Below are 134,164 nucleotides of genomic sequence, written 5' to 3'. Positions count from 1 at the left end.
AAGAAAACAAAATGTTTGACTCCACAACAAGTGACTGGCATATGACAAATGAGTTTCTGTATACGGAAAGTTGTAGCCAGTTAAATAATTTCTTCCCATGACGTGGATAAGTGAATAGTCGACGACAAATGAACATTTCCATATATAGAAAGGGGAAGCCAGTTCAATTTGCTTTAATGCGGTGGCCGACGATGGGCCCACTGTACGGATACGTATACTTCTAAGTTTTCCCTTTTTCTCTATATTCTTTATACATTTTCTTTTTGAGGGAGAATATTAAATTTGATGGAGAATATTTATTTTGATGTTAATTGTACATAGTACTTCTATGTAATGCGTAATACTAATACATTAATTTCAGTAAAAAAATCCTACTAGTATATTAGAAATTTTGATAGTATAATGTAATATTATCAAATAGTTTAAATTATATGGATTTGGTAATATTATAATATACAAACTTCTATTACTATATAACAATATAGTGCAAGTTTAAGACTACATAAAGATTCTTTATCGATTAAAAATTCTTAAAATTTTAATTAATATTTTGAGATACAAATACCTAGCTAGGATATATTTATTGTACTGTAGATTCAATGTGTATGTGCCATGTGTGTCACTATATCATCCACCTATTACTTAAAAACTACTCCCTAATGAATTTGTTTCTATTTGAATTCTTCTATCCAATTTCTATGGACTTGAATACATTTATTTTTGTTTCTACACAAAGATATGCGTGTTTGTACTCCCTCCGTTCCACTCAAGATGTCCACCTTTTCTCTTTTAATTTTTCCTACTTAAGATGTCCACTTCCTATATTGGAAATAAATCTCTTTCCCATTTGTGCTCATTAAAATATTCAAGTACATTTTTCTCTTACTTACTCCAGCTACTAACTTCTCCTAAAATCACGTGTCATTCAAGAATGTGGACATCTTGAATGGGACGGAGGAAGTATATGATTCATTTCCAAATACATATATAGTCAAGTTGAAAATCCGAGTTTAGGCCAATTCATGAATGGTAAAATCAAAACCATCAACACTTTCATTGTTCTTTGTTTGATCCAAATCCATCAAAAATATCCAAGTAAAATGAAATATGTGGATGAAAGGGAAAGTGTCTTAGCTGTTTATTCAAAGATCTATGAAGAAAGAGAGAGTAGGCTAGATTTGATGAATAGCATGTAGAGTTAGGTATTGAGAAACACTTCTCATCCACACAAACCAAAAAAGTCTATGGAAGGGGAAGACAGGAATGGACAAAATCAATTGCTATAGATTATGATCTATTGTCTGCACATAAGATATACAAAATTTAATTAATCAAGGGTTTGGAATGATTGATTCCTAACATGCCATGGTCCCTCTTAATAATCGACCCATCCACCATATCTACAAGACAAGTAGCTTTAATTAATAAATTAACTAATTGACGTAGCAATGTATTAATTACGTAGAAATGTGAAACGAAATGTCGTTTGTAACTTTGTAACATATATATGTTGTATTTCTTGTGAATGTGCACCTAGCATAGTATATTTTGGCACAACACATGGTTTCAGTGGCGGAGCTAAGATTTTGACATCAATAGATATATGAGAAGATATAATATATGTCACCGTAATACTGTTAATGGTTATAGGATATTTCTTGGCGTCAAAGAAGAAATAATTGGGGTGTGAGTTAAGGAAATTAGAAATACAAACAATGATTGTCTTTAAAGTAACGCCGACGTCTAATGAATCGACAACAACGGGCAAGCAGTAGTAGCGCCATCGGCAATAAGTTAGTGATGGGAGGGAGCAATGAGAATAAAATGATTAAAAAGTGAAGTAAGTGAGAGACAAATGCAAAAAACGGCGAAAGCTTTAGTCAAAGAGAGAAGTGTGGGATTCGAACCAATTCTAATTAGTAAAAAGAGAAAAAATACGACCAAAGAAGGAAAAATAATTATGGAAATTGTTTTGTTTTATAAATTTATTGAAAAAATAGTAAAATTACCAAAATACTAGTAGTATTTTTTTCCAAAATTATTGTGGGTACATGGGCACACTCCTCTTACTAGAGCTCTGACAATGGTGGCGGCAGTTAGGCCATCCACAACGCTGTTCCTATACCGTTCCTAAACCGCTCCTTAAACTACTATTTGCGGGCCCCACTGTACTTTTTTACTCCATTCCTTAACTAAGGAACGGAACCTGCAACCCTCCGTTCCTTAACCGTTCCTTAAATTACTATTCATTAAATTTCATTTTTTATTTTTATTTCCAACTCAATTCAATTAAAAAAACACACTTTAATAAAAAAACAAACACACTTTATTAAAAAACACACAACATTAAAACAAAGTTACAACTTAAACTTAAAAAAAAATAAAAAACACACAATTAAAATCCTAAAAAAATAAAATTACACAATTTTAATAATTTCATCCGCCAAAGTTTGCCCAAATGTACTCAATTAGATCCTGTTGGAGTTGGGTGTGGGCGCTAGAGTCGCGTGTCCTTGCACGAATAGATAATTGTTCTTGTATAGACGGATGCGCTCCACTTCGAGGCGGACTACTTGCGGTTGAGCTTCCGGGGGATTCGGGGTCGAACCAATTTCCCGCCTCGGGTCCTTCGTATTGGACAATCATGTTGTGCAAGATTATGCACGTATACATGATGTCGACCATGTTCTCCATGAACCACGTATGAGACGGGGCTTTGATGATGTTGAAGCGCGCTTGGAGAACCCCGAACGCCCTCTCCACATCCTTGCGAGCAGCCTCCTGCTTCTGCGCAAAAAGAGTCTGCTTTGGGTTCGCAGACCCACTGCACGTCTTCACGAAGGTAGGCCACTTCGGGTAGATGCCATCGGCGAGATAGTACCCCATTTTATAAAGCCGGTTGTTGGCGACGAAGTTGATGGCCGGCGCTTTACCATCCAAAACTTCGGTCAAGAGGTCGGACTGGTGGAGCACGTTTACGTCGTTGTTCGACCCGGGGACCCCGAAGTACGCGTGCCAGATCCAAAGGCGGTAGTCGGCAATGGCCTCGAGTATAACGGTTGGGTGGGTGCCTTTGTGGCCGCTCGTGTAGGACCCCTTCCACGCCACCGGGCAATTCTTCCATTGCCAGTGCATGCAATCGATGCTGCCGAGCATCCCGGGGAATCCGTGCACTGTTTCGTAAAGGTCGAGCAGGAACTGACAATCGGTCGTGCTTGGCCTCCGGAGATATTCGTCGGTGAAGACTTCCCGGACGCCTTTGCAGAATTTGAGCAAACACATTCGCTCAGTGATGTCTCCGATGTGGAGGTATTCGTCGAACATGTCGACCGTTTGTCCAGTCGCAAGTTGGCGGATTGCTGCAGTACATTTCTGCAGTGTCGTGTGGCTGGGACGGCCGACCGCGTCGAACCCTTCCTGGAAGAAGTCTTCCCGGGCTGCCAAAGTATTCGCGATGTGGAGAAATAACGGTTTCCCCATGCGGAAACTGCGACGGAAGTATCTCCCCAAACCGGGTTATCGCAAAAGTAGTCGCGTACTAACCTTGTGGTGGCTTCCTCCCGGTTACGATGGATGTACGTACGGGAGCGTCGTTGGGGTGGGGCGGCTTCTTCCGCCTCCCGTCGTCGATCTTCTTCAAGTGATTGTTCCAATATTTGACGCATTTGTTCAAAATGATCCATTAATTTGATTAAATTTGGGAGAAGAAAAACAGAGTTGATTTGAGATGAAAATTGAGGTGGAAATAGAGAGGATTTGAGAGGAATAGATGTGTGTTTGTGAGTGAAATGAATATGAAATATGAGTATTTATAGAGTAAATAAATTATAAAAAAATAAAAAAAAAATTACAAAACGGCTAAAAAAAACGGTAACAATACCGTTGCAAATTTATTTATTTTTAATTAAATTCGAATTTTTAAAAAAAATAAATTATTGCGTCACGTGACGAAACCCACTCGCGGAGCAGCGAGTGGGCGTCACGCGTCGAATGGGAGGCCGCCACGTCGCCTCGGCGCGTGGCAGAACGTGTCGTGCCGTGGGCCGCGGCAACGACACCCGGCACGGCATGGGCACGGTTTGGCGACGACACGGCGGCTGCAACGCGTGCCGCCGCGGAACCGTTCCTCCGGAACGGCCTAGGCACCGCAACGACACAGCGTTGCGGGTGCTCTTACATGTATAAATTTCGATTGATTGATTTGTATAACTCGTGAGAGGTGTATTTATGCAGGTTTGCTCGAAATGTTTCATGGAGAGAAAGAATACTATTTTGAGAAAAATGAAAAGTTCTTCGACTTGATTAAGGGTGTTAATCTTGTTAATTACGTACTAAATCTTGTACTTTTGTCCTTGTAAGGCGGCTAATTAATGATCAAAATAAATTAAAAAAGATGATGGGCACTAATTTATGGCAATAACTTTGGGTAAAACGCATCTAGTTGATTATCTCTAATTTAAGCATGTATATGGACTTGTTGTTGGACTCTTGAAATGGGGATGTATTTATTCTATTATTAATTTAATTATTTGTTAGATAAGTAAAATAGATGAATTTGTGACGTAAACCAAAGCATATACTATATGGTAAGTAGAATAGACTGTGCAAGCGCTAGGAGTAGAAGAAATGTCAGACATGACGGAATGATGAGAGCATCTTCAGTAAGACTGGACGTCAAATAGCCCTCACATAGCCTTCACACTGTCACATCATCAGCACTACAATTCTCCTGCCACATCAGCTTGCCACATCAACTGGACATCAAATAGCCCTCACATAGCCTTCACACTATATATCCACATCACTAATAACAATTATATAATTTAATTTACAATCGTATCAACATACGGAATTTAATTTACGAAACAAATACATTTAAATTGAATAATACTATTAAAATTTCAAAAAGTACAATAATTTTAAAAAAATACATTTAAAAAAATTACATAAATTTACATAAAAACTAATGCCTTGCAATCCTCCGCGCCCACAACTCTTCAACTAAATCCTTTTGGAGTCGAATATGAGCCTCCGTCTGACGCATGTCGGCATGTGCTTGGAGGAGGGCTTCTTCATCGTGAGGTACCCCACCTCGTACGTTGGCGGTGGCGACACCGTGGCTTGGACCGGCCTCATTATCGTCGTTGGCCCAAGTGGTGCGAATGAAAATGACGTTCAAAGCGCGTATATATAGTGTTTTCAAAAGCGCGTATATTCCATTTACTCATTTCTTAAATTGATCTTGTACAGAAAGTAAGGTAGAGAGAGTACTCGTTAAAACAAGTGGTGCGAATGAAAATGACGTTCAAAGCGCGTATATATAGTGTTTTCAAAAGAAAAAAAAAATAAAAAATAAAATCTGACGCCGGTTTGACGCAGATCCGGGACCACAATGGCGCCGTGAGGATCGGCGTCGGAACCGGCGTCATCGCGCGAATCGGCATGGCCACGCCGATTTTGACGCCGATTTCGCCGACGCCGGTTCCAATGGTTCGGCGTCAGAACCGGCGTCGGCGAAAAATCGGCGTCGCGATTTTGACGCCGGCATTGGAGATGCTCTGAAACGAACTTACTGATTCGGCGTGCATCCATCCATGAAACACGAACTTACGACCGAACTCTTAAGTATTATTTAAGTAATTTTAGCAATCGAAATGATGTCATTTTGCTATTTCAGTAATGTAAATTTTGATATTTTATTAATTTATTTCATATTTAATTCATAACTTTCGACTTAAAATATCGAAATATAAATAAATATGGAAATTTAAAATAATAAAAAAAATGATAGGATAAAAAAATTATGTTGTGGCAGAAATTTTGTAATCGTACTGCTTTGAGTGGACTTAACAATTTTCATTTTTAATTACGACATAAACGAAAGATAGCACGAACTCCTAATCTCATCAGTTATTTAGATGATAAAATATAAGTTGATTGATAAGACGCTTCTCCTTCTTTCAATAATAAAAAAATCAGATTATTAGTGAGAGTAAAACCATTGTGAAACCTCTTAAAAAAAGTGTCAACCGTTCATTCAAAGTAATAGTGTCGAATTTTTCATTGCCACACAATAAAAATATCCAAATGATAATGAAATAACCTTCTAGATGGAGTCATTAAAATTTCCAAAAAACAATAGCAAAAATTCAAGCCCCAACAATGGTTTTCAAGTCTTCGAAGTGTCATTAACAAGCACCACTTATTAATCTTTACAAGTGATTGCCACATGTAATGTAGCCAAGCAAGACAACAAACTTAATAATCAACTTAATTAATACAACTTTTCCCCATAGCTCATAGCTTTCCCAATAAAGGAAACCACTTCCATGAGTAATCCATTCACAAAATTTCCTAAAATGGATAAAAATTCGAAAAGATTAAATAGGCTTTTAGCTTTTTCAATGAGCTTTGATTTTCGAAAGCGAATGAAAAGATGACCCAATAAGCAAAAGTGTTCTTTTCATCTCTTAATTTAATTTATAACTTCGACCCATTTTTTTGTGGGCAATAGGATTAAGTGGGCCTTGACCATGACAGGCAACAAAAAAACAAGAAAATTAATTAAGGTTTTTGGAAGTTGTTGTTTAATCTTACTTAATTATCACTATTTTAGTAAAGATCTTCACGAGACTTTAGCTTCTAAATAAGTTATTGTTAGTTTATTAATGGGCTTTTGAGTGTGACTGATAACTGTTTTTGTGGGATTAATTTATCTTCTTAACTTTTGTCGAATATGGGTGCTAGATAATTAAAGCTAATACGACAACAATTTCCAGCACAATCCACTATTTTATATGCACTAGAATATCGGAATATATTCCATAGCATCTAACGAGTTGAGAGTATTTATATTTGGTTATAATTCGTAAATTAAATTGATTTATAATTGTGTTGGTGTTTGGATAGTGCTTGGATCCGAATCTTTATATTTGTGACGAATCTTCACCTATCTAACGGTCTGAAATGAGATTCTCACTTTTAGTGTTCTGGTGATGAAGATGTGGTATGCAACTAAGATTTTTTATCATTCTAGATTTTATTTCAAACTTGTGTGTTGTCAATATATGATAAACTCAATAGTTTGATGCATTTTGGGGTTAAAACTTTATGTGTCATGATTAGTTTTCTAGTTATATAAATGTGACATAACTTGATTCTTGTTTAATTAATTGATTATTTGATAGTTTTGTTGAGTTTTGAAGTAAATAAAAGTGTAAAAACAAATTTCAACCACTCTTTCTTTAAGACTATTATTCACTTTATCTTCAAAAGAATTTCGCGTGGATATTCTAATTCAAAATAAAAGTGTAAAACTAATAATGACACATAAAGTTATGACAATTTTATGAAAACTTCTGTAAATGCAGTCGAGACTGGTGCTCGGACCGTGCGTAGGAGCAAGCCAAGCGCACGGACCGTTTGTCAACAAGGGCAGGGCTATTTTGAGCATGAAATCATTAGTGATTTCATACTGACAAATGAAACCAATGTTGTTTGCTCTTATTCAACATTAGTTTGGTAACTTCTTTTCTAATTATACTGACTAATATCTTTCTCAGAATCCAATACCAAAAGACATATTTTTTGGCAAATGACCATCATCAATTGTTTTGCAAACTACATGTCAAAAACTCATATTGTGTAACAATACCAACATAGAATTGATATATCTAACCCAATCAATCCATTTTAAGTACTATATATATGTGATATTGTCCGGATTGGTTGGTCACTCCTCATTAAATCTAGCAACTTGGTCTGATTAACAAGACACAACATTATTAGTAGGTTGATGAATCGCTTGTCGCAAACAAGTAATAGTGGGAGTGGTAGCTGTTTGGATTTCTCCAAAAGCCTCCCAGCAAAAGGGATCATCATTCTTGGCATTGGACGACGGATGAAGGTCTACAGTTGATAAAGTTATCCCTGAGCATGGTGTCGACTCGCTGCATGCAAATCTAATAGGATTAGTAACATAACTTCCTTTTATGGATCGATACGTTACACTAGAAATAGCCACGTTTGAAGTCTTGTTTCCACATTTGTGTCCGTCACAATAGTATTGGTCGATAAGGATTGGATTCTCCACTTCGGACACTTGTATATTCGTAAACATTACTCCTTGCACTGACCCCGATCCACCCTATAAGGTGAACAATGTCATCTCAGTCCATTTACACGAGATCAGTAATGAGAGTGCTTACTTTGTATGATAGACTGATCAGTACATAAAATATGATATGCCTCATATAATGTCTCATTTTGTCATTTCGGTACGTCCGCAATTAAAAGTTTTTTTTTATTAAGTGGACCTCGTACTCTACTAATTAATAGTAGTAATCAAAATCCAATATAAAGCTACTACTGATATAAAATATGGGATCCAAATTTCACTCACTTCTTCAACCACTTTAATTCATATTCTTAAACCACACCGAGTAAAACAGAACATTATATCACGGACGGAGAGAGTACCTGCCAAGTCTTGATTCTGACACCATTCATGGTGTTCTTAATTGTGGAATCGCGAACCGTGATATTCGAAACACAAGCTTTAGTCCCATCTTTCCCTAATCCTCCTATGCTTATGCCGTGACCTGGCCCGCAATTCACATTGTGTACATATACCCCGCTGCATCCTGTTTGTATCGAAATGCAATCATCTCCTGCATAAATATATGCGTCATTAACATTTTATCCTACACCACACAACTGTATTAAGATTGTAAAAGTTATTTTATACGTATATAGTAGGGTTACCACAAGCAAGATTGGTTGTGTGAATAACCACATCTTGTGAGTTTTGGAGATGAATCCCATCAGTATTTGGGCTATTGCCAGGGGACGAAATGCTAATGCCAAAGACTTGAACCCCAATGCAGTTGTCGAATTTCAAATGCGTTTGCGGGCTGTTTTGGATCGTTATGCCTGTAACTGTTACGTCTGTGCTTCCGTAAAATCTAAGCGCCTGGTAAGACAAAAATATGGAGTGCCATTAGTCATTCGTTCTTGCCATTCTCGAGATTTCATTTGGTTTAGCATTTATCTTATAACTACACATGATTATGTGTTCATCATTTAATAATTGATATTTTGTGATTTTTAATATTTTATTTTTGGAAATTTTTGTCCAAACAATTTTGTTCTAGCTTCTGCAATCTATTTTCCTGCTTTTGCTTTTGTATATGATGAATTCAATTTTGAATACTACTAGCACTATATATTTTCCCTCTATGCTATGCACATACTCACCGTTGGTTTGGTGCTAGGCATTCCTCCTTTGTCCTCGCCTTCTAACTGTCAATATAATTGAATATGATCATATATACATTAAATTTATAGAGATGGATTCATGCAAAGCAAAGGGACTATTAGTTACCTGGTCCGAATCATCATCTTGAGCTTGATATACCGTCGTTTTATCGTTCCACCAGATCGATCCTCGACCGTCGATTACACCTTGACCTCTGATCGCTATTCCTTTCAACTTGGAGAAATCCAGCCATTGTAACAACCCCTTCCCCCACGCTCCCGAGTTTGTTGGTGCGATTATTTTTCCATCTAACTGAATTTTACGAAAAAGAGTTTTGTCACGTCAACATCTCAAATATTTGCACCTAGTTGAGCACTTGAGTGCGCTCTGAATTGGTCGATTTCATTATTAACGACACATTTGCATGCAAACTGGGGCAGACGCAAAAAAATATTTATAGGAACTAATGTGTTAAAAATATTCGATAATATATTTTTTTAGGTGATTCAGATCATTGATATGGACTTGTAAGGATTTACCTGGAACACGATGTTAGACTGGCAAGTTGGCCCTGAAAAAGCAACGGGCTTTACGAGAAACACGGATCCTGAAGGAATCAGGACTGTTGATCCTTGTACCTTGCATGCATCGGCCCATGCTTCTTCGAATGCCTGTCGGGGTTCTATACAATGAATATCGCCTTTTCGTAATATGCACATATAGGGAAGGGTTATGCTACAAACTCGTTTTAAAAATGAAACTATAAACGGCAAAACATAGTGAATTTTAAGTAAAATGTTACAAATCAAGATGAAAATTCCGCTCTCATGAAATTTGGATGATATCACCGGTAGATCTTCACAATTTAAGGACGGATAATAATTCCAATTTTTTAAAATGATTTTTTGTTTTATATAATCCCAATTACATACATTACATTAACTTAGGACATTTTGCATGCGATACTTGCATAAAACTTACATTTGTGTCATCGGCAACACCATCACCTTTCGCGCCGTAACTTAGTACACTGAAGGTGCTGGATTTTGTAACGCTAGGAGTGTCGTTACCATCCAACACCTCTTCCTCGCTCCCATTATCCTTGGAGGCGAGCGGGGGCGGGCTGGCTTTGCTACCGCCTTTTCCTTGCTTTCGATGCTTGTGGGTTTTGGCATTAGTGTAGATTAGGTTTTCTGACAAAAGCAAGATGAGAATGAGAAGGGTAAGATACCTCATTCTTAAAATTAATGTTGTGTGCTTTGTCTTTATGTTTGTAAGAGAAAGTGAGATATTGGTTGGTTGTGTTAGGTACTTGAGATCGGTTTTTATAGTTGGTGAAAATTGATATAAAAATAAAATGGAATAACTATGTTGCTCGTGAGCTAAATAGTGCTAATTTGTTGGTTTGTTATTAAAAAATAGACTTATTAATCTAGAATGTATTATTAGGATGGAAAGACTATGAATTAATTACGAGAAGAAGTAGACTTCTTTTTTTAATTTTGCGTGAAAACCGCTGCACCATGTATGAGAAATATGTATACTACTAGTAGAAAATGTTTTAGACAATAAAAATTCACTAAATATATCCTCCTTATGATTGCAAGAAAATGATGAGGATCGATTGATTAATTATTCAACGCCACGATTGTAGTTTGCTTCGAAAGCTGAAATTTATTTATTTATTTGTTATTATTGTTGTTATATTTTTATTTTTACTTCTTTTGCTTGGGAAATGGAGTTTCAAATAAATCACAACGATGAGATGATTGATTAATTAAATCAATCAAAATTTTCCACCAGTATGTCGAGACGTGGTAAACAGGTAAAGATTTGACTCAATTTCCTGATATATTTTTTCTTTATTTATCAATTACTCCATGATATTTAAGATAACATTAACTATATCGACTTATACAGGATTGCAATCACAAAAATAATTTACTTATTGATGGAGTACGTACTAAACAAGCCCAACAGCAGTAAAGCCCATCAGCCTAAAGCCCAAGAAAGAGTATCAGTTCGGCATGACTAAAGAGTATCAGTCCGGCATGACTAAAGAGTTCAGTTCGGCACAACCAAAGAGTTCGGCCCCAGCCTACAGCTCGGTAAAAGCCAACCAATCAAACTCTGCTCTCAGGTCGGCATCAAGCTCTACTCTCAGATCGGCAAAAGCTGCTTGGCAATAATTCAGCAGTTCGGTCTCAGTATTCGACCGAACTAGGAGATAGTGGACTCATGCAGGATTTCCACCTCCACTACACCCACGATCTATTTAGTGGTGTCAAGCAGTCATTAACTCATGCAGGATAGTGGACCCATGCAAGATCGCCACGATCTCCACGACATCCACTGCCTAGTAAATGGTGCTGCATGCCACGATCTTGGTTCAATGTATAAATAGAACTTAGATCAGATAGAAAAGGGTTAAGTTCTGTTAAGCTCTCTAGAGATAAAAGATCAAATAGCAAGTCTGTATTGTAAGCTGTAGAAAACAGATCAAGCAATACAACTCTGCCCTCTTTTCTTCCCGTGGACGTAGATTTACCTCAGTAAATCGAACCACGTAAATTCATTGTGTCGTGATCTGCATTTACCAGCATTCATCACCATCAGAAATTCGCGGATTCATCACTGGCGCCGTCTGTGGGAAACAGAGAACCAAATTTGTGATAAAGCGAATTTTTGACCCTTTTTCCACCCCAAAAAAAAAAATGCATACCAGATCACATACTACCCGTAATACTGTTCGTGATAACCGTGAGGAAGCTAGTCCAGCTCGCAGGTCTGAAAAACGGCCTCGGGAGACATCTACCTCCGGTTCTCACGAAGAAGGAACAAGCCCCTCCAGGAGTCATCGCACCGAGTCTTCCCAGCAGCCCGATTTAAATGAAGCTGTCAAGCTGTTCTTGGCCGAGAAGCAGGAGGAGTTCTTAACCTTCCTGCAGAAGAGCCAACAGCCGGAGAAGACAACGGCGGATTCTCCCTCCTCATCCAGACATGAAAGTCACTACCGCAGTAGTGACGTGTCTTCCAGGAGAAAGAATCCTCAACCCCGACATGTTCCTGTTCCTCCTCGGTACCGGAACCACAGGAGAACTCCATCTCCTCCGTACCGAAGAGATGTCGGGTTCGCCATGTACGGAGCATTAAAGACTCCGTTCTCGGACGATATCACCCGAACTCCTTTGCCGCGGAACTACCGGACACCGTCAATGACTTATGACGGGTTGGTGGATCCTCATGACTTCCTGGGACGCTATCAGTATAACATGGCGAACCAGGGTCTCAATGAGGTCCATATGTGCAAGCTGTTCCCCGAGCTGCTTATCGGGAACGCGAGAAGGTGGTTCGATAGCCTCCCCCAAGGCAGCATTAGATCTTACCGAGATCTAATGGATGCTTTCCACAGGAGGTTCTTTCAGAAAGCGGAAGCCCGGATCACTTCGGCTCAGCTGCTTTCTATACGTCAAGGTCGCGACGAAAGGATCAGCGACTTCATGACGAGATTCCACAAGGAATGCCTACAAGTAGATGATCTCAACGATCTACTTGTCATTTCGGCATTCCAAAATGGAATCCTGCCCGGAGCTCTCTACAGAAAGCTCGTGGAGTGCGGTCCGCAAACAGCTCAAGAAATGTGGGACATTGCGGACCAGTTTTCCCGTGCGGATGAGGCAGACCGTCGAAAACGGTCTTTAGACAGCTCATCCCGAGAAGAGAAAAAGAAGCCCGATCAAAGCGGCCAGAGGCTTCCTCGCCGAACTCCTTTTGAAAGAATTCAAAGGGCACCGGTACAAGGCAGATTGGGACCACGTCTCAATCCTGAGAAGCCGCCCGCTCAGTTCGTACCATTGAACAAGTCAAGAGCGGAAATTTTCGAACTGCATTCCGATATGTTCGAAAAGCCAAGGCGGATGACGAAATCGGCCGCGCGCCGACCTCAGGATCAATATTGCTCCTTCCATCAAGACTACGGTCACGATACCGAGGAGTGCCGACATTTGGCTGCAGGTATTGATGCCCTTGTGAAAGCAGGGACGTTAAAAAAATACCAAAGCAAGCAGCCGAAAAAGAACAAAAAGCAGGGAGGTGCGAACTGCGCCCCTCAGGATCCGAAAAGGCAACAGGATCCCGAAGACGATAACGAGCCGCAATATGATGGAGTAATCCTAACTATTGACGCTCTCCCTGCCGGGAAGACTAAATCGTCTCTGAAGTCATAGAGCAGAAAAAGGCTTTTGACGAGCTCAAAAGTTATTTAGCCGAGCTTCCTATTCTCTCTGCTCCAACAGATGCCGAAGTGATTTTCTTATACTTAGCGGCATCCGATCAAACCATTAGCGCGGTGCTTGTACGAGAAGAAGGCCTAAAGCAGTTTCCCATCTACTTTACAAGCCGAGCATTAAGAGGTCCAGAAACAAGGTATCAACCTCTGGAAAAAATTGCTCTGGCGTTAGTAAATGCGGCAAGGAGACTGCGGCCATACTTCTATGCTCACAAGGTATGCGTCTTAACCGATCTGCCTCTTCGGCAAGTTTTGACCAAGCCAGAAGCATCAGGCAGAATCGCCAAATGGGCCATAGAGCTGGGAGAACACTCAATCGAGTACCTACCTCGGAAAGCCATCAAGGGACAAACCTTGGCAGATTTTCTTGCAGAGGCCAAGTTCGATCAAGCAATCCCTGTCATTGCCGAACAGAAAAATTCTACCAATGCCGAACTAGCACAGCCCTTGGAATCCGAAGAAGAGCCGCCGGACTGCTGGAGCGGATTCGTAGATGGAGCTTCGAATAAAACGGGAAGTGGAGCTGGTATTCTGCTTATCGCTCCCGATGGACACGAGGTAACCTATTCACTTCGGTTCTCATTCCCAACCACTAATAACGAAGCCGAATACGAAGCCCTTCTTGCCGGACTCCAGCTAGCGCAAAGTCTATGTATCAAGTCTCTCAAAATCCATTGTGATTCACAAGTCATAGTGAATCACATGTTGGGTACAAGTGAAGCCCGTGATGAGAGGATGAGGAAATATTTGGACAAAGCGCAAAGCATCAGCCGAAGTTTCTCCTATTTTCGGATAATCCGCATTCCCAGAGCGGAAAATAGCCGAGCAGATACCTTAAGTAAGTTGGCCTCAGATCCGAGCTCAAAGGCGGAAGAATTAATGCATCGAAGCATTGATGAAGCCAAGGTACATTCAGTATCCAGCTCGCCGAACTAGATGACGCCGATCTTGCAGTATCTGGATCAAGGACAATTGCCCGAGGATAAGAGAGAAGCTCGGAAGATCACGTGCCGAGCACTTCGGTACGAACTTCATGAAGGAGTCCTCTTTAGAAAGTCTTACCTCCAGCCGTTATTGCGGTGCGTAGGACCAGAAGAGACGGACTACATCCTCAGAGAAGTTCATGAAGGATCGTGCGGTAGCCACATCGGAGCCAGAGCTTTAGCTAAAAAAGTTCTGAGATGGGGATATTATTGGCCAACCATGGTACAAGAGGCAGTGCAGCTCGTCAAGACATGCCCGAAGTGCCAAATCCATGCAAATATCCCAAGGATGCCGCGGACCGATCTATCCACTATGCAAAGCCCTTGGCCTTTTATGCAATGGGGTATAGACATAGTAGGACCACTACCACAAGCTCCTCGGCAAATAAAATTCCTAATCGTTGCCGTGGACTACTTTACGAAGTGGGTGGAAGCTGAACCATTAGCTACGATAACGAGCTCGAAGGCATTGGATTTCGTCTGGAAGAACATAGTGTGCCGATTTGGCATACCCCACATCCTCATCTCGGATAACGGGACTCAGTTCACCGACAAGACGTTCAAGAATTGGTGCCAAGAGCTGAATATTCAACAGCGGTTCACTTCGGTCTCTCATCCACAAGCAAACGGACAAACGGAGGTAACAAATCGTATCCTGGTGAAAGGGTTAAAAGCTCGGTTAGAACAAGCCAAAGGACAATGGGTAGAAAATCTCCCTCAAGTCCTATGGTCGTACCGAACTACACCCACAACCTCCAACGGTGAAACTCCGTACAGTCTTGTGTACGGCACTGAAGCCGTGATTCCGGTGGAGATCGGCATACCCAGTCCCCGAACTCTAAACTTCTCAGCAGAAATGAATGACGACGGACTGAGAGCCGAGCTAGATCTTGCCGAAGAAAGAAGAGAATTGGCATGCATAAAAGCAGCCAAGTACAAGGAGCAAGTAGCCCGGTATTACAACCAAAGGGTGAAGAAGCTGCAATTTCAAGTGGGAGATCTCGTCTTGAGAAACAACGAAGTAAGCCGAGCAGAAAAGCTGGGCAAGCTCGAACCCACATGGGAAGGTCCGTATCGGGTGTCAGAAGTCCTCGGCAAAGGGTCTTACAAATTGGCTCACATGTCAGGAGAACAGGTACCCCGAACATGGCACATTTCCAACCTCAAGAAGTTCCATTTGTAAGAGACAGTCCGGTCAGTCAGTCTTGAGTCCTGTTCGGTCAATGTGCTTTCTTTGGTTTGCTTGGTCTTTGTGCTTTCTTTGGTTTGCTTGGTCTTTGTTTGTCTCTGTGCGTTTTGTCTGTGTGTTTTGTCTGTCTCTGTGCGTGTCGTCTCTTACAAATGTTACTGAGGTATCTTGTTCTTCGAAGGCTGATCCCCTTCTTAGAACATATACAAGCCAACGATTGTGAGTCAAAGCTTCTAAAGAGGATACAAGACCACAATTCAGCTTAAACAAGCAGTTCGTCTAAAACGAGCTGCAATAAGCCAACGATTGTGAGTCAAAGCTTCTAAAGAGGATACAAGACCACAATTCAGCTTAAACAAGCAGTTCGTCTAAAACGAACTGCAATAAGCCAACGATTGTGAAGTCCAAGCTTCTAAAGAGGATACAAGACCACAATTCGGCTTAAAAATCAAGCACTTCGTCTGAAACGAACTGCAACAAAAGTCCGATTCACGCGATAAAACTTGCCTGAATTAGGACAAGGGAAAGTCCGATCCACGCGATAAAACTCGCCGAATTAGGACAAGGGAAAGTCCGATCCCCAAATTAGGACAACGGAAAGTCCGATCCGAGCGATAAAACTCGCCAAATTAGGACACAAACCAAGTCCGGTCAAAGAAGAGTTCACTTCATCAGACCGAGGACAAACATCAACTTACCCCGTACCTTTATCCAGAATGCCGAAGTGATTCACTTCGCTTTTCGGGGGGGGGGGTAGTGATGGAGTACGTACTAAACAAGCCCAACAGCAGTAAAGCCCATCAGCCTAAAGCCCAAGAAAGAGTATCAGTTCGGCATGACTAAAGAGTATCAGTCCGGCATGACTAAAGAGTTCAGTTCGGCACAACCAAAGAGTTCGGCCCCAGCCTACAGCTCGGTAAAAGCCAACCAATCAAACTCTGCTCTCAGGTCGGCATCAAGCTCTACTCTCAGATCGGCAAAAGCTGCTCGGCAATAATTCAGCAGTTCGGTCTCAGTATTCGACCGAACTAGGAGATAGTGGACTCATGCAGGATTTCCACCTCCACTACACCCACGATCTATTTAGTGGTGTCAAGCAGTCATTAACTCATGCAGGATAGTGGACCCATGCAAGATCGCCACGATCTCCACGACATCCACTGCCTAGTAAATGGTGCTGCATGCCACGATCTTGGTTCAATGTATAAATAGAACTTAGATCAGATAGAAAAGGGTTAAGTTCTGTTAAGCTCTCTAGAGATAAAAGATCAAATAGCAAGTCTGTATTGTAAGCTGTAGAAAACAGATCAAGCAATACAACTCTGCCCTCTTTTCTTCCCGTGGACGTAGATTTACCTCAGTAAATCGAACCACGTAAATTCATTGTGTCGTGATCTGCATTTACCAGCATTCATCACCATCAGAAATTCGCGGATTCATCACTTATATTATGATCAAGTTATAAATTGATTAATAAAACAAAGCGAAGATATCACCAGTCGTGTTTGCTGGAATTTGTTTTTCATGTGTTTGATCAATGGACACATGTATGTACACAGAGAGAATTATAAATTGAGTTTTTTAATTAGCAAGTAGAATTCCAATATCGTGCAAGTATTATTTGTTTTATTTCTGTTGAATACAAATAATTTGATCCGCCAGCAATGCTTGACAATGATCAAAGATTTTCTATGATTGTTGCACATGATGCTGGATTTTCATATTTATATTTTTCCAAACATTTTCCTTTGATAAGGACTTGAGAGGATTTCATGCATGAATGTATATTGTTTAGCATGTTATAATCTATTGTCAGAAAATGATATATATAATCAATTTGACCATTGAAATTATAGTGTTTAAATAATCTACAATTATAGTGTATGAGAATGGAGTTTTAGGTATACTACGATTTTTATTTTTTAGAATGCACCCTCTATAAGAAATGAAACAATGTACAATGTCCCCCAAAATTTCTACATGATAGAAATTTAAATTCTACTCAGTAAATAGTGAACAATTTCCGCCTCTAAAAAAGGGTGAAAGTCAAATAATTATTCCTTCTGACTAATAATTAGCTTTTCGAATTTCTTTCCAATGATCGGAACCAACTCGAGTTTACTTTATGCTAAGTTTAAGCAGTCCGGTTTCTATGTATATTACTCCCAATTTACAAGTTTTAATTTAGATTTTAATATTCATATATATATATATATATATATATATATATATATTTAACATGAATAATTAAAATTAAAACACCATTCCATATCTATTAACATTATTCTTAAATAGACTATCTAAAATTAAGAAATATATTCAACTCACACTACATTATTTATTATTTGAAATTTTCTACTAACATGGAAGGGGAAAAAAGCCAGTAAATACGGCACTTGACATGGTGGTGCTGCTGTTGACTATCGAAGTGTGAAAGAGAGAAACTGATTCAGAAAAAAAATTTGTAAGACAATAGCAATTTCTTATTCTTCATGTGATAATTACAGTTAACAATTGTGTGGCTGTCGTTTTCTTTGATTTCTATGACGACGGACCGTTTTTAGTTATTTCATCGTCCACAAATCATGCAGTGGCTTTTGGGATTACCATTTTTTTATCGAATAATTTAAGGCTATATATTATTAAATAAGATCATCTATAAAGTACTCCCTCCGTCCCGCACTACTCGCACTTATTTCCTTTTTGGGCGTCCCAAGTTACTTGCACTCTTTCCATTTTTAGTAAAAAATTTCACCTACAGCCGTCATTTTTTACTTTCCTATACACTCATTCCTTAATCTCCGAGCCGAAAAGGAAATGAGCGAGTAGCCCGGGACGGAGGGAGTATTATTTATATTTTATTTTATCATTAAGCTATGAATAAATCATTGAATCATCTATCAAATACCGAAATTATCAATGGCCCAAACCACGAAAGGCCCAACATATCAACTCGTTGGGCTTTTTATAGCATTACTTTTAGCCGTATCCCTATATTCTGAAGGACATAATTTTACTCAGTATTTTATTTATAATATTAATAAAAATATTATATTGTCCCTATAGCCATCAAATTAAATTAATTGAAAAACGTAAAATTTAACACTATTCCACAGCCTAAAAAACCCAGTGAGTGGGCTGAAACACCAGAAAATTCTCAACAGTTTTTTCTATCCCAAACATCTTAATGAATTAATTTACAAGAGTGGACTAGCTTTGTTATTTTAATTGGAAGGATAAGTGCTTATTTTTGTTTGTGTATTTATTTTATTAATTAAAATGCTTATAGTGAGTAAAATAGTGGCTATGTATCTGAAAGAGCTTAACAGATTGGGTTAGATCAATGGTATAAGTATTATTGAATGATACTTAGCTTTTTGTTGGCATAATGTTTTTCTAAAAATCCAACCAAAAATTCATGTATACCAACAGGCCGAATTTAATTACCGAATTAGTGATTTGGGCTGATTAGCAATTATGGCCCAAATGTGTAATTTGGGTCAACAATTTTACTTCAATTCTGCGCTCCTGGTAAATAAAAATAATGCCATAAATAATGTATGTGGAACTGAAAAATAAAATTGGGTTCTAAAAAATCGAGAATAAATTAACTCATTCAACATATTATGAATTAAGTGGAATAAAATAATTAATAAGTAACACTAACGTATAAGAGTGATGCTAAATGGCCATAATGTGGCCGGCCATAAAGAGTTAATTTAGTCCATTTACATGTATAAAAAAATTAGAATTACCGATATAAACTTATATGTGTGTGAATGGACTTGTGAGTTGATACTTATCTTTGAATTCCATTACGTAAAACACATTAATATCACGAATTAGTGTATACGTTGAACAACAATCAAGAAATGACAGTAGTAATAAGTTGAGCAAAAACTACGAAAGAGCAACACTAACATGTTGAGCAATATATAATGAAGATGCTATAAAGGTAAAATCAAGTAGTATTAAACCAAAAAATTGAAAAAAAATCAATTTCTTTTATTATTTAATTAATTTATGTCTGACCATAATATGACCGCATAGCATTATTCAACATATAAACAAGAAAGAAGTCATTTACAATCCTTTTGCGGTGCTATGAATTGATTTAGTTAAAAACTTTTATTTTATTACACACACTCGAGAAAAAGAAAAAAACAAGAGAAATAAATAAAGTAAATGATTATTAATTTGAACTATAATTTTGAAAAGTCAGAAATACAAATTAATACGCATACACCGTACCACCTAAACCTTTTATTTCCCATATATAAGTAATCTTTCTCTTCTCTCTCCCCTCCCTTCGCTCGCCTACGCTTCTGGTTTATTTGAAGCGTAGATCTCTCGCTTTCTCTCTCTAACCCACGTTCACCTATTTGTGAACAACTGAGAGAGAAGAGATATATAGAGAGAAAGAGAGGGAGAGAGCAAGGGAGTCTCTGTGTGGTGCAGAAGAGCTGTTCTGTTTCCTTATTCTGAAAAAATTCGCGCGGTAAATTTCTCTATCCTTGACCTAAATTTAGCTGCTTAATATGGATTATTTCAGCTGCGAATTTGCGTTTACTTTATAGATCTAGGTGCGGTGGTTGCGAATTTCGTGTTATTTTGTTGGTATTGTTCTAGTAATTTGATTAGGGTTTCCTATCAGAATTTTGTGGGTGAATTATGCTTTACTAAAATACTTCGTGTATTTAGAAATGGTTTCACCTCTTTGTACGGCCATGTTTTAGTACAAGTTTGAGACATTTGCCCTAGTTTCAGTTTCCAAATCATGTATGGCTTGAAATACTTCTTTCAAGTATTAAGCATAGTATGGACTTTTATTTTGGTAGTCACTTGCAATTCATTTCAACTAACGCAGTTGCAGTTCTGGTTTAATATTGATTACTGACTAAAAACTAACGAGAGTCTGGTGAACTTATTTTCCTTCACATTTCTGATTTCTCTTGCTCCTCTTTGCTATCTTTGTTCCAGATACTCAATAAGGAAGCTTTGATATGGCAGCAGCTGCAGCTGGTATAAGCTATGCACCTGAGGACCCTGCGCTCCCAAAACCATGGAAGGGTTTGGTTGATGATAAGACTGGATATGTTTACTATTGGAATCCAGAGACCAATATAACCCAATACGAGAAACCTGTTGTCCCCGGTCACACAAGCTATACCCCAGCTCATAAATCTTTGAGCTCATCGGTTCAAAAGTCGCCCCAGGGACGATATAATGCAAATGATAATGATGACAGATACCCCAGAGCTAGCAATGGATCAACAAAGGCTTCTGTACCAGTAGCTTACCAGGTGACCCAAGTGGTGCTTTTATAGAGTATATATATTAAGCTTCTTAATTCATATGGATGCATTTACTACAACCTCAAGTGGTCCTTCCTCTGGGTTGATTGGCATCTTAGCCCATGTCCATGATAAGTAAACTAAGTCAATAGATGTACTCACTTGGTTTTTTTCACTACTTTGTACTAGGACGTCACAAACAGATCAGATTATTCACAGATTGATGTAGAGGTAAAAGCCTCTGTTGGATATGGTCCTCTTACTTCCAATGGTGCAGAAGGTATGGTGTCCGCTGAAGCCTACCGCCGTCGTCATGAAATTTCTGTGACTGTAAGTATCTATTTATCTTGTGCAGTCGATTTCTATTCTTTGTCCAAATTCTGTATAAAAATATCATCATAATGTAGTTAACTCCTTGTCTGTCTGCTAAAGTTGAACATACAATTTTTTATAAAACTAAAGTGAATAGAATATGATGAGTCATGGTAAACTTGTTTTAGTGTGCTCAATGTCCATTGTTGTGCTCCATCTTCTTCCAGTCTTCTGTGCTGTTAAAATGAGAATGAGTCATCGAGTTGGGCTCCTTTAGCCTACAAAATTACTCTACTCTAGTCTTTGATATTTTTAAATACTGTTCAAACATTTTTGTCTCTGTTGTGGCATGTTTCGATTACTTGTTTTTTTTACCTATTTGTTTCCCTTTATGTTCTTTTATGTGTGTCTGATCTTTTAGTTTCTGTATTAATCCACTGTAAATTTTAACTGTATTCTTTCTCTAAATTTGGATAGGGTGACAATGTACCTCCACCATTCACCTCATTTGAAGCCACTGGATTTGCTTCAGAGATTCTTAGGGAGGTATGAGATTAAATTAATATGTTGAATCTGACAGTGTTAAAGATATATTCTAGTAAAATTTTGCATGAATTAACCTTCTGCAACATTCAAGTACTACTGGAGGCTCATTTTGGAGATTAAGAACCTTTCCCGGTTGTACTTTTGTCGCAGGTGCGATATTTGCTCCAGGAGGAGCCAAATGTCGTACGCTGTGCCTCCCTGGGCTTGCATGTATTTGGAGCACCCTTATTGATGGACCAATCTATGTGAGGGGCTTTCCGAATCATCCAAGCTTGGCTGGGACTTCTATGGGCAGTAATTCTGTCTGCCCCTTGGTCCGAATAGAAGATGTGTCCTCCTAATTGCTTGCTTCTGCAAGCAGTGCCCGACTCTTGGGAGGATGATGCTTCTTATTTTCTTCACCACTTGCTTAGTACTACAAAAGAAACCCCATCTGAAATTTTGAAGCATCACATAAGCTTATGAGGCTGTGGTTGTTTTCTTTCCATTACAGGTGCAACATGCTGGTTTTTCTTCTCCTACTCCAATTCAGGCACAGTCATGGCCCATTGCTATAAAAGGTCGTGATATAGTAGCGATTGCCAAGACAGGCTCCGGGAAAACCTTGGGCTACCTGATTCCTGGATTTATTCATCTGAAACAAAGGCGTAATAACCCAAGATTAGGTCCAACAGTTTTGGTGTTGTCGCCAACAAGAGAGTTGGCTACTCAGATACAAGATGAAGCTGTCAAGTTTGGAAGGTCATCCAATATATCGTGCACGGTATAGCTTTAGCAATGCCTTTCTTATAGCGGTCTTCATATTCCATATGAAGTTTCTTATCACCTCTTTTCTGGTTAACCTTGAGAAAGATGACTGACCAAATGGTGTTTGTGAATGGCTTTTCCTTCTGAAAGCTAATCTGATTATTCTGTCGATATTTGATGTTGGTTCTAAATGGCTGCCATTCAACAATCGGAGGTTTTGAGTCTTTTGATTTATGTCTCTTTTAGCTTCTTTCTGAATTCAATTTTGATCTGTCTCTTGAAGTGTTTATATGGAGGTGCACCTAAGGGTCCGCAATTGAGAGACATAGACAGAGGTGTTGATGTGGTCGTGGCAACTCCTGGTCGATTGAATGACATTCTGGAGATGAGAAGGATAAGCCTCCAGCAGGTCTCATATTTGGTATTGGATGAAGCAGACAGGATGCTGGACATGGGTTTTGAACCTCAGATAAGAAAGATTGTGGCGGAGGTCCCTGTTCGTAGACAAACTCTGATGTACACGGCAACCTGGCCCAAGGAGGTGCGCAGAATTGCTTCTGATTTGCTAGTTAGTCCTGTACAGGTTAACATTGGAAATGTTGATGAGCTCGTTGCTAACAAAGCAATTACTCAGGTACATAAAAGAATCATCACCTGGTTTTCTTCAATACCATTTCATATGAAGACAGGAAATATATGCCAATACTTGTTTTGACATCTATTAATTAATGTAGAGTTTTGTCCTTTTTAACAGCATGTTGAAGTTCTGTCGCCAATGGACAAACGCAGGCGCCTAGAACAGATATTGAGATCTCAAGAACCTGGGTCAAAGATAATAATTTTCTGCTCTACAAAGAAAATGTGTGATCAGCTAGCAGGTAATCTGACCCGGCAATTCGGAGCAGCTGCTATTCATGGAGATAAATCTCAGGGCGAGAGGGATTATGTGCTGAATCAGTTTCGCACTGGAAGATCCCCAGTGCTTGTGGCCACTGACGTTGCTGCCCGTGGGCTGGACATTAAGGATATAAGGTTGGTATCTGAAATTGACTTTAGATTTTATAAAACAGGCATGATTCTCCTTTGCTTTGGGTTAGCTATACCTTGAGATGCTTACCAAATTCTGTTTTTAGGAGTTTCTTTGTGTGTTCCGGACATTATCCTCTTTTTCTCTCTTATGTTGATCAATTAATCTATGATATGATGACTAGAATATAGCCATGTGATCATTAGTTGCCACAGCTCTGATTTTCTATAACTCCACACTCTCTGTGTTGTATAACCGTTTATGCATCATTGCATTAGGCTATTGCTATATATAACATGGGAACAGTGTAACGATTTCTTTTGCAATAATAAACAATTTAGTTTTACATTATATGTTAGCTATTGTGATTTGTCTTATATGTTTGTGTTGTCTCTCTCAGGGTGGTTTTGAACTATGACTTCCCTACAGGAGTTGAGGACTATGTTCACAGAATCGGAAGAACTGGCCGGGCTGGTGCCACTGGTGTGGCATACACTTTCTTTTGTGAGCAGGATGCAAAACATGCTTCAGAGCTTATCAAACTCCTGGAAGGTGCTAGTCAGCGTGTGCCCAGCGAACTCCGTGACATGGCCTCACGTGGTGGTGGAATGGGGAGAACAAGGCGTCAGTGGGGCTCAGGCCCTGGCGGCCGTGATGGAGGTCGCGGTGGCGGGCGTTTCGGTTCTACTCAAAGTGGACGGGATGGGGGAAGAGGTGGTTGGGGAATGCCATCATCCCAAGATAGGGCTGGTGGCCGTGATAGGTAAATGATCTTTCCTTCCCTATTAGTACTATGGAGTAATGCATGGGTCTTTTTCCCTCTGCCTTTATTTCTGTAGTCTAAGATCGTCCGTTTATACTTGCAGACATGTCAATGGATTCTCTAACGGATACGATACAAATGGCACTGGAAGCTTCCATCAGAGGAGCTTCCATGAGAACACAATCACTGCTCCAAAGAGTAGAGGCAGAAGTCGTAGCAGAAGCCCCAGAAAGATTTCAGGATGGGGGGAAAAGCCTCGAAGCCGTAGTCGTAGCATGGAGAGATTTCCATCCAAGAGCACTCGGCCCTCTTCTTATGGTAACAAGGATTACAAGTAAATTATAAGAAAACCAACAAGGGCACGGTACCTCGAGGCTAGAGGCTCCTTAAAATCTCCGAATTCGAGGATCAGTTTACTATATAGTGTTTGTAGATGGTGTGGCGATGGAGAGTGATTTAATCTGATTTATTAGTAATTAATGCAATACACTTTCTCCCCTTGAAATGTCCAGTAAAGAGAACATTTAGGGTGACCAATTTTGCCACAATTTGTGTTGTACTGATAATATATTTTTAGACTGCAATTCTGTTCCAATATATTCTTATCCGACAGCTCTATCTCTGTATGTTATTGCAAAAGTGACATTTTTCTTACAAGTCGATTGTTATTCTGCATAAAAATTACAGTTATCCAAATGAAAATGGCAGCTCTTATTATTAAAGTATAGTAAAAAAATGGTAATTGTTCTTAATAAATTAGATAGATACTACAAAATTACTAGGAGAAAGGGGTCAAAGAATTAAGTTCAGAGTTTAATTTCAACAATTTTATGTTATACTGTTAATGATGTTATTATAACACACTTCAAACCACCATTGTTTACTAAAAATAGCCAAAAGCAAGAATAATTTCAACAATTTTTCAATTAAAGAAAGATATATAATGTGATTAGATAAATACTAGTACTACAAAATTCCTAAGAGAAACGGGTCTAAGAAGAAAGTTCAGATTTTAATGTGCCCATAGCTCAATTATTGCTATTATTAATACCATAATTTGAAGAGTTAATAGTTAATGCTCATTTGAAAAGTCATAGCTCAATTTAAGTTTTCCAACTTAAATCACGATTAATTATGTTAATTAGACATAAACATAATTTAACCCATCAATTAGAAATTAGAGCTTAAAAAAATCACTCGCACACTAGCACCCTCAAACTACCAATCTAATGGTTTGAAGGGAACAAACAAAATTATAAAAAAAATACTGATATCATATGCAATTAAATTTATATTCTTTAAGTATATTTTAGGAGTGTTCATTGCAAATTGCAATTATTACTGGAGTTTGTACCGTTGTGGAACTTGTAATTATGTTTATTTAAGATACTTTCGATCTATACAAAACACAGTAATTAATTTCATCGTATCATTTGGTAAAATAGTTTATAGCACACACGACATAGGATAGTTAAAACCAAAATAAATGAAATACAATAATTATCCAATATCTATCAGCAGCAATAAAATATAACTCTAAAAATCAGAACACAGCGCCCAAAATTTAACATGAGCATTATTCAGCACTGAGCAGAGAACCTCATCCTGATCAACAACTGCAAAATGTCTACCAAAAGAAGTAGAAAAAGCAAGCAAAGAAGAGTACATAATCTGATAAAAATGATCACAGACAAATCTAAGAGACGACGTGCTCAGCAGATCAAATTTCCTCTTATAAACTTCAATTTGTGCAGCAGATCAAGAACACATAAGGCAGTTATTTCTAATTGTTGTTTTCTTCAGAATTTGGCTTGATCCCGCTGCAACAGAAGAAGTGAGGTAGCTTGACACGGCCGCACACCCTGCCAAGATTTTAACATTCAATCACTACGAAGAAGCAATACAGAGGATAATCAAATCTCCTAACAACGATGGGAAACCCATTGCCACTATTCTTAATTGAGCTTAGCTGAAGTTCAATTCCACAAGAAGAAACTTCTACAAAAGTAGAGACCGCCACAATGATGGAAAGAACCAACTTACTTGCACTTGATTATTACTGGGACAGGTTTCAAAGCCTTTGGTCCATTTCTAATACCTCTCCTGTGTGGAGAAACCTGGAGAAAGAATTTCATGTTCAAGAATCATTGTTGAGGGTTGTAAATGACATAATATGCAATCATGAAGGCCAAAGGGGAAAAAGACAAGAAATTTACAATCTCTTCTAAAACCAGATCAATGAGGCACAAAGGTACCAAAGATGAAGCTGTGGGTTTGCATTCAGCCCGGAGGGCTAGCAAAAGAAAATGAGAGGAAATGGATAAAGAGATAAGTATTTAAATTAAGTACTCAATTCCCCACTACAGGACTAGATCCAGGGCATATGAATGTGAACTGTAAATGGCTGCAACGATAGCCCCAAGACATGACATAAGTTTTTAATGCCACTTCCAATACAAACTACCTATCAATTGCTTAAGAACTCATTCTTCAAAAGTTCCGACAAACTTTTAGTACAATAGAGAGTATTTCAGATTCACATTAGAGACATGTACAGCCAGAAATCAAATTTTTACAAAGATGCTACAGCTGATGCCCCACAATCAGGATAAAAACACAACTCAAAATTGATAATGCACCTAAGAACATTTTGCATTTCGCTGATCCAAATCCGACCATGAACAAGATTGGGAATGAAAACAAATGAAAGCTAGCATAACTTAACACGTTCATAACATTTTTCACCAAACAAGAACTGTTTTCACTCAAGCATATCACGAACTGATAGTAACATTGAATATGCAAATTTCAATAAATTCATTTCTCCGTATGTTCTCTAAAACGCTAAACCTTGAGCCAGCAAAAAAATCTAAAAAGAAAAAAACTAGTACTAAAACTTTGTAGCTTATTTGAAATACAAAGAATTGAGCAATAAATTAGGAATATGAAAGTAAAATCGACCTTCCTCTTGGGGACCGCCATCAGCTCCATAGCTCCGCCGGAAAAGGGCGAATCGGTAAAATGAGATCCACTAATATTTTCGTCATGATTTTCCGGTAAAACAAGCGGCGGCAATGTGACACTGAAATGGTGGTTGATGGCAGTCGCCAACGGCGCAGGTTGAGCCAATGAGTGGGCCAGACGCCGGAAGCCGTATCTTAGCATCGAAATGGACCAACACCCTGAATATCAGCGTCTATAAACTCACCCGAATCATCAGCACCAACGCCAAATGCGCTTCTTTGGATGAAGGAGAAGTAGGTTTCTAGAGTGAAATGGCGTTACTGGTGATTATCAAAAAGGAAAGAATTATGGTCGAATTTTGTTGAAGAAGAGTACAAGTATGGTTTGGGAGGAATCAGAAGCGAATGGAGAGGAATGCGCCGCCTGCTTAACCCTACAATCGCAATATAGTATTGGGCCATATTTAATTGCTATATTGGGTTTATAAATGGGCCCAGCGGTTTTTTTGGGATTTTAAATTTTGTACCAACTGTAATGAAATATAAAAATTACATTACAGTTATCCAAATGAAAATGGTAGCTCTTATTATTAAAGTATAGTAAAAATTGGTAATAGATAGTATTGATGACATTTCATACCTACATTATTTACGGACTATTAATCATCATAATTACTAATTAGAGGTCTTTTCTCATCTTTACCTTCTGGGAGGCCTACACACTGGATTTCTTTTTTATTTAAGAAAATTCATTCATTTTTTATTTAACCTATAACCCTTCTATTTGGACATACAGTTTTTTTTTATTGAATTAACCAAAAATATTAACCTACAAATCTTGAGAAATGTTTTAGTGGTTGGTAGGAGGAAATTTGAAAGATGTGTTGCTCCATACAAAGATCGCTTCATTTGTCAAGTTATCATGAATCAATGTAGCTATTAATATAGTATGACTTAGAAATAGGTAATATGCTAGAGTATTTCATTAGAGATAAGTATAGATATGACCGAATATTGGTAACTATTCGACGAATATTGACTTATTAGATGTTTGAGATATGATCGTAATTATTGCCCGTACAAATGAAAGATAGACAAATTATGACTTTTTTTAATTAAAGAATGATATATAGTGTGATTAAATAGCCAAAAGCAAGAACAATTTCAACAATTTTCCAATTAAAGAATGATATATAGTGTGATTAAATAAATACTACAAAGTTCATGGGAGAAAAGGGTCAAAGAAGAAAGTTCAGAATTTAATTTGTGCCCATAGGTCAACTATTGCTATTATTAATGCCATCATTTGAAGAGTCAATAGCTCAATTTAAGAATTATTACTATTGTTAATGCTCATTTGAAGAGTCATAGCTCAATTTAAGTTTTCCCAACTTAAATGGCGATTAATTATGTTAATTAGACATAAACATAATTAAACAACCCATCAATTAGAAATTAGAGCTAAAAAATCACTCGCGCACTAACAGCCTCAAACTTCCAATCTAATGGTTGGAGGGAAAAGGCAAAATTATAAAGTAAATACTAATAGTATATACTATATAATTCAAGGAAATGTAATGCATTACACTTTGCTTTCTTTTTAAATTTTTTTAGATATCTACGCTTAATATTTACCTATGCATACTGCATTCTGCATTATTGTTTTTTTAATTAAATTTATGAAATAGTCATAAAATAATCATTCCATCCACCACATTAAAAATTTATACTAATCAGTCTCACAATTATCTATCCATCATATAACTTATGAAAGAAAGAAACCTTTAATATCAGTCACACAATTATCTCATTACTATATCTATAGGGACAAAAGATATTATATTTACATTAGTTAAATCATTTTGAAAAAACATGTAATGTATATAGTAAAAAATATCAATATTCATCACATCTCACTATTATACATTATCATATTTAAATTTATATTCCTTTAGTAATAGAATCGTCATTCCATCCACCTTACTTGAACATATGCAAAGAAAAAAAATCTTATAGTTACGGTTTTCACCATTATCTCTACATTACGGGTTAGGATCCTCACAGCAAGGGCTGCTGCTTCTCACAAACCATTAACATAATACTATACTAATTTAATTTATTTGATTATTTTATTTTCTTGTGAGAGGCAGCTGCCCTTGCTTTGCATTTTAGCACAACAGAGGATCCCTATCCCTACATTACTTACTCACTCTGTCTACGAAAAATAGGGCACTTTGTGAATGACATGGGTTTTAATATAAAATTGGTAAAGTAAGAGAGAAGAGAAAAAAATAAGAGAGTGAAATGTGAGGTCCATATTATTAGTAAGAGAGAATGGAAAAAAGTAAGAGGGAAGTTGTTGAAAACTTTCTTTTTTTGAATGTGCCTTATTTTTCATGGACAACCAAAAATAGTAAATTTGCCCTATTTTTCATGGACGGAGGGAGTATAAAATCACATAATATAATATTGACCGGTCACAATCAAATCACTCCGAGCAAAATCCATAAAAAGACATCAAATATTATAGGAGTATTAATTATGCCATCTCCGATCCTCGAAAATATTTACTTTTTCCATCTTTTATTTTTACTTTTTATTTAATCGTTTTAAGACGTATTTTTTTTCACATATTCCATTTTTTCAATTTTTCTCTCTAGTTTAAATTTGTAAATATTTTAAGTTTAATAAAAAGTGTACACATTAAAATAAAGAAAAAATGATCCCATAAATTTAATGGCTTATCTTATAAGTCGCATTTGAAAACAAATCATTCGTATATCAGATTTTTTAGGTGTAGGAATTTTTTAATTAAAATTAAATTATTTATTAACTGTACAAAAATTAAAAAATGGATTTTTTGAGAAAAAATGATTAATTAAAAGTAGTAATAAAAATTAATATTGATAAATTTTTGTTTTGTATAAATCAATACTAATGTATATAGTTACGAGGAATACATATTGAAGGAAATTTTTTTTATTGTGTCCCTACTCCCTAACCATAAAAAATTGCAAGCTGAAAGGGCTATAAAAATAGAACCCTTAACCATAAATATATTCACAATTTTCATCTCTTAGAAATAGAAACTCATAGTTACTCCCAATCTTCCATTTTTCCTCCTTCACCACTGACTCAACTTATTTTAACATAAGAAATTCCCGCAAGTGTACGAGGCTAATGTAGCACAAAGCAAGCAAGAGTATCGTATCCCACAAAGACAAAATGTGTAAACTCAAGTACCACAGACCGATTTCAACTACTATCTAGACAAAACAAAGGTTTGGTTTTGGTAAATAACTAATGAACATAAGCAAAGTAAAATAAGAGACAAAAGATAAAGTTTCAAATAAGAGAACGAGGTAGAGCTTTGGATCCGACTACAATCCCCACAATGTAAACAACTCAACAACTTTGATTACCCGTTGAAGTCTCTAGGATTAGAAGGACAATCGCTATTCTAGGCTAAGCCCCCTCTCGAGTGCACTCTACCCGTTGATTAACTATTAATACTGAAGTCTCCTTCTAATACTTCACAATTAACTCCTATACTCAAAAGATTCAAGTCCTCACCCTAGAATTACTTCTCTCGAATGCAAATTATCTAGGTGTTGTTCATTCTTTTATCAATCCTAAATAGGTATCTCTCGATTACTCCAAACTAGGTTAATATATCCAATTGGTAGCTAGGCAATTGAATTGAAAGGCACAAGAATGAAACAAAATAATCACAAGAGCATAGGTAATCAAAAGCTATTGAATCAATCACAAGTATTCATTGTAGTCTTCACCAAAACTCTACAAAGGATTTAGCTACTCATATCCAACTCAAAAACATAAAAATAATCCATAGTCATTGAATTAAACATGAAAACCAATGAAAATACTCCCAAGAATGGATTGAATGGCAATTCGTCTTCGTCTTCAATCTTGTTGAAGATTGGAACTCCTTGTCTCACAAATCCGCTCTCAAAACCTTCAAGAACTGCAGTTGGGCGTGTATGATGTGTTGAGGTCGAAAACCTAGGTCTCCTTTTATACCCGGGGCGGAAATAATAGCAATTCAATCTCGCAGAACACATCGCCCGGCCGGGCGATTTTAAGTCGCCAAAACGCCCGGTCGGGCGAACTTTCTGGAGTTCACGACCAAAACGCCCGGTCGGGCGTTTTCTCTGGAATCCTCTAAAATCATTGTCTTCGTCTTCCTTCAAGCTCGTTTTCAAGTCATTTTCACATGTTTTAGCTCCAAACACTCGACAAACTCGTCAAAACACTTATGTAGTGGATAATGGATGTAAACTCAAGTAGTATGCTACAAAAACACTGAAATGTTCACGTTAAACATCCAAAATACTTGCTAAACCACGAGTTTATCAACCACCTTTTCCAATTTGGAATATTTACAATTTTCACCATATATAAAACCCCATCGTTAATACCCTAATAAAGCCACATCACACTGCACATTTCACTCCAACCCTACTCTCACCTCTCTCTCTCTCTCTGCATTTCTAATGGATTTCGACACCATTAATCGAGAGAATTTTTCAATGTACTCAAAAACCTTCGAAGCCAATCCCTACATTCCAAAAATGGAAGAGGGTTTCGCCGCCGCTGCTGCTTCCTCCTCTTCGTCCTCGTCTTCCTCGAACAGATTCTTCACTAACAACACTCTCGATTACTTCCCATTCGACAACTCGATTTGTTTCCCGTCTTTTCAAGATCCCTTCGATCCGTTTCAAGCTCATTCCTTCCTCAGACTCAACCAAGAATTCCCCTCTCTTTCTTCTCAAAATTCTTACATGCATAGCTCTCATTCTCTTCGATCTCTCGAGCCTTCCGAATCTATTCAGACAGCAGTAGATCCTCATCATCAGTTTCAGACAAGCCAGCATTTTAATGAATATAATTTGCAGGGAAGCAATTTTGCAGAAGGAGAAGATGATGAAGGAGTTCATCTCAAAGGAGGTGTTAATGATGGAAAAAATCAAAACAAAAGGAAAAGAGTTGTTGATAAAAAATCTGATATCATCAAAGGCCAATGGAATCCTGAAGAAGATGGGTAGATTATTTTTTTTATTTTTTATTTTTTGTTATATTCTTGATTTTTCACTTGTGTGCTTGTTTAATTAAATTATTATTTTTATAATTTTTTCATATTTATATTTTGTAGGCTGCTGGTGGAATTAGTAGAGAAGTTTGGTGAGAGAAAATGGTCTTCAATTGCTCAATTGCTTCCGGGAAGAATTGGGAAGCAATGTAGGGAGAGATGGCTCAACCATTTGAAACCAAATATTAAGGTTTTTTTTTTGCTTTGCTTCTATATTTGCATTATTTTCTTCCTTTTATGCATTTTTATTCCTTTTTATTTAGTATTTTATTTTTATTATTTATTACGTACAAGGATGATTAGGGATGAGGAAGTGATAGAATTGCTTTACAAAATCTGTTCCCTGAGGCGTGCTTTATAAAATATTAAAATCAGAGTTGAAACTGACGTTTAAAGATATTTCAACGATTTCAAAAGCTCATTTTTGCGGCTTACCATTGTACTTTTTATACACACACACATATATATTTAATAACATTTGTTATATATTATTAATAATTTAGTAATAAATTATATTTATAGATTATTATTATTATTATTAATTTAATTAATTTTTATATTTCTAATAATATATTAAAATAAATTTATATTTTGATAGTTTAATATATTATGTATAAGTAAATGTGTGAAATATGCCAAACAAATTAATTAAAATTGGAGTGTTGTGCATACGTAAAGGCAACTATATATATATGCGTATTTTTCATTTTAGATATTTACTAGAAGAGTTATAATTTGTCTATATGATCATTTTTGCATTTCAATTTCAAGATACCTCTTAACGCGTAATAACTATTAGGAAACACATGCATTGCATGTATACCGTGCATAAAATAATCTACCATATATACTTTTATACTTACCAACATTTCATGCTTAAAAATCTCATAATTTATGAATTTTCTTCTTTGGTAACATATAGTATAAAATAGCAATATAGTAACTAAGTCCCTGATTTAATTTTTGCCAACTTTGCATGGATGTCCCGATTCATCTTTTTATTCTAAAACTTTTTCCTACTTCTCCATTTCAATATCATATTTATTTCTCAAGCGCACGATACACGCACATAACATAACACAAAAATGCACAATACCCATGCCATCATCTCATCAATATTTGCACACTCAATTATTCACTATATGCATCTATAATTAAATCATAAACCACAACCTATATCAAATCTTAAAAGCTAATTAAACACACTTACCATCAAATATACTATACGAACACATTAATCACCCTTCTCTCTCTCTCTCTCAAATGTTTGACAAGATACATATATTTTGCAGAAAGACCGGTGGTCGGAGGAAGAAGACCAGATTCTGATCTCTGCCCATCGAAAGCTAGGCAATCGATGGGCAGAGATTGCACGGAGCTTGCCCGGGAGGAGTGAGAATACGATAAAGAATCATTGGAATGCGACGAAGAGGAGGCAACTTTCCTCATCAGCCAATTCCAAGAACGCCTCCACCCCTCTGCAGAACTACATAAGAACCCTCATCGACGAGGCCAAGACACCCTCTCCGGCCCCCACACCCGATGAAGAAACCTTCTCTTTGCACACGCAGTTTGATATCCAGAAGGAGATGGACTTCATGGAGATGCTCTCTTGTGGCTATATTTGAGGCTTTCATTTTCCTTTTCCATTTTCTTTTTGTTTATTTGGTTTCTTCAATGAAGAAGTTGTGACTTTTGGATTGATTGGTTTATAGTTTGTCTATATTTTGCTCGAATGGTATAGTGCGGCTTCATTCATCATTTTACCGTATGATAAATTGTTCGACACTATTTATATTTTATATACATTGTATACACCAATGCTTTTGAGCTCATGGTTTTAACCCATACTATATAATTTGTGTGGGATTGCTTGTGTGCGTATATATGTGTAATAACTAGTAGTAGTACTTATTACGCACGAATGCGCACGCACAAATGTACTATACATTATGTTGATCATGAACGAGAAGAAGAAGAGGAAGAAGAAGTAATAAATAGAAATTGGCTTCGAAAGAAAAATAAATTAGCAGATTGAAGTTTGATTTTTGGGCATAACTAATTAATGTACATGACCTATTGTTTTAAATATATTTGTAAGGGGCACAATTTAAAAGGCGAAACCACTTGAAATAAACATAGCTAATTTTTGTTTTTCATATTGAAAAAAAGTTAACAATGTAAGGAAAAAGTAATTATAGAGGAAATAATTTTTATGTTAATGCCATGTTAATTTAAACTCCTCAATGCCACATTAATTTAAACTTTTATGTTATAGTGATTTTTTAAGAATGTCTCCGACACAGATTTTTTAAAGCAAATCTAGGTCATACACATTCCAAATCAGCCTAGCTTTGGGCTTTCATCTATTATCCATTCTTTTTTGGGCTTTCATTTATTAGCAATGATTTAGGCTTTTTATTATTAGATATGCAAGTGCTTTGTTTTACAAGTTATCAGGCTTTCTTTTATTAGACATTTGAGCCCATAACTATTCATATATATATGTTGGTCCACCGCTACTTTGACTTTTAGCCGCAAAGCTAATTGAGCAATTGAAGGGTATTTTATCATATAAATATGTGCGCATTCTCTATTTGAAAAATAGAAACATTTGAAATTAGACAGATTTTAATACACAATTGGTAAACCAAAAAAGAGAATAGAAAAATGAATAAAGTAGGAGAGAGATTAATTAGATACTGAGCAAAAGATAAGATGAAAATTAATGAAACTCTCACGTTATAAGACACAAACTCCACAAAAATGAAATAAAAATCATCATAACATTAATAATAAGATCAGTAATTTGTTTCAAAACAAGGCTCTTGTTAGGACTACAATAAACATCAACTGATTTTTTCCCATCAGCTCATTAACCTCTACATCAACATCAGATGCTAAAGAAGTCATTTTCTCATTGATTATAAATGGGCAATTAAGACAAGGAGAGACTTTGTTCGTGACATCAGAGGATATAAAATGTTGATAATGTATCAGAAGACCAAAAATATGAATGATCTGATGAAACATGTCGAAAGAAGCCAAATGAATAGTGTATCATAAAAGAAGAGAAAAATGCAAAACCTAAACCATGGAGAACACAAGATAACTCAAGGCCGGACGTCAATAAAATCTTTGTCTAGTAAAGATTTAGGATTAAAGAAGAAAAATGCATCCAAACACAATGGTAACAAAAGCAAAACAAACTTGGAAGGAAGAAAAAGACATACATTTTGCACTAGTTTTACCCTTTGCGAAGACGAAGTTGGGATATAGATCTCCAAGGTGAACCTTCCTTGTTCTCTCCGTATGTTTTTATTATCTCGGTTGAATCATAAATATACAACCATCGCAAAGACGAGGAAGCTTTATGCAGGAGGCGATGTGGCAGTTTCTCCTAACTCTCACACTCAAAGATACTGAACTTTGTGAGATATGGCATCATGGAGATGGCCGCGGATTCTTCTTCTTCCTCCGTTATGTCCTCCCATTTTTGGCAGCCATCAAAAGTCAATTGCTTGAGCTTAGGAAATGCAACAACATTAGAGCATCCGCAGCGGCGGACGTCCCGGATGTCCGCGCGGGACGTCCGTCATTAGGCGTGGGAGGGATGGATGCGGACGTCCGCTGCGGACACCGCAGATCCGTGGCTTGCCGATGACGTCCGTCATTGTGGGTTCCCGACATACGTCTCAATTTTTATTTTTTATTTTTAAAAACTCAATATATACTGCTCGTTGAATTTCATTTCATTCGCATCACTTTTTTTAACAAGTTCCTCTCTCTCTCTACGTTTCTTTTATATGCCCAAAATGGCTAATGGTAGTGGTAGTGGTGCGGGTGGTAGTGGGGGTGCTGATGACGTACGCCGGCGAATTAAAGAATAGTTGATGGCCGTTACGTCCAGGGAGATAAATTGCGCGATACAAGCGGCCTTGCAGCAGCAGTAGCAGCCGGCGGTACCTCGACCCATCCATCGTCGAACTATAGTACCCCGGGACCACATCGCTGCACACCGTCGGTTGTATGAGGACTACTTCTCTCCGAAGCCGCGGTTTGGGGAGAACATGTTCCGGCGACGTTTTAGGATCCATCGTCCGTTATTTTTGCATATCGTGGGCGCTTTAGAGCGTCGATACGAGTATTTCAGGATGAGGGAGGATGCGGTTGGTAAACCCGGCCACACGCCCATACAGAAGTGCACTGCCGCAATCAGGCAGCTGGCATACGGAGGTTCGGCCACATGTTCGATGAGTACCTCCACATTGGAGAGACGATTGCCCGCGAATGTCTGAAGTATTTTTGTGAGGGCGTTAGGGAGATATTCGGGGATAGGTATTTTCGGAAGCCTACCCTCGAAGATTGCCAGGTTCTGATGGATATGCACGGGAGTCAGCACGGGTTTCCGGGAATATTGGGAAGCATAGATTGTATGCATTGGGAGTGGAATAACTGTCCCGTCGCCTGGAAGGGGGTGTTCACTACCGGTTTCAAGGGCAATAATCCCACGATGATCCTTGAAGCGGTAGCTGACTACCGACTGTGAATTTGGCATGCATATTTTGGAGTAGCCGGGTTGAACAACGACATCAACATCCTCCAGTCGTCGCCCCTTTTCAACGATCAGTGCATGGGTGTTGGTCCGACCGTCAGTTTCATCGCCAACGGCAGCCAGCACAATATGGGCTATTATTTGGCGGATCGGATATACCCTATGTGGCCCGTCTTTGTGAAGACGATCAGATGCGCAACAGACGAAAAAAAGATCTATTTTGTGGGTCGTCAGGAGGCAGCACGCAAGGATGTGGAGCGGACATTTGGTGTGCTCCAAACTCGATGGGCGGCAGTGAAGGGTCTATCACGGTTGTGGTATATTGACAGCATCGTTGATATCATGTACGCATGTATTATCATACACAACATGATTGTCGAATTCTCCACAAGATTCTGCACAAAATTCTTACATGCACACTTAATTAGCCTCCGATCTCTGGACGTCGACTCAGCATTCAGAGTACCTACTTGCACCGTTGCACGGCTCGCGGTTCAAAACATACCACAGCCTCTTGAATGAAGAGATTGGTAGCCTAGTTTTGCAGATTTGCTTAAATGAGAATTTTAAAATGTTTTTGAATGATTCTATAACATTTTTTGGTGGGGGAAACAGTTTATGTTTATAGTACTCAACAACTTGATACGGATGTTTGTTGGAGGGGAGGTTTCGCCAGAATAATAGGGAAGTCCCAAGATTATCTCGCCTGATTAGTTAGTTCAATTTCAGAGATTTTATTGTTATTTTGAATTATTGTAGATTTGTTTAGCCGTCTATACATCATCTTTGGAGAGATCACCCATTTGGACGGTTGTAGACCGTGGCCTCCTTGTGAGGATTATTTTCTTGTCTGTTAGGTTATTTCCATCCATTCTTGGTCTGTTCCTATTTAATCAAATTAGCTGAGAGTTTTATTCCAAAATTCTATATTGTTTTCTTGGAGCAATTTTATTAAGACAGATTTGTGTGTAATAAGTGCTGTGCATACACATAGCATGCACAAATGTATTTTTTATAATAAAAGTATAATATAATTGGATCGAATTTGATAATTTATATATGGAAGACGTTTCACCACCGCTGCTTCTCTTCTTCGAGCAGATTTGATGGATCTTTGAACTCGATTTGTTTCCCGTCATTTCAAGCTCATTCCTTCCTCAGATTCAACCAAGAATTCCCCTCCCTTTCTTCTCAAAATTCTTACATGCATAGCTCTCATTCTCTTCGATCTCTCGAGCCTTCCGAATCGATTCAGACAGCAGTAGATCCTCATCATCAGTTTCAGACAAGCCAGCATTTTAATGAATATAATTTGCAGAGAAGGAATTTTGCAGAAGGAGAAGATGATGAAGGAGTTCATCTCAAAGGAGGTGTTAATGGTGGAAAAAATCAAAACAAAAGGAAAAGAGTTGTTGATAAAAAATCTTATATCATCAAAGGCCAATGGAATCCTGAAGAAGATGGGTATATTATCTTTTATGAATTATACTCGAGTTCGTTGGCATCTGATGTTGATGTAGAGATTATGAATATATATAAATATGCAATTATGCACATAACACGAACGATTATATTATTGATAAGACATTAATATGCACAAAACTTGCTCAAAACTTACACACTCAAAACATGCATACTTTTATTACCGTGTTTTTGTCGGATAGGATATCTCATCTCACAAGAGTAATTCATGTCATCGTCTAATAATATTCAACAAACATATATACACATATAAATTTCTAAAAATAATGCATATTGAGTAGTTAAGCACAATAGTTAAATTCATCATTATCAGTATCCACGTGTATTTCAGTCTCATGCATGATTAAATTCTCTCTAAAGAAGAAACTATGTAATATTTGTATAACTTATTTTCTACAGTATATTATTTTATTTCTCTACAACAGATAATATATGGATTAACTGCTAAAGGGGTCCTAGGCCAATAAACTTATTTTTGTATAATTCAACTAATTCAGAATCATATTAAAATTAATTAAGTCATACTAATCTAGCTAGTCCTTGATGTTTCGCGTAACTACACCATTAAAATGAGTACTAAGTATTTTTATGATTAATATAGGGATATTTATGGGTGAATGAGCTTCGAGGAAAATGTCATTGGTCAAAGTCAAAGATATACAAATTCAACTAAATTATTTAAATATTTTTTTCTTTATTTTATTCAATGATGAGTGACGCATGATATATTTGTATCTACGTGTCGATAAACGGAAATTTAAAACATAAAATAATTGCATGCACCAAAATAAAACTTTAATTTTAATAATCATGATTCATGAGTCATATTTTTCTCGTAATATACTATACTAGCATACATAATAATATCATCATTCACACAGCATTTCACGGTAATATTATTATTCACCGGTCTCGTCTCATATTCTTCTAATTCTTTCTCATTTCAAGTACTCCAGTATAATTTACACTTGCATAGATTTGTATTACTACTATATTTCATTTACTCAATTTTATTATAATATAAATTTACGATTCCATTTACTCAATTTTATTATAATATAAATTTACGATTCACATTCAATACTCAATTTTTATTATTAGTACACACTCCTACTAATTTTCATCAGCTTTTATCATACGAGTATTTTTTAAAATTCTCAACCAATAAAAATGATGAAATAACATAAAAAGTTGTAAGTAAATAAATAAATATGTATTCCGATTTCCAAGTAATCTATCCCTGCAAATAAAATTAGAAATACAGGGTCCATTCAATTAAAATCAAGAGGTGTTCCAATACAATTTCCCAATCACCATTTTTTATTACTCAAAAAGGGCTGAACTCAAATGTAACTTCTCTTCCTCCATTCTTATCTATCTCGATTCTACTCAATTCCCATTTTCCATTGCCAAATCCATTTTTTTGTATTCTTTTCATGCCCTATTTGATATAATCCTAATCTAGTTTGTTTTTGTTTCGTGAATCTTTGCTTCAATGCAGTAAGTTGTTCTTGCGCTGCAGCTTAGCTGCTTACTTGATTGTGAAAGTATACGATCCAGTTCAGGCCTACCAGATGCTTGTGAATATGCATCGATTGTTGTTTGAGTTTTTTGTTCTACGTTTTTGATGCATATTGTTGCATGAATGAGTTTGTGTGAGCGCAGATTCTCATTTGTATTCGCATTTTTGCAGTTGATTCGGCACTGACTCTGTGTGTGTGTTCAAATAGAGCTTGCTGATGCTGTGTTTCTTGCTATTTAGCTATTCTGAATACAGTTTTGCAGTTAAAAGTATTAATCACAGATGTTGAAAAGCTGTTGATCAATATGCACTAGAGATGGCAATCAAATTAATTAGGAAGAAAATTGAGAAATTGTTTTATTTCACTCACAATAAATTCGTTGCAATCATTGTTTGGTATCTTACAATTGAATGAATGCTTGAGGGTAATATCATCTGGATGATCATGTGATGTTGTGGTGTGACTCAGGTAGTGGCTTTAAGGATCGCTTATGCTAAGAACAGTTTATGCCTGATTCTTTCAGTTGCACGATAACTGCACACAAGGGCACTGTTATGGTCATTTTAGTATGTGCTCTCTGCCTGTTTTTGTATATGTTTAGGGTGCAATTATAAATTGAGGTGTGTTAACAACCTACTTTGTAAAATAGCTTCTTGATCCTTAAGCTGTTATTTGGAAAGCCTATATTGGTTTTTGTTTTCATGCTAACATATTTAGTGATTTCAACAGGATGAAGCTGCTCGTCAATGATGATCCTACTACCTTGAGTTATTGGTTGAATTGGAGAGTGTTTCTATGTGCAGTATGGGTCTTGGCACCTATGGTTATCGCAGCATTCATTATATGGAAGTATGAACATTCAGGAAATTCTGAATCTGATGCAGGGGAGAACCAGCAAGAGAGCTCGCACATACGCTCTGAAAAATCATGGAAACCTTGTTTAAAAGAAATTCATCCTGTTTTCCTGTTGTGCTTTCGGATAATTGCTTTTGGTCTGCTTTTGACAGCTGTGTCTTTTGATCTTGCTTTACATGGAGCTGAACTTTTTTACTACTATACACAGTGAGTCATTCTACCTTTGGTCTTGTGTTCGTAAGCACTTCACCTCTACCAATTAATACATCAAGAAGCCGAGTCATGTGTAGGGACACCTGAAAATTCATAGGCAACTCGTTTTGTTCATGCATAGATGTGATGTTTGCTAGGGAGTAAATGATCGATAATAGTTCTATTTGAAGATCTATATGGTTGCTTTCTACTGACTCCTTGAAGTGTTTCTGATTGTCTTGACATACTTCTCCTTTCTTACTCCTATGACCTGTTTTTTTTACAGGTGGACTTTTACTTTAGTCACCATTTATTTTGGGGTACGTTTTATGATTTCTCATCTGACATAAAGTGCATATGAAATTAGCCGTAATAATGATACTTCTAAATCCACCTACCTTCTAAATCACTGTTCCTTTGTTAGTCATTGATTGTCTCCTCGTGTCTTATATTGTCTAGATATTTTGCAGCTTGGATCATTGCTTTCTATACGCGGATGTTTTTACAGTCCCAAAATAGATAGCAACAGTAAGTGCTATTTAACTGAGGATACGGAGCAAGCTTTACATGTGCCCTTAGCACATGGAGTGAATGGAAATGGGATGAGGTTGCCGGAGAAGTTGGACAACCATGGAACACTCCATACTCTGATAACTTCTGACGTGTGGGATGATCTGTATCAAGTTTTATTCCAGGTGCATTGTTTTTTCCAATCAAGGAGACAGCTGCTTAATTTTGTTCTTGAGTGAAGTAGTCCAGCAATAAGTGAATTCATTCATTTTGTTTTTTTTTTTTAATTTCAAGAATCTTCTTATTTTTCTGTTTCAGTTTTTTATAAAATGTTTTTACTCATGGTCTTACACGAGCTCGTAATTTAATGTGAAACTGAAATTCCTGATTTGATGTCAAAAGACAATTTATGGAAATGGTTTGCATATAAAAGGTTTTCTTAAACATATATTTCCATCGTTCTGGAAAATAAAATGTACTCACAGTGAGGGCAAGAACTTTACTGCTTCAATCGTTTATGAGACATCACTTTATAATGGTAATCGTGCTTTTGCTTGAGCAGGTGACAGCAGGGGCAGTAACTCTTACCGATATTGTTTACTGGGGTGTGATATTCCCGTTCATGGCGCTGAAAGATTATGAGATGGGTTTTGTAAGTGCAAATTTATGTGTTTGGTATTTCAAAATCTTAATGCTCACTTCATGCATGTCTACTTATTTTTACAGTTTTCAGTATCATATCTTCAATTAAAAATTATATCTGCTTCTTTTGGGTTAGTTAACAGTTGTGACACACTCCCTTAATGCTGTCTTGCTCCTTGGGGATACAGCTATCTGTAGTCTGGTAAGCTGCTAGATATGGATATCCTATATGTTTGTTATGGAATAAATCATGTTTTAGTTTGGTCTGGATTTAGGATAATCTTGAAAGTTTGATCTCAGGAATTCCCATGGTTCCGGATTTCTTACTTCATTTTGTTGACGGGTATTTATGTCATATTCCAGTGGATTGTTCATGCCTGCGTCTCAATTTGGTAATTAGAGTTCCTAGAGTTTTATTTGCACTGAAACAAATCTTACCCACGATGTTGATGGCGATTGTTTTTCTGTGGCAGGTGGCCATATCCTTTTCTTGATCTATCAGCCGACCTCGCCCCAATGTGGTGAGTTCGATGAAATTTGGATTCTAATGGAATTCACATGAATATGAACGAGTGGCACAAACTCAGTCCTAATAACGACAGAAATGATGATAGTTATAGGAGAATAGTGAAGAGAGACGAAAAAATATACTATGAAGTACACGAAGAGAAATGAAAGTTAAACAAATTATCAACACCCCCCCCCCCTAATATTTTGCCTTTATATTCTTGATAATGTGTGTAACTAAGCAACTTCTTCTCCTCGTCTTCTCGTCCAATGTTTATAATATGCAGGTACCTGGTGGTAGCATTGATGCATGTTCCGTGCTATGCCATCTTCCTCGTGTTTGTGAAAGTGAAACATTGGCTACTATCCAGATGGTTCCCACATTCATATCAGTACAGCTCATAAAATTTTTAGTAGATCCAACGTGTCTTCTTGCAATGTGGAAAAAGCAAATCTTACAATTCATCAAAGATTGGCCCTGGATTCATCAAGATTGGGAGAAGATGTTTCCACACACATCATAGGAGGTGTGTGGTTTCGACCAAGTGTGGAGGGTGGTTTAAGGAACTGCTCTCCAATGCTATAAATTTTGTGATTGTTTTACCTCATTCATACAAACAGAGTGAATAAAGGAACAAGTGGTTATTTGAATCGAAAGGGGGTTTGTTGGTTTTTCAATTTCATTTGCACACATGTATGTCCATCGCATTTTAATTTAACGTATAAATGCATTGTTATTGTATCTAGCATCGTTGCGTGAAAAATATTTTCCCTTTGTTCAAAGAAACTGAAATTTTTTTAAGACTTAAGAAAGTTGTGTCTAGTGTTTTTTTTTTTGCCAAAAAAATAAATGACACGTAATTCTAAACAGTCTTAAAAATGAAGTATATTAATTCTCAATTTCTCATCATTGTATACATATATTTCCCACATACAACATCCTCACTTTTTAAGTAATTATAAATATAGTGAATGGTTAACATAAAAAAAACATGGAGTAAACAAAATTTAACTCAGTATTGTTGGGGGCTTCCTGCTAGAGAAAGCACCCTCCAAAAAGAAGCATATGCCGCTTGAATAGCGACGAGCACACGGTATTCTTTAGTAAAAGGCGAAAGAATAGTTCGCTATGTGCTCGACACACGGCTGCGTGAGTTGAACAAACAATTCTCCCCATAATTTATAGCAGCACTTTCTTATTCTTAAGTGTCTCCTTGCCGATGTGGTATATTTAAATCTTCTTGTCCACGCACCACCACACACCAAATCACTACAGATTCAGTATATATACAGACTGATATAACTCTGCTTCTCTTTGCCTCTCGCTTCCCAGTGTTGAAAGACTACTTCACAGTCCAGCCCACATTATCACGCAGCGTTATGGCGCCGTTGCCCGCCCATGGCCTCCTGCAAATCCAAGTACCTCCAGAGCCGAGACCGTGAAATGTCGGAGAATTAGGAATTTTTTCTATGTCGGAGACTGTGAAATGTTTTCTTGGACCTCCAACGTGAAATGTTGCTATGAGTGGCAAATTCAGGCGGACACGCATTGTCTCAATAACAAGTTAACAAAATTTAGATCTCAGTATTGCTGGGGTTTCCTTCTAGAGAAAACACCCTCCAAAAAGAGGCGTATGCCGCTTTAAAAGCGACGAGCACACGGTATTCTTTAGTAAAAGGCGAAAGAATAGTTCGCTATGTGCTCAACACACGGCTGCGTGAGTTGAACAAACAATTCTCCCCATAATTTATAGCAGCACTTGGTTATTCCTTTGTGTGTCTCTAACGATGTGGGATATTTAACCATTTTCCTATACACCAATTCACAATCTTGAAAGACTACTCACAGCCCACATTGTTGAGCCACGCCATGGTGCCGTTGCCTCGCTCGTGGCCCTCCTGCGGTTGTGAGAGGGACTTGTGGTGCCATTTTCCGCCTCAGGTCTCCCAACAATTTTAAAATTTTCTAAGGATAATGTATTAAATTTATGTTAAAATTAGTACTCTATTTTAAAATAAATATTACTATAATTTAATTAGTTAAATTTGAGAACCGAAATTCTTTATTATAAGAAATATTGTAAAATATTTCCTTGGACCCAAAAGTAAAATGTTGGCTCAGGCCCGGTCTGGTTTTTAAAACATTGCTCATAATGTTATCGCATTTTTGGTACTATATTGTATCATTATTTTGTAAAAGCCCGTCAAAATTTAGAACATAACCCCTACCAAAACAAATTTATATGTTCACGAATGAATTGCCAGGAGCTCGTATGGGAATTGGTTTGAGTTTAACTGCTCCAACCATGGCGGAGTATTTTCGAGATGTTATGAACTAGACGTAGTACTTTGTGAGTTATGACAACAGATAGGTCTGGTACCAATTACCAAATTTAGATCTGCTAGAATTTGATTTTGGGACAAAATATAAATACGTTGCCATGAAAAATATAATTATGACCTTTCGCCATAAATTCGTAACAAGCAATGATCATTTAGATGCATATATTCGTTATACTTAATTTATTGAGCAGTCAATAAAGTTGCATTCTATTTATTTTTAATTCATCATGAGAAATAAGAGAGAAAAATAAAAAAATCATACCTATAGAAAAAGTTACAGAACTCAGTAGTCTTTTCCCATTCCTATCTATAGAAAAAGTAATCCAACACAATTTAAGAGTAAACATGGTACATCATCTGTATTGACCTAACTGGCATTTTTACATTCATTGTACATAAATATCGTTACCTAAAGTTTATAGTCCTATAATTAGCCCAACACTCAGCAGCGGTGATTCACCAAACTAATTAATGCAATTGTCACATTGAATTCAGCAGCTACATACTACTATGATATACTATATCACATTTACTAAGCCATACCACTCACTCTCAAAGCAGTAGTAGCAATGGCTGTGTTACCTCAAAATCCATTTTTCTCTTCTCCATTTCATCTCACATCAAAGAGATGTGAAATGCCGAGGCTCGATCACCTCAAACGCCGTGATTTGTCGATGAGATCGTCGTCCACGGTTCAACTTAACCGCCCCCTTATTCGTCTCCCCATTACTTGTCCCACACAGGTTTTTTTTTTCCCTTTTCAACCTTTTCATTTTTGGTTTTGGAATTACATGAATCTGATCTTTGATGTGTTTGTTTGTTTTAAGTTGATGGAGTGTTTGCTGAATAAGGAGGATTTGAGTGAAGAGGAAGCTGAGGCATCACTTCACTTCTTGCTTAACAATGGCAATGATGCTTTGATCAGTGCTTTTCTTGTTCTCCTCAGAGCCAAAGGCGACACCTTTGAAGAGGTCTCTCTCTCTCTCTCTCACACACACACACCATTAGTAATAGCTCAAATCTGCATTTTTAACATTGGTATTAATTTTTCCACGACGAAATTTCCCAATTTCCTATTTGTTGTTGATTTGGCGCACACGTGTTTCAAACTAACGGCGTGGATGAGTTCTTTGCCAAGTGTGTTAAGAAAAATGATAAAATCCATGTCCCTCCTAGAATTTTTTCGGGTGTCACGTGAGGTCCAGTTTCACCCGAATTAGACCCCGTGAGAAAGATGTTTAAATTCATGCTTTCAAGGGCCGGTTTTTAACTGAAATTCATGATTTTTCTGGCAATTTGCCATCTTCAATGTTGGAAAATGAAGGTTGTGGGTATGGCGAGGGGTATGATGAAATGTTGCAAAAAGGTAGAAGGGTTGGGAAATGCAGTGGACATAGTGGGGACTGGTGGTGATGGAGCCAACACTGTTAATATCTCAACTGGTGCTGCAATTCTTGCTGCTGCTTCTGGTGTCAAGGTTGCAAAGGTGACTCACTTCTACTGAAAAAACCACAAATATATCGAACATTCGAAGGTGCTAAGGAGATTGATATGTGTTTGCCCTGTTTCTTTTTCCACAGCAAGGAAATAGGTCGAGCTCTTCGACCTGTGATGTTTTGGAAGCACTTGGAGTTGCCATTGACAACGACCCTAAGGTTAGTCCGTCCTCAAGCCTGTGATGCCAATGCTATGATCGCTCCAGTATTTGTTGTTTGAAAGGTTGCCATAGATTAGGTAGGACAGCGTAGTTATGTTATAGGCTAGTAGTGAGCACAAACTACTAAAGAGAAGCTATGGTTTCTACGAATTAGGGAGTGAAGACATGTGTGGAAGAAGTTGGGATTGGATTCATGATGTCTCCAAACTATCATCCTGCAATGAAGACATTTGCTCCGGTGAGGAGAAAGCTGGGAGTGAAGACTGTTTTTAACACCCTAGGTCCGATGTTAAACCCAGCGTGTGTTCCTTTCTCCGTGGTTGGGGTGTACAGAGCAGACATGGTAAGCTATTACTTTGTGAAAGGAGTGTGATTTTCTGCTACATTTGATGTTACGCCTCGTGTAAACTAACACGGAGGCGAATTGGATAGGTGAGTAAGATGGCTAAAGCACTACAGTTATATGGGATGAAAAGAGCACTGGTTGTTCATTCTGAGTGTTTGGATGAAATGAGTCCACTAGGTATAATTCTCAAACTTCAAAGCATTAGCCTCGTCTTCGTCAAGTCTGCTAGCTTTCTTTTGTTAACGATGTCAGTTCTCGCAGGGCCAGGAGTGGTGTACGATGTTACAGCCGAGAAGATAGAGAAATTTAGTTTTGACCCTTGTAAGAACTTCATCTCTCTACAATTTTTCACTTGATTAGTTGATTGCAACTCACTTGTTTAACCAGTATAGTCTGCGTAACACTGTCAAAAAACTGCTCTTGAACTCACAGTGGACTTTGGCATTCCTCGCTGCACCTTAAGAGATTTGCGAGGCGGAGGCCCAAAATATAATGCCGAGATACTAAGGCGCACGCTGGCTGGTGAGACAGGAGCCATTGCAGATGCAATTGTAAGTTGTTTAAATGCATTCTTCGACATAATCACTCAACTCTCACTCACCTAAATTCCTAGCGGGAATCTTGTGCCAGACCGCGTGGCTACATACTCATGTTTATCAGTAAAACAATGTGCTCTAGAAGATTCTACCTTATTATGTTAACCAGTTGCTAAGAAGAGACTGCTACAGGTCTTAAATGCAGCTGCTGCATTATTGGTCAGTGGGAATGTCCGCGACCTAGGAGATGGGATAGCTCTAGCACGTGAAACACACCGACTGGGAAAAGCTCTGGACACTCTTGACCGCTGGATTAGTGTCTCAAATGTAAGTTAGGCATTACTTAGTTCTGTAATTGTAATTACTTCGTGCGTTCTAGTTTCAAATCTCGGATAGCCATGGCTGTACTGTAAGGTTAGAGTGTCTTACACCAATATAGCATGTGTAACAAAGAATGTGTATGGTGTGACCATAGTTCACTATTTCTACTATAAAAATTGCTTTTATTTCAGCAATGTGAAGCTGTTAATATCATCAAAAATCTTGATTTATTTCATATTTAGGCAAACAGAGTATCACATAATCATAAATATCATACTAATAACATAAAACTGTGAGGTCTGCAGTATCATGACATTTGTAAGTATGTAGCATATCTGAAGTTGATTGGTACTCTAGATAGAAGCTTTAGTACCTCCTGAGGTTTCAGCTTTGGCAACTGCACCAACTTCGGTCAGCAACGGAACGAGCTTCCCGCCTCCATGCAGTGCAATGGTTGCTGCAAAATACACGAATATGGCGTGAAACAGAGTACACCGAGTATGCAAATACACAAACACAGAATGGTAAGGTAAGTGTCAAATACCATCGCATCCACCTATGTGCTTGCCGCCAATGAACACATTTGGCACGGTGCGCTGTCCAGTCCATTGAGCCAGAGCGGATTGCATTTCACTTCCATCATCTTCAGTGAATATACAGGTCTCAGTAATGCAATATTTTCATTGATAATCATGTAAAGTGGAACATAATAGGCCTAACACTAGTAATTTTTCCCATAAGATTTTAATGATCTTGTCAAATTATGCTACCAATATAATCAGAAATTATGCAAAGTAATCAGGCGAGAGAAGAAAGGAGGAACCTTCAACATTCAGTTCAATGACCTTGAAGGAGGCGCCGAGCTCCTTCAGCAATCTCTTCACCGTGGAGCAGTAAGAACAGTATGTTTTGCTGATCAACAGAAAAAGCTCGTTTCCTTTAAAAACAGATTAACATAATTCTACGCATAACATAACACATCATCATGGATAAATACAACGCTCCAAACACTATCCCTTAAATCCTCAATCACAACACTAATAACCTAAATTCGCCATCAATTTCAATTCGGAGATAATCGAATAAAGTAAAACCTCGCTCAATTCATATGCATATCCACGCAGAGTAAGAACGCCACAAATCAACAGAAAAAAAAATCTCGTTCCAATTAAAAAACAGATTCACATAATTCAACGCATAACACAACACATAATCACGGATAGATACACCGCTACAAACACTATCTCTTATCTTCAATCACAACACTAATAACCTAAAAAATCGCCATCAATTTCAATTCGGAGATAATCGAATACACTTACACCTCGCTCAATTCTCATGCATATACACGTGCGTGTGTGTGTGCGTGTTTATAAGTATAAGTATAACAACGACCGTAACAGAGAAAGGACCTGAAGATGACGACGGGGGCTGAATCAGCGATTTCTTTGGCTTTGGGAAGCGCCATTTTTTCTGCGATGAAGCTCGAATTGAAATGGAATTAAGGATATGAGCTGACGCGGTAGAGCTGGACTTTAATATGTAATGGTAAAATTATTTAATGTAATGGCAAATTGCATTAAATTAGTTGGGCCAAAGATTTAAAATCTCTATGTCTCTTATAATTAAACAAAACGCGGTCCACTTTTCTTTGTTGCATGTTCATACACGTTCACAAAATATGGCCATCGTTTACTTTTTTTACCCACTATTGAATAAATAATTGAGTTTTAATAAACTCAATGAATATTCTTGAATTTACATTCGTCTTCGATTTTTTATTTATTTTTTGCACTAACAAAAAAAAATATGAAATTTAACCTCGATAGATAATTCTCCAATGCCTTCATTTCAAGTTGCAATATACTAACATGGTTGCCTTTTTATTGTATAGATATGAGTATGAACGTGTAAATTTAAAAAAATACTAATAATTTAATAAAATATGCCTCTAAAAACTAATCTGGCTTCGAGCATCTCCAATGGCGGCGAGCGGGCCGGCTAGCCGATTTCCGGCGCTCGCTGGTCTGCTCGTCGAACCATTAGAACCGGCGAGCGCCAAATCGGTGAAAAAATCGGCGTGCCTACGCCGATTCTCGGGCGCTGGCCGATGCCCTCACCGATCGGCTGGCCGCCATTGTAGACTCCCGATCGGCGAGCAATCGGCCAGTCAATTTTAAATTTTTTTTATTTAATGTTTTTTTTTTGGGACAAACTCATTCTTGGTTGTTTCTCTTTTATAGAGACATCCTTGAAGGTTTTATGTTCCACTTTCGATGTGAGACAAACTCATTCTTGGTTGTTTCTCTTTTATAGAGACATCCTTGAAGGTTTTAAGTTTCACTTTCGATGTGGGACAAACTCATTATTGGTTGTTTCTCTTTTATAGAGACATCCTTGAAGGTTTTAAGTTCCACTTTCGATGTGGGACAAGCTCATTATTGGTTGTTTCTCTTTTATAGAGACATCCTTGAATGTTTTATGTTCCACTTTCGATGTGGGAAAAACTCATTCTTAGTTGTGTTTTTTTAATTAATGTACTTTTTTAAATTTTAATATTATTATTGAGTTTGCTCGAATCTATGTCGTAAATTTAATTCCGTATTTTGTGTGATTGTCAATTATTATTTATTTTATATAATTAGGAGTGATGTGGCTAGACTATTGCTAGGCTATTGCTGGGCTATTTGCTTGTCCTGATGATGTGGCAGGGGGATTTTTTGTGCTGATGATGTGGCAGGAGGAGTTTGTGGCTAGGCTATGGCTGAGCGAAAGCCATTGTGGATGCCCTTCCAGAATAGGATTGTTGAAGTGAATTATATTTCGCAACGGAATTCGATTTTTGACATCATGCCTACGAATGCACATACACATTCGACCGTAGAATTCATCAACAAAGGTGATCTTTTGTCAAGTTCTGAAACTTTCAACGTTTTGATCCTCGTAAAAACGATAGTATTAGAGCATCCACTATAGGTGGCCTTCCCCAATAGCCCCGCCCCCTTTTTTCGTCCACAGTCTCACTTTTTTGTTCATAGCCCCAATTTTTTCCTCCACTGCCCCACTATAGGCGGACACTTCCAATAGCCCCGAAATTTTAATAACCAATTTTAATTTTAATTTTAATTCAATTATAATAAGTAATTAAATTTATCGGACTATACGTAATTATAAAAAACGGGTATAAGTGAAGAATTAAATTTAAACACTACATTTTCGTTGTATTAAAGTGGGGGTAAAATTATACAACGAAATATTAATCTATTAAACATCATAATAGTGTTCACACTGCACCGGCACCTCCCCTACGTGCCCAAACTTCTTCAACCAAATCGGTCTGGAGTGTGGTATGTGCTGTGCTCCTGCGCATATCACTGAAATGTTGGATCAAATATTCATTGCTCTGTGGTACGCCCATCTGGATCGGCGAGGGGGCGAATCCGTTACTTGTACTTGCGCCCTCTTCTGGTGCCCAACGCTCTGCCCCAAATCCTTCATCTTCTATTATCATATTATGCAATATGATACATGCTAACATAATATTTGCGACACCATATTCGTGCCAAACTCGTGCCGGGCACCGTATAATGGCCCATCGCGCTTGAAGGACACCAAAAGCTCGCTCAACATCCTTCCTAGCACCCTCTTGTTTCCGCGCAAAGTATTGTTTCTTCGGTCCTACCGGTTGACGAATTGTCTTGACGAATACGGGAGGAGTGGTATTTATAGATATAATTTTCGAAAAAATTTAAAATAAAAAATAAAAAACTCAAACGGGGCGACGTCCATAGCCCGTCGCCCCACTATAGATCCCCCCTCGCCCCGGATCGCCCCGCCGCCATCACCATCGCCCCGTCCTCGCCCCGTAGGAGGCGAAGCCTCTACCGCCCCACACTCGCCCCATTTTTCTTGTCCGCCCCGAGGCGGACGTCCGATCCACTATAGACCGCCCCACCCTCGCCCCTGATTTTCGTCCGCCCCCTTTCCTCCTATAGTGGATGCTCTTAGTCATTCCCCAATTGTTGGTGCTGAAATAGAAATCAAATTATTTAGAATATTTAAAAAAATATTATTCACTCTTAAAAGTAAATTTGAAAGACATAAGGCAATGCTGTCCACAATCAGTTTGATTTTTTCTTTTTTAGATTCGAGTTGATCCTAACGAATCCAATTTGTTGAATTATGTTATTCCTTTTTTTTTATATAAAAATGCTAAAAATAGGAATCACATATCTCTAGATAAAAGAGAAATAACTAAATTATGCGTATAAAAGAAAAGAAAAGAAAAGAAAAGAATCTAAATCAATATATAATAAAAGGCCGTGTTTTTCACTGTAAGCTAATTACACTAATTCCATTGATAATTTAGTTTAAACTGAGAGGGTGCATATCACATTCACATAACATGTACAGAAACTACAGCATATGAATTTTCACCTAGAAATCATGAGTTGTGCGGTTGTGCCTTAGCAAAATCTCAAGATTGCTGGATAGTTACCAGGGGACGAAGCTTTGACTCAAGATTTTGTGCAACGGCGTCGATAAATTCTTTGGTGCTCAAGTAAAACTCCCTCGAAACCCTTCATATGAAACACATGATTTAGATGATGCTCGCAAATGGCAATTGCATTCAGAGTAATGAGAATCAATCGAGGAGGAAGACCCTATCGTGTAGTCACAACGAGTAACTAAACTGACGAAGATCAGTCACCAAATCGTCTGATTGGAGAAGCTACAAGAGAGAGGACTGATTGCGAGAACACATCGATTGACGAGTACTGGATTTTGGTGATCTGGTAATCTAGGATCTGATTGAGAGCGAAGACAATGGAGAGCAGCGGCGGCGATGGACAATGGACATGGCGGTCGGCCGGAGCATTTAATTGCCGGAGGTTGGGTTTTATAACTAAAACCCCTTTTGCGTTGTAAAAAATGTATTTTCATCATATTAAAAATTGTACTTTTTCCTATTATTTTTTTTTACCAATTGAATAAGCGCGATTCACCTGAACCTCATTTCTACTCTGAATTAATCATTTCTGGATTCCGCTTAAACCCTAAACCCTCAACTTCTCACTCTAGCTTTCTCTGCAAGTTCACTAATGGCGCCGGTGGCAACCAAAGCAAACCCTCTACTCACAACCATACCATGGCGGCGGATCAAATTCCGCACCATCTGCGGCGGACGCATTTCCCGCGCGCCTCCGTCGTCACCCGCGCAATCGACTACGGCCACAGACGCGTTAGTTGCTGGAAAGAAGGTTCTCGAGACGTTCACTGAAGAATTCGAGATCGGAAAGCGGAAGATCACGATGGAAACTGGCAGAATAGCACGATTCGCGAACGGTTCCGTCGTTTTGTCCATGGAAGAGACGAAAGTGTTGTCTACAGTGGCTTCAGCTAAGAGCGATGGCAGCCGCGATTTTTTACCCCTCACTGTATGCTTTTCTTTTGTTTAGAATTTAGATAGCATTTTCTGTGCTAATTCACATTTTAAAGTAAGGAACTTGTTGAAATTTCTTGTTTGATCAGGTCGATTATCAAGAAAAGCATTTTGCTCAGGGTATGATTCCGAACACTTTCATGAGGAGGGAGGGAGCTCCGAAAGAGCGCGAGCTCTTATGCGGCCGCCTCATTGATCGACCTATAAGGCCTCTTTTTCCTCCTGGATTTTACCATGAGGTTCAGGTAATGTAGCATTGGCAGAGTATATGTTCAGCTTGTATGTTAGACCTGCTCTGCTCCTTTTTTGCAGCTCACATTCTTATTCTGAAGGTTATGGCCACTGTCCTCTCATCCGATGGGAAGCACGATCCGGATGTAATGGCAGCTAATGCAGCATCTGCTGCTCTGATGTTATCAGATGTTCCTTGGGGCGGTCCTATTGGAGTGATTCGCATAGGGAGGATTGGTGGTCAATTGATTGTCAATCCCAGCATGGATGAGGTGTTTGAACTGCCTTCTTGTGTTGACTAATGTTTAATTGTTTAATAGTATATGTCAATTTTAGTATACTATTTCATTGTCAAGTACACATATCTTAGCTAGGTAATGTTTCTTAGGATATTGAGGTGTGCTGTTTTTTCTCCCTTTAGAGCTTATTCAACCTTCTTAATTGAATTACTCCTCCTAAATCTTGTACTAGCAAATTAATGTTATCTAGTTTTAAGCAAGTTATATATATATATATATATATATATATATATATATATATATACATATATATATATATATAATAGTACCTAGGAAGTTGCAAATAGAGTAACTTGTTTTGGCTGTTGATGTGATGACACTCGTATTTCATACACTTGATTGTTGGCTTTTCTGGTTGATTTCAGTCATCTGCATAGGCTAGAAAAGAACTGATTAACTTGTTCACTCTCACAAGGCTGATCTTGTGTTTCTTTCTTTAGTCTCAACCTCATTATGTCCATTTTTCAAATGTTCTTAGGGTAATAGGCTAGTAGCTTGTCTCAAGTCAGTGTATAAAATACAACGTTTGCTTTTAATAACTCTGGCACTATTGATACAATCTAATTTGTATCTTATGGATGTTTTTGCAGCTTTTTCTAAGCGATCTTAACTTGGTTTATGCATGCACAAAAGACAAAACATTAATGATAGATTTCCAGTCACGTGAGATATCTGAAAGAGACTTGGAAGCTGCTTTAAGATTTGCTCATCCTGAGGTGAGTTTTTACTTCTTCTATTGATTGACCTGCTACTTCTTGTCTGATGCATGCTTATGATTGTTCAGGCAGTCAAATATCTCGAGCCTCAACTAAGGTTGGCAGCCAAGGCTGGAAAACAGAAAAGGGATTATAAGTTATACACGGTATCTGAGAATACTTTTGAAAAAATAAGGAGTTTGTCAGAAGGTCCCATTGAAGCTGTGTTCACGGACCCTACATATGGCAAGGTTTATTTCAGATACAGAAAGTACTGATATTTGCATTAAGAATTGTACTATCTCAAATTGCAGTATCTTCCGTTTATGTGATTCTTTATTTATTCATCTGGATGCATTGTGCTTTATGTCTGAACAGTTTGAAAGGGGTGAAGCCTTAGATAATATAGGACGGGACGTGAAAAAAACACTTGAGGCGGAAGGTGATGAAGAAGGTCTTAAAGTTCTATCAAAAACAGTAGATAATGTGCGGAAAAAGGTATGTGCATCAATCTCAATCTTTAGCACAAAATCATGTTTCTATATAAAGACCCTGATATGTTCTCACTACCTTTCTTCTTGGAGGGAAGGGAAGAATCAAGGAATGGGATACTCTTGATCCCTTGATTAAGCATTTATTGGCTTGTTTGGAAAATATTTTGCACTGATAAAAATATTTAAATTGGTTGCTAAGAATGTCAAATGCTTGAAAAGAAGATTTGTTCTGTTAAAGATGGGAACTTGTTCCCTTGGTCAGCACTCCATTGAACGCTTGCTAATCAATATACTATCACTTCATTATGGGTTTGACAGTAATTCTTGCCATGTCAGGTTGTTCGCAGAAGGATAATTGGTGAGGGAATTAGAGTTGATGGAAGACGCCTTGATGAAGTCAGGCCTGTGTATTGTGAAGCTGGTCACTTGCCCGTGCTACATGGTTCGTCTATATTTTCTCGTGGAGATACTCAGGTAAGAAACTGAACTGTCTATGTGCCAGAAGATGTCAATGAAAATAGCAAACTTCATGACATTTGATGTTCTGTATACTTTCTTCTGAAGTACTTAATTCTGTTACCTCATTTATTTCATATGTTGGATATAGGTTCTTTGTACTGTGACCCTTGGTGCACCTGGAGAAGCTCAAGTTTTGGATTCTCTAGTTGGTCCTTCAACGAAGAAATTTATGCTTCACTACAGTTTTCCACCATTTTGTACCAATGAAGTTGGTAAGCGAGTTGGACTGAACAGACGCGAAGTTGGACATGGTGAGCTGCTGGCATTTCCAATTAATCATGATTGCATACTTGTTTTGTTGTAACATTTGTCTCTTCAGTCTTCCTACTTATCATACCTTGATAGCTAATGAGCAATGTCTTTTATTAGTGTCCTTGCCTTGGCACGTGTAGGACTGCTTTTGCGGTTTGGTAATCGTCCAGCAGTGTGTGCAATCCTTTTCTTTTAGCTTATTAATAGTTGGATTAAATTTAGTGCTTACACAATGCACAATGTACATAGTTGAAATTCTATTTTTGTACCATTTTGGTTGTTGCCTCTGTGATTCACATTTATGTTAAATGCTTGATATAATTGTATGATTTTATTAGTATGAAACTTGAAAGTGCACCAAAAGTACACATTTGTTAAAATTGACTGTTATAATTTTCAGTTACTATGCTTGGCAAAAATGTATACATCTCTCGTTAAATTGAATTTGTAGATGCTAAGAGTTTTCTTACCGCTCTCTTCGACTTTGTAAAAATTCCCGCCTTAAATCCATATCACATCAATTCTACTGGCTCACTACTTCCCTCACATTGTATTGTAATTAATCTTGATTTTGCAGGTACCCTTGCTGAGAAAGCACTTCTTGCTGTAATGCCTCCTGAAGACGATTGCCCATATACTGTTCGTATTAATTCAGAAGTCATGGCCTCTGATGGATCAACATCAATGGCATCTGTTTGTGCGGGTTGGCCTTCGAGACTGTATATCTTGTTTGGTATCTATCTATTAAAGTCCCTTGAGAATAGCATCATACATTATTTTTTGCAGGTAGTATGGCCTTAATGGATGCTGGCATTCCATTGAGGGAACATGTAGCAGGTTTGTCAGTGGGACTTATCAGTGAAACTGATCCTGCAACTGGTGAAATCACGGACTACAGAATATTGACTGATATTCTTGTAAGGCTTACCATGTTGAACTATATGGGTGCTTCTTCTTCTGAGGAAAAAGTTTTACTTACGATGTATTCAAATTTGATTCACTGAGCTACACGTTTTAAGGGAATTTATTTAGGCTAGAGTTGAAAGTATTTTGGTCACAGTGTCACACTTTGTATCAATATCTAGATGATCCATGAAACTTGTTTGTTGTTTGCACTTGTGTCGATGCCAGCAGACACGTAAAGGTCATATTACTGGATAAAGTGCTTGGATTTAATATTGATGAAGACAAGTTGTCAAGGAAAATTTTAATGTATAGAGACTGGAACCAAGAAAGGATGAAGAGAGTGATGAAACCTAGTACTATATGTATTGAGAAGGAGCATAACCCTTGGTTAATAGAATCCACATGTACTGCAATGTTACCTTGTAACTTATGTATGTGGAATGTCAGTGGATCTCACAATGAAAATTCAATCTGGTGTGGATTACTTCAAATCCTCAAATATTCGTATTAAAACCAATTGTGCTCCATTATGTTTTTTATTTTCTTTTCGATTTAACCTGTGGTGTTGAATTGCAGTGCTTGCTTGCGTTCCTGAGTGATCTTTTGATTGTAGATGTGATTTTGTTTATTTGCTTCTTTCTATATTATGACTATAGGGTTTGGAGGATCATTTGGGAGATATGGACTTCAAAATTGCTGGAACCCGAAATGGAGTTACAGCTATTCAGTTGGATATAAAACCTGCAGGAATCCCTTTAGATATAATATGTGAGTCTTTAGAGCCTGCTCGTAAAGGCCGCATTCAAATCCTTGACCATATGGAACAAGAGATAAATGTTCCACGTACTCAGGATGGTAGAAACTCTCCACGGATATGTAAGTGTAACTGATGCATCTCTTTTTTTATCAGACGAGTTGCTGTAGATGAGGGTCTTTTCTTTTGCTTCCTTGTCTATCTTTTTTATATATGATGCCAATGATTTGCACTTCTCTCCAATATCAGTGAATTTGAAGTACAGCAATGAAGCAATCCGACGCTTGATTGGTCCTCTCGGTGCATTAAAGAGAAAGATTGAAGAAGAAACAGGTTTGGGTTGCTCTTCTAGTTAACATGCAACGACATCTATAAGAATGTGTGTGTGTTGTTTTTTGCCATCACTACGGCTTATTGCCATGTTTATGGACTTTAGCAGCCTCAAACATTCAAAATTTTGTGATGTTAAAAACGAGCTTGTATAGCATCACATGGCTGGGATCGCAAAGTACTTTTTTATGTTTTTACTTAGTTAAATTCTTCTTAGATTTTGTGTGATTGTTTGTCCATCAATATGCTTTCAACAAACAGTGTGAACTTCATTCTTGTTATCAAAGAAAATAGACACTGGGTAACTTTATTGCATTGGGAAGGTTATCCTGTCGTTGTCTTATAGACGTCCCTATATAATTGATAATTTCCTAACAACAAGGGTTCACCTATTCCTTGGCATTTTGTGGTCTTGAAGCAAATAAATCTTATGGATATCTTCTCTAAGTTTCTGCATTCAACCTGGACTCTGGATAGTATGTCATTGACCATGTTTATGCTGCAGGTGGAAGGATATCTGTGAATGACGGTTCTCTTACCGTTGTGGCTAAAAACCAATCAGTACTCGATAAAGTGATGGAAAAGGTAAATGTTTGCTCTGCTTGCATATAGTTGGTTTGAAGGTACTTTTATTTCTTGCTGGTAACTATATATCATTACGTCTGAAGACAAATTGTTGTTTCATTGTCACCCTAATTCATTAATTCCGTTGTGATTTTAACTTGTGATTTCAGATTGATTTCATAGTGGGTCGTGAGATTGAAAAGGGCGGTGTGTATAAGGGTATTGTAACTTCGATCAAGGAATATGGTGCCTTTGTAGAGTTCAATGGAGGCCAACAGGGTCTCCTTCACATTTCCGAATTAGCACACAATCCGGTTTGTCAATCTTTGTCACCTTTTGTTGTTTTGCGCCTCTCTTATTCTACAGAGGTTTTTTTGTTAATCTTAGGAAATATATTTCTTTCTGTCAGGTGTCCAGAGTGTCTGATGTGGTATCAGTTGGCCAAGTGCTAAATTTGATGTGCATCGGCCTAGACGTGCGTGGTAATATCAATTTATCTCTCAAGGCCACTTTACCTAAAACATCCACTACTCTTGGGCAACAAACACCTAAAGTTTGGAAGCCTTCAAGCAATCCTGAATCGGAGCAAGAAAATAAGGATAATCAGCCTGCGGAAGCTGTGGAAAGCTTAGCATCGATTGTGATTCGAAGTGCTGCTGAGTGTGATGAGGCAGACAAATCTTCTGCCCTAAATCAGCCTTCAAAAGGTAACAATTCTTTCCACTTTGGAAAAAAATTTCCCATGTTGACTCTAGAAACCTTGATTATAACATGATAGGAAATGTTTAATTATTGCTCAAGATGTTGGTGTTCTTCTACAGCTGACGCTCCCCTAGATGCAAAGAAATTGAAAATTGGAACAGAGCTGACTGCCAAGGTTCAGCAAATCCGTGCTCATGGACTAGTCCTTGATTGCGGAAGTGATATCCGTGGGATGTACCGGTTTGAGGTAAACATCAATCTTATCTCCTCTGGTCCTTTAGTTTGGAATTTTAGGCTTCTTCTGTTAAATATATTTCCATTTTCAAGTCCCTTAGTAGTTATAGATTTTACCTTAAAAGTTGAAGTCTAATGTGAGACGCCCCTTACTGATTTTCACTTATCCGAAAGGACCTCCCATGAAGTCGTGTAAGGACTTAACATGCAAGAATTCAAGAATAGATGATCACTGGCTTCTTTACTAGAAATTCTTAAAGACTGAGTAAATACTAGTATGATAAAAGGTCGTTGCTAGTGAATGCCAATGTTAAAAAACGCATACTATTCCTGCAATCGTAGACTTGCCTGTTGCCTGAAAGTTAAAGAAAACAATATAATATCGTGCTGTAATTCAATTCCATCAAACTTGGTCTCTCTATCTTGCAGACTGGTTCCGGAAAAAAGTTTGTGGTCGGAGACAAGCTGCGAGTAAAGTGTACCAGTTTCTCTGGCAAGGGAATCCCAGTGATGTCTCTGGTGCAGGAGTAGGGATCACACAAGTACAAGGTTTGGCAACTGACTTAAGTTTTTTGACATAAATCAATACTTGGAAACGTCATCACAACGTGGACGTTGGTATTTTTATGAACTTGAATGCATGAAACTACCGGGGATTTCTTAGGAGATACAGTTAAATAGGAAAAATTGGCCAGCAATTTGATCGAGACATCAGACGAGTAACAGATAGAGCAACGATTTTGTAGTAGGCAGGTAAGTTGTGTGTGTAAATTTCAGTTTTCTCTGTCGTAGCATTAAGCTGTTATTGACATGTTTCTAGATCATGTACATTTAGTAGCTCATTTTTTTTTATTACTACATAATAAGGAAAACTGGAATTTAAATTGTTAGAGATGTAGAGGAGAAAGTAGAAGTTTTCTCCTATCTCTTATAAAACTTTATACAAAAGAAATACACCGAGCCAAAATTGACGAGTAGCAGAGTAGCAGTATGGAGCAGTTCTTAGTAGATTTTTGAAGTCTTTGGATCTCATGAACATGAAATCTATAGATAAATAGTTGGTTTTCAAGAGTTATGGCTGTTATAATAAGAAAAAAATAACATTGATCCTCTATGATAGAAATAAGTATGCTAAATACTCACATATCTTCCTAGAAAAAATGTTCCCCAAAACATAATATATAAAGAAATAATAAAAAAAGATAAAACAAATCAGCAGAAAACTGGACTTGTGGAGAATTGACATCATTCCTGTCTATTAAAAGCTTCACATAACATTCCACTTTAGATCTTTATTATTCAATGTCAAAAGAAATAAATGTAACCCACATGTATCAATCATGAAACTTTTCTTTCAGTTTCTTTTACAAAATCAAATATTCTAGATTTTTTAAAACCATACGTGATTTACTTTGTTTCTTATCTTCTGTCAAACATTCTTCAGCTGTAATCAGTTTTTTTGAACACTATAGATCAAGTCGTCCACTTTCATTTTGACTTGAGAAGTATATAAAGTTATATTTTATTTCCTAAGTTAGATAATTTTCAAATTATTCCATTTGTGTGGCCGTTAATTTTGAAAAAAGTTCCCTACTTTGTTGTTGTGACATTTGATTTAAATTGCATTATTTACCAACCCGCCGAAAACAAAAATAAAATATTAGTAATATTCTCTCCGAAAATCCAGCTTCGTTAGCTAATTACAATTGCTAATTTATTATTTATTATTTTGGAACGGGCAAATTTTCAACTATTTACGAGCTGTCGATGTTATATTATAAGACTATTAGTTTTTGCATGCAACACGAATAAATTATAAAAATATAGTACTTCCTTCGTCTCACAAGAATATACACTCTTTCCATTATAGTTCGTCTCACAAGAATATGACCTATTCTCCACTAATAATACTTTAATTACTTTTTCTCTCTATATCTTTCTTACTTTACCAATTTTACATTAAAACTTGTGTCGTCTCCAAAGTGTATATTCTTTGGGGACGGAGGGAGTATTATTTAAGTTTCATTTGTATTGTTTAGTCTTTTCATGTGAGTTGTGATATTTGTTACTCCCCCATCCCGCTTTAGGAGTGTCGGGTTGATCAATTTTGTACGTCCCGCTTTAGGAGTCCCGATGGTAGTAAATTAATAAAGAATACTTACAATTCAATTTAAAAGGTGTTAAAAGTGGGTCTCAACATCCACTACAACATTTATTTATTACACACTCAAACACTTTCTTAAAACATGTGCCAAAAGTGAGTCTCAATATCCACTACTACAACATTTATTTATCACATACTTAAACACTTTCTTAAAACATGTGTCCGACTCAACTGGGACTCCTAAAGCGGGACGGATGGAGTATTAGTATTCCGATAAAATGGAATGAATTTAATTTAGTACTCGCCCCTAATTATGATAATTTGAGTTTCGTACTCTTATAATTAGTAGGGTTTACACATAATGAATAAATAATGTTAAATTAATATAGGAGTATTATACAATAAGCAGTTTCTCGTCTATTTTTGCACTTTTTATAATCATAGCAATCTCGCACAAGCTTAGCGTGGGATTATGTGAAAGAGGCAGAAGTAGACACCACTCTTTGGACTTTCTTCTATAATTTTTTTTACTATCTTTCTATCTTCGTAGTAACAAAAAGAAGAAAGAAAGTCGATAGCTCATACACTGGCTTCTTTCTATCAACGATTCTTTGAATTTCAAAGTTCCAAATCACTATAGTTATTTATTAAATTTTTAAATAAATAAATCCATATTATGCAATCAATATGCTATGTGGTTTATCGATTTACAACCATATATATGTATAATGCATACGTGAGTATATAAAAAATCCGAATCACGTGTCTTAATGATTATCATACAGCTATAAAACATGTATAGCTAATTAAATTCCAATTATGATGGAGATATTTATAATTTATATCTTCTCATATTCATGTTTCTACTTTGCTGGCTATTCATTTATTCATCGCGCCAAGGCGATTATTGGAAGAAAAAAAAACTACTACTGTTAATACAAAGAAAAAGTAATACAACAAGAACATAAATCTTAGACTAATCCACACGAAATGATGAACAAAAATTGTAAATAAAAGAAAATTGTTACCATAAATTTGGCAGTATCTTATATGAGTGATGCTAAATAGCCATAATGTGGCCAGCCATAAAAATAAAATATTAATAAAAATCTGTACATTTAATGCTAATTTACTTGAAACTTGTTCTATCTTAAAAGTATCAATTTTCAAGACTAATTTACCCTTGTGCATAAATAGGGAGTAGAGTAAAATTAAATAGGGAGTATACCTCATTAAAATATACTAACATAATAATGTAAATAGAAAAATATGTTCAAATATCTCTATTTACATGACATTGAGACATATTACAGTTTATAATTCAATTGTTTATTGATCGTTATGATAATCTGAAAACCTGTGGCATGTACACGATTCTAATAATATTATTAAACTCATTTGGGGTCTCAGTTGATATTAATGATTCAAATAAAAATTTTCAATGTTAATTTGAATTTCAACTGTTCTTGAATTTAAGAGCATTTTGATTAATATATAATTCATCTATATAAATAAAAATTAAAATATATAAAAATGTTAAATAGTATAATACTCTACTATACTACTGCATAATTTTCATACTAATTACTAAGTATACACAGGTAAACACCTATATAATACTTAGTAGTAGTATATCAATCCATTAAGATATATTTATATATCTCTAAAACACTTGATAATAATAAAATATTAATAATATAACTTAATTTAAAAATTATTTTTATTTTAAACGATACAATAGAAGTGCCTAAAAAGAAATAAATTAGGTTAAGTGAGAGATTAAACTTTATAACTCCCCACTCCAGCCATTACCCATTCCCCATACGTAAATTTCCATAACTCATAGTACTCCATTAATACTGTATTAATTCTGTTAGTAAAGGGCAATTTTGTAAGACGACATAAATATTAAACATACTTATTAATTTATTATTTATTTCTTAGGTATAATGACCAAAATCTCTAATTATGGTCAGCCATAATGTGGCCGCATAGCATTATCCATCTTGAATATTCTGCATGTGGCCTATTAAAATAATAAGTACTCCATTTGATTCGAAGTACAAATCATCCTTTAAAAATCAATTATTGAGGAGGCTTAGATCTCAATCCAACATGGGTGTGATTTAAAATATTTAAACTTATCAATATCTTTCCAGTTAAGCTGCTAACTTAGTACTACAATTCAATTCTTTTAATTGGACCAAACGTTTAGAATAATTAAAAAAATAAATTACTATTAGATTTTTAAAAAACGTCGCAACAAAGGAGACGAATGGAGAGATGGCTTGCTTCTACGAACCAATATTCTTAATCTGACTTGACCACAATAATAAGAATGTTCCAACTCTTTAAATTCTTATATTTAGTGAATGCATTGATAGCTTCGTAATTAAAGTGAATGAATTGATGGTTTAGTAATAATTAAAAGTTTATAAGAGAAGAAGAACTATAGTGCATGAATTTGATAAATAAAACGGCATACATAAATAATTGGACTTTTGAGAAATTTACCAAATTTCAAGAGGAGACACACTAATATTATGTTATATATAATATTCATATATATGGATGTAAAGAAATACTGATATGAAAATGAGTTTATTTTACGTGTAAGCAACGGGCTCTTAACTCAATTTATATATATATTTCAGTATTACAACTCTATGGTTTTTGCTGCATATTCATATGTCAACCTATTCAATTATAAAAAAGACAACTAATAAAGACTATAGGAAGAGAAATCTAATTTATTCTCTTCAATAGCTAGTGATGTTTGGTATGGTAGATTCCAAACTCTATCTTATTGGTATGATGTACTACCTTTGACTAAAGTGCCACTTCCAAAAAACTGCTTAATTTTTAAAAATCAATTAAATCTTAAATATCGATTAGTGGACTATATATTTTTATTCTTTCACGACATGAAAATAAAATAATTTATTGGCTGATCATATTGAGATTAAACCATTTTAACTTTGTTTGAACTCATATTAAATAAAGTTAGTTGATTAGGACGGCACAAAAAGGGGCCATGTTGAGTTTTTGACTGACAAAAACTCAATAAAATTCCACCATTGCGGTAATTATAGATTTTTCCATTTTATTAAATAATATTCCACCCTAATCCTATCATAATAGTGGAAAATGATCGGGCAAAATTGATACCGGTAATTTATACCGCGATGGCCTACACATTTATTTGAATTTCAAATAAATGTGAAATAAACATAATCTTCATCTACACATCAATAAACTTCTAACTTCAAAAATAAACAAAAACCAGCTCCTTTCTCTCTCTACAGCTTCTGCAAATCCCAACGCAATTCTGCAAAATTCAACGACTTTTGCTGATGAAATACATGCATTTCCAATCATGGATCATCCCTCTCATCTGCGTCGCCAATTTCCTCCCCTTCTCCCTCTCCGACCCGCGAATTTCAGAGGCCGGCTTCTTCTGCGGCCTCGAGCGGCCGCCGGCGAACGCCAGCTCCGCCTACATCCCGCTCTTCGTGAGGGCTATGGAGCTCCTCTCGCAGCAGGTCACGGCCAACGACTGGGGCAGCTCCGCCGTCCACTCCACCAACGCGTCGATATACACCCTCGCGCAGTGCCACGCCGACCTCTCGCACGACGACTGCCTCCAGTGCTACGCCGCCAGCCGCACGCGCCTCCCGCGCTGCCTCCCCGCCGCCGGGGGGCGGATCTTCCTCGACGGCTGCTTCCTCCGCTACGGCGGCTACGCCTTCTTCAACGAGAGCGTCGATCCTCGCTCCGACGCCGTCAATTGCAACGCCACGGCGCCGAATTCCACGCTGCCGGAGGCGGAGTTCAGGAGGAGCGTCGCGGAGGTGATCGACAACGTCACGGCCGCGGCGGCGGCGCAAGGGAGGTTCGCGGCGGCGGGGATCGGCGGCGGGTTCGGATTGGCGGAATGCTGGAACACCGTGGGGGCGGATGGATGTAAGGCGTGTTTGGCAAAGGCGAATTCGGAAATTCGGCGGTGTTTGCCTCGCAGCGAAGGCCGCGCGTTGAATGCCGGTTGCTATTTGCGGTATTCTACGCAGAAATTCTACAATCAATCGACTGCATCAAATCATGACTCCGGTAATTGTTTAAAGCTTAATTGATAAAAATCAAGTAATTCTCAGATTTCAAATCGTGCTAGATAAAATGTGAAAAAAAACAAAATCAAGTCAAAGTTCGTTTACTTTTTAGCAATTAGCAGAATTTTATTTCTCTTATCATGTTTGGAATTTTATGGAGTTTTCTATGTGTTTTACTGCTGTTTGAGTTCGTAGTTGATCTTGCTCCGTTTAGTTTGCTTTCTGTTATTGGTATTGATTACTGTGTATATGTCAACTTATTTTGGCTGATTATACTTACAAATCTGTCTTCTTTTGATCAATTGTTTTAAGTTAAATAGTAGTAGTAAGCATGGTTATCTGGTGAATGAATCCTGTTCATATTTGGCGGCTTCGAAAAAAAAGGTTGATTTCTTGACTTGTAGCGTTGTAGATTGACTATTTTTAGAAAAATTTCTTTAATTCAGTCGTGACAAATGTTTGATCAATTGTGTTCAAACAGTTTAGTCATTGTTTGATTCTGAATATTTCAGGTGTTTCTAGAAGAGGGGTGATTGTGGCCATTACTTTCTCTGTGGTTGCTTTCTGTATGCTTTGCCTCTTTGGTGGTCACGCAGCTTATCGGAGATGGGAGAGACGAAAGCAAGGTATATTAACGCCTTGTAGAAGTTTGTTATAAGACGCGATGTTTTGAATGGAAGAGTTGTTCATCTTTATGATGTTTTATTTTTGCTAAATACAGAGCGTTATAATCTTGGCAAGATTTCGTTTTCCTACAACAAGTCAAATTTGAACTTCAAATACGAGACCCTAGAGAAGGCGACCAACTATTTTGATCCATTGAGGAAACTCGGGCAGGGAGGGGCAGGCTCTGTGTACAGAGGGACTCTCCCAAATGGGAACACTGTGGCTGTGAAGCGGCTCTTCTTCAGCACGAGGCAGTGGGTCGATGAGTTCTTCAACGAGGTGAACCTCATCAGTGGAATCGAGCACAAGAATCTCGTGAAGCTTCTTGGCTGCAGCATTGAAGGCCCAGAAAGCCTTCTGGTTTATGAATATGTGCCTAACCAGAGCCTTGAAGTCTGCCTCTTTGGTGCGTTTGTTGTACTAGTTTTTCTTTTGTTATATTTGGTGATTTGGTTTGGATTCTTGAATTTATCATCTCCCTGCAGATAAGAATCGGACGAAGATCTTGAACTGGAAGGAACGTTACAACATTGTGGTTGGAATGGCTGAGGGGATCGCCTTCCTTCACGGAGGTACCGAGCTCAGGATCATCCACAGAGACATCAAGGGCAGCAATGTTCTTCTTGATGAGAATCTTGATGCTAAGATAGCTGATTTTGGTCTTGCTCGGAATTTCGCAGCTGATAAAACTCATCTCAGCACAGGAATTGCAGGCACATTGTGAGGATTAACAGATGCTACTTTCTAAAACTGAAACGATTCGGATCAGTTCAAAAGTAACCCTAATCGCAATTTGTTGATTTGCAGAGGATACATGGCGCCAGAGTACATAGTGAAAGGGCAGCTCACAGAGAAGGCCGACGTCTATAGCTTTGGCGTTCTGGTTCTTGAAATCGTGTGTGGAAGGAAGAACAACGTCTTTGTTGAGGACTCCGGATCTCTTCTACAAACAGTAATTCCCTTTACACTAATCCATATCATGCCGTGATCATCCTCATAAAGTCGTCTCATTTTGTTCGTTTTGGTTTACTTTCTCCTTCTCTTCCCCGGCTCTAGGTGTGGAAGCTCTTCAAGACGGATAGATTGGCAGAATCAGTCGACCCTTCTCTGAAGGGTGACTTCCCGCCATCAGAAGCTTCAAAAGTCTTGAAAATCGGGCTCCTCTGCGCCCAAGCATCCGTGGCTCAACGACCGTCTATGGTGGACGTTGTCAGAATGCTGACGGATGAAAACTGTGAAGTCCCAGAGCCGAAACAACCGCCATTCTTGAACACTAGTGCCCTTTCCGGCAGCACTACTAGATCATCCTACAGCATTAACAGTTTCACATCAAACCCGATGACACGACCGGAAACATCTTATCCCTCCTCAGAATCCTTCAGCATTCAGAGCTCAGAAGGGCAGCATTCAAGAAGTGAAGAGATCAGGTTAAAATAGAAGAGGTTTTTTCGCATGATTATTAAATTGGATTCATTTTGCCCAAGGGAACTTAGACAAGGCCAGGTGTTGTACAATTGGGTGAAAAGTGAAAGTACAAGAGTTCAAAGCTTATACTAGTAGAAAACATGCACGCAGATTTTGTAGAGTTTTTATACTTTAAAAAAGGACCCAAAAAAAGGAATATAGTTGAAAATAGGGTAGCCGTTGAAATGACATTTTCTTGGGAGGTAGAGTTGAGTTTTAGATGTAGATTAGAGATTGCTTGTCAAATTATAATACACTAAATAGAGTAGGAAATTTTGGGCGGTTGCTATCAATGACATTTATTTCACTCTATTTATCATAATAGACGACCCACTCTGATATCAAGAGAATTGTAAAACAGCCCATCAAATTTATATAATGGTTTCAGTTCTTAGTTCTTTCTTTTTTAAATTGATGTGGCACATTTGTTTGTTTCATTTGCCAACACCTCCCGATCACATCTTCGTCACCATCTAAGCAGCCAGCAAGGGGACATTAATTGACAAAAGCTCACTCTCTAGTCTCTATTAATATACTTTCCAACTCTCAACTGCAACTATTGCCAAATGCTGCTCTAATTAATGGCATACCCACTCCTTCTCAGCTAAGCTTATCCCTCAAACGTGTCACAGAAAGAAACATTAATTATACTAATACAGATCGAAAGAAGATAAATTTCGAACAATTACATTAATTTATTCTATTGCAGAAAGCCAGAAACCCAACAAACTTATTATCATTACAAATTTCAATTTGTTTCGCAAATAGTAGTAAGAATGTAAGATAGACGCTCGATTATTACACATGTGAAATGAAGAAACCAAAAGCGGCACAACTGTACAACACTCATTGCATGTGGTCCAACCAAGAGTCACTTAGGTTGGCAGAAGGGCCTTCGTTTGGTCATTACCCCAATAATTGTTGTCGACACCAAAGGAGAGGGGACCATAGAAGACAATGTCTCTATTACCATGACATTCTGTTCTTTTAATTTTAAATTTAGTTTAAACTAGATTAGAATCTGGAGCTGGATGAAGCAAAGCACTAGCAAATGGACAAACAAGTAGAGATGAATGTGCAAATGAACAAACAAGTAGAGACGAATGTGATAATGAAGCGTTGCTTACTTCCCTTCCAACCAATAGGTTCAAAGGTTCAAGTTATCTCGGTCGGGTGCGAGTGTAAATCTCAAAGAGAAAGTAGAGATGAATGAATAAGAAAAAATTATGTAAGAGGGTATCAAGAAAAATGTGTGTATTTATGAGAAGATAGTTAAACATCAGTACAACCAAATGGGTGCTGCAATACATAGGAATTTACGTGAAGAAGAAAACGAAGTAAAGATACATAATAAAGTAGAACTATTGCACTAATTATAGAGCCGGCATTTTCCTGTTCCAGCACATACTGAGCACTCCTCCTTCTCGCCTGCAACATGGTTCAAGCAGTAGGTGATTCTGTCGTTCACCACATCCTGTGGCGACTAACTGTTAGTGGGTCGTGTCTAGTTTCAGCTTACTTGCAAACCATCTCATAAGTAACTACTACTAATCCACATATAATACCAAGGTCACAGTATATGTATATAATCCGAATGATTACAAGAAGAAGAATAAAGATTATCATGTTTTTTCACAGAGAAACAATAAGAAAAGGGTCTAGCATATAAATGTAGAATGCATTATGCATACGAGATGAATAAACCAAAGCCTCATACCACGAGCAGTTCGTGCAGACCAAGAGGCGCAGTGATGACATAGGAAACCTCTGGATGGTCCTTTGCAGCTTCGGCCGTGAGAGAAGGAATATCCTATAAAATAGCAACAGAAAAACTTGGCTCGTGTTACATTTCCAAAATCTGTCGATTCAGGTGTCAAAAATCCAAAGTACATTATACGTTTCAAGTTCTCTTAACCGCTACCTGGTGCCAATGTCTTCCAGGAAACAAGAAAAACGGGCTGACTATAACACGCCTTGCCCCTTGTTCAACACATGACTCAAAAGCATTCTTGATAGATGGCTCAGCCAGTTCCTAATTACAACAGAAGAATCTAGGAAGAATCAACAAACAGTTATCGACACTCTATGCCACTAAAACAGAAGTTTCATTATCATTACATTAAGCGATAAAGTCTAAAGAGGGAATCGAGATCCATTGATGGATCAATACCATATGAGCAGGCTCCACAATCGGATATTTCGTTTTATCTCTAAACATAATCACGAATTCATCTGAATGAAGAAATCAAAAACAAAAAAAGGCATCAACTGTCAATGAAACACTGTTCTACACTATTATCAAGCTAGTCAACAGAAATGTCAAGGAATAAATTTGGGTAAATTCTGTTAATTTGAAGAATTATATAGATAGCAGATTTAGATAGCTTGACAAAAGATATATTTATAGGGGAAAAAAACCACATTATCCTCTTATGAATCGAAAATTCATCGACTAAGTGCATCATTTCTTATATAAACCTTTTACTGATCCACAAAATGTGAACTATCTCAACAAAAATGATTTTCCAATGATTCATCAAAATCCTAAATAAACAAACAGTTCAAAATTCACTGAAACAGAAAAAAATCAACATCACAAAACAGAGCAAAAGAATTTCTTACTCAGCATAAGATTGGATTCCTTTCGCCGCGAACCGTGGTCGACGATGATGATGCCATCACCTTCAACAACTGGGTTCCTGAATCCGCCGCCATTCGCGGCGGATGCCACACACAACCTTGACGGTAAATATTTGGTTTTTGATGGATTCCGACGAAATTTCACAAAATTGGGAACCGAACAATCAGGCCTTCTCCCCAATTCTACCCTAGTTTTTGGGCTTAATTCGTGAAAATAAAATGAAAAGCGACGGAAGATTAAGTGCGATGTTTACAGTAGATATTTTGTTACTTGACGAAGTGAACATGATAAAATCAAATTTTAATGAAAATCATACAGATAGAACGGATTTACCTGCTTAAATTGAGTGGAGAAGATGATGCCGCCATTTTTGCTTGCTCCCAGCTCTCTTCATTTTCTTTATTTTATTTCTTTTTTTTTCCTATAATGGGCCTTTTTTTACACTATGGGCATCTTTAACTGGTCCATGGAAAATGTACTAGTTGGGCCGTGTTGTTTATTCGTCTAAATTATTTATTTCAATCTTTTTTTAGAACAAAATATTTATTTCAATCTAATTATGTGTATAACAAGGTCAAGTTCGAATTATTTTGATCAATAAGAGTATCAAGTTTGATTAATAAGTTAATCTTAGCATGATACGCCATAACCCAACTTGTGTAGTTTGGTACATTATTATTGCACATGGTATCATATAACTAACCAATAATTAATAAAACTAATGAAAGTCAACATAATAAAGTCGTTGCAATATTTAACATCGAAATTTAGGTGCTTGAGCTTCTCAATGAATAATTTCACATCAAGCACATTTGCTCATTAATTCTAGAAGAAAATAAAGTGATGTTTGGTATAGCTTTTAAATGAATATGACCATAACATATTAAAAATGATATATATTATTTGTAAGAGCTTAATAAAATAACTGATTTGGTAGCATCACCAAACCATGTGTTTGATCACTTGACGTAACTCATCACCTCCCCTTTTGTCTCGTGCGATTTTCTGCATATATGATGTTATTCATATGTTTGTGAAAACTATATGATTCAAAAATTTCATGATTTTTCTTTTTAGAACATTTTAAGTTTCTCTATAACAATTTATACCAGCTTATTAAAATAATTTATCTGATTTATTCTATTGTATAATGACCCAACTACTACTAGTTAATACTTAATAACAACAATTACCATATTTAAATCCATACGAATAAATTGAGACAGTGACATATAAACAATTCATTGCAAGCTTAAAAAATTATGAAACACTAGACTATATAAATTGAACTAGGAATACATGGTGGAAATATGAATTTGAACTTAGAAGCCTAATATGATCAGAGGCGGAGACATGATTTGACATGAGAAAGTGCAAAAATATATTTATAAACAAATTTTATAGTAATGAGAAGGGGCATTTAATGGAGAATTTAAATTAAAATTTTAAATTTGATGAAAAATACTATTGGTATAAACTTTTGAGGAGGGGTAAATGCCCCACTAACAATACATGTAGATCCGCTCATGAACATGATAATAAAACAGTCTACGTGAATTTTGGTGTTTCGAAAGCTCGATAGTAAATCAACCGATTCATAGACAAGTTGTATTGGTTTTCTTCACCCATCCAAACAAGAATACTCATTATGATAAAAGAATAATCGAAATAATGATCATTTAGCTCGTGACTTAATTCTTGACTCGAATCTTCTAATAAATTGATTATAGAGAACATTTTACTAAATAATTTAAACAATTATAGAGAATAATTTACTAAATAATTTGCGTTTAATAGCATGAAAGAACAATTTAATATCATGCTATCTCCCCTTTGATGATGACACTTCAACCTCACACAATTATAATGTTGTAAAAATTATGTTTCTCATTTCAATCATGTCTATCATTAAATTCGTTAGGAATATCTGTTTCAGTTAACCTCTACATTAGTAGTAAAAATATGTACTAATTTCAAATTAAGCAAAAAGATATGGGATTAAGCATAGTCGGACAGTACACGCAAAGAAGCAAAAAATAAAAGTAGTAAAAACACTATTCCTATTTCTAATCATACAATCTCCATTTCTAAGCCAAGTTTCTTTCTCTCTCTACCTGCATTTCTTTTGCAATTTCCACGGGATTGTGGAATAAATAATCCGAGCTTCCGATTTTGTTGCCATCATATTCTCTCGTAGCTCGTGAACCTGATCACTTCTCTGCTAATCCGTGACTGTTTCACGGAATTCTAGAATTTTTGCCGATTTTATAGGTTAATTTGCTTCACTGATCTATTTGTCTCGTGTCAGAGTAGTTTAGTTTCGAATCGAGTCTGTGAGTGCTGATGTTTTGCGTGAGTGGAGAAGTTGGAGAAGAAATGCAGTGTGGAATGAGGAGTGATTGATTCGTGTTAGTGAATGATGTGAAGACTGGGAGAGGTTGCGGATTTTGAAATGCTGAGCCCTAAATTAGGAGCTCAGTCAGAGCGGATGAAGCGGAGGTCGAGTTCGGGGAAATTTCATCATAGGTGGAAGCGGAAATTTTTCGCGTTTCTCTTGATTGCGATTTGTTTCGCGACGTTTATGTTGATGGAATCGGAGTACAGTAAGATCAAAATGCCTTCGTTCATATCTCCGCCGCTGCAGAAGCCGAAGATTGCTTTTCTTTTTATTGCTCGGAATCGGATTCCTCTCGACATTGTTTGGGATGTATTTTTTCAGGTAATTTTTGGCATCCTCTTACTATTTTGGGAAAGTTTGTTTTGGAAGCGATTTTAATCCGGTAATTGCTCTTTTAAGAAAAATATACTTAGCTTTAGGCTACATAAATCAGTTTCCTAATTCGTTGTTTAGGATGACTAGGGGTTTTTTAATTTATTTTGTATCACAATTTGACTCTGCTGTGATAGTTGAAAGACCAATAATAGCAATGATGCATCAGCTACAAAATTCATTGAACTTCGAAGATACTTAAATTAAGTATGATAATTTTGTACGAAACTGAGAACGGTTATTAATCTTTTCCCAAATACTCAAATGAGTAAATGACTTATCTCCTAGAATTTATCGAGTTGCATTTTATGAGTATAACGTAAGGTAATTGTATTTTCATGAATAATTTATTGATGCTTACTTGCACATGTATGTGTACTCTTTTCCCCTTTATTAAGGTTTCAGCTATTTACTAATTTGTATTGATATTACTGAACAAAAAGGAGACGAGATGAGTGTTTATCACTTTTGAAGATGTTGCATCTTTCAAAATAATAGTACCTGATTAAAATTTGAAGGGCCGGATTCATGTACTATGTTATTATGCTTTCATATAAACCATTTCATTAGTTAGGGTGAGAAATTGGATATTCTGCTGGGACAACTTTTGACTGGTGAACATATTACATAATACATTATAATGTTGTGTAAATGGAAGTATACATCAAACTTGCTTAGGCTGATTGTTAACCAGTTCTGGGTGTGTAGATCCTATCATCAGATGATCAAATAATTACTGAGATGTAGTAGTGATGATAATGCTGTCTTTACCCATGAAAAAATTTCTTTTGACAGTAAATATTGTAGAGATCTTTCACTTCAATCTATGGAACTTGATGTTATTTTGCAGGGTGATATGGAGAATAGATTTTCCATTTATGTTCATTCAAGACCAGGGTTCTTGCTGAATGCAGCAACGACAAGATCAAAATATTTCTTAGACCGTCAAGTAAATGATAGCATACAGGTCTGGTTGTTTTTTTTAATGCATTACTAACTCGGCAAAAAAGATTCTAGTTTCCTGATGTACTATTGTTTTGTTTTGCGATATTATAGAGTTGGTCATATATCTCAAGGAAATAAAACGTGTATATAATATGTCACTCTTTTAGTCTTACTTCGGTTGGTATGTTGGTTTACTTTATTTAAGATCCTCGTGATCTATACAGTATTTCATTTCTATTTGAAGTGATATCTAGCTAGTGATGCTTTATTAGGTAGATTGGGGAGAAGCGAGCATGATCCAAGCTGAGCGTATTTTGCTTCAAAGTGCACTGATGGATCCTTTCAATGACAGGTTTCTTTTCCTTTCAGACAGGTGAAATCTCATTTTTGGAGTGTGGATAATAAGCCACCTTCTATACTTTTCTGAATCTGTTTTGGCTTTCTTGAATTTATATATATATATATATCTAGTGTCTTGCATTTTTAGGTCATAAGAAGATGAGCAACTCATCTGCGTTTATTTTTTCTGTTGCAGCTGTGTACCTCTCTATAATTTCAGCTACACATATGAGTATATAATGTCAACCCCAAATAGCTTTGTGGACAGGTAATGCTGATACATATACTTAGTCCTTGCTAATTTCAGTTTCTGTTTATCCTTTTCTTTTCTTATAGCAATTGTTTTTGTGATTTTATTCCCTTCTCTCGAGTCTTTCTTCCTTAATTTTTTTGTTTCCAGTACATAGTTTGTTGTGGATGTACGTATTTTGACTTTAATCAGCTTATTAGATCTCCTTACCAAATATGGTTGCAGTTTTGCTGATAAAAAGGAAAGTCGTTACAATCCAAAAATGCATCCAGTGATTTCTATTGACAACTGGAGGAAGGGATCTCAGGTGACTCATAAATTTTGTTCTTCTCAGAGTCAAACTAGTTTCACAGATACATTGTGATAGGAGCAGCTATGCACATATATATTTCTAGCTTGTAATATGTCTTTTTATTATTTGCAGTGGGTTGTTCTGACCAGAAAGCATGCTGAGGTTGTAGTTGAAGATAAAACTGTATTCTCTATGTTTCAGCTACAATGCAAGGTTGGTATAGTGAGCATTTCCTTTTGCATCATTTTTCTGATTATGTGCTGAATATATTTTTGGTGGCATGACGCTTTTACCTTCCATGAGTTGTATTTGTTTTAGTTCGAAGTTTTTCGCTGTTTGCTTTAATACCTTGATGTTCTAACTGGGTAATTGTCTAAATACTCTTTACTTCCTAAGGGGTGTTTACTTTAAGTGATAGATTAGATTTTGAATAAAAAAAGATTGAGCATTTGAAGGATAACATGATCAAACAAGCTCAACATTGTTCAGTCCATCAAAGTAAATGGTGGATTAACCTGTATATTTTTAGCTATCTCAGCTGTCATCCAAGGTAAACACCCTATAAGGGAATTAACTGATCAAAGTTGCAAAGGTAATTTATCAGAACTCATGAAGGATATCATGTACCTTATTTTGATGAATTAGTCCTCGATAGATGAAATGTTTATATCTACTAAACTTGTGGCATGTAAATTTTACAGGCAGTTAGATGTGGATATGCTTAATATCTCTATGAGCATACCTTATGAATTATGCTTGCTGCTTTTCATAATATTCATTATATATGTTAATATCACCGGACGCTGACATGGACATGTTTTCTCTATCAAGCATGGTTTATTTGTTTTTCTGTCTTTGATTTGTTCCTTTTCATTCCTTTCGAAAACAGACGAAGTCGTTACCTGAATTTTGGCGAGACCGTCCGATTGTGAGTCCTGCTCTCTGCTGTTTACTTCCTCTCATACATTCAATTGAAACATGAATAACCGCAGTACTGATAAGTAGTAGTAGTACCTATGGGTTTGTTTCAATATTGTGGGTTCTTTTTTTTTGTAATCGTGATAATTATTTATGGGGTACAAAAGTTTAACTCTGTTTCCATTGTTGTGCAGCCTGCCGATACATCAGCTGAACATAATTGTATACCCGATGAACACTATGTTCAAACTTTGCTTACAGTAAGCTGATCTCATTGAATGTTAGCTGTTAAATTTTATCCATTGCTTATCGTTTCTTTGTTCAGCTAAAAGGCCTGGAAGGAGAAATCACTAGAAGGTCACTGACTCACAGTTCTTGGGATCTAACATCTTCAAGGGATCCTCATAGGAAAGGATGGCATCCAGTCACTTACAAGTTGGCCGATGCTACTTCCAGTCTTATCCAATCCATCAAGGTAATTTTCCTGCTGTTTTGGTTTTTCTCCGGTTCTTCTTCCTACATGTTTCCAGTTCATCAATCACTGAAGCCCGCATGAACCAACTCTTGTTTCTTGAATAAACTTTCATTTGATGGTTAAATAATGAAGCCTTGTATCCAGCTTGATCTTCCCAGAAACTTATTATTCTAGGGCACATTAGTAGGGGTGAATGATATATTTCGCTGTCGGTGTTGATCTATTTCTTTCTACAATAGTAAGCAACGAGTGTAGTTGCAAATTATGTGATCCACTAGGCCATGCACAGTTGAAGAATTGAAGTTATATTCCGCATGTATTGTTTCTTAGGTTTCATCTGGGCATTCCTAGCTTTGTGGAATTTCTCAGTTGATAATATATATCAGTACTATGAATGTATGAAAAAAAATTTACGATTCTAAAATGTGAACGAAGTCAATAGGAAAATAGGCAAAAAAAAAGATCGAGGCTTCATATATGTGTTTCTTCTGCAGGCAATAGATAACATCTATTTCGAGACCGAGTACAGAAGAGAATGGTGCACTAGCAAGGGGAAACCCTCTCAATGCTTCCTTTTCGCCAGGAAATTCACGCGGCCTGCTGCCTTACGTCTTCTCAATATGGTGAGTTCATTCTATTTTCATTAAGTTCATACATGAACAATAATTATAGGTGTCATGCATAGCAAGAAACATGGCAATGAATGAATATTTACGATCCTTCTGTCAAACGCGTTGTTTGTGTCTGCAGTCTGCTTTCGGATTTTCCAGAGAAGCTACAACTTGAGCATGATATCGTGAAGTAGACCATGGATTAGCAACCGCATATCATACATGTGAATAACCTAGTGAGTCATCCATACTAATTATGATCAATATCGAAAGTAGGTGTATTTTGAAATGTTCTAATAAAGGCTGTTTTCTGACTAATATCTTACTTATATTCCTGTGAGATGTCGATATTAGGTGGTGTATTCTTAGGTTTCTGGTTTGTTAGCATAATCAGCCTCAAATATTTAACAATTCTGCAGCAATATCAGTAGCCATCTACAGTATTCTGAATAATTCTCCCACAATTCATTTTGTTAATTGTTTGGAAACTTTTGATATTAAAGTTTTCTAGCTAAGGAAATCTCAAATTTGACACATAGCGTTCATCCGCAAATACAATATACCATTAGATAAAATAGGAATATGCAAATAGATGGCGTGAGATTATATTAAGCTGAATATAATTTTTTCATGGGGGAGAGCAAGGCTCGTAAACCAAGACTAATCCTACATATAATTAGACTAATACTTTCGATTACACATATAATAACTTTTATTTCTACTAAAGATGCATGCCATGTACTGAAAAAACATTTATGAAATTAGAAGTATATTGATTTAATTCATTTAAAAATATATTAAATTAGAAATTGTGAAATAGTCATTGCACCGTGGTGTCAATTTTTGCTTTGTCCTTTGACGCTAACCGCAATTCCAACCGACACCAACGGCAATGATCGTTGAATTAACCACCGTTTAACGGTATTTGGCCACGTACCTGTATTTGTGTCTCCAAATCAAACGTCAACATTCCACCAAACTTTACTTACTAGAACAATAGCTATTCTCATTAATGCGTGTGGATAATATAAATCTTTAATTCATTCACTCGGCTCTCCTTTTTTATTTTCTTTGTCAATGCCTTATAAAATATACAAGAGAAGAAAAATAATTAAATAATCTAAATCACATATTTTTGAAATGAAAATATTCTTGTAGGAGTATAATATAGCATGCAAAGAGTATTAAAAAGGATAGATTATATTAGTTCGATTTATAAGAAATCTGAATTATACTTATTCAAACTATATATAAATACATTATCCATTAAATTTTTTCCTCTTGACTTTAACAAAATCTTGTAACCCCCCATTCTTACTCACCCCAACCAAAATCCAAAATTAAAGGAGACTACTATTTGTCAAATAATCTGAAACACGTGCCCATCACGTGTGAGCAGCCCATTGGCACAAGTGTAACTGAGGAAAATGGAGAACATGGTAGCTAAACTTGGGTGGTTGAATGATCAGCTGTCCAAATTAGATCTCAGTGGCGGCAGTTATAGTTAGTTAATCCTATGTCTGAAATTTGAATCAATCCCAACAAACACACATTACTTTGTTTCCTAATTTAAGTGCTGATTTCCACGTGGCTGAGACTCTCCGCCGTGGTCGGCAGTTTGGTGGGCCATCGCCCTGACCTTGCCGCGAAATAGGGCTGCGTTAATTTGTGGAGCCACGTTTAATTAAAGTTCACACGCTTTTTGATAAAATATTATGAAAATTATAATTATAGTTCACACGCTTTTTGATAAAATATCATTGAAATTATAATATGATAATATATACTTATCCTACAGCTTAAGGGGTCGATCTTTTCATCAAAAATTGTACGATGCCAATATATTCGTAATTGATATGATCACTTACCTTAAAAAACATTAATATGGGATCATTTGATTAATTTGATAATATTAGTGATGGATGGAGGTGGGGTCGGGTCGGGTCGGGTCGGGTCGGACAACCCCATTTGATTAGTTCGATACTACTAGTGGCAGATGGAGGTGGGATCGTCCAACCCCTCCATGGATCTGTGCGTGCCGTCGTAAAATTCCAATATTCGACCTAACAATCCTAATCTCTATCTTCGACCTCGTAATAGTTCTGTCGTCGTCCAAATGGTGTGATTATTTCACAGATTTATAAAATTCATAAATTTCTATTTCGATTATCACGTAATTTCCATTGAATCAAGATTCTAATTTGACGTCTTCATTTTCGTTCTCGCTGCATCTTTACATTTTATTCAACAGATAATGAATTATTTAATTTGTTATTATTATAGGCGAAAATTTTATAGATGCTTTGTCATTTTCAAGGTTTTAAAGTTTTTTCTTTCAATTTTTTTTTTGTTGTGTAAAGACGATGCATTTTTTAGATGAATTCTTTTAATAGATTAGAAAAGTATTAGCGTTGGAGGTTGGTTATTGATTTTGGATTGAAATGGACTACATGGTTTATAGATAGGTTATGGTCTAATGAGTTCTATGACTAGGATGAGTTAGAGACTTGGAGTATGATATGATAAGCACGAAAAATTCTAATTCCACAAGTTCCATTTAAATACAGGTGAAATAAAGCTACAATTTCGTATAATAAAATATTGAATACTGTTGTAGAGTTTAACTAGATGAAGTGATGCACATATGCATGGAAGCAATGGTGGAATGCACTACACATAATCAAGAAGTGAGAGTTTAAAAGTTAGTTACATAACGGCTACTAGCCGTTGGATCTTGAAGCTTGAAGCGCTACAACCATTTTAGTGAGTGAAATCTCAATCACTCATTCTAGTTGATGACTTGTATAAATAGAAGTAGTTGAATCAATAGAGAAATATACAAAGTTGTAAACACTCATTCTATACACATTGAATAAGATTAAAAAGTTCTACTCTCCAAATTCGACTCTCTCATTCTTCTTTGATTGTTCTTGATCGGCTATCTTGTTCTTTATTCAACAAATACCCTTCTTATTAATCATACAGATTGAATAAAATGTTTTTAAAGTTAATGTAATTTGAAAGATTGAACCTTCTCTTCATGTCGAAGCTAGCTCATATAAATTGAATAGCATATATGTGTGATGCCTATGGTAAAGAGTGACAACTTTATTCCTATTTTATTTGGATTTTGTGGAAATGATAAGTGAAGCTAAAGTGGGTGGGCAGATGCTCTCTTTTTGCACTAGATGACGATCGTATCAATGGAAAATGAGTTTGTGAAAACAAACATTTTTATATGTAAATTTTGATTTTCTTAGAAATGTACTGTAGTTGTTATTTTGCAAATAGTGGATTTGTATGTTACAAAATACTGTAAATCAGATTTTTACAATTCGTTAATCGCATACGAGGTGATGAACAATACTTACATAAGTACTACTCCGTCTGTCCCTCAAAGTTTGTCCCATTTTACCATTTCGTCCGTCCCACAAAGTTTGTCCCACTTGAAATCTTACCAAAAATAGACATTAAATACACCCTCAATCTCCTCAATGTGTGACTCATATTTCACTACACACCTTCATTTAATACAAAGTCAAACGATTTCTTAAAACCCGTGCCAGATCAAATTGGGACAAACTTTGGGGGACTGAGGGAGTACTATTTAGTAGTTAGTGGAGTCCTTATTTATGAAACTAATTAAAATCCTAAATTATGTAGGTGGTTATGCAAATTGCAGGCACTAAAAAACTAATACTACTATTTGAGAGAAAGTATTTTAAGAATAAACTAAAAATGATTTCGAACAATGCTCACAAAATAAATACAATAAAATTACGTACATTAATGTGGCATATGTTCATGGCATAAAAACCTCAACAAATGGGAAGAAATTTAGCAAGATTCTTTAAAATTTACGAAGAAGAGGTGCAAGTATGTAATCGAATAATACGTAAAAAAAAGTTATCTTTACGTTTAATAAAAAGAGAGGAAACCTTTCTATTATATGCAACACGATCATAGATGCTCCTATCATTTAGTTGACACGAATAAAAGAATTGTTTTTTAATTCCCAATCTCCCATATAAAATCAAACAATTGTTTTCCCAATACTAATGGACCCCAATAATCTAAAGTTCAACAATTAAGTTTATTTATCGCTGATTTTCTTATAACCATAAACTCATTGGCATAGTAGTCTGATACCGATTGCTAAAAATATACACGAAAATAAATAGATATCACTCAAGAAGAAATAAAATACCAAAAATTGTTATGTAGTCTAATAAAATGTTTTTTTAGAAATACTACTAAAATGGAATAAGCTTGTATGATAAGCTGTTTTAAACTTTTAACCTATTTTAAATACAATCATTCTCTAATATCTACTCCCTCTGTTTGACTGTTCCATAGTAGTGGATGCGTTTTTTCAGCACGCGATTTAAGAAAATTTATGTTAAGTGAGTTAAGTAATTGAATAATAAAGTAGTAAATGAAAAAGGTATAGAGATGAACAGAGTAAAGTAATTGAGAAGAAATGTGTTGATTTTTACTAAAAAAGGAAATAACTCCACTATTATGTAACGTACCAACTGACAAAATTAATCTACTACTATGGAACGGAGGGAGTGATGATCTATATTACAAAATGATTTATCATAAAAAAAAGTTGAAATTACAAATTTATTTTAAAAAAGGGAACTAGAAGAAGATGAATAAAGAAATGAAACTGGCCAATACCATAATTCTTGAATTTAAAGTTTAAACAACATATCCATAGTCCTAAGAGTGTCCACAGTGGGGGAGCCGCTGCTCGTGGCTCGGGTGCGCTGCCCCCACTGCAGAGAGCCGAGAATGGTGGCTGAGGGCCGAGAGCCACGAGGGAGCCGCGGCCCACCACTGCAGCGGGCCACGTTTCGCGGCTGGGCAGCGATTTTTAATTTTTTTTTTGTTCCTTTTTTTTATTAAATACACCCCATTTTTCCTCCATTTTCTACCCCAATTCAAACGCCACTCTCTCCAATCTTTCCAATCTATTTTACTTCAACTTCTGAAATATGGACTCCGACGATGAACGGTTCCAAGAAGCGGTAGATCTGGAGTTCCAAAACCAGGTTGCACCGGCCGACCCGGCTTGTCGACATATCAGAAGTGTACGGTGGCAATTAGGTTGTGAAATTTTTTTTTAGTTACAATCCAAATTATTTTATTTAAATTAAATTTATAAATATAATAAATTATAGGCTAATAAAATTTATTGTACTTAAATTAAAAAAATATCATTAAAAAAAGCAAACAAAATTAATTTTAATTTTGGAGAGGGCCACATTTCGTAGCCCTTGTTATTTTTGGGTTTTACCATTGTGGAGAGCCACATTTGGTGGCCGGGCCAACTTTGGTAGCCTTCAAGGGCAACCATTGTGGACACCCTAAAATCCCAAGTCTAGAGCCAACTATATTTGTCAAGTCATTACTCCAAATCAAGAAATTTCCTATAGAAAGTGACATTTAATATGGATAGTGTTAATTAATCACATAACCCCACACGGCACACCACACCGCTATTCTCTCCAAAAAGTTCCAATTTTCTAATAACATAATCCAACCGTCCATTTTCATCCTCGTTAAATCTTCTCCACTTTATCACTGTACAAACTTTGCCTATAAATTAAACCACCATTTCCCACTCCAATATAATTCATTCATCAAAAACACACATCACTCAAACATTCATTACATAAGTGTAGATTGTTAACAAAATTTCTCCCTTTATTCCAGATTCCACAAGCCCTTTTTGAGCTGCTTGTTTGTCTATATAAACCTTCATTCTTCCCTCCATCAAACTCACATCACTTTTCTCTGCTCTCATAATCTCTCGAGAAAAATGGCTCCGAGCTTGAGCAAGGGAGGCTCCAACGCCGCCGTCATCGTCGACGGCTTCACCAACTCCGTCATCACACTTGACGAATCCAATTTCATCGTGAACGATCACGTCATCCTCTCCGAGGTCCCCCTCAACATCACCGCGTCTCCCTCGCCTTACGCGGTGGACGACAAGGCAGGGGAGGCGGCCTCCCCCGGCTGCTTCGTGGGCTTCGACGCTGCGGAGGCGAAGAGCCACCACGTCGTCCCTATTGGGAAATTGAAAAACATCAAATTCATGTCCATTTTCCGCTTCAAAGTTTGGTGGACCACTCACTGGATCGGGTCAAACGGGTCGGATCTCGAGCGAGAGACCCAGATAATAATCCTGGATAAATCCGAGGGCCCGGGATTAAATGAGCGGCCCTATATAGTGCTGCTTCCCCTCATAGATGGGAAGTTCCGGGCCTCGCTCCAGCCCGGGATTGACGACTTCGTCGACCTATGCGTCGAGAGCGGGTCGACCAAGGTGACCGAGTCGTCGTTCCGGGCCGCCCTCTACATGCACGCCGGGGACGACCCGTTCACGCTGGTGAAGGACGCCGTCAAGGTGGCGCGCCACCACCTCGGCACGTTCCGGCTGCTAGAGGAGAAGACGCCGCCCGGGATCGTCGACAAGTTCGGGTGGTGCACGTGGGACGCCTTCTACCTCACCGTGCAGCCCGAGGGCGTGATGGAGGGGGTCAAGGGCCTCGTCGACGGCGGCTGCCCGCCGGGCCTCGTGCTCATTGACGACGGGTGGCAGTCCATCTGCCACGACGACGACGATCTCACCACGGAGGGCATGAACCGGACCTCCGCCGGTGAGCAGATGCCGTGCAGGCTGATTAAGTTCGAGGAGAACTACAAGTTTAGGGACTACAAGAGCCCGAACAAGGGCGGGCCCGGCCCAGATACTGGGATGGCGGCCTTCATTCGGGATATGAAGGATACCTACACGAGTGTGGACTACGTGTACGTTTGGCACGCTCTGTGTGGGTACTGGGGTGGGCTTAGGCCCGGTGTCCCGGGCCTGCCCGAAGCTAAGGTGATTGAGCCCTTGCTCACTCCCGGGCTTAAGACTACTATGGAAGATCTTGCAGTTGACAAGATTGTTAACAATGGTGTTGGCCTTGTCCCACCTAAATTGGCTGAACAGATGTATGAAGGATTACACTCCCATCTTGAATCTGTTGGGATTGATGGAGTTAAAGTTGATGTCATCCATGTAAGTAGAGTAGTCCATTTAATTTTTTCGATTTTTTGCTATCATCATCTACTTTATTGTCTCTCTTTTTAACTTTTTCGGTATGTTATTTGCAGTTGTTGGAAATGTTGTGTGAGGACTACGGTGGTCGGGTGGATCTAGCAAAGGACTACTACAAGGCACTAACGAAGTCGGTTCAGAACCACTTTAAAGGAAACGGAGTGATTGCTAGCATGGAGCACTGCAACGACTTCATGTTCCTTGGAACAGAAGCCATCACCCTCGGCCGTGTTGGTACGTGTCCGATTATTACATTTCATTATCTATTGCATTTTTCCTATCATTATAATATAACACGTTCGATGTTACAGGTGACGACTTTTGGTGTACGGACCCATCGGGCGACCCCAACGGGACGTTCTGGCTACAAGGGTGCCACATGGTGCACTGCGCCTACAATAGTTTGTGGATGGGCAATTTCATCCACCCCGATTGGGACATGTTCCAGTCGACTCATCCGTGCGCGTTGTTCCACGCTGCGTCACGTGCCATCTCCGGCGGCCCCATCTACGTGAGCGACTCGGTCGGAAAGCACAATTTCGAGCTGCTCAAGAGCCTCGTCCTCCCCGACGGCACCATCCTCCGCTGCGACTACTACGCTCTGCCCTCTCGCGACCGCCTCTTCGTAGACCCTCTCCACGACGGCGAGACGATGCTGAAGATCTGGAACCTCAACAAGTTCACCGGAGTGGTCGGCGCTTTCAACTGCCAGGGCGGCGGCTGGGACCGCAAGGAACGGCGCAACCAGTGCTTCTCTCAGTGCTCCCGCCCTGTCTCCGCCAAGGCGGGCCCCAGCGACATCGAATGGAAGCAAGGAGCGAATCCGACCGCCGTCGACGGCGTCGAGAAATTCGCGATGTATTTATATAGCGAGAAGAAGCTGATCGTCTCCAAACCATCCGACACCATCGACATCGAGCTCGATCCGTTCAATTTCGAGCTCATCACCGTTTCTCCGGTGAAGAAACTGGCCGGAGGCGTCCAGTTCGCCCCGATCGGGCTGGTGAACATGCTCAACACCGGCGGTGCGATTCAATCGGTGGTGTACGATGATCGCGCTAAATCGGTGAAAATTGGAGTGAAGGGAACCGGAGAGATGAAGGTGTTTGCGTCGCAGAGGCCTGCGGCGGTGAAAGTGAACGGCGGGAACGTGAGATTTGGGTTCGCGGATTCCATGGTGGCGGTGGAGGTGCCGTGGGTGAAGCCAACTGGAGTTTCTCTGATTGAATATGTGTTTTAATTTGGGGAAAACAGTGCCCTAATTGAGATGGAATTGGGGCTTTTTAATTTTAATTTTGGGGTTTTAATTAATTATACGAGCGATTTAATTCGTTTCAAGCAAGGAAATGTATTTCCGTGTAATGGAATATAAATAAATTTTATGCATAAGCTTTGACTTGCTAATTTGCTACTATCATTCATGGAGTACGTTTTATAATTGTATTTTTTGATATTTTCAGCATATCAAGAATATTACTTTCTTCATTTAGACATTTAGAATAGTTAGCATTAATATTCAAATAGTACTAGTACTACTTTATGATCTTTAGTTGATCAATGATTCAATATCCGATAAACCATTTGTTAAAAACCTTTGGTATAAAAGTTTTTTTAATGGATATTTTTAATAAAATATGATGAGATTTCTATGTTCTTAGGGAGATAAAAGTTCAAAATAATTTTTTATATAATTACATTAGTTGTGAGATTTTCAAGGATCCTTATCCACAATGGGGCACCCTATAGTCCGCTCTATCCTCGGCCACATTAACATTTGATCCTCCACCCCATCCACCTGCAGTGAGACATTATATAGTCCGCCATATAGTTTTAACTCCTGTTTTGTAGCATTTGTTTTTTAATTTTTTATGCTTGCAAATATATCAATTAGCAAAAATAAATATAAAAACACCACAAATTAAAGTCAAATCCTATTGTCAGAATTTATTTTTTATATTTTATGTTTGCAAATATGGAAAATCGTCGGATTCATTATTGAATTTAGAGAGAAATTGAGATGGGGAAGAGAGTGGAGTGAAAGATGTGAAATGAAGTAAAAGAATTGGTGATATATATAGAAGAAAATATAATTAAAAAAAAACAAAAAAAGGAAATTGTGTTGCATCGTCCGGACCCCCGCAATGGAGCGGAGGATAGTCCGGAGGATGCAAAAATTGCATGATCGTCCACGGACGATGCATAGGGCGCGGAGGAAGGAGGGCGCATCGTCTGCCCACCTACAGTGGCGGAGAATGCATCGGGCGGGCTATCCTCCACCCCACAGTGGATGCTATTAGTTGTGGTTATTGGGCCCTAATTAAACTGAGGCTACTAACCCAATATTGAATTTGTGCAAATGAAATGAAGTCGGTAGTTTTATGTTTGCGAAAGGATAATGCGCTGATAGAAGTTTAGATGCCAGGTTTCAACGAGTACGCTAATGTTTTGGATGATCTATATATTGTAGGATCAAGCTTCAATAAGCATATTGAACTAACCATGTATGAGAACCCTCACTCACTATCCATGCACAGCCACACAATTATCAAAAATGTGTTCTACTCCTAAACTAATAGTCAGTCGTGCGAGTCTCCCACTATGTCAAAAGCGAGCTCTATTCCCTTTTTCTTCACTTTCATGTCCATGCACAGGAGACAGACAAGCTGATATGTTTTATATATAATGGTGGTGTTTAGTTTGATGGATTAAATATGATTAGTTTCATAAATGTTGGTCGGTCAATAACCCAAGACTAGTTTCGTAGATACATAATGTCACACGTCATTATTCTTGGCTTGTGAAACTTAGCTTTCCATTGTAAAAAAATACTAATTTTTTAGATAATCACGACCCAATTTAATTTCAGTTATATATGGAGCCTTGGAGTCCCATGGAACCCCTAAGTTTTGTAATTATATATATATATATATATATAGGTTCATGATCTATGGCAAACACCTCTTAACCATATAACTAGAGAACAAATAATAGCCACAAGATCAAAAAAATCAAGGGCTAGTATTAATTTTTGAATTTAATGAGATATTAGTTCCCTCAATCACAAATTTACTCCACAATAATAAGGCGGGGGTATAATGGTCATTGCACATCCAAAATTAGATTACATCATTGGCATTTGAAAAAGAAACCGCATTCTTCTCTTCTCCTCCTCTTCCTTCTTCTGCAAAATAGTTCTCAGCTCTCCTACCGCCGATTCGTCCGATTGAAGAGGAATTCGATTGGAAATTATCAATATTTTCGCGATTCAAGTGACTCTCTTTCCCCGACGAAGGAATCTGCATCGGTGTCTCCAATCATCACTCTTCCAGCGGCCAACAACACCGCCACCGTCAACAAGGCGGCGGCGGCGCTCCGGAAGGAGCTCGTCGCGGTGATCAAGGAGAAGAAGGAGGCGATGGCCAAGGGCGGGCCGCTCTACGACATCTTGTCGCACATGATCGTGGCATCTGACCCCGAGCGGGAACACACAGATCTATGATATAATTTAGCCTGCATTTCCCAATTTATCTTCTGTTTTTCTTAGTTTTGATTTCCTTTCATTAGGGAATTAACATTAGGTGATAAGCTATCGTTGCAATTTTTATGATGGGATGTAGTGTAGTATTTGAATTTTGTGAGATTTTAGCTATGCATTTCAGATGTAGCCCCTTTCTGTTTCTTCTTGCTCTGATCTAATTATAATATCAATGTTGAATTGTCCCAAAAATAATCATGCTAAGAGTGAAGAGTGAAGTAAAATCATGCTAAGAGTGATGTGTTTTGTAAACAAGAGTGAAGTAAAATCAGAACAAGAGTGATGTGTTTTGTGAACAAGAGTGAAGTAAAATCAGAACAAGAGTGAAGTGAAATCAGAACAAGAGTGATGTGTTTTGTGAACAAGAGTAAAGTAAAATCAGAACAATAGTGATGTTTTGTAAACAAGAGTGAAGTAAAATCACAATAAGAGTGAAGTAAAATCATAATAAGAGTGATGTGTTTTGTGAACAAGAGTGAAGTAAAATCAGAACAAGAGTGATGTGTTTTGTGAACAAGAGTGAAGTAAAATCAGAACAAGAGTGATGTTTTGTAAACAAGAGTGAAGTAAAATCAGAACAAGAGTGATGTGTTTTGTGAACAAGAGTGAAGTAAAATCAGAACAAGAGTGAAGTGAAATCAGAACAAGAGTGATGTGTTTTGTGAACAAGAGTGAAGTGAAATCAGAACAAGAGTGATGTGTTTTGTGAACAAGAGTGAAGTGAAATCAGAACAAGAGTGATGTGTTTTGTGAACAAGAGTGAAGTAAAATCAGAACAAGAGTGAAGTGAAATCAGAACAAGAGTGATGTGTTTTGTGAACAAGAGTGAAGTGAAATCAGAACAAGAGTGATGTGTTTTGTGAACAAGAGTGAAGTGAAATCAGAACAAGAGTGATGTGTTTTGTGAACAAGAGTGAAGTAAAATCAGAACAAGAGTGATGTTTTGTAAACAAGAGTGAAGTAAAATCACAAGATACATCAGTAACATTAAACGTAGATGGAAACTAACTATATCGAAGACGAATCTTAGAGCCTACAGCCACCGCGCCCCGCTCTTGTTCCGAAACTCCGCTTCTCTTCTACGGCAGCTCATCGTTGCGTCTCCTTACCCGCCGACGCTGATTCCGGTGAGTCCGACGTAGAGGTAGGTTTTGATTTGGGGTTTTTTCAGCATTGGCGCGACGATTGAATCCGCCAACAGCCCCTCCGCCCCGATCGCCTTTGCCAGCTCCCCCACCGCCGCCAGTATCCTCTCCGGCGCCACCCCCAGCTCAGAATTACGATTTGGAAGAAGAAAGGATCGCAGATTTGGAAGATTTCGCGTAATTTGATCGCATGTTTTAATTCAGAAAGTAATTTCCAAAATTACCCTCAGCATATTTTCTATAATTAAAATAAATAATATTTGTTCCATTAAGATGTGTGGCTGAGATTTGTTCTCTAGTTATACACTTAAGATTAGTTATACATTGATCACTACCCTATATATATATATATATATATATATATATATATAGGGGAGCGTTATTCTCCTTTTCACATCTTAGATCCTTTTTCCTTCTTAATATTACGCGTTATATCTAAGGCATCAACGGATCAGATTGATTCTATAAAACTGGTTCCGTGTTGCATTATAGAAGGTGGTTGTATGCATTACGGGGTTATTATTGACATTTGACGGAAAAGTAACTGCCACATTTTGGTATCTGCGAATAATGCACCACATGGTCACGAGTAATGCATATAATTGACTATATAATGCACAATATGTGAACTGCAATGCATACGAATAAGATGTACCATGTTATGATGTTTGGACACACGTTTCTTGTTTCCCCTAAGGGTTTAATAAGCTTAGGGGCTAGGGTATACTACGTAGACACGTATGTAATCTTCACATGGTAACGAGTAATGGATATAATTGACTATATAATGCACAATTTGTGAACTGCAATGCATACGAACAAGATGTGCTGTGTTATGATGTTTGACACACGTTTCTTGTTTCCCCTAAGGGTTTAATAAGCTTAGGGGCTAGGGTATAGTACGTACGCATTAATAACAAATTATAAAACGATACGAATAATTCACCAAATTGTCACGAGTAATGGATGTTATTAACTATATAATGCACAATATGTGAACTGCAATGCATACGAATAAGATGTACCATGTTATGATGTTTGACACACGTTTCTTGTTTCCCTAAGAGTTTAATAAGCTTTGGGGCTAGGGTATAGTACGTAGACATTGCTAAATACACGTATGTAATCTTCAATCCGTTGATTAACCCATATACACAATACCTCTAATAATGCATAATTTACTGCGATAATGACAATTAACAGCTACATAATGCACTACCTAAACCAAATAATGCACATACGTATATTCCAATAACAACACTTTGTTAGTAATGTCTACGTACTATACCCTAGCCCCAAAGCTTATTAAACCCTTAGGGAAACAAGAAACGTGTGTCAAACATCATAACATGGTACATCTTATTCGTATGCATTGCAGTTCACATATTGTGCATTATATAGTTAATAACATCCATTACTCGTGACAATTTGGTGAATTATTCGTATCGTTTTATAATTTGTTATTAATGCGTACGTGCTATACCCTAGCCCCTAAGCTTATTAAACCCTTAGGGGAAACAAGAAACGTGTGTCAAACATCATAACACAGCACATCTTGTTCGTATGCATTGCAGTTCACAAATTGTGCATTATATAGTCAATTATATCCATTACTCGTTACCATGTGAAGATTACATACGTGTCTACGTACTATACCCTAGCCCCTAAGCTTATTAAACCCTTAGGGGAAACAAGAAACGTGTGTCAAACATCATAACACAGCACATCTTGTTCGTATGCATTGCAGTTCACATATTGTGCATTATATAGTCAATTATATGCATTACTCGTGACCATGTGGTGCATTATTCGCAGATACCAAAATGTGGCAGTTACTTTTCCGTCAAATGTCAATAATAACCCTGTAATGCATACAACCACCTTCTATAATGCAACACGGAACCAGTTTTATAGAATCAATCTGATCCGTTGATGCCTTAGATCTAACGCGTAATATTAAGAAGGAAAAAGGATCTAAGATGTGAAAAGGAGAATAACGCTCCCCTATATATATATATATATATATATATATATATATATATATATATATATATATATATATATATATATATATAGGGTGCTGTTAGGTTGAGATAATTTAGCTAAATTGAGAAATGAGATGCAATCTCAGCCACTAATCCACAAGATTTGTGAAATGTCAACAGCTATCACATTATGTCAACACGGGGGTATAAGTGTCATTTCATGTTTTAATGTGTCGGATTGTTGACATGGCTTGTATGTCTAGTTGACATGACTTATAATTGTTGTTGACATGGTTTCTATGTGCAGTTGACATGGTTGTATGTGTAGTTGACATGGCTTGTAACACAGTTGACATGGCTTGTACGTGTAGTTGACACGATATGTACCGTATTTGACATGACATGTATGTGCCGTTGACACGATATGCACCCTAGTTGACATAGTGTCACCAGCTGACTAGTTTTATTGGGATTGATGTTTTGATAGAGGAATAATGTAAACTGAATCAAAATCTAAATCAATTCAATTCAATTCAATTCAGATGCTCTCACAATCAAATCTAAATCTCAAATCCAACAAATAAACACACACACACACAGTAATATTTTATTGAAGAACAACAATTCAAGCAGGAACGAAATTCCCAGTCCAAACAATATCCTTGAGCGCCGGTCTCAGCTCTTTGCTGCAGAACTGGTTGTACTCCAACGTATCACCGCTCGACTTCTTCACCTCCACCACCACAACCGACGGCGCCACCGAGAATATATCCGCCGCGATCCCCAGCTTCCCCTTCCTCCCAGTCACAGATCCGGAGCGGCTGAGGAAAGAATCGTCGAATCGGCGTCGGATTGCGGCAAATCCGGAGAGGTTGAGGAAGGAATCGTCGAATTGGTGTCGGATTCCGGCGAATCGCGACCGGATCTAGGCTATCTGCTCGAGGCGTCGGACGACGAGCTAGGGATTCCACCTCCGGTGGCGTCTCCAGCGATTTCATACAAATCCAGAGAGATGTGATATGAGTCAGAAGAAAATACTTCGCCGACCATAACAATCTCCCCCGCCCTGCCTATACAACTCTATATATACAATGGATCCTCGCGAAACCCCCATCCAGATCATACAACCGCTCGACGATTCATCTGAATCGCTATTCCGCCGCCACGGCTGCTTCAGCTTCCCCTGCTTCGATCGGAACCCCGCGGGCCCCACGTGGTGGCAGAGGATACGCGCCGCGGAGATCTCTTCCAGCGGCAACTCCTTGTGGCTTCGCGGCGTGGGCGCGGTGATGAAGATCCGCGAGTGGTCGGAGCTGGTCGCCGGCCCTAGGTGGAAGACGTTCATCCGGAGGTTCAATCGGCATAAATTGTACCCTTTCATAATAAATTTACCATTATACCCTTTCATAATAAATTAATCTAAAAATATTTTTTGTGTGGCAAAATCTGGACCACTCATTTAATAAAAATGAGTGGCTGATGTTGCATCTCATTTCTCAATTAGCCTAAAAAATCTCAATTGATCATGGACCTATATATATATATAGTATGTTCACAAAAAAACGTATAGCTTTATTGGCGCAAGTGGCTAAGACTTCAGTCGTAAGTAGGTTTCACATTCCACTAACTTACTTCACCCACATTTTATTATAAAATCAATATAAAAAGTGGGTCACACATTCCAATAACTTTTTCAACGAACTTTTCTTTATATTTTTTTAAACTCGTGACCACAATAAAAGTGACAATTATTGTGGGACGGATGAAGTATTTTACAATCGGTGACTTTTTAATTTTATTTTGATGTTGATATAAACAAATAGTTTGCTTTATTAATTAGGCTGACCCATACAACGATGCCCAACACATTAGCCGGCCCAAAAAGAAATTCCACAATGTGAAGGAAGAACCGAAAATTTAAAATAGAAAAAAAAAAAGGAAGAACCGAAAATTTAAAATAGAAAAAAAAAAAGGAAGAACCGAGCATTTTCTCCAGTTACAACCGCTACAGTAACATCCAGTGATATCTTATCCCTTTCACACTAGGGTATAACACTAGCGACTTTAGCTCATAACGTTACTTGACCTACCGTAGCAAGTAACAACGACGACTCCACACTCGTCATCTTCTTCCTCCCAAAGCTTTCTTTTTCTTTTTCTGATTAATTATTTAATAAATATATCCAGATTACAAAATCGAGCATCTTTTCCAAAGCCTAATCCGAAATTTTTGCGAATTCTGTTTCGAGTTATATCCACGCGCCAGCAGATTGATTGGATTTTGTTCGATTGAGCACTCAGATGAATCACAGTTCGGCGTCTCAGTACATGGACAAGCAGATCATGGATCTCTCCAATTCCCAGACCAACATCACCAGCAACAATGGCGGCGGCGGCGCTGAATTAATCGATTTCATGAATCGCCCGGCGGAGAAGAAGGAGGACATCGTCCCGAGCTACGATTTCATGCCGATTCGACCCGCGGTGGCGGCGTCATCGTCGTCGCCGAAGGCATCTCGGTCGAACTTCGACTCGGATAATGACGATCCTCCACTCAGGACGTGGAATTCTGTGGATTCAAAAGCAAATTCCTCGTCTATCAGAGTATATTTCTCTAAACATAAATTGCTTGCTCTTCGGTTTCTGATAGTATATTTTTGTGTGAATGTGACGATTTCTTAATATATGTTGGAATTTCTGTGGTTTTGATTCGTGAATTGATCCGTAGTTTTGCTGATTATTTGTTTTTTTCCTGTATTCTAGGGTTTTGTCAATTATAATCTGGAATTGAAAAAGTAAAGGAAGGGAATTTGATTAGTTTTTATTGTAAAGTTGCTATGGAATTACTATAATTCGTTATGGATTTATGTTTTCAGTGATGTGATACATTAATTTATCTTAATAAGATGAATAAGAATTATTAGAGCACTTGATGATTGACATTTTCTAGTTTCTGTTACTATGAATATTTAAGAAGAATCGGCTTATTCTGTTTAATCTTTCAGAATTACAGTTCTCTTGATGTTGATGAACCTGGTAAATTTGTGTCGGTGAAGAATAACAAAACCGGCAATGCACCACCTTTGGAGGGGACTTTTGTTTCTGACATTGAAAAGATGATGAAGAAGCATATGGAAAATCTGATGCACACCATCGATAACATGAGTTCAAGGTTGTCTCAGTTGGAAACGAGAACTCGCAACTTGGAGCACTCCATTGATGAACTGAAAATATCTGCTGGGAACAATCATGGTGCAATAGATGGAAAGATGAGGCTGCTGGAGAATATTCTTACAGAGGTATGTATTACTCCTACCTGCCCATATAAGCGAATATAATGTGGCAATCCCACTGTATGAGAGGAAGCATTAAAAAAGATTGAAATTTTCTATAATCTACCTATTACTATTTGTTCTCCCATCTTGTTGTAGTTGATAGGTGTGATAAACTGCTTGAGTTTCACTTTCCATGTATGGATTTATGGAACTATTTGCTGTAGAATAGAATGGGATGGTGTTCGATCGTTCACATTTTAGCCCTCATTTTTTCCCTTGCAGCATAGATCATTGTTTAACTGTGGCATGTTTGTTATCTTATTTTGTCTGCAGGTGCACTCTGGTGTTAAGGTAGTAAGAGATAAACAAGACATTTTTGAAGCTCAATTGCAGATTGCTAAGTTGCAGTTGCCAAAGGCAGAACAAGTTGAAAGCAAGATTAATGCTCAACCTGATCCAATGCAGACAGGAGTGCCTACGCAGCATCAGTTCTCGAGTGTCCCTATGACACAGACACCTCCGGCACTTCTTCCCCCGAATGCTCCTCTGCCACCTCCACAACAGAACATACAACCCCAAGTTCAACCTCCCAACCAGTTCCCTCAAAATCAAATTCCTCCTGGCTCTCAGCGAGATTCTTACTTCAACCCCAACCCACCCAGCCAAACCCCAGAGAATCCAAATCAGCAATATCAAACTCCAGAAAACCCAAATCAGCAGTATCAGTCGCAGCAGCAGCTTGCAGCCCCACCTCCACCACAACACCAGTATCAGCCACCACCGCAGACACAATATACTCAGCCACCTCCACCTTCTCAACCACACTCCTCATTCTCACCTGTTAGCCCCTCTATGCCTCAGCCACCGATAGGTCATCACTCTGAAGAAGCACTGCATATGCCCTCCCAAAATTACCCCATGAGCTCACGCCCACCTCCCTCTGTTCCACCTACTGGAGTTGCCCCACCAGCCTCTGCACAATACTATGGACTAACACCCAATGTGTATGAGCCTCCACCCACAAGCAGGCCTGGTTCAGGATACTCAGGTTCGTTCGGTCCACCGCAAGGCCTTGGTGAACCATATTCATATGGCAGTACTCCATCACAGTATGGTACTAGCTCCTCTATGAAGCCGCAACAACTATCTTCTCCTGGCATGGGCCAGAGTGGTGGTGGTAGTGGTTATCCACAGCTGCCTACTGCTCGAATACTGCCTCAAGCACTGCCAACTGCCTCTGCAGTGGGTGGTGGCCCTGGTGCTGATTCTGGTACTGGTGGATCTGGGAACAGGGTTCCGATTGATGATGTAGTCGACAGGGTAACCAACATGGGATTCTCTAGAGAACAAGTAAAGGCAACTGTTCGAAAGCTAACAGAAAATGGACAAGCGGTTGATTTGAATGTCGTCCTGGACAAGTTGATGAACGAAGGGGATGGCCAAGGTCCACGAGGGTGGTTTGGCCGGTAATTCGACTCTGTTGCATGTTCTGTAAAGTTCATATTTCCATCTTTGATCCAACTCTGCTGGACATGAATAATTTCGCTGAGTTCTCAATATCTTGTGATTGGCTTTTATATGTTTTTTTGTTGATAATGAAATGAAACCTATATTATTGTGTGGCATTGTGGATATTTGCTGGCCTTCAATGCGTGTCTACTTTTCTTTATCATATGCACAACTTTCCCATAAGGGCCTGTTTGGCTTTATTGGTTATGGCATGATAGCCCATTTTATCTTTTTATTACTCTGTTTTGTTTCCTAGTTACTATTGAATGAAGGGCACGGTGGGCCAAGTAAATTTAATTTAAATTGGAGATAATTGGAATCCATTGTTGAGGTTAATTTGTAGTCTTACGAGTTGAAGGATTAGGACTCCAATTAAAACTCCATCTATTTGAATTCGTTAAATCTTCTTGCATTCTTTATTCATTTCATATATTTTTTTCTGATTTCTTTTAAAAATACACCTTACCAAAAGCCGAAAAATACATAATTAAAATCATAATCCATCAGCATGACTAAATCGTGCCCAAGTTTGTTTGACTAAGTTTTATTGGCGTCGATCGCAGTTAGTTGTATAGCAAGATGACTGACGACGCCTTTAGGTATTCTCGTAATTGTTGTGGCATACCCTGGTTTGGAGTTGGAGAAGCCGACAATATCCACGTCGGTCCAATTAGGGGTACTGTTCGGTCATTTGTCGTCCTTAATAACCCTAATGTGTGTATGATGTTGACAAACACTTCCCTTAATCGTGAATGCTTAAAACCTTCGATGATTGCAAACGTGCTTAAAGAACGTCCAATGTTTGTCAAATATCTCATGCGCAAATGAACACTTGAGGCTTTCACCCGGTTTGACGAAAAAAATAACTTCGCGAACGTTAACCACCTTAGATGGATGCCATATGCGATGTAGTACCACCCCATATTGTAGTGATGTCCGTTGCTATGAATTGTATCGTCGGAGCTCTAGCGTGTAAAATGTCGTTGAATTTAATACATTTGAGTAATTGAGGATGTTTACGACGTTGAATCCAATGACACAAAATAATGCGATGTCAAATCCAAAGTAGAAAGTCGAAACCTGCTTCTAACACAATCGTCAAATAAGAGGCTTTATTCCCATGCTTCCGTTAAACAATTTTTTCCATTGCTAGTACATGTAGTCACTGTTGTCATGCTAACAAAGCAATTATTTGTGGGTCAATCTACAATATTGTACAAAACAAAGCACCTACCTGCAAGGTCTTCCCAATCGCTCTCTTACAGTGATTAAATAGTACAAATTCGGGTGAAATTTGCATGATCTTGAAAATTAGGGACCTCAATTTAATTTTAATGTTTTTTGTAATCCAATCTGTTGTTTGTTAAACCCCCATTCCAGCCTTTTATTCATCTGTCCTCATTTGATTTAAGGGAGAAAAATCTGGGCAAATATTAAACATCGATCAGACCACAGCTCCACTCACAAGGTGTTTGTTAAAAGGAGACCGGAATTTGGAGGGGGATTTTTGAGAATTGAATTGTGTGCGTAGGCGACGCGTTAGCGAATTAAAGAAACAAGGAATCAAAACCCTAGGCGAAGGAGAATCCCATTTTTCCAGGTTAGGTTTCAGCTGCCTTCTCCATCTTTTTGATCAGTCACATTAGGTTTCTCGTTTTGAGCTATAGTTTTTTCGTATGAGTTCTGCACATGCCGCGGATTGTAGCCTTTTAATTGCGTTGTTGGGTTGTGGTTCATTTTTGCTGAAGATGTTTCTGGCTCGTTCCTTTTTGCTAGTCGTGGTTATGACACGCATGGAATGAAAACGTGGAAGTTTTAGGGATGGCATTCAGTTTGAATACGGTTCTTCATTATTGGCCACCATTGAATTTGAGTTTAGGGCTTGACTGGATTCGATGCGGTTGTTAGTTTTTAAATCTTCTATGTTTATGTAATTTAGCATAGACCTGGTACGAATGGGCGTGCTTGTGCGAGTGCAGATGGGTTTTTATCGAATTCCCAACTCTCTCCTAACACGAATGTCGAGACTTTAGGGAGTCTGTATCTAAGGCATTAATGGAGTTGTGCATTAAGTGCATAATTTTCCCGAGCGAAGTTTAGTTTATTTGTAGGTGATGCGCATCACACGTCAGCGTATTTGCTCGTGTAGATAGATAATAAGACAATGACTTAAATGTGTGGAATTTGAGGAGGATGTTGAGATTCTAAAATAATATGGTCATCCGCATATGGACTGCCCAGAACAAGAACAATATTTGAAAACTATTTCCAACTTCTTGTGACACGGGTTAGTATCTCCGCCAAACCCCTTCCCTGCTACTGCTGACATTTAGTGATTTATTGATACCTATCCTAGTCCAGAAGCTAAATGAGTGCCCAAAATACCAGTTTATATTTCCTCAGTCTTACAGTAGTATATATACAGAATCACAGGTATTCTGATTCTGATTCTGATTCTGATTTCTGATCAATTTAAAAACTTAGTTTATGTTTGTTACTTTCGATAATTTATCAAATTTTGAAGTATTCATGTGAAAGATTGTTAGTTTATTGTAATAGCCGATGATCTCTAAACTACTTACACGAGTACAGACATGCCTATTATAATCAGCTGGGTTTTTCAGTTTTTCCAAGATTTAGAGAAGTTAGTAGAGACTATATTGTCATGGTCAGCTAATGGATTAAATGATTGACGGGATGATCATGATACTAAAAATTATATATACTGCTGTTGGAGTGATATTGGGATGATGGAATGGAGGTACTTAAAGTATCACATTATTTTGGAGTGAAAAATAATTAATTTAGAAAGAGTGTGAAATTTCAAGCAATTGAAAATGAAGTATGTGAGTGCATGATTATGTATATTGTTTTTATCTCATTCGTTAATCATTATAATATATAACTTCAATCTTCAAAGTTTTTTCCTTTTGCATCAACTGTCAAGTTTGAAATGCTTCAGGAAAGCAGAAGGGATTCAGGTCAATGAAACCTATTTCATTGTTGGTTACTCGCCTAGTGCTTTGGTTTTATTGTATTTGTTTGTGCAATTGAAATATCAAACATTCTTTATCTGATAATCTTATGTATGTGCGCGCATCCATAATAGTTTGACAATTGGCGTGGTTCTTGCACTTGCATCTGCCTGTTATGACTTATTAAGGGGGAAGTAGTTTACTAGATTATGGCACTATATACTTCACCATTCATATTATGAAATGCATTTACTGCTTTCAGACAGACTGATTTAGGTATTTTGGTTTATAATGGTTTTATGCTATGTTATTTTGTCCCAGATGCCCTAACCATGTTTTGCTTCCTTGTTGGCTTTCACCTTATACTGTTTTTTCCTTTTCCAGTCTTGGAGCCATTGACGACTTATTATGCCAATGAATATACTCCATTTTCTGGATATGCTATAAGGATTGTTGGAGTAACAAAAGAAACCTGATATATCTTGTTCATTACAAGCATTTCATGGAGCTGAAGGTTTCTCCAGAAAAACCAGGATTTTCATCTTCTGATGTTGCCAGTGATACTGAGGAGAAAGAAATTAGTGAAGGAGAAGATGAAGATGATGATCGTAATCACAAGCATCGTAGGCGGGAGGCTCGATCTCAATCTCAGGAGGGGGATTCTCTCGATAATTGTTTGACAAGACCATATAGAAAAAGAAACCGGCCTTTTGAAAATGGTTACTCTTACAGGGATGGTGAACCTCAAGCAGGTGAACACTGGAGAAATCATAATATGACTTCAGACAGGGATTTTCCTGCAAGGTTTGACAAAAGACGTTTCAACCAGGGATCATTTTCCAAAGCTCCTTCAGATTTGAACCAAAGGATCAGAGGCAGCCAAGTTCTACCCGGTGAAGTTGGTTTTGTCAGGGGCAGAGGAAGGGAACCTGTTCCTTGGGGCATTCATGATTCAAGGTTTGGATTGGTCGATGTTGCATCTCAAATAGTTCAACCTGGACCTGTTCCTTCTGCTATGTTTGCTGGGAGGGGCTTGTCAAATGTTTCTAGTGCACATGGTGCATCTTGGAATGCATTTGGGATGGTTCCAGGCTTACCTAATGGTGGACTCGATTCACTTCACCCCCTTGCTTTGCAAGGACCGCTTAGACCAGCTATCAGTCCAGCAGTGAATGTTGGGCTTCCACGGCAACGGTGTAGAGACTTTGAGGAACGTGGTTTTTGCTTAAGAGGAGACATGTGCCTGATGGAACATGGCGTAAATCGTATTGTTGTTGAAGATGTTCAGGTGTGCTAACTTTCTAACTGATAATTTCTAAGTCATATTCGTTAAGCATTATGGAATTATATTGGTGGTTTGTAAGTGTTGTTTGTGTAGACGTTTCACTTATCTAGCTTCTAAAAAAGTGTCTGGCTGTGCAAAATGCAAAGTAGATAGTCTTTAAGGAAGAATACAATCTTATTCAGGTATGTCTAACTGTCTATGTTGGAAGACAGGTTTAGAATTGTGTGTGCTGGTATGAGTAGCCTGTAGAACATGTAATTCATCTTGTGCTACATATTTACTGTATGAACTCTTTATTTATTCTCCTTCAAGAAATTCGAGATTGGTGCCGATGCCATGTAGGAAAAGTGGTTTGCATCAAAGAGAACATGCACACACACACGCACAAGTGAAGCTGTTCTCTTCAAACTCTTAAGGATAGTTGAAGTTTGAAGATCTCTTTTAAGTCACAAGCATGCTAAAATTAGTTGTAATGAAGAACTTCTGTTGTTGTATCTTTATCATTGGTGGGATCTCAACATGAATACCCCCTGGTATAGAATTTTCAAGGAACTTTCAGTTGCATTAGTGAAGTGGTTCTCTTGTTCTCCGATGTCTTCATAGGCTTAGAGTAGACAAGCAAGCCACTTCCTAATATATTATTATGTTCATAGATATGATGTGAAGTTGTGAACTCAGCTTCACTGACGAACTAGCAAGCCTCTTCTTACTATATTATTGCATTCTTTCTGGTAAACAAATGCTTTGATACTTCTGCATTGCAAATTTCCAATCAATTATGCATCAACTGTAACTTTCATGCGCATGTATATGTTTTTATATACTGTGTAGTGCCATGGTTTTGTATTGCTAGCAGTTTATTGATACTTCTGTTCTCTGATGATTTTTAGTTATGCACATATAAGGCCTTGATTAGTTACTTATCATAATTTCAGAGCCTTTCACAATTCAATCTCCCTGTTTCACTTCCTGGCTCGCAACTTCTTGGAGCATCTTCTGCACAAGTAGCTTTACCTGTTAACAACAAAGTTTTTCATCCAAAAAGTAGCAAGCCTGGAATGATTGTAGATGGTTACAGCTTGAATGGTGGTGTTGAGGGAGGTTCCATGGCAGGGGCATCGGCATCTGATGTGTATGATCCAGATCAACCTTTATGGGAAAATGATAACCCAGAGACATCGGCAGCACTAATAGCACTTAATCAAGCAAATGTTGATGAAACTGAGTCCTTTGTGGACAGAGACTTTCCCAACCGGCATAATGTTGAATCAGTTGAAGGTTTTAATGATGACCGTCCACTCAGAAATGCCAATGCTGGTGGATCACATAGTTCTTCTGCGTGGGGAAGAATAAGCAGTTCAAAACAGGAAAACAGGAATGGGAAAATACTATACACTGACCGTTCCAATGTTCCCAATCAAGGAAAACGGATAAATGTTGATGGAGATGGTTCACTTTTTAAGCAATCATTTGCCAAGAAACAAAGTGATTTTGTTCGTGATATTCGAACACCAGCTCAAAGAGGACTCCGTACCTTATATGTCAATTACATTCCCCTGAAAGACAATAAGAGGGAAATTCTTCTCTCACATTTTCAGAAATTCGGTGAGGTTGTTGACATTTATATTCCCATGCAAACTGAGCAGGCTTTTGTTCAATTTTCTAAAAGGGAAGAAGCAGAAGAAGCACTAAAGGCACCTGATGCTGTAATGGGCAACCGGTTTATCAAGCTTTGGTGGGCAAATCGAAATAATATTCCTGACGAAGGGATAAGTGGCAATACTGCTGCACAAATTGCACCTCGTGGAATTTCACTTCATCCGGTTTCTAATCAATTTATTCTTGACAAAGGAAAAGAAAATCCGCATCCTGCAACTGGAAAAGATAGTAACTCCAATGCTTCTGTTGGTCAACAGCCGGTTCCTGACCATCCCAAGTCAGCGATTACGAATGGTTCCAAAGCCCCTCCCTTACAGCCAAAGAAATTGGAGAACTTAGAGATTTTGAAGGAAGAACTTCGTAAGAAGCAGGAGATGCTGGATCAGAAACGAAATGAGTTCAAGCGCCAGTTAGACAAACTCCAGAAACAAGTAAATTTTTAATTGAAATGTGATTGGCATGCTTCACTTAAGTCCTTGGCATATCATCACTCATTTTTAAGAACCCTGATGTTTCATTCGCTGAAGTTGGCATATTATATGTATATTTGGAATGTAGCTTGCCACTCCCTCTTCAGGGTTTGTTACGAGAAGGTATTTAGTTGGTAGTATATATAGGATAATCGAGTAGGTGGCTGTTGAAATTTTGAACATGTTCTGGTTCGATGTTGATTGATCAAAGCTAGTAATAATTTTCAGAAATGAATTATTATGTCCCTTTTTTCCTTTTTCCTTCTCTTTGGCCAGGGAGGGGGGAGTAAGAAATCAAAGTATTGTTCATTAGAAATGAGTTGAGAGTGTATAGATCAGTCTTCCTCTCCCTTCTGTCCATTTCTTAGTTACTATATTTCTCCCGTCTTACGTTTTTTTTCCTCCCCAATTTTCTTTTATTATGGCATCAATGTTGTCTACAGTGATCACCATGAAAGCAAAGCATCACTTATCTTCTTTCTCCCCTGATCGAGTCTATAGTTTCCACCCTCATCTTTTTTCTTCTTTTTCAGGCTGTTGGCAGCAAGGATTTGCCTGCGTCAGATTCACCCACAAAAAGGATTAAAGGTGAAACACCACCTAATCAAGCAAAAGCTGAAAGTTCCAATTCATCACCAAGAGATAGCATGTCCATTGAGAATACTCAATCTGCACAGCATTCTGTGACACATACTTCAACTTCAACCATGCATATTTACGAGCCTTCGAAACCTTCTTTTCGTTCGCAAGCACCTATTGGGGCACCATTTGTAGCAAACAGATTCAAGCTGGACAATCGGCCTACGGTGTTCAAAGTTGTTCCGCCGTTACCATCTGACCTAGCAAATGTAAGCTATACTTCTCTTAGTGTTGATCGCATACTTTTCTGGTTGAAGGTGATCTTCTATTTCCCTTATTTTCTGGTGAGATATACCCATGAAAGGGTTATTGACGCATGCTCCTATTTCAGTCATGGATTTGTAACTCTCGCTCAAATCCCTTGTATCTGAGTTGTTTTTCTTTTAAGTTATTTGTGTAAATTCTATCTTCTAGATGAGTGTCTGACCAGCTTCATCATGAAAATTACTTGGTTTATCTGTAGTTTTTTTTACATGATTAATATGCATGTTAGGTTGCTGCGCTGGAGGAGCACTTCTCATCGTATGGCGATCTTGCTTCGGTGGTACTGGAGGAGTCAGAGCTTCAAGAGACCAATGATGCTTCAGTATCATCTTCTAACATTTCAGCTCGTATTTCCTTTACAACCCGGCGATCTGCTGAGAAGGCCTTCTCACATGGTAAATCATGGCAAGGTCACAAGTTGCAATTTTCGTGGCTATCATCTGTTAATACTGGCAAAGAATCCGACAGCTCTGGGAATCTCCCAGCCATTTCAAAAGCGTCTGTTAACACTGGCAAAGAAGTTGACAGCTCTGGGAGTCTCCCGGCTGCTTCAAGTGCGTCTGTTAACACTGGCAAAGAAGTCGGCAGCTCTGGGAATCTCCCAGCTGCTTCAAATGCAGCATCGGATATTAATGCTCAACCTAGCGGAGATGATGCATCAGCGGATATTCAGAAATTTCCCGTCTCAGGATCAGACGAGCTTGGGAACCACAGAGTAGAAGATGATGCAGATTCTACAGAACAGGAGAAAGATTCAAAATCCACGGCGACCTCAAGTTCGGACGAAAACCAGCTTTAGCTCTCATACCTGATGCCGCATCTAGTTGTACAGTGAGGTAAACATCATGTTAGCTTATCAATATTCATATGGTTTAACTGAATTTGTGGCTAAAATCTTATTTTCTCATTTTTGGGGGTTTTATTTTCAACTGGCAATCCCCAGTAAGTGCGAGTTGTAATGCTTTATGTTCTTTCTTATAGATATTTTTATAAACAAGGTTTACATTTTAAAAGAAAAAAACTCTCAAGTTAGAACAGTCGTCGGCCTTCTCTTTGGGCCTCTTTTACGTTGTGCTATAATTTGAGATCCTTATTTTACACGTTAAACATGTTCTTGGCTGTGAGTATTTGTTTTCCCATTTTACTAATCTTGTCTGAAATAATCCTCGTAATTCTCTCTTTAGTTTATATGCTAAATTATCTATATATTTTTGACACATTATATAGACCGTAATGAAGCACAATTTAATTGATAAGATGTTTTTCTTCGATAAATAAGTCGAATATTTGAGTCGCTACGAGATGCCAAAACCATTAGCCTGCAAGCTCGTGGAGACACGCCACAAGCATCACAAATATTGCGTGTAAAAATACGCTTAACATACTGCAGCTTAACGCAAGCCGCGTGCCATCTGCCTCAGCCACAAAAATTAAGCAAAATATCCTGCAATTATCTACCATTATGCTTCATGTCCCAAACTTGTGGATACAAAGCTAAAACATTAAAGTGGGGCCCCACTCCATTTTCCACAACACAAAACAACAAACCCACAATTTTGAAAAGAAAAACAAAGTATTTATCATCCACGCAAATAACTGGATGATCCTTACCTTAACCAATTTTCTTGATGATTTGCTTCCTGTTCTTGGCTTCAAATTCTGGGAGAGGTCTGTGTTCAGTTTCAGTGTTTCACGGCCATTAATCTGAAAAAAACATAAATGCTACGAGTGAACTGTATAGTCTCATGTGGTAGACATGCCATTGCCAAGTATGGAAACAGCTTCAACACAATAGTTCCGCACAGGAGAAATGAGGTTTTGCAGGGAAGGATAAGATTTAGAGTGAGAGCACTGAAAGATGAAAAGAACGGAGGCAAAGGTGGATCACCTGGTCAGAGCTGGGATCCTGGCTTGGAGATTGAGGTGCCGTTCGAGCAACGCCCGGTACATCCCCCCCTTCAAACTCTCTGTTTCGATTCCCTTACAGAGTGTTGTAAAGTTGATATCATGTATTTATACTTTATCTACGAGCCAATTCATGCAAAATGAAGCGATATTATGCGCTCATACAGTTATTATGGCCTCACAGGTAAACGAATACTCATCTTTGAAGGACGAGACTTTATACTCATGGGCAGACCTCAGCCCGGGGTCGTTTTTCCTACGTCTTGGGGGACTCTGGTTTGTCACTTTCACAGTCCTGGGAATACCTATTGCAGCTGCGAGCTTCAATCCTGCAAAGGTAGCATAAGCACGTAATGTAAAAACAAGAATGATAATATTCCCACACACCAAAAAAAAAGAATGATAATATTCCCAGATCATAATTTCACATTTAGGATTCAAAAAACTAACATGATGGTTTGCGTAAAAACTATGAAATGTCAATTAATTGCCATACTGTGGAAAAAAAAATACATTGTTCGCTTATATGTTGATTGACAAGAAGCCGGGTTTTTCAATGATACAGGATCCTTTACGATTTGGCCTCGCTGCAGGCACAGGAACCCTATTTCTCGTTTCGCTGATTGTCCTGAGGATTTATCTGGTTAGTTGAGTTCCATTTCCTAGTAAATATGGATTCATCATTCATTGTTTTATGCACCACTTAAGATGAGTCGAATGGAGAAAGAACTCGGATATAAAACAAGATAAACTGAATTCTGGTAAGAGTTTTGACTTAGTCCAGTTTACCTCATTTAAGCATACACCCAGCAGCTCAATCCCATATGCCATGCTTAAGTTCTCACAGGTCAGATAAAATGTTTCATACCACAACTTGTAAAACTGTGTAGAGTCTATATTTTACTTGACATGATCATTAAGGGGGTTGGCGAGCCTACTTGCACTCAAATTTCCACTCATGACAATATGGACGAAGTAGCAGAAATAGGTCTGTACAAAATGTAAGTCTATGAAAAGAACATGTATTTTCACATTGGAAAAACAGTCCACACCATATTTGCATCAGAGAAAATTTTGAATCATTCAAACAATTTCATTTTCTGTGGCATTATTTCGATAAAACTAATGCCTCCCTTGTTCATTTGACAGGGATGGAGTTACGTTGGTGATAGGCTTTTATCAGCAGTCATACCGTATGAAGAGACTGGATGGTATGATGGGCAGATGTGGGTGAAACCACCAGAGGTTAGATTCTTCCAATGATTACATTGGGATCACTAAAATCTACTACTGGTGAAGAATCTAAACAAGACTAGGTGGAGTATAGGATTAGAATCAGCTAGATATTCAGACTTTCTTGTTAGTCGTTATGCTGCAGCAGAATTCAAGTTTATTCCTAGCCACTCGGGAAAAGAGTCATAAGACTTAAAACATTGGATTCTACCTATCCCCCTAGATTTTATGTTTGACTCGAAACATTCAAAGTTTCATATTGAGATGCAAGGGTTACCATCCTTGCTCCACACTGGAGACGAATTTGATATAAAAGTGCAAGAGAAAATAAAACTGCAAATGAATAAAGAAAGGGATAGGGTTGAAATTCCAATGAAATATAAAGGTGGTACCTCCCAGCCAAGCGCATGTTAAATAGATGGATTTCATGAAACTCTTGCCAGCATCAGAGACACACGATTCCCCACAACCATCCACCTTGAAATAAGTACTATAAGCTGTACATTGAGATATCATTTTATATGATTGTCAGCCAGAATTCAAATATCTAATCATATAGTGACAAGAGTTTGTAGAAAGAATTTTTAGATTTGTAGTGTGCTACTGTTGTGGAGAGTAAACCTCTCGAAAGAACAACATGAAAGACAAGTAAAATGTAAACTCATCAATCTTGTATCATGTTAACTGAAATGTTCCTTTTTCTATTACACAGATCCTTGCTCGAGATAGGTTGCTTGGCTCATACAAGGTATGTAATGCTGAAGTATATGAATAATCATGCTTATTGTATGAGAGAAAAGAAATCCATTCAACTGATGCTATGACAGAGTAAAGGTTTAAACATGCCCCTAAACATATTTTGTTAACTTTGAGAAACTGTTATCTACACATGAAGGTTAAACCAGTCATCAAGTTGCTGAAGCAGACTCTAGTTGGAACTGGAGCTCTGCTTGTTGCAGCTGTTTCATTGTTTATTTTTGCAACACCGGTAGAGGACTTCATCCAAAAGACCTTTGTCCAGAAAGAAAATCTGTCCAATATCTCAACTTCAAAGACAGCTGATAAGTTCAATATAAGGTGGTATGAGAATGTTAAGACTTCAAATATATAAAAATCTAATATATTTACACACATCTCAAAGCTGTATAACATTATAGGAAGGAGGAGCTGCTAAGATTGCCAGTTGAGGTGCTGTCTGACAATGATCTAGCAGCGGCAGCTGCGGAAGCTGCTGATGGAAGGCCTGTCTATTGCAGAGACAGGTATTACCGTGCCTTAGCAGGTGGGCAATACTGCAAGTGGGAGGACCTACTCAAGTAACAGATTAAAGATGAACAACTATTCAATTTTGACACCATGCACAAGGCCAATTGGCCATATTAGCTGGAGCTAGAGACCATTTGGAAAGCATCAGATACATGTCAGAAAAGCAGGAAACTGCTTAACTTCAATGTGGAAATTTTGTAACATAAAATGAATATGGTTCAGTAGCTCCCAGGACCCAGATAGAACTCCCTACTTATTCAAGACCATAAGACATGCCACAATATAGCATTAAGCATAATACATTAATACCATGTTGGGATCGGGGATCTGTACCACCCCCGTTTCCATCATATAAAATCTTTACATGCCCATGTGTCTTTATGCTTCGAGCTTTGCCTATCATGGAAGTTTATTATAAAATTCTCTCAGTGACAACTTGACCTCACTGCCTAATCTAGGTAAATTTCCTCATGGATCTTGTTTGGATGAGAATTGACTGTCATTTCCTTGAGAAACTGCAATCTTATTCTTATGCCATAACTTGTTAGGACATTGTTACTTCTGTAAACTTGTTCTTAGAGCCCTTCACGTCACGTTCTGGAAATAGTATGTCCTACTTTGTTACATTCAGAGATCTACATTTCTCTCCATAGTAGGAGTTTGTGAAGAAAGACGCTCCCAGTGCTTGTCGGTCTCCACGCACAGACATGCAGAAGTTGTATGCTTGAGATCAAGCTATAATGATCCACCGAACAACTTCTTGTATTTGAACTAAGCAACTTTTCTAAACCATGTTACTACTCTTGACATTTCTGATTCAACTATATCTTTAAGTCTCCGCTTCCTTCTTCTTACATCCTCAATATCTAGTGTCCTGTAGGCCAGAGCAAGCAAGTATACTGCTGGGTGAAGTCTCCTGCATGTGAGATTGAATTCCATAAGATGACTTGAAAGCCAAACAATATGATAAAATAAAGGTGAACTGAGTGAGCGGCTATGCTAATCTCAGCAATGATCTGAAAATTAATCAAAGTAACATTAACAGTTGCATTTAAAAGCACACGCTGAGAGATACGTCCAATGAAAATGAGCACGAAGGAAGAACTGTCTGCTAATGCAGAAAATTACTAATAAAATTACTTACTCCTCGCACTGTGGATTTCTATCTGAACCATCCCAATATCTCCCATCTGGAACAGTTTTTCCTTTTTTATCTCTTCCAAATGTCTCAATGTACCATCCTCCTATGTCATGCATCGCACTTCGAGGCTCAAACAGCCAATAACTGTAGCAGATAGAAACTGGATTACATTCTACAAAAGAAGAATGAAAACATTTGAAATTGATCCAGAGAATGAGAGATGACAGCACATGAATAGACCATCCAGACCATCGGAGAATAATTTTTTTGCAGCATATGGCTGGTGAGACATCATTGCCACACTAAGGAAGAGTTACGACAACATTGAACTAAAAAGTCTCAACTATAACATTCATAAGCATCAAGTTAAGTTAAATTAAACACAAAGTTGATGCTTACTTGCTTGGTGGCAAGCGAGCTCGACTGCATCTACATTCACAAACTGAAATTTCATCTCCAATTCGGAACCAATGCAAGTGTTTCACCTAAAACATGCATACGTCAGCACATGGAAAAAATACAGTACATCTACACAAAATATGATGCCATTTGTGTAACCATTTCTAAGGCACAACTAAAAGATCTTCTCTATAAGAAAGAACAAAAATATGTCCAATGACAGAACTCAGTCTAATGTGTGGCAAGAAAGCACCTGTAGGAAAAAGAGCATATTCTCAAGTAGACAAGTACTAGTCCTGACAGAACCTCTCATTATGAATTGAAGCAACATGCTGCCACTTATTTTGCTTAAGTAGGGTGTAATTGTGTATGTGCATATGGTTGACAGAACACAATATTGGTATTAGAAAACTCCAATCATCCATTCACATACCAGCAATGTTCTATGCTTCATAATCATATGAGTCTTCATGCCACGATTGTCGTAGAGATAGCAAGTTCCTTCTTCAGGGGTGGTTCCCAAACCCTTTATAACACCCAGCGGAATTTTATGTCCACCTGACAAATCCGAATGCAAATATCCAGGATGTGAATCCCTTGCATGAAATTGGTCTTCGAAGGAAGTGAGATAAACATGTATCTGGTCTTCAGAATCCACATCCTCACTTTTTGGTGGAACTCTCATTGCCATTGCCACAACTCTCCCAGATAAGTGTAACTCCAGGTCTTTGTACGCGTCAGATGATCGATAATCAGCATGAACAGATTGGTGCTGAAAATCATTTTCCTCATCTGCATCAGATTGATGTTGCCCACTCACATTATCCGCCAATTGGACTGAGCCCAGAGCAGAAGATGCTAGTTTTTCAGTGCGCGCATCTGATAATTCACGATGCCTTTTAGCTAGACATACCATGCCAAAAAGATCTCGACCAGTGACTAAGTGTAGCACCTCTGATGTAGTACACGCAGACCTTTCATCAGCTTCAAAACGGTCAGGAAGGAGATCCATAGAGTCAATCTCAGGTCCATAGAATGCTGCATGAACAGCTGCGTAAAAATCTCTTTCGAGAAGATCAAAATACCCTGATCCAGATGTCACTCTTCTTTCAGACAAAATGTCATTTATTGTGTGTCTATACCATTTCAGCCATTCAACAACTTCCATCTCATTTTTAGGATGACGATATGAGTTGTACTTGAAGACTTTCGTATCTCGTTTATTGTTCACATCAGCATAGATTCTTTGAGATGAAATACAATGATCATAGTGAGCTCTCCTGGTGGCGTCCGAGAGAATCTGAACTCATAAAAATCATGATTTTGTTAGAGGTGGTTTTAGAAAGGCAAACCTAACCACAGAATTAAAGTTAATACACCCAAAACAATAAAATCACGCCCTAAGCAAGAAAGCTAATGTGCTCAAATATTGCAATAAGAACAAATTACTAAAACAAAAATTCAGCTGGAACACAAACCTATAGGTGTAACATTGTAAAAAACACTCCATCGATGTACAATTCGACTAATTTGCAAATGGATAAACAGAGTCGACAGTGGGGAGAAATAAATAAAGGCACCTCGTAAGCAGCGAGAATTTGGATGAATCTATCGGAAGGATAGGATGAATGATTTTGCGATTGAGCGAGGTCGGGATGAGTTTCCTTAGCCAATTTTCGAAAGGAAGCTTTAATTTCTGCAAATGAACTCGCCGGCGATACTCCCAGGATTTCATAAGCATTCGTTCCGGTAAAATCAGGAGGAGGCTCGGTCTCAGCGTTGCGGGAGGAGTACGGACGGAATGCCAATTCAGTAGGAATCAAACGGCGGTGGAGGTGGAGAAGACGGTGGCGGAGAGTGACAAACTTGGCAATTTGCGCCATTTTATCTCTGTTGCCCCTTTTCTGATTTTGCCAAATCTAACCGTTTTGTAAATACTATTAAGCTGCACTCCTGCCACGTCGTCATATTTACCTAACAAAATATTACTAACAAATTATGAAATTTCTAACTAATTAATTTTGTTATGAGTTACTTGTAAAATGTAAAGATTTAGTTTTATAATTTAAATCATTCGATTGAAGCTGATTGTCTGATTCTACTCCCTTGAGATTGGATTCCAAGTCGAACACGCAAAAAACATTAAAATAGGATCGAATCAGGACAAGCTCTCGCAGGCTGAAATGGAACCGACATACCATTTCACAATGGAAAAATGAAAAAAAACATGGAAAATCGAAAGGACAAATCACCAAAAAGTTGGCCTTTTGAACTGAAATTGTCATTTTCTTTGCTGTGCTGATTACAATTCTAAATTTTTAAGAACCGGAACCGATAATTCTTGAATCAACCACATCCCTACTAAAGGATCCAATAAGATCTCCAAACCAATTTACACCGTTGATATTTCAGTGTTCCACTATTGTTATCAACCGATGCATTATCATGTTTGTGTATTATAATACAAGTTGTACATAGCTTGATCTGGATATGGCTTGCTCCAACCGTAAAATCTCTAATCTATACTATACGCATCACCTTGTCTGAAGACGAGAATGGACATCGATGCCGATCTCACCCACTCCATAATCCGGCCGGTCTGTATGCCCCAAACAAATGAAGTGGAATATAGTGATGAATGACGCTTGACAGCCTTTCCATTCACTAATTCATTATATTCTCCGTATTATGATTCCTATTCGCAAATACAAAGAAATAGAGGTTGATCAATTATTGAAGCATCATGAGTCAATCAATCACTGAAAATTGAAGAAATGGACCCCTCCCATTTTGAAGAAGGCAATCATTTAAATCTGAATTTATTGAATTCAAAACTTTTCTTTCAAAAAGAAGATGGTATAATTCGGAAATTTGAATTATAGAACTCAACTTTGTTGGTTTGAAGTGACCATGTTGGTGATGATGAAGCCGTGCATTCCGTCCTTTAAATACATAAACGACAAAATAATGACATGCTGGATTCATTCTATGTATATTTCATTTTTAGATATAGCATGTTGTATATCATATTATGCATAATTGCAAACCACTATACTACTACATCATATTCAAATAAAATGGAAATGCAACACACGTTTCATGTAGCTTGAACCAAAAAAAATTTATTTGATCAAAGTGTCTTCTTACTAAAGAGAAATTAATAATGGTTTAACTTTATTACTTAGACGAGACCTTATTGGTTGGTTTGTATATATAATTCATTTCATACAGTATAAACACCACAAGTATAGTGTTCTTGAAAAGGGAAACACACCTGAAATCATCTATCTCAACTTTAGGGCCCCCACGGTCCACGGATGACTTTTTAAATGATTTTTCATCAATTTTAGTGTATTGTGATTTAGTTACATAATTGCAATTATTTGAAATATAAAGCTCTAGAAAAATAAAAGAGGAAATCCGTAAATAGTGATAAATGTATGAGCTAGGTATGATGAAATTATAGAAATTTAGTGAATAAAAGTATAAGTGAAGAAAAAATATACTCTATATACAGAGGGATGTCAATCGGGCCAGCCCACCGGGTTTCGGGCCAACCCTATTCGGGTTGCGGGTCAATCGGGTGCGGGCTAATCGGGTTGTTATTTTTTCGGGTTATAAAAGTTCAGCCCTAACCCTAAAAGCTCGGGTTTCGGGCTAGCCCATCGGGTTAATCGGGTTGCTACCGATAAAATTAACATGCGATCAATCCAATAAATAATGGTGAAAATTAGTTATATTTATAAAATGTAAAATATTTAATTATGATAAATTTGAGATATATGCGTAAACTCAAATATTTACATGATCAAATACTAATATTTGAGATTTATGCAACATAAAACATAAACATCAAGAAATTTTAAAGCATGTTTAGAAATTTAAATATATTTTTTTAGTGAATTTGAAGTCTCTAATTCATTTATCTATTATTATATTAATAAAAACTTAATATATAATTTATATATTTAATATATAAAATGGAAAGTTATTTTTTCAGTAATCTGTATTATAAAATAATCAATGAAGTGTCGAATTAGAGTCAAACAAATAGAGCAATATAAATTTTATCGGGTTTCCGGGCCAGCCCATCGGGTTTTCGGGTCTGGCCCTAATGGGTTGCGGGTTAATCGGGTGCGGGCTAATCGGGCTGTAATTTTATCGGGCTGGAAATTTTCAGCCCTAACCCTATAAATTTGGCGGGCTATTCGGGTCAGCCCACGGGTTGCGGGCTAAATTGACATCCCTAATATACTTGTGGATGCCTTTTGATTTTATTGTCCATTGATTGATTGTGCTTCTTTTTGTGATAGCGAGTGCAAACCAATGGCATTGCCATGTACATATAATGATCAACATTAATAGTCCCTTCATTTTAATTTAAGTATTTTTAATATATTTTTTTATAAAACATGGTACTTCCCAAAGACAAATTATGAAATGACAATTTTCCTGTTAACACAAGTACTAATTTATTTTTACTCTACTCCATATTTACCCATGATGAGCCATATGTTACCATTTCATTCTTTTGGTTGTTAAACTCAAAGTGTCCATCGGCAGTATCAGTAGTGACAATTTCTTGTGTTGATTTGTTGGCATTTTAAAAGATGTGTTGATTTTTAGGCATTTTGAAGGATGTGATGTTTAAGGCTGCCACAAGACAAAGATCGAACCCCTGACCATTTAATTAAGGATGAACGAGTCCATACAGTTTTTATATTATACTCCTCGGATCTCTCAAAACATATTTACACACAACAATATAGTACTAAGTCATACTCAATTGATTTAAGAACATCAGAAAGATTTGAAAAACACATGAGTTTGTATAGCATATAAATTCAACCAATAAATAGACTACATATATTTATGTTCAGTGAACTAATGCTTAAGTAAGAGTTTTATGTTTACAATTCATAAAATTCAAAAAAATTGACAGTTTTGTGGAGGAGAGGATAATCCAATCTCACATGGAGAAATTTCTTAATTTGGCGCCATCCTCTGATAATGTGACTCCACACCACACATTCTTCAACTAGATCTCTTCCTCCCCACTTCCCCATTTGTCCCCACTTTTCCTAACACTCACCTCATAATTCAACTTAAATCAAAAGCCTAGAATGGGGAATTCAACTTAAATGATGATGATAATGAGCTTCCTAGCCAGAAATAGAGAATATGCATTTTTGTACAACATAGGCCATCTCCTGCTCCCATGGCTATTCTAAACAAAGCATATTTTCCCATGAAAAATTTCCCCACCATTTTTATTTGTGCCAATAAATGAGATGGCCCCTTTAAGTAATAGTCACTGAGAGAATGGATGTTGAAGCAAACATGTCTACCAAGAAGAAAGACCTTCTCTCCACTGCCATGAAGAGAACTAGTGACTGGTTTTTCACTCTCAATTCCTCAATTTTATATTTTCGATTTGAATCAGTTATGGTTATGGAGTATTTATTGTTGGTGTTTTGAATAGGATATTTTCACAGGAGATTCCGAGTGATGTAACTGTGACTGTTGCTGGAACTTCCTTTTCTTTACACAAGGTAAGAGTATTATTTTTATAGTTTTTTATATATATATAGAAATAGCAAATTAACGAATTCAACAGTTTCCGTTAGTTTCCAAATGCGGATACCTGCGGAAGCTGGTGTCGGACTCCTCCGACACGGCGGTCTCCGCCGTGGACATCCCCGGCGTTCCCGGCGGCGCGGACGCGTTCGAGCTGGCTGCGAAGTTCTGCTACGGAATAAACTTCGAGATCACGACGGAGAACATCGCGATGCTGAGGTGCGTGGCGGAGCATCTCGAGATGACGGAGGACTACGCGGTGGGGAATCTGGTGGCGCGATCCGAGGCGTACATAAACGAGGTCGCGCTGGAGAGCCTCGCCGGCGCCGTCTCCGTCCTGCATTCCTCCGAGGACCTCCTCCCCACGGCGGAGAAGGTCAAGCTAATCAGCCGCTGCATCGACACGGTGGCGTTCGTCGCCTGCAAGGACTCGCAATTCACCTCGCCGGATCCCGGCGCCGCATCCTCCGCCCCTCCCGCCGTCGATTGGTGGGCGGAGGATCTCACCGTGCTGCGAGTCGATCTGTTCCAGCGAGTCCTCATCGCGATGATGGGGAGAGGCTTCAAGCAGTATGCCCTAGGCCCCATTCTCATGCTCTACGCCCAGAAATCCCTTCGAGGTCTGGTGAGAGGTCCTAACCCTACCTCAATTCGAAAATTCCCTAACTCAATCGATCAAATTACCCAATTTGAAAAAAAATCCCTAATTCAATCGATCAAATGACCTAATTTCATGATTCGGTAGGATATATTCGGAAAGGGGAGGAAGAAGATTGAGGCGAGGCAAGAGCACGAGAAGAGAGTAGTACTGGAGACGATCGTCAGCCTCCTCCCACGGGAGAGGAACGCCATGTCGGTTAGCTTCCTCTCGATGCTTCTCCGGGCGGCGATATTTCTAGAAACGACGGTGGCTTGCCGCCTGGATTTAGAAAAGAGGGTGGCGATGCAGCTTTCGCAGGCGGTGCTGGACGATCTCCTAATCCCTTCCTACTCCTTCACCGGAGACACAATCTTCGACGTGGAAACACTGCAGCGGATCGTCGTCAACTTCTTAGAAGCAGAAACAGAGGAGGAAACAGCGGCGGCGCAACACATACCTGAAGAACTAGAGCGTGTGACCAAATTGATGGAGGATTACCTCTCCGAGATCGCCTCCGACCGGAACCTCTCCGTTTCGAAGTTCACTTCCTTAGCAGAGCTCATTCCTGAGCACTCGAGATCAACAGAGGATGGAATGTACAGAGCAATCGACATCTACTTGAAGGCTCACCCTGCTTTAAGCGATATGGAGAGGAAGAAAGTGTGCAGTGTGATGGACTGCCAGAAGCTCTCTCGGGAAGCCTGCGCCCACGCAGCCCAGAACGACCGGCTCCCGGTGCAGACGGTTGTGCAAGTACTCTACTACGAGCAGCAGCGTCTCAGGCAAGTGATGGATGGGGGTTTGAGCGAGTCCCCTGCTCTGCAGCCGAAGCTCCCGAGCTACACTGTCTCGGACGAGCTCTCGATTCTGAGGAGGGAGAATCAGGATTTGAAGCTGGAGGTGGTGAAGCTGAAGATGAGGATGAAGGAGACGGACAGAGCGTCTCAGAAGCCAGCTACAGCCACTGGCACGGCCACGAGCAGTCCGTCTGCAGACAAGCCGCCTCTGGCTCCGAAGAAATCGTTCATAAGCTCGGTGTCGAAGAGGCTTGGGAAGATTATGAGGGTGGATGGGCTGACGGCGCAGGGTTCGAAAGGGAGGACTAAGCCTAATAAAGACAGGCGCCATTCAATATCATGAGCATACATTATTTGATGCTGCTAAATTTTAGTAAGTTTCTTCAGCGTCTTGTTTCAGTTTTGTTGGTGAATTGAACTCATTATTTGTGTGGTGTATATGCATGTAAAATTTATTCGTGTGCGTATGTAAATTATGTTGTGGATTTTGGAGTGATCGTGATGAATAATGTGCCACAAAAGCTAATCTGTTCTTGGTTTAAAACTTTTAATAAACTCAGTCACTTGAACACCTCAACCCTTTGTTGTTGATTGCGTTATAACCAACTAGTCCTTACTATACGTTTCACATCTTCATCTTCATCTTCATCTTCATCTTCATCTTCATCTTCATCTTCATCTTCATCTTCATCTTCATCTTCATCTTCATCTTCCCTATAGTATGTCATAATATTAATACTATGTATATATTTTTTTTGCCAACTCTATCAAGACGCACATACAAAAATCAAACAGAATAGCATCCTTAATTTCTTGGTTGGGCTAAATTGACCAGGCACCATATGACCATATCTATGCTGCAATGTTGGTAATCCAACTTGACCAGTTGTGTAACATGGTGGAAAGTGGAACCCTAGCCCAGATGTACTTCAACACCAAGCATCCACTTCTCATTTCTTTATTCATTACTTATATATACTCCTTTCATTGCTCATAGCAAATCCCATTTGCATGAATTTTAATGAGTGTTATGAACAGAATAAGTGAGTGAAATACGAATTCCACTTTCATACTGATTTTATAACAAAAATGTGATTGAAATGACTTAATGAAAATGTTAGTCTCACTTATCAAAAATAAAATGAGATTATTACTATGAAACATCCCAAAATAGTAAAATAAGACTTTCATAAGATACAATGGGAGAATTTATATACTCCCTCTATCCCACAAAGATTGTCCCATTTTTCCATTTCAGTCCTTCCCACAAAATTTGTCTCATTTCACTTTTTACCATTTTTTGTAGTGGACCATATGTTTCACTAACTTATTCCTTCTCACATTTTATTATAAAACTAATATATAAAAGTATGACTTACATTCCACTAACTTTTTCAACTCATTTTTCATTATAGTATTTCTTAAAACTTGTGTCCGGTTAAAGTGAGACAATCTTTGTGGGACGGAGGGAGTATTATATAGGCAGACGTGCATGTAAGTGGGGCTGGGATCAAACCTTTACCAACCTCTTTATTTTAGTGAAAAAAATGTTGGAAAATAATTTTTACATTACTTAATCTTGGTAAGAGTTCTTCAACCCTATCAATATTTTTTTGTCTGTGCCCGTCTCGTATATAGCTTAAAGAAAGTGCAAAGGACGGTGCAGATCTGACGCAGATCAAGAGTTGTATTTTATCAATCTAATATGATTTGTCCGGCACGATACATTCATGTACATAATTGAACCTCATTTTATTTATTTGCACAAGAATCTAATGTTCACTTGGTGGCAGACACATCAAAATATTTAAACTCGATATATTAATCCAAAATTAGTTCCCATGTGGTAGGCGTGAAATCAACTCCATACACACTTTTTTTTATTTAAAAAGAACCTATGTGGAAGAAGTACCATCAAACCCCTCCATTGTCCCAATCTTGTTTAGCACTATATATACCACTTTCTATATCACAATTTTACCACTTTCTATATCACAATTTTTTAAAGATTGGATTATGGTTTATTTGATAGTACCCTAATTGTCCACGAGTATAATGGCCCCCCTCAATAATAGATCAATTTGGATTCCCTTTGATCATATCCATCACTTTTTTCCTTGTCAAACTCAACCTATAGTAAAATGTTTCTATGCCGTTGTAGCAAACGGCTAGAATATTATTATTTGAGTCCAATCGTAACAATAAAGGGTTAAATCTCAATATCGTATGTAGATCTTATGTGTATCTATATATTCTCATATAATCAAATGTCTTAATCTTTTCTTTTTCTTTAATGACTTAATGTTGGTGTCATGCAATATTGACCGAAAAGATAGAGAATTCTAAGAAATTCAAGTTCCTCGACAATGAAATTTATTATCAAATTGAAAAATTGACTGCGAAACAATTTCCCCCGGATGTTTATATGAGGTCCAAAACCACTAACAATTGAGAAAGAAATTATGGTAGTTAAGTTAAAATCTGGAAAAATAGTAAAATGACATTTTTGCCTCTCAAACGTTCTAAAATGGCCTAAATTCATAATGCATCAACACTTGTTAGCCAATGGAGAGCTAAGTTTGATTTCTCAGCTCATTCCCTCGTGTGAATTTTGAGTCATTTTAACATTGTGACTTTTTCAGCTCGTTGTTAATGGATCATGAATGGTTGTGGTGTTAATTAGAGTGTATATAGGAAATAGGGTTAGGACAAATTCTTAGGTATAATCATAATCAAGCGTGGGTGTGTTAAAATGACAACACATCTTAAAGTAACATCATACCATCATTCCCAGCCAATCATTTGTACACGTGGACGAATAATCAGTTGTCATATGGCAATCATAAAAAATGCTCAAGAATAAATTTTCTCGGCTAGCAATATCCAATACGCTAGACAGCAATCTATAGATTGATGTGATGTCTAGCGTTTATACTATTGCTGTGTAGCGTTTATAATATTTCTGGATACGTGGTATCACAGTGTCACTTTAAGAGGTATTTTAACTCAAACCAGCGATGACATACATACATATAGTTGGCAAGTCTTATCAGCATGTGAGTCATGTGGGACAATGCTTAACTCTAGGGATTCCCACCATATATTTTCCGTAGCTAACTAATGTCCAGATAATCTATATCATCTCTCAACTCATCAATTATATTAGAGAGGGAGAGAGAGAATCATGGGATAGTAAATGAGAACTAAATAAGATTTCTTAAAATTGAAATCCAATTACAATCAACATTGACATGAGAATCATCAGTACATGTAATAATAGTAACAAATTACTCCTACTTATGATAATTAAGATGAAAATTATGATCATGTCATATTTAGGCTGAGGGCATGGAATAGCCAAGGCGGGCTATTCGAAACTGGAGTCTCGGGCCCCCATTTTAATGACGGGCTTCTCGATCCCGTTGTCGGCCCGGACACTTTCTTCTCATAGAAACTTCTCGGGCCCAAAGTCAGCTCAAGATTGGTCTGATCATCATATCCGGTCTCCGGAACTCCACATTTTCCAACCGATTCCCCGGCCTGTTCGGGCCTTGGCTCCGGCCCGTTACACGTACTAGTGGTGGTGCTACTCCTATCCATTCGTGCGTTTTTTTCCATGTCTTTCATCAGCATTTTCTGTATTCGATGCAGGCGATGGAGCTCAAAAACCTACAACAAATCGAAGAAAAGAAATTGAAAATTGAAATTTAAATTTTTTAGGAGAATTAAAAATATTTAATTTACCTGCTCTCGAAATGTTTCCTCGTGCTTGAGCATGGCCATTTTCATGTATTCCTTGTCGAACTGATTCATAAAATCTGATTCTTGGAACCTTAGAAATATTCTGTGTTGGTTTGATTAATAGTATATTCTTGTTGTGAATATATACGCCCCACCTGAAGCATGAAAAAACACCATGAATTCAGATATTAATTGCTAAAATTGGGCACATGATGATGAAAGCTGTGTTTCAAGCCAGTGAGGCCATAGAGCATTTATTTGTTACGATAATTGTTTTGGGCCATAATAACTATTGACAAACGAAAAATATCTATTGCTTATCGTCGTTTACATAAGAAGTTTACTATTTTAGATATTATTTCGCTGGGAATAATTGGACTGCATTTGTTTGTTTTTTTATCACAATCGTCAATATTACTTTTTGATAGATTATGCGTACTATTTACCAATTTATGAATTTCATAAGAATCCAAAAAAATAAAGTAAACTTCATGTTATCCAAAGATTGAGAAAAGAAGAAATAATGCTACTAAAAAATCTGTAAAATTACAGAATTTTCAAGAAAATGGATCATCGGAAAAAAATTGAGAAACTGTAATTTTATGACGATCAAGAGCACAAAACCCCAGTTGAAGAAATTTTAGAACAACCAAAATAGGTAGGTATTTTCAGACATATAAAGTAATTTTCTTACCAGGAAGAGTGTGATGAACTTGGAAAATCAGATATTTGTGTCTCTGTGTGTGATCTGATTTGGTCCAGCTTGAACAAGTTGATCCTCTTTTGTGGTAGCACACAATGTTGTTAGCCTTTTGGCATATACTGCCGCCGTATATATATATATATATACTCAAAGTGTGTGTTTGGAGAGAGAGAGAGAGAGAGAGAGCAGAAGAATTTGTGTTAAATTAGTAGTCACAGAAATCAAAGCAATTGTTTGTTGGTAATTAGGGTTTTGATGTGAATGATGAGGGCATGCCAAACATATCCCACTGCTATGTGTATTTCAAGCTTTGTGGAAGAAAGAGAGAGAAAGAGATGCCCTGACCATCTCCACCACACTAATTAGGAGTATTTCTTTATTCACTATTCTAAAATTACTAATCTCCTTTCACAATTATTTCATCTATAATAAAGTATTGTGTGATGACATTTCATCACGAATCTTGGGTATGAAATTTATATTCTATTTGTGATTTCATCACAAATCATCAAAGTAACAGGGTAGCCTGACAAAGAGATGCACATGCTCCCAATAACTCATTGTAATTTAGTAGTATTCTCAAGATTGTGTCCTTGTTTGTAAATTATAAAGAAAATAATGAAGAAAGTACTTTTTTTACTCTTTGTTCACAGAAAAAAAAATCTTTTCTTCTTCATAACAAATTTAAAACATTTAAAGATAACACACGTAAGAAGATGAAGTGTATCTACTTCAATTTATTGATACATACATGTAGACAAGAAGACAGCCAGTTAATTACCATACAATTTTTTTTATGTATATGTATATTAATAGAGTAACATTGGACCACGTGGCACATCGACAGTTGGATTTTAGCCGTACCTTAAGGGTACCTTCAATGAAATCACAAGCCCTGAATATATATATATATATATATATATATATATATATATATATATATATATATAGGGTTTTGATCTATGCAAAACTAGATTTAAATACAGAAACGCAGAACAATATCATAATTAGGTCACTTTTAGGTCATAATTAGGTAATTTTTAGGTCATGCTAACAAAGCATGACCTAAAACGATCTTAGCATGACATTAAACCCAAATATTATAATATGACCTAAAATTGCTTAATTATGACCTTCCGTGTTTTTGGTTATTTATTGACCATTAGATCATCTAATCCTAGGGCCAAGATTTGGTCTGTATTTCTGGATTTAAACACATACTTATTTTGATCATCTCCCTATATATATATATATATATATATGTGGGTAGTGATTTAGAGACATAATGTCTCTATGCCATAATGCCCCTATGTTACTTAGCCATAAACCTAATTTAAATATGGACTAATGTGCTCTAATGTTATTTTGGTAGCATGCAATTAAGGATAGTTCTAGTGTAGAGGATTTAATGTGAAGAGTAATACAATGAAATATGATAAATTTAAGTTATGTCTCCAACATCTTCTAGTCACAAATTAATATCGTTAAAATATTTATAAAAATATGAAGTAATAGTTTTATTTTCCTTTTTTTCTCTTTCATTTTTTCTTTAGGAGTATATATTCTTCAATTTTGTATTACAAGTTATATTTTATCAAGATTTGAATATAACATTCCCAAAATTAAGAATTTAAATAATTAAAATTTTGTAAAGAAAATAATTAAAATAAAAAAATATGAATTTTCAAAATCAAAATCGTAAAATAATATTAATATACTATGATATAACAAATCTTATTTGTTGCTTGCTATAGTGAATTAACTAAGAATTATAATACTAGTATTTATAAAAACAATAAAAAAATATTAATCATATATCCTTAAAATATTAAATAGATGTGTTAAGAACATGAAATTATATTATTTATCAAGGTTTGACACAACATTTCAAAAACTAAGAATTTAAAGAAATTTAATTTTGGAAAGCAAATAAATAAATACAATAGTATTATGAAAGTAGTCAAATCTAAACTATAAACGTACTCCCTCCATCCCATCACAAGTTAAAATTTTGAAAATTAAAGAATTCAAACAGAAATTATTAAATTAGTAATTAAATTTATAAACAGAATTCAAATCAAAATCATGAAGTTCATGAAACTAAAATCATAAACTTAAATAAGTATTAATTTATAATAATAATAATGTTCGAGATTGCGATACTGATTTTGTTTTTAAAAAATATAGAGTTAATGTTTTCTATTTTTCTTTATAAAAATATTAGAATTATTTGTTCATTGTTTATAACATTCAACAAATTATAATTTGATATACAATAATATTGGTTGAGTTTGTGGTATTTATTTTATTTCTTTACATTCACATATTTTATTTTATTTTTAATTTTGGAACATTACAATCGACCGTCGATCAAAACAATTATCACATATTCTTAACTCATCTATCGAATATTTTATAGCTATATAATTGGTATTTTCTTTTTTTTTTATATATAAAATATTAGAGTTTTTAGCTCAATTCATTATATCGTGAGTATTATTGGTTGCATGATATATTGAATTCAGTATAAAGAATCTCGTGGTTTAAAAATGACAAAATTAATAAGTTTATCGATATTGAAAATTACAAATAGAGTAATTTTTTGTCATATTTTATAAATCTTATATTATTTACTACCTACATTTTATTAAAATTAGATAACAAATTTTTAATACTTCATATATTTAATCATTTTTATATTAAATTATTCAAATTATAATTTATAAAGACTTGTTTTTAAAGAAAATCCATCTACTAAATATCATTATTAATTTGAGTGGTGAAATGTACAACAAATATATAAAATTAATAAAATTACAATACTTTGAAGTTATAAAGATAAATCTTTAAATAAATGTAATAATACGGGAGAGACAATTTTGTTCATTCAAAATTGTTGGGTCTTATGATGTCAAAAGAATTGTGTGTACGCCTAATTATATGCTATCCATAAATAGGTGTATTTAGTAAACAATTTAATGCAAGGGTAGTAAAGTATATATACATTATACAAATTTAATAAAAAATAAAATATAGGGTACAATTACTATTTTAACCCCATTATGGCATTGTCATTATGTCTCTAAATCATTTCTATATATATATATATAGTCCAATTAATAAGAGAATTATAACGTTGTCTTAAAGCTATACCAATCTTTAAAGATCGCTTAATTAATAATTTAATATAGATTCTACAAATGCAGGATATCTCTGCTATACTATATATATTGTGTTAATAATGACACTGATTTTTATTATAAAAAAAAACATGTTTAGATCTAAAATTGACAGTCTCACAAAATCAAAAGTATACTTATTAAGAAAATAGATTCAAATAGGCAACACACGTTCTGACATCATTCTATCATCATTCGATAACCTTATTTGGTAGAGATGAGTGTGGTAAGAGGCTGCAAGAAAGAAGTGATAACATATGAAAGGGGAAATTAGCTCATCTTGAACAAACCAGGTGACAGATTTGATTAGTGACGGATCCATGTAGGATCAAGGAGTACAACTGATACACCGGAGTTCGACTCTCATCCAACTACGAGAAATCTTAAGTTCATCACTGGATAAGATAATATGTCTTCTTGAAAAGATAAAAAATGAAAGGCATCAAATTAAATTAAATCAACATTGACATCAACATTGACATCAACATCAACATGAACACATTAAATTCAAATTTGTGACCGAATGTCTTAGATTAAAGTTCAAAAGGGTATATATCGACCCCAAGATTGTGACAAAGATGTCATCAAAGTATTAGGTACTAAATCCTATCAAAAGACAAAAAGGTACAATAAGCAACTATACATTCATTTGTAAATATTTGCAAACATTTAAACTGATAAGATTTTAGTCAATCATGTGAACTTTATTTTGTCAATACCATGATTTTGCATGTGTCAGTCCAAACTAATTTTTGTACCAGATAAAATAAATTTAAAAGGAAAAGAATAAAGCATGTCCAACCCATGATCACTCAACATTTTGACAGATCAAACACCATAACATATAAGCAAAAATAATGTAAAATTATAATTTAAAAATTGGAATGAGTTGTATTATGATAATGTAATGAAACACTAATGAATTGAAATGCTATTTTAATTTACATTTTTTTATATTTTGTGGTAATTGAGTCAACTTACGAATGCATATTACATGATTAATGTTGAAACTATATAAAATCTAATTCAATATGACACACAAATATAATAAAACAAATAAATGACAGAACGATTGGATCGAGACTCCTTTAGCTTGTTTAACTTTATTATGAGATCCAAATATATAAATGAAGTATTCACATAAGACAAGTTTGATAGTATATTGACAAGTGACAACCAATAATCTTATGTTGAGTAATTTAATATAATTATGTGCATTAAATTATGATGCCTGTAACATATTAGATGAAGTAATTTTATTCCGTGAATGAATCAGTTGTTTGGATTTTGTGATAATAATATACTCCATCCATCCGTCCGCAAATAGAAGGCCCGTTTTTCCATTTTAGTCCATTCGCGAATAGGAGTCTCGATTCACTTTTACCATAAATGGTAATAGGGTTTCATCTTCCACTAACTCATTTCACTCACATTTCATATAAAACTAATATATACAAGTGGAACCCCTATTCCACTATTTTTTTTTACTCACTTTTCTTAATATTTCTTAAAACCCGTGCCGCCAAATAGTGGGACTCCTAATGATGCACGGATGGAGTATTTAGAACGATCGAAACACCACTAACATGGAGAAGGAGGAGGTGGATTTATATATTTATTTATTACGAGCCAATAAATATAAATTTAAAAGTTCTAAAATTTACATTTTTATAAACATATTGAATTTAGAGCATCCACAACGGTGGCGTCCGTCGCCACGGCCGTCCGCGCCGTGCCAGCGAGCAGCTGACGTGGCGCGCTGGGATTCGTCAACGGCATAGCCGTTGTGTTTAAATTTATTTTTTTTAATTAAAAATCGGTTTTTAATTAAAAAAACCGATAAAAAATAAAAAATTCACTTCCCAAAAAAAAATATCCGTTTATAACCATTTTTTCCACTTTTTAATTTTTTTTTCATTTTTTTACCCCAAAAATACACACTTTCATCTATAAATACCCCCAATTTCACTCCAAAAAATTCACATTAAAGTACACAATTCTCATCTTCATTCTATCATATCCAATTTCATCTTCAATCTCTCATATCCATTTTCATCTTCATTCTCTCATACCCTACAATATGGCCGATAGGTCAACTATGACCCCCACACAACTTCAAACGCACGAGGACATGATATTGGGTCTCAAAAACAATTGAGGTTGGTGCCGCCGGATGCGTAGTCTTCCTCGGGTAATATTAGCCAATAATCATGTAATTTTTAATTTTTAGGAGTTTAATTATGTAATTTTAATTTTTAGTTTTTTAATTATGTAATTTTTAATTTTTATGATTTTAATTATGTAATTTTTAATTTTTAGGATTTTAATTATGTCTTTTTTATTTTATTTGTAATTTGTAATATTTATTGTGGTTTTTTAATAAATTTTAGTATTATGGAAATGTTTTTGTGTAATTGAATTTTAAATTAATTGTGCTCGTCCTTGCGGAAGAGCACATCTGTGGGTGTTGTGCTCTTGCCAGAGAGCAGGCAGAAAAAGTGGGGTCGGGCCCACAACCGTGCCGCTGGCAAGAGCACGGTTGTGGATGCTCTCAGTGGGTGGAAAGAAAAAAGAAAAATCTAAAATAAGAAAATTAATAGTTTCCAATTAAAGAGGGAAGTCATATCCATTTGTCTTTCTATACGTTATGATTATCCTGTCTGTGACAAAAAACAATTTTTTAAATAAATATTTACATAATTTTACCATTATTTTTCCCATTGGAAGATGGTACACCAAATACAGTTAAGATTTCATTATCCACTACAATTTACTACTCCACGTTAGCAATTATTTAATACTATATGTTGCGAAAATAGTTTGCCAGGAATCTAATTTCATTTGTTAATTTAATTAACAATATCTTATTGTTTTAAGTAATTCTTTACTTAGCGAATATAGTTTATTTTATTTTATTAACTATAATTCACATAATTATAGTACAACCACTTCGAAATATTCAGATCTAATATAATAAAAAAAATCGGAAAATTAAGAAAATGACTCATTTAAAAGAAGTTGATTTTATCTATAAAATAAAATAAAAAAGACTTGTTAATTAAAGATATTTGCATACCTTTTCTTTGATATGCGTATTTTGATTAATTGAATTGATGAATGATGGTGTACGGATTGGGACATCGTAGCACGCGTTGCCGGTGCAGGAATGTGGTGCGGGGCCCACTTGACGTAGTACCCTTATCCAACTTTCTATCTTCAATTCAACCCTCTCCTATTGCAGCAAAGAGGCGATTCCGTTGCCTTGGCGGCCCCCACACTCCGACCCAATATTATGTGAGAGGATTCAATCAGGGTACACAGTAGCCCGTTAAGGGGAGACCTTAAACTTCAACCCGTATGTAATTTGCTCATCCTTAAAATAAGTGTCCCCGCCACCATGCATACTCTATCTATCTCATTAAAAATTACTCTTTTTTAAAAAATTTATTAATTAAAACTACATAAATCCCGTATCATCTAAGGAAGGGCCATCTTTTTTGGAACAACGATATATAATATTATTTTGTAAGTTAAATGTAGAGAAAATAAAATAAAGAGGGAACATGATCTGCAAATTTTGCTAAGAAGTCAATTTTGATTTTTAACAACCTCATTACAAACTAAAGGAGTAATTAGTCGATTATTCAATATTAAATTGTTCTGTTTGTCGAGATTTATCAACTGAAAATAATCTTACATGCTACTGTTATGAAATTAACGACCAAACTTTTAATTTAAATTTTATCTAATTCGTCGAATCCAACATATCATAAGAATTGTAAAATTCAAGCCCGAAACTAAAATTTCATTTTCAAGTCAAGGTTTTCTGGAAGTGCTTCGGAGAGCGAGAATCAAATATTTGATTATTACCTAATTTATCGAATCGAACATATTATTATAATTTTAAAATTCAAGTTCGAAATTAAGTTTCATTATCAAGTCAAGGTTTTGTCGAAATGTTTGGGAGAGCAAGAATCAAATATTTGATTACTCGCAAATCGCAATAATCACTATCAATTTACGGAACTTTGATAAAGCGTTCAATCATTATTTTGATATTTAGTAAGACTTTTATTCCAATCTAATCTTTGTTGATTATGCAAACAATATTGACGTGGTGGCATTGATGGTTTGGCGAATTTTTGATGGTGATGAATGCAGGAAAATACAGATCACGACACAGAGATTTACGTGGTTCGATTTACTGAGGTAAATCTACGTCCACGGGAAGAAAAGAGGGCAGAGTTGTATTGCTTGATCTGTTTTCTACAGCTTACAATACAGACTTGCTATTTGATATTTTATCTCTAGAGAGCTTAACCCTTCTTTATCTGATCTGAGTTCTATTTATACATTGAACTAAGATCGTGGCTTGCATCACCACTAATGATGGTTGTGAATGTCGTGGAGGTCATGGAGATCCTGCATGGGTCCACTATCCTGCATGAGATCCTGCATGAGTCCACTATCTCTGTGCTTGATCCACTATCCTGCATGTGATCCTGCATGAGTTGACTATCTTCCAGTTCGGTCGAATACTGAGACCGAACTTCTGAACTATTGCCGAGCAGCTTTCGCCGATCTGAGAGTAGAGCTTGATTGGTCGGCTTTTACCGAGCTGTAGGCTGGGGCCGAACTCTTTGGTAATGCCGAACTGATACTCTTCCTTGGGCTTTGGGCTGATGGGCCGTCACTGCTATTGGGCTTGTTTAGTACGTACCCCATCACTACCCCCCCCGAAAAGCGAAGTGAATCACTTCGGCGAAGCGAGTCACTTCGGCATTCTGGATAAAGGTACGGGGGAGGCTGACGTCAGGGGACGTGCCTTGCGCGTGACTGCATTAAATGCGACAGTAAAATCCGGCCGTTGAATCCTGAAAAGGTGGGATTCGAAACGGTGCGATGATTTTGAAATCTTCTCCGAATCTGATAAATACGTCCTTTCTTCATCAGTTGAACACTTTTGCTATAGCTTCTTCTGCACTCTATCTCCTTCGCGTAAAAATTTTCTTCCGCTTTCAAGAATTTTTTGAGAATTTCTTCAGACTTTCAAAGAGTAAGAACCATGTCTTCTTCTTCTTCTTCTGAGTCAGGTAGCGGTAGGAAAGGGGGTAAGGGGTCTTCTAGCCGGAAAGAATCCGGGGAGAAGACCGTAGAGCATTTTCACAGCATCTTGAGTAAGGATACTGTGATATCCTTACACGAAAAATATTTTTTTCCTGGGGGGAAGGCGGTGGTTCCCGACGACGATCATAGGGCTAACGAGCCGCCGGAGGGTTATGCCACCGTTTACGAAGCCTGCTTAGAATGTGGGCTTCGTTTCCCTCTTCTCCCACCTTTTGTAGAGCTTCTTGATTTCTTTCAACTCCCTTTAGGTCAGGTGACTCCGAATTCTTGGAGGCACTTATCGGCCTTTGCTGCCGAACTGCGTAGGCTAGATAAGGATCTGTCTCTGAGGGCAATCCTTAATTTTTTCCAGTTTAAGAGGAAGGGATCTTGGTTTTACCTGATCCCTTTACAGCCTTTTAGGGCCTTCTGCAAAACCAAATGGCCGAAATGGCAAAACCGCTTCTTTTTTTATAATAGGACAGCGGCTCCGGGCTTTCCCTGGAGAGGGCCGAAGTCCGTGATTCCTCATCCTCGGTTAGAACCGTTGGCCGAGCTCGAGGGCGAGCTCAATAAGATTCCTATGATTAGGAAACAGTACTCGGAAACTGAGCTCGTCAAGGGCGACCTCGTGTTCAATATCTCGTCTTCGGACGAAGAAACTGAGGGTGAGGATTTCTTTTTTATGCTTTACTGCTTTAGCGGCGAAAACTAACCTTGCTTTCTTGCTTTTTGGCAGTGTATATGCTGAATAAGATTAGCCGCAAATCCTCCGAGCTTAAGGAGCCGGAGAAAGAGAAGGCTACCAGCTCGGCGCCTGATGCCGAGAAGAATCCGAAGAGGCAAAAGACCTCTTCGGATCCAAAGAAGCCGGAGTCGACTTCGGCAAGTAGGAAGGGGAAGACCCAAAAGCCCCCGAGAGCGCCTGAGAAAGACGTGGTCTTGGCGCCTCCTTCGGAACATATCTGTGAGCCCTTTTTATGGCCCACGGACTTCGCCGAGGTGAATTCTCTTCTTGATTTTCTGGCCTTGCTTTTTTTCCTGTATTTTTTGTGGCCCCTCTGTTGACTTTTTGCTTTTTCCATTTTCAGAGGAACGATATGCTCTCCAAGCTCGTCGCCGTTGAACTCTCCAAAGCGTCCAACGACTATGCTGAGATGCAGAGGAAGTTGGCGGCTGCTTGTCACCGGGCCGAGCAGGCTGAGGCAAACTTTGAGAAAGCCAGAGCTGCTAGGATTTCGGCCCAGGATGAAGCTCAGTTTGCCAAAAACCAGCTCGTCATCCAGCGAGAGCAGACGAAACGGAGGGATGCTGCCGCCGTGGTTGCCCAAGGGGAGGTTCTCCGTGCTTTTGCGGAGAAACTCTTTCTGAGCAACCAATTTTCAGCCTTTGTCGGTGATCTGCTGAAACTGATGACCGATAAAGCCGAGCAGGGTCCCGAAGTCATCCTGCCGCTGTACGGCCGAGAGATAGCAGCTCGGCTTCAGAGTCTGCCGGTGCTTGAGGAGCTTGCTTCGTCCTCGGTCCTGCTTTCTGCAGACCAAGTTCGTAGTTGCCGAGCTGACCGCGATGAGAACATGGAGGCTATCTTTGCCTCCATAGGGTCAGTTTCACCCGCTCCAATTTTCCATGGAGAGGGTGAGACCGAGCAGCATGAGCGGCAGACCGGCGATGAGCAGGCCGAGCAGGAGGCGCAGCAGATCGGCTACGGTGGCGCCGAGCAGGCTGGGGAGAGCAGGGAGGCCGAGGCTAAAGCTGAAGCAGACAAGGAGAAGGAAGCTGAACCTCACCGAGAAGGCGGAGACGAAGCTGGCGGAGTATGATTTCGTCTCCCTTCTCTTAGTTTAGTTTCTTCCTTCTTGTAAAACGGCTTTGAAGCCCTTGTGTAGAAAAAAAATTTTCTTATGAATGAAAAAATTCTTCTTTCTGCTCTTGTGTCTTCGTATAGCCTTTCGTACTCTCTTTTACTCCTGTTGTGGTTTACTACCTGCTGAGTAATCTGAAATGCCGAACTGACATAGCTGCTCTATATTCTGAACTCTTAAGGAGCTGGAGGTACTTCACTGGAAACGGCTGTACTCTTCGGCTTTAGACGAAGCTGAGAAAAGAGCCATAGCTGACCAGGTGAAGAATGACGAACTCTTGGCTCGTTCAGTGAAGCTGGAGGCCGATAATAAGGACTTAGAGTCCGAAAAGAAAGATCTGGAGGCCGAGCTGAATACCGCCGTCGCTGAGAGGACTGCGTATGAGGATTTCATCTGCAGGCGCGGGGGAATGACCATCTCTGAAGTTCAGGAACGAGTTGACGAACTGTGGGAGGAATATCACGTACTCCGGAGGAACAATGCGCTGGAGAGCTCGGCTTGCCAACAAGTCGTGACATCATTGCGGCGCTGGGCTTCTCGGTACGACATCATTCTTTCCCGGCGTCCTTCAATCGAGAGATTCCTTAGGCATTTCCCGCCAACAGATGGTCGCACTCCAGCTCAAACCCCTGATTCACTTGCTCAAGACCCTACTCCAAGTCAGCAACGAACTCAGGAACAGCCGGAAACGTCAAGACGAGAACGGACTCAGGAGCAACCGGAAACGTCAAGACGAGAACGGACTGAAGTTCGTAGAGGAGCTGTGATTATGAGTGAGCAAGATCAACAAATGCTTCGTGAAGAGACTCTTCGCCGCCGAGGTGCTAGAGCTTACCGGGCTCAGGGAAGAGGCGGTAGGTCGATTAGAGCATCTCGTCGACCTGCTTATTCTTCAGCTGCCGAGAATGCCCGAACTCGGCTTCACGAGGATTTTGTGAATAGATGGCTCAACTTTAGCAACCAGGGACAGTAGAATAGTCCTTTGTAATGGCGTAACACCTTCTCGTAGGGCAGCGGAGTTGTATGCCGAACAAGTTTTAATAAATGAAATCTTCATTTCGCTTCTATCACTGCGTATTTACAGCTCAGCGAAAAAATTTCATTGTGCTCGTCCTCGGTCTTATGAAGTAGACTTCTTTGACCGGACTCGTCCTCGGTCTTATGAAGTAAGCTTCTTTGACCGGACTCGTCTTTGGTCTTATGAAGTAAACTTCTTTGACCGGACTTGGTCCTCGGTCTTATGAAATAAACTTCTTTGACCGGACTCGTCTTTGGTCTTATGAAGTAAATTTCTTTGACCGGACTAAGCTTGTGTCCTAATTTGGCGAGTTTTATCGCTTGGATCGGACTTTCCCTTGTCCTAATTCGGCGAGTTTTATCGCGTGGATCGGACTTTCCCTTTGTTGCAGTTCGTTTCAGACGAACTGCTTGTTTCTTAAGCCGAATTGTGGTCTTGTATCCTCCTTAGAAGCTTGGACTCAATCGTTGGCTTATTGTTGCAGTTCGTTTCAGACGAACTGCTTGTTTTTTAAGCTGAATTGTGGTCTTGTATCCTCCTTAGAAGCTTGGACTCACAATCGTTGGCTTATTGTTGCAGTTCGTTTCAGACGAACTGCTTGTTTTTTAAGCTGAATTGTGGTCTTGTATCCTCCTTAGAAACTCGGACTCACAATCGTTGGCTTATATATGTTCTAAAAAGGGGATCAGCCTTCGAAGAACAAGATACCTCAGTAACATTTGTAAAAGACGACACGCACATAGACAGACAAAACACACCTAGACAAGCAAGACGCACATAAACGAACGAGACGCACATAGACAAACAAAAAGCACATAGACAGTAAAAAAAAACAAAGAAAACACATACCTCTAGGACCGAACTAGACACAAGACGGACTGACCGGACTGTCTCTTACAAATGGAACTTCTTGAGGTTGGAAATGTGCCATGTTCGGGGTACTTGTTCTCCTGACATGTGAGTCAATTTGTAAGACCCTTTGCCGAGGACTTCTGACACCCGATATGGACCTTCCCATGTGGGTTCGAGCTTGCCCAGCTTTTCTGCTCGGCTTACTTCGTTGTTTCTCAAGACGAGATCTCCCACTTGAAATTGCAGCTTTTTCACCCTTTGGTTATAATACCGGGCTACTTGCTCCTTGTACTTGGCTGCTTTTATGCAGGCCAATTCTCTTCTTTCTTCGGCCAGATCTAGTTCGGCTCTCAGTCCGTCATCATTCATTTCTGAGGAGAAATTTAGAGTTCGGGGACTGGGTACGCCGATCTCAACCGGAATCACGGCTTCAGCGCCGTACACCAGACTGTACGGAGTTTCACCGTTGGAAGCTTTGGGTGTAGTTCGGTAGGACCATAGGACTTGAGGGAGATTTTCTACCCATTGTCCTTTGGCTTGTTCTAACCGAGCTTTTAACCCTTTCACCAAGATACGGTTTGTTACCTCCGTTTGTCCGTTTGCTTGTGGGTGGGAGATCGAAGTGAACCGCTGTTGAATATTCAGCTCTTGGCACCAATTCTTGAATGTCTTGTCGGTGAACTGAGTCCCGTTATCCGAAATGAGGATGTGGGGTAAGCCAAATCGGCACACTATGTTCTTCCAGATGAAATCCAGTGCCTTCGAGCTCGTTATCGTAGCTAATGGTTCAGCTTCTACCCACTTTGTAAAGTAATCCACGGCAACGATAAGGAATTTCATTTGCCGAGGAGCTTGTGGTAGTGGTCCCACTATGTCTATGCCCCATTGCATAAAAGGCCAAGGGCTCTGCATAGCATATAGATCGGTCTGCGGCATCTTTGGGATATTTGCATGGATTTGGCACTTCGTGCATGTCTTGACGAGCTGTACTGCGTCTTGTACCAAAGTTGGCCAATAATACCCCCATCTCAGAACTTTTTTAGCTAAAGCTCTAGCTCCGATATGGCTACCGCAAGATCCTTCGTGAACTTCTCTAAGGATGTAGTCCGTCTCTTCTGGCCCTACACATCGCAATAACGGCTGAAGGTAGGACTTTCTGTATAGGACTCCTCCATGAAGTTCGTACCGAAGGGCTCGGCATGTGATTTTCCGAGCTTCTCTCTTATCCTTGGGCAGTTGTCCTTGATCTAGATACTGTAAGATCGGCGTCATCCAGTTCGGCGAGCTGGCTACTGAAAGTACCTCAGCTTCATCAATGCTTCTGTGCATCAATTCCTCCACCTTTGAACTTGGATATGAGGCTAACTTACTTAAAATATCTGCTCGGCTGTTTTCCGCTCTGGGAATGCGGATTATCCGAAAATAAGAGAAATTTCGGCTAATGCTTTGCGCTTTGTCCCAATATTTCCTCATCCTCTCATCACGGGCTTCACTTGTACCCAACATGTGATTCACTACGACTTGTGAATCACAATGGATTTTGAGAGACTTGATAAATAGACTTTGCGCTAGCTTGAGTCCGGCAAGGAGAGCTTCGTATTCGGCTTCATTATTAGTAGTTGGGAATAAGAACCGAAGTGAGTAAGTTACCTCGTGTCCGTCGGGAGCGATAAGTAAAATACCAGCTCCACTTCCCGTTTTATTCGAAGCTCCATCTACGAATCCGCTCCAGCAGTCCGGTGGCTCTACTTCGGATTCCAGAGGCTGTGCTAGTTCGGCATTGGTAGAATTTTTCTGTTCGGCAATGACAGGGATTGCTTGATCGAACTTTGCTTCTGCAAGAAAATCTGCCAAGGCTTGTCCCTTGATGGCTTTCCGAGGTAGGTATTCGATTGAGTGTTCTCCCAACTCTATGGCCCATTTGGCGATTCTGCCTGAT

The 134,164-nt window shown here is 37.7% G+C and overlaps 18 protein-coding genes and 2 non-coding genes across 26 annotated transcripts; 12 read left to right on the top strand and 8 right to left on the bottom strand.

The window, feature by feature from the left end:
- Window positions 1-7,594: 7,594 nt before the first annotated feature.
- LOC121771080 (polygalacturonase At1g48100-like) lies at window positions 7,595-10,499 on the bottom strand. Its single transcript, XM_042167876.1, has 7 exons — window positions 10,238-10,499; window positions 9,796-9,927; window positions 9,383-9,568; window positions 9,256-9,300; window positions 8,764-8,971; window positions 8,479-8,669; window positions 7,595-8,146 (listed from the first exon to the last, which is right to left on the bottom strand). The coding sequence occupies exons 1-7, from the start codon at window positions 10,490-10,492 to the stop codon at window positions 7,766-7,768; spliced, it is 1,398 nt and encodes a 465-aa protein (XP_042023810.1). The 5' UTR covers window positions 10,493-10,499; the 3' UTR covers window positions 7,595-7,765.
- A 9,514-nt stretch (window positions 10,500-20,013) lies between these two features.
- LOC121771748 (ATP-dependent RNA helicase-like protein DB10) lies at window positions 20,014-25,010 on the top strand. The gene is made up of 9 exons (XM_042168610.1): window positions 20,014-20,214; window positions 20,697-21,019; window positions 21,200-21,340; window positions 21,800-21,868; window positions 22,362-22,631; window positions 22,899-23,249; window positions 23,370-23,647; window positions 24,043-24,405; window positions 24,509-25,010. Exons 2-9 carry the CDS (start codon window positions 20,720-20,722, stop codon window positions 24,741-24,743), a joined length of 2,007 nt encoding a protein of 668 aa, XP_042024544.1. The 5' UTR covers window positions 20,014-20,214; window positions 20,697-20,719; the 3' UTR covers window positions 24,744-25,010.
- An 840-nt stretch (window positions 25,011-25,850) lies between these two features.
- Window positions 25,851-27,797, bottom strand: LOC121772678. The gene is made up of 3 exons (XM_042169871.1): window positions 27,367-27,797; window positions 26,449-26,522; window positions 25,851-26,267 (listed from the first exon to the last, which is right to left on the bottom strand). Exons 1-3 carry the CDS (start codon window positions 27,568-27,570, stop codon window positions 26,189-26,191), a joined length of 357 nt encoding a protein of 118 aa, XP_042025805.1. The 5' UTR covers window positions 27,571-27,797; the 3' UTR covers window positions 25,851-26,188.
- Window positions 27,798-31,882: 4,085 nt separating this feature from the next.
- LOC121771517 (myb protein-like) lies at window positions 31,883-34,106 on the top strand. Its single transcript, XM_042168317.1, has 3 exons — window positions 31,883-32,430; window positions 32,542-32,668; window positions 33,771-34,106. Exons 1-3 carry the CDS (start codon window positions 31,883-31,885, stop codon window positions 34,104-34,106), a joined length of 1,011 nt encoding a protein of 336 aa, XP_042024251.1.
- A 5,664-nt stretch (window positions 34,107-39,770) lies between these two features.
- On the top strand, window positions 39,771-43,490 carry LOC121771017. Of its 3 annotated transcripts, none has more exons than XM_042167817.1 (9): window positions 39,771-39,864; window positions 40,768-41,100; window positions 41,372-41,405; window positions 41,556-41,780; window positions 42,158-42,247; window positions 42,374-42,439; window positions 42,538-42,629; window positions 42,711-42,758; window positions 43,032-43,490. In XM_042167817.1, coding segments are annotated over exons 1-9 (1,008 nt in total). In that variant the 5' UTR covers window positions 39,771-39,862; the 3' UTR covers window positions 43,150-43,490. The 3 variants fall into 3 exon arrangements, with proteins under 3 accessions (XP_042023751.1, XP_042023752.1, XP_042023750.1); XM_042167818.1 differs by lacking the exon at window positions 39,771-39,864 and adding an exon at window positions 39,873-40,604; XM_042167816.1 differs by lacking the exon at window positions 39,771-39,864 and adding an exon at window positions 39,878-40,015.
- Window positions 43,491-43,775: 285 nt separating this feature from the next.
- LOC121773074 lies at window positions 43,776-43,892 on the bottom strand. The gene has a single exon (XR_006044650.1). It is a non-coding gene; the product is annotated as a U5 spliceosomal RNA (small nuclear RNA).
- A 450-nt stretch (window positions 43,893-44,342) lies between these two features.
- Window positions 44,343-44,461, bottom strand: LOC121773075. The gene has a single exon (XR_006044651.1). It is a non-coding gene; the product is annotated as a U5 spliceosomal RNA (small nuclear RNA).
- A 1,080-nt stretch (window positions 44,462-45,541) lies between these two features.
- Window positions 45,542-48,141, top strand: LOC121772455 (anthranilate phosphoribosyltransferase, chloroplastic-like). The gene is made up of 9 exons (XM_042169574.1): window positions 45,542-45,830; window positions 45,915-46,058; window positions 46,412-46,573; window positions 46,668-46,742; window positions 46,899-47,087; window positions 47,177-47,267; window positions 47,352-47,411; window positions 47,523-47,641; window positions 47,819-48,141. Exons 1-9 carry the CDS (start codon window positions 45,657-45,659, stop codon window positions 47,960-47,962), a joined length of 1,158 nt encoding a protein of 385 aa, XP_042025508.1. The 5' UTR covers window positions 45,542-45,656; the 3' UTR covers window positions 47,963-48,141.
- A 14-nt stretch (window positions 48,142-48,155) lies between these two features.
- LOC121772456 (glutaredoxin-like) lies at window positions 48,156-49,516 on the bottom strand. The gene is made up of 4 exons (XM_042169575.1): window positions 49,360-49,516; window positions 48,771-48,859; window positions 48,492-48,590; window positions 48,156-48,404 (listed from the first exon to the last, which is right to left on the bottom strand). The coding sequence occupies exons 1-4, from the start codon at window positions 49,413-49,415 to the stop codon at window positions 48,301-48,303; spliced, it is 348 nt and encodes a 115-aa protein (XP_042025509.1). The 5' UTR covers window positions 49,416-49,516; the 3' UTR covers window positions 48,156-48,300.
- A 2,795-nt stretch (window positions 49,517-52,311) lies between these two features.
- Window positions 52,312-60,260, top strand: LOC121769779 (polyribonucleotide nucleotidyltransferase 2, mitochondrial-like). The gene is made up of 18 exons (XM_042166537.1): window positions 52,312-52,839; window positions 53,043-53,385; window positions 53,480-53,635; window positions 53,723-53,893; window positions 54,511-54,636; window positions 54,705-54,866; window positions 54,994-55,113; window positions 55,446-55,583; window positions 55,717-55,879; window positions 56,458-56,583; window positions 56,667-56,797; window positions 57,443-57,662; window positions 57,790-57,873; window positions 58,376-58,455; window positions 58,605-58,748; window positions 58,844-59,141; window positions 59,256-59,383; window positions 59,800-60,260. The coding sequence occupies exons 1-18, from the start codon at window positions 52,775-52,777 to the stop codon at window positions 59,899-59,901; spliced, it is 2,757 nt and encodes a 918-aa protein (XP_042022471.1). The 5' UTR covers window positions 52,312-52,774; the 3' UTR covers window positions 59,902-60,260.
- Window positions 60,261-64,714: 4,454 nt separating this feature from the next.
- Window positions 64,715-68,121, top strand: LOC121772072 (cysteine-rich receptor-like protein kinase 42). Its single transcript, XM_042169022.1, has 6 exons — window positions 64,715-65,581; window positions 66,093-66,206; window positions 66,302-66,652; window positions 66,732-66,966; window positions 67,054-67,198; window positions 67,303-68,121. The coding sequence occupies exons 1-6, from the start codon at window positions 64,828-64,830 to the stop codon at window positions 67,681-67,683; spliced, it is 1,980 nt and encodes a 659-aa protein (XP_042024956.1). The 5' UTR covers window positions 64,715-64,827; the 3' UTR covers window positions 67,684-68,121.
- Window positions 68,122-68,939: 818 nt separating this feature from the next.
- Window positions 68,940-70,802, bottom strand: LOC121769703 (sirohydrochlorin ferrochelatase, chloroplastic-like). Of its 3 annotated transcripts, none has more exons than XM_042166440.1 (6): window positions 70,685-70,802; window positions 70,333-70,409; window positions 69,881-69,942; window positions 69,632-69,742; window positions 69,428-69,520; window positions 68,940-69,138 (listed from the first exon to the last, which is right to left on the bottom strand). In XM_042166440.1, the coding sequence occupies exons 1-6, from the start codon at window positions 70,717-70,719 to the stop codon at window positions 68,983-68,985; spliced, it is 534 nt and encodes a 177-aa protein (XP_042022374.1). In that variant the 5' UTR covers window positions 70,720-70,802; the 3' UTR covers window positions 68,940-68,982. The 3 variants fall into 3 exon arrangements, with proteins under 3 accessions (XP_042022374.1, XP_042022373.1, XP_042022372.1); XM_042166439.1 differs by having other exon boundaries at window positions 68,940-69,184; window positions 70,333-70,550; window positions 70,685-70,744; XM_042166438.1 differs by having other exon boundaries at window positions 70,333-70,550; window positions 70,685-70,744.
- Window positions 70,803-72,417: 1,615 nt separating this feature from the next.
- Window positions 72,418-77,404, top strand: LOC121770000 (glycosyltransferase BC10-like). The gene is made up of 11 exons (XM_042166793.1): window positions 72,418-73,070; window positions 73,972-74,088; window positions 74,339-74,439; window positions 74,602-74,673; window positions 74,881-74,962; window positions 75,080-75,160; window positions 75,837-75,875; window positions 76,060-76,125; window positions 76,191-76,340; window positions 76,835-76,963; window positions 77,091-77,404. Exons 1-11 carry the CDS (start codon window positions 72,804-72,806, stop codon window positions 77,124-77,126), a joined length of 1,140 nt encoding a protein of 379 aa, XP_042022727.1. The 5' UTR covers window positions 72,418-72,803; the 3' UTR covers window positions 77,127-77,404.
- A 5,202-nt stretch (window positions 77,405-82,606) lies between these two features.
- On the top strand, window positions 82,607-85,451 carry LOC121771462 (probable galactinol--sucrose galactosyltransferase 5). Its single transcript, XM_042168248.1, has 3 exons — window positions 82,607-84,023; window positions 84,119-84,296; window positions 84,374-85,451. Exons 1-3 carry the CDS (start codon window positions 82,779-82,781, stop codon window positions 85,300-85,302), a joined length of 2,352 nt encoding a protein of 783 aa, XP_042024182.1. The 5' UTR covers window positions 82,607-82,778; the 3' UTR covers window positions 85,303-85,451.
- A 7,319-nt stretch (window positions 85,452-92,770) lies between these two features.
- Window positions 92,771-95,636, top strand: LOC121771463 (protein tfg-1-like). Its single transcript, XM_042168249.1, has 3 exons — window positions 92,771-93,331; window positions 93,733-94,026; window positions 94,336-95,636. Exons 1-3 carry the CDS (start codon window positions 93,029-93,031, stop codon window positions 95,470-95,472), a joined length of 1,734 nt encoding a protein of 577 aa, XP_042024183.1. The 5' UTR covers window positions 92,771-93,028; the 3' UTR covers window positions 95,473-95,636.
- Window positions 95,637-96,813: 1,177 nt separating this feature from the next.
- On the top strand, window positions 96,814-103,840 carry LOC121772356 (zinc finger CCCH domain-containing protein 41-like). Its single transcript, XM_042169424.1, has 5 exons — window positions 96,814-97,111; window positions 98,871-99,774; window positions 100,707-101,861; window positions 102,434-102,748; window positions 103,033-103,840. The coding sequence occupies exons 2-5, from the start codon at window positions 98,989-98,991 to the stop codon at window positions 103,600-103,602; spliced, it is 2,826 nt and encodes a 941-aa protein (XP_042025358.1). The 5' UTR covers window positions 96,814-97,111; window positions 98,871-98,988; the 3' UTR covers window positions 103,603-103,840.
- Window positions 103,841-103,986: 146 nt separating this feature from the next.
- Window positions 103,987-107,576, top strand: LOC121772359 (protein CONSERVED IN THE GREEN LINEAGE AND DIATOMS 27, chloroplastic-like). Of its 2 annotated transcripts, none has more exons than XM_042169427.1 (7): window positions 103,987-104,747; window positions 104,893-105,045; window positions 105,274-105,351; window positions 105,858-105,953; window positions 106,654-106,689; window positions 106,837-107,018; window positions 107,099-107,576. In XM_042169427.1, the coding sequence occupies exons 1-7, from the start codon at window positions 104,523-104,525 to the stop codon at window positions 107,259-107,261; spliced, it is 933 nt and encodes a 310-aa protein (XP_042025361.1). In that variant the 5' UTR covers window positions 103,987-104,522; the 3' UTR covers window positions 107,262-107,576. The 2 variants fall into 2 exon arrangements, with proteins under 2 accessions (XP_042025361.1, XP_042025360.1); XM_042169426.1 differs by having other exon boundaries at window positions 106,837-107,021.
- Window positions 107,577-107,770: 194 nt separating this feature from the next.
- On the bottom strand, window positions 107,771-110,830 carry LOC121772358. The gene is made up of 5 exons (XM_042169425.1): window positions 110,328-110,830; window positions 109,181-110,047; window positions 108,748-108,833; window positions 108,352-108,492; window positions 107,771-108,123 (listed from the first exon to the last, which is right to left on the bottom strand). The coding sequence occupies exons 1-5, from the start codon at window positions 110,628-110,630 to the stop codon at window positions 107,979-107,981; spliced, it is 1,542 nt and encodes a 513-aa protein (XP_042025359.1). The 5' UTR covers window positions 110,631-110,830; the 3' UTR covers window positions 107,771-107,978.
- Window positions 110,831-113,836: 3,006 nt separating this feature from the next.
- On the top strand, window positions 113,837-116,338 carry LOC121772040 (BTB/POZ domain-containing protein SR1IP1-like). The gene is made up of 4 exons (XM_042168971.1): window positions 113,837-114,143; window positions 114,230-114,299; window positions 114,365-114,949; window positions 115,070-116,338. Exons 1-4 carry the CDS (start codon window positions 114,070-114,072, stop codon window positions 116,102-116,104), a joined length of 1,764 nt encoding a protein of 587 aa, XP_042024905.1. The 5' UTR covers window positions 113,837-114,069; the 3' UTR covers window positions 116,105-116,338.
- A 2,620-nt stretch (window positions 116,339-118,958) lies between these two features.
- LOC121770827 lies at window positions 118,959-120,595 on the bottom strand. Of its 2 annotated transcripts, XR_006043867.1 has the most exons (3): window positions 120,197-120,595; window positions 119,506-119,657; window positions 118,959-119,430 (listed from the first exon to the last, which is right to left on the bottom strand). XR_006043867.1 is itself a non-coding variant. In XM_042167603.1 (2 exons), exons 1-2 carry the CDS (start codon window positions 119,572-119,574, stop codon window positions 119,086-119,088), a joined length of 414 nt encoding a protein of 137 aa, XP_042023537.1. In that variant the 5' UTR covers window positions 119,575-120,000; the 3' UTR covers window positions 118,959-119,085. The 2 variants fall into 2 exon arrangements, 1 of the variants encoding a protein (XP_042023537.1); XM_042167603.1 differs by lacking the exon at window positions 120,197-120,595 and having other exon boundaries at window positions 119,506-120,000.
- Window positions 120,596-134,164: the final 13,569 nt, after the last annotated feature.

This window comes from Salvia splendens, chromosome 16 (genome assembly GCF_004379255.2).
Source record: "Salvia splendens isolate huo1 chromosome 16, SspV2, whole genome shotgun sequence".
Classification (NCBI taxonomy): domain Eukaryota; kingdom Viridiplantae; phylum Streptophyta; class Magnoliopsida; order Lamiales; family Lamiaceae; genus Salvia; species Salvia splendens.
The sequence above is the reverse complement of the archived record's forward strand: the minus strand, read 5'-3'. Positions and strand labels throughout refer to the sequence as shown.

What these genes read in the sequence shown, in the direction of transcription:
- LOC121769703 (XM_042166438.1), bottom strand. Translation starts at nt 70,719, where the DNA reads ATGGCGGCATCATCTTCTCCACTCAATTTAAGCAG. An exon ending in TCTCCACTCAATTTAAGCAG is followed by an intron (nt 70,551 to 70,684) that starts GTAAATCCGTTC and finishes TCACGAATTAAG; the next exon opens with CCCAAAAACTAGGGTAGAAT. An exon ending in GTCTGCACGAACTGCTCGTG is followed by an intron (nt 69,139 to 69,427) that starts GTATGAGGCTTT and finishes ACCATGTTGCAG; the next exon opens with GCGAGAAGGAGGAGTGCTCA.
- LOC121771517 (XM_042168317.1), top strand. Translation starts at nt 31,883, where the DNA reads ATGGATTTCGACACCATTAATCGAGAGAATTTTTCAATGTACTCAAAA. An exon ending in TGGAATCCTGAAGAAGATGG is followed by an intron (nt 32,431 to 32,541) that starts GTAGATTATTTT and finishes TATATTTTGTAG; the next exon opens with GCTGCTGGTGGAATTAGTAG. An exon ending in ATTTGAAACCAAATATTAAG is followed by an intron (nt 32,669 to 33,770) that starts GTTTTTTTTTTG and finishes TATATTTTGCAG; the next exon opens with AAAGACCGGTGGTCGGAGGA.
- LOC121771017 (XM_042167816.1), top strand. An exon ending in CATGCCTGCGTCTCAATTTG is followed by an intron (nt 42,630 to 42,710) that starts GTAATTAGAGTT and finishes TTTCTGTGGCAG; the next exon opens with GTGGCCATATCCTTTTCTTG. An exon ending in GCCGACCTCGCCCCAATGTG is followed by an intron (nt 42,759 to 43,031) that starts GTGAGTTCGATG and finishes TATAATATGCAG; the next exon opens with GTACCTGGTGGTAGCATTGA.
- LOC121770000 (XM_042166793.1), top strand. Translation starts at nt 72,804, where the DNA reads ATGCTGAGCCCTAAATTAGGAGCTCAGTCAGAGCGGATGAAGCGGAGG. An exon ending in TTTCTTTTCCTTTCAGACAG is followed by an intron (nt 74,440 to 74,601) that starts GTGAAATCTCAT and finishes TTTCTGTTGCAG; the next exon opens with CTGTGTACCTCTCTATAATT. An exon ending in CCTTACGTCTTCTCAATATG is followed by an intron (nt 76,964 to 77,090) that starts GTGAGTTCATTC and finishes TTGTGTCTGCAG; the next exon opens with TCTGCTTTCGGATTTTCCAG.
- LOC121771463 (XM_042168249.1), top strand. Translation starts at nt 93,029, where the DNA reads ATGAATCACAGTTCGGCGTCTCAGTACATGGACAAGCAGATCATGGAT. An exon ending in CAAATTCCTCGTCTATCAGA is followed by an intron (nt 93,332 to 93,732) that starts GTATATTTCTCT and finishes TTAATCTTTCAG; the next exon opens with AATTACAGTTCTCTTGATGT. An exon ending in TGGAGAATATTCTTACAGAG is followed by an intron (nt 94,027 to 94,335) that starts GTATGTATTACT and finishes TTTTGTCTGCAG; the next exon opens with GTGCACTCTGGTGTTAAGGT.
- LOC121772456 (XM_042169575.1), bottom strand. Translation starts at nt 49,415, where the DNA reads ATGGCGCTTCCCAAAGCCAAAGAAATCGCTGATTCAGCCCCCGTCGTC. An exon ending in GCCCCCGTCGTCATCTTCAG is followed by an intron (nt 48,860 to 49,359) that starts GTCCTTTCTCTG and finishes TCTGTTGATCAG; the next exon opens with CAAAACATACTGTTCTTACT. An exon ending in CATTGAACTGAATGTTGAAG is followed by an intron (nt 48,591 to 48,770) that starts GTTCCTCCTTTC and finishes TATTCACTGAAG; the next exon opens with ATGATGGAAGTGAAATGCAA.
- LOC121772455 (XM_042169574.1), top strand. Translation starts at nt 45,657, where the DNA reads ATGGCTGTGTTACCTCAAAATCCATTTTTCTCTTCTCCATTTCATCTC. An exon ending in CTGGTGTCAAGGTTGCAAAG is followed by an intron (nt 46,574 to 46,667) that starts GTGACTCACTTC and finishes CTTTTTCCACAG; the next exon opens with CAAGGAAATAGGTCGAGCTC. An exon ending in GGGTGTACAGAGCAGACATG is followed by an intron (nt 47,088 to 47,176) that starts GTAAGCTATTAC and finishes CGAATTGGATAG; the next exon opens with GTGAGTAAGATGGCTAAAGC.
- LOC121771080 (XM_042167876.1), bottom strand. Translation starts at nt 10,492, where the DNA reads ATGAGGTATCTTACCCTTCTCATTCTCATCTTGCTTTTGTCAGAAAAC. An exon ending in GTGTTGCCGATGACACAAAT is followed by an intron (nt 9,928 to 10,237) that starts GTAAGTTTTATG and finishes GAACCCCGACAG; the next exon opens with GCATTCGAAGAAGCATGGGC. An exon ending in CACAACCAATCTTGCTTGTG is followed by an intron (nt 8,670 to 8,763) that starts GTAACCCTACTA and finishes ATATTTATGCAG; the next exon opens with GAGATGATTGCATTTCGATA.
- LOC121772359 (XM_042169426.1), top strand. Translation starts at nt 104,523, where the DNA reads ATGCTACGAGTGAACTGTATAGTCTCATGTGGTAGACATGCCATTGCC. An exon ending in TGCCGTTCGAGCAACGCCCG is followed by an intron (nt 104,748 to 104,892) that starts GTACATCCCCCC and finishes ATGGCCTCACAG; the next exon opens with GTAAACGAATACTCATCTTT. An exon ending in TGTGGGTGAAACCACCAGAG is followed by an intron (nt 105,954 to 106,653) that starts GTTAGATTCTTC and finishes TCTATTACACAG; the next exon opens with ATCCTTGCTCGAGATAGGTT.
- LOC121772358 (XM_042169425.1), bottom strand. Translation starts at nt 110,630, where the DNA reads ATGGCGCAAATTGCCAAGTTTGTCACTCTCCGCCACCGTCTTCTCCAC. An exon ending in TGAAGCATAGAACATTGCTG is followed by an intron (nt 108,834 to 109,180) that starts GTATGTGAATGG and finishes TGCATGTTTTAG; the next exon opens with GTGAAACACTTGCATTGGTT. An exon ending in GCTCGCTTGCCACCAAGCAA is followed by an intron (nt 108,493 to 108,747) that starts GTAAGCATCAAC and finishes TATCTGCTACAG; the next exon opens with TTATTGGCTGTTTGAGCCTC.
- LOC121770827 (XM_042167603.1), bottom strand. Translation starts at nt 119,574, where the DNA reads ATGAATCAGTTCGACAAGGAATACATGAAAATGGCCATGCTCAAGCAC. An exon ending in AGGAAACATTTCGAGAGCAG is followed by an intron (nt 119,431 to 119,505) that starts GTAAATTAAATA and finishes GATTTGTTGTAG; the next exon opens with GTTTTTGAGCTCCATCGCCT.
- LOC121772678 (XM_042169871.1), bottom strand. Translation starts at nt 27,570, where the DNA reads ATGCTAAGATACGGCTTCCGGCGTCTGGCCCACTCATTGGCTCAACCT. An exon ending in TGGCGGTCCCCAAGAGGAAG is followed by an intron (nt 26,523 to 27,366) that starts GTCGATTTTACT and finishes TTCTTTCTCCAG; the next exon opens with GTTTCTCCACACAGGAGAGG. An exon ending in CCAGTAATAATCAAGTGCAA is followed by an intron (nt 26,268 to 26,448) that starts GTAAGTTGGTTC and finishes AAATCTTGGCAG; the next exon opens with GGTGTGCGGCCGTGTCAAGC.
- LOC121772040 (XM_042168971.1), top strand. Translation starts at nt 114,070, where the DNA reads ATGGATGTTGAAGCAAACATGTCTACCAAGAAGAAAGACCTTCTCTCC. An exon ending in ATGAAGAGAACTAGTGACTG is followed by an intron (nt 114,144 to 114,229) that starts GTTTTTCACTCT and finishes TGTTTTGAATAG; the next exon opens with GATATTTTCACAGGAGATTC. An exon ending in AGAAATCCCTTCGAGGTCTG is followed by an intron (nt 114,950 to 115,069) that starts GTGAGAGGTCCT and finishes ATGATTCGGTAG; the next exon opens with GATATATTCGGAAAGGGGAG.
- LOC121771462 (XM_042168248.1), top strand. Translation starts at nt 82,779, where the DNA reads ATGGCTCCGAGCTTGAGCAAGGGAGGCTCCAACGCCGCCGTCATCGTC. An exon ending in TTAAAGTTGATGTCATCCAT is followed by an intron (nt 84,024 to 84,118) that starts GTAAGTAGAGTA and finishes TGTTATTTGCAG; the next exon opens with TTGTTGGAAATGTTGTGTGA. An exon ending in CATCACCCTCGGCCGTGTTG is followed by an intron (nt 84,297 to 84,373) that starts GTACGTGTCCGA and finishes TCGATGTTACAG; the next exon opens with GTGACGACTTTTGGTGTACG.
- LOC121772356 (XM_042169424.1), top strand. Translation starts at nt 98,989, where the DNA reads ATGGAGCTGAAGGTTTCTCCAGAAAAACCAGGATTTTCATCTTCTGAT. An exon ending in TTGTTGTTGAAGATGTTCAG is followed by an intron (nt 99,775 to 100,706) that starts GTGTGCTAACTT and finishes TCATAATTTCAG; the next exon opens with AGCCTTTCACAATTCAATCT. An exon ending in TAGACAAACTCCAGAAACAA is followed by an intron (nt 101,862 to 102,433) that starts GTAAATTTTTAA and finishes CTTCTTTTTCAG; the next exon opens with GCTGTTGGCAGCAAGGATTT.
- LOC121771748 (XM_042168610.1), top strand. Translation starts at nt 20,720, where the DNA reads ATGGCAGCAGCTGCAGCTGGTATAAGCTATGCACCTGAGGACCCTGCG. An exon ending in GTCATGAAATTTCTGTGACT is followed by an intron (nt 21,341 to 21,799) that starts GTAAGTATCTAT and finishes AAATTTGGATAG; the next exon opens with GGTGACAATGTACCTCCACC. An exon ending in CATCCAATATATCGTGCACG is followed by an intron (nt 22,632 to 22,898) that starts GTATAGCTTTAG and finishes TGTCTCTTGAAG; the next exon opens with TGTTTATATGGAGGTGCACC.
- LOC121769779 (XM_042166537.1), top strand. Translation starts at nt 52,775, where the DNA reads ATGGAGAGCAGCGGCGGCGATGGACAATGGACATGGCGGTCGGCCGGA. An exon ending in GCGATTTTTTACCCCTCACT is followed by an intron (nt 53,386 to 53,479) that starts GTATGCTTTTCT and finishes TTGTTTGATCAG; the next exon opens with GTCGATTATCAAGAAAAGCA. An exon ending in AATGGCATCTGTTTGTGCGG is followed by an intron (nt 56,584 to 56,666) that starts GTTGGCCTTCGA and finishes TATTTTTTGCAG; the next exon opens with GTAGTATGGCCTTAATGGAT.
- LOC121772072 (XM_042169022.1), top strand. Translation starts at nt 64,828, where the DNA reads ATGAAATACATGCATTTCCAATCATGGATCATCCCTCTCATCTGCGTC. An exon ending in TGCATCAAATCATGACTCCG is followed by an intron (nt 65,582 to 66,092) that starts GTAATTGTTTAA and finishes TGAATATTTCAG; the next exon opens with GTGTTTCTAGAAGAGGGGTG. An exon ending in ATGGGAGAGACGAAAGCAAG is followed by an intron (nt 66,207 to 66,301) that starts GTATATTAACGC and finishes TGCTAAATACAG; the next exon opens with AGCGTTATAATCTTGGCAAG.